This window comes from Salvelinus namaycush, chromosome 11, assembly GCF_016432855.1.
Source record: "Salvelinus namaycush isolate Seneca chromosome 11, SaNama_1.0, whole genome shotgun sequence".
Lineage (NCBI taxonomy): Eukaryota > Metazoa > Chordata > Actinopteri > Salmoniformes > Salmonidae > Salvelinus > Salvelinus namaycush.
The window spans coordinates 1,919,993-2,047,424 of NC_052317.1; the positions used below are offsets into that span (position 1 = coordinate 1,919,993).

Sequence of the window (127,432 nt, forward strand, 5' to 3'; positions counted from 1 at the left end):
AAAACAGAGGGAGAAATAGGGACTCTAATCAGAGGGCAAAATAGGGGACAGGTGTGAGAGTAAATGAGGTAGTTAGGAGAATGAGGAACAGCTGGGAGCAGGAACGGAACGATAGAGAGAGAGAGCGAGAGAGGGAGAGAGGGAGGGGGAGAGAGAGGGATAGAAAGAGGGAAAGAACCTACTAAGACCAGCAGAGGGAAACGAATAGAAGGGAAGCACAGGGACAAGACATGATAATCAATGACAAAACATGACAGTACCCCCCCACTCACCGAGCGCCTCCTGGCGCACTCGAGGAGGAACCCTGGCGGCAACGGAGGAAATCATCAATCAACGAACGGTCCAGCACGTCCCGAGATGGAACCCAACTCCTCTCCTCAGGACCGTAACCCTCCCAATCCACTAAGTACTGGTGACCACGTCCCCGAGAACGCATGTCCATGATCCTCCGTACCTTGTAAATAGGTGCGCCCTCGACAAGGACGGGGGGGGGGGAGGGAAGACGAACGGGGGCGCGAAGAAAAGGCTTGACACAGGAGACATGGAAGACAGGGTGGACGCGACGAAGATGTCGCGGAAGAAGCAGTCGCACAGCGACAGGATTGACGACCTGAGAGACACGGAACGGACCAATGAACCGCGGAGTCAACTTGCGAGAAGCTGTCGTAAGGGGAAGGTTACGAGTGGAAAGCCACACTCTCTGACCGCGACAATACCTAGGACTCTTAATCCTACGTTTATTGGCGGCTCTCACAGTCTGCGCCCTGTAACGGCAAAGTGCAGACCTGACCCTCCTCCAGGTGCGCTCACAACGTTGGACAAAAACCTGAGCGGAGGGAACGCTGGACTCGGCGAGCTGGGACGAGAACAGAGGAGGCTGGTACCCAAGACTACTCTGAAACGGAGATAGCCCGGTAGCAGACGAAGGAAGCGAGTTGTGAGCGTATTCTGCCCAGGGGAGCTGTTCTGCCCAAGACGCAGGGTTACGAAAAGAAAGGCTGCGTAATATGCGACCAATCGTCTGATTGGCCCTTTCTGCTTGACCGTTAGACTGGGGATGAAACCCGGAAGAGAGACTGACGGAAGCACCAATCAAACGACAGAACTCCCTCCAAAACTGTGACGTGAATTGCGGGCCTCTGTCTGAAACGGCGTCTAACGGGAGGCCATGAATTCTGAACACATTCTCAATGATGATTTGTGCCGTCTCCTTAGCGGAAGGAAGCTTAGCGAGGGGAATGAAATGTGCCGCCTTAGAGAACCTATCGACAACCGTAAGAATCACAGTCTTCCCCGCAGACGAAGGCAGACCGGTAATAAAGTCTAAGGCGATGTGAGACCATGGTCGAGAAGGAATGGGAAGCGGTCTGAGACGACCGGCAGGAGGAGAGTTACCTGACTTAGTCTGCGCGCAGTCCGAACAAGCAGCCACGAAACGGCGCGTGTCACGCTCCTGAGTAGGCCACCAAAACCGCTGGCGAATAGAAGCAAGCGTACCCCGAACGCCGGGGTGGCCAGCTAACTTGGCAGAGTGAGCCCACTGAAGAACAGCCAGACGAGTAGAGACAGGAACGAACAGAAGGTTACTAGGACAAGCGCGCGGCGACGCAGTGTGAGTGAGTGCTTGCTTTACCTGTCTCTCAATCCCCCAGACAGTCAACCCGACAACACGCCCCTCAGGGAGAATCCCCTCGGGGTCGGTAGAAGCCACAGAAGAACCAAAGAGACGGGATAAGGCATCAGGCTTGGTGTTCTTATTTCCCGGGCGATAAGAAATCACGAACTCGAAACGAGCGAAAAACAACGCCCAACGAGCTTGACGTGCATTAAGTCGTTTGGCAGAACGGATGTACTCAAGGTTCTTATGGTCAGTCCAAACGACAAAAGGGACGGTCGCCCCCTCCAACCACTGTCGCCATTCGCCTAGGGCTAAGCGGATGGCGAGCAGTTCGCGGTTACCCACATCATAGTTGCGTTCCGATGGCGACAGGCGATGAGAAAAATAAGCGCAAGGATGGACCTTATCGTCAGAATGGAAGCGCTGGGACAGAATGGCTCCCACGCCCACCTCTGAAGCGTCAACCTCGACAATAAATTGTTTAGTGACGTCAGGAGTAACAAGGATAGGAGCGGATGTAAAACGCTTCTTGAGGAGATCAAAAGCTCCCTGGGCGGAACCGGACCACTTAAAGCACGTCTTGACAGAAGTCAGAGCTGTGAGAGGAGCAGCCACTTGACCGAAATTACGAATGAAACGCCGATAGAAATTAGCGAAACCGAGAAAGCGCTGCAACTCGACACGTGACTTAGGAACGGGCCAATCGCTGACAGCCTGGACCTTAGCGGGATCCATCTGAATGCCTTCAGCGGAAATAACAGAACCGAGAAATGTGACAGAGGAGACATGAAAGGCGCACTTCTCAGCCTTCACGTAGAGACAATTCTCTAAAAGGCGCTGGAGTACACGTCGAACGTGCTGAACATGAATCTCGAGTGACGGTGAAAAAATCAGGATATCGTCAAGGTAAACGAAAACAAAGATGTTCAGCATGTCTCTCAGTACATCATTAACTAATGCCTGAAAGACAGCTGGAGCATTAGCGAGACCGAACGGCAGAACCCGGTATTCAAAATGCCCTAACGGAGTGTTAAACGCCGTTTTCCACTCGTCCCCCTCTCTGATGCGCACGAGATGGTAAGCGTTACGAAGGTCCAACTTAGTAAAGAACCTGGCTCCCTGCAGAATCTCGAAGGCTGACGACATAAGGGGAAGCGGATAACGATTCTTAACCGTTATGTCATTCAGCCCTCGATAATCCACGCAGGGGCGCAGAGTACCGTCCTTCTTCTTAACAAAAAAAACCCCCGCTCCGGCGGGAGAGGAAGAAGGCACCACGGTACCGGCGTCGAGAGAAACAGACAGATAATCCTCGAGAGCCTTACGTTCGGGAGCCGACAGAGAGTATAGTCTACCCCGAGGGGGAGTGGTTCCCGGAAGGAGATCAATACAACAATCATACGACCGGTGAGGAGGAAGGGAGTTGGCTCTGGACCGACTGAAGACCGAGCGCAGATCATGATATTCCTCCGGCACTCCTGTCAAATCACCAGGTTCCTCCTGAGAAGAGGGGACAGAAGAAACAGGAGGGATAGCAGACATTAAACACTTCACATGACAAGAAACGTTCCAGGATAGGATAGAATTACTAGACCAATTAATAGAAGGATTATGACATACTAGCCAGGGATGACCCAAAACAACAGGTGTAAAGGGTGAACGAAAAATCAAAAAGGAAATGGTCTCACTGTGGTTACCAGATACTGTGAGGGTTAAAGGTAGTGTCTCACATCTGATACTGGGGAGAAGACTACCATCTAAGGCGAACATGGGCGTGGGCTTCCCTAACTGTCTGAGAGGAATGTCATGCTTCCGAGCCCATGCTTCGTCCATAAAACAACCCTCAGCCCCAGAGTCTATCAAGGCACTGCAGGAAGCAGCCGAACCAGACCAGCGTAGATGGACCAACAAGGTAGTACAGGATCTTGATGGAGAGACCTGAGTAGTAGCGCTCACCAGTAGCCCTCCGCTTACTGATGAGCTCTGGCTTTTACTGGACATGAAATAACAAAATGTCCAGCCGAACCGCAATAGAGGCAAAGGCGGTTGGTGATTCTCCGTTCCCTCTCCTTAGTCGAGATGCGAATACCTCCCAGCTGCATGGGCTCAGTCTCAGAGCCGGTGGGAGGAGATGGTTGAGATGCGGAGAGGGGGAACACCGTTAACGCGAGCTCTCCTCCACGAGCTCGGTGACGAAGATCTACCCGTCGTTCTATGCGGATGGCGAGTGCAATCAAAGAGTCCACGCTGGAAGGAACCTCCCGGGAGAGAATCTCATCTTTAACCTCAGCGTGGAGTCCCTCCAGAAAACGAGCGAGCAACGCCGGCTCGTTCCAGTCACTGGAGGCAGCAAGAGTGCGAAACTCTATAGAGTAATCCGTTATGGATCGATCACCTTGACATAGGGAAGCCAGGGCCCTGGAAGCCTCCTTCCCAAAAACTGAACGATCAAAAACCCATATCATCTCCTCTTTAAAGTTCTGATAATCGTTAGTACACTCAGCCCTTGCCTCCCAGATAGCTGTGCCCCACTCCCGAGCCCGACCAGTAAGGAGTGATATGACGTAGGCGATCCGAGCTCTCTCTCTTGAGTATGTGTTGGGCTGGAGAGAGAACACAATATCACACTGGGTGAGAAAGGAGCGGCACTCAGTGGGTTGCCCAGAGTAACATGGTGGGTTATTAACCCTAGGTTCCGGAGACTCGGAAGACCAGGAAGTAGCAGGTGGCACGAGACGAAGACTCTGAAACTGTCCTGAGAGGTTGGAGACCTGAGCGGCCAGGGTCTCAACGGCATGGCGAGCAGCAGACAATTCCTGCTCGTGTCTGCCGAGCATTGCTCCCTGGATCTCGATGGCAGTGTTGCGAGAATCCGTAGTCGCTGGGTCCATTACTGGTCGGATCCTTCTGTTATGCTGGTGAATGAGGACCCAAAAGCGACTTAACAGAAACAGAGTCTTTATTCCAGTCTTAAACAAAAACGATACTCCTGGATATTATCTTAGGTAAATACAAAACAGGAAAACTGAAATCCTCTCGTCAGTAGAGAGGAACGACTGGAGACGCGACCACAGACTGCAGGTCGCTTCGGGAAGGCACAGGCCGTAGCTGACATAGACACCTGCTCACACGCAGCATCTGAAGAAGGCAAAAACACGACAGGGCGGAACAAGGACACAGAACAGCAAACATCAAACAAGGATCCGACAAGGACAGAAGCGGAAAACAGAGGGAGAAATAGGGACTCTAATCAGAGGGCAAAATAGGGGACAGGTGTGAAAGAGTAAATGAGGTAGTTAGGAGAATGAGGAACAGCTGGGAGCAGGAACGGAACGATAGAGAGAGAGAGCGAGAGAGGGAGAGAGGGAGGGGGAGAGAGAGGGATAGAAAGAGGGAAAGAACCTACTAAGACCAGCAGAGGGAAACGAATAGAAGGGAAGCACAGGGACAAGACATGATAATCAATGACAAAACATGACACCTTTATTGTAGGAACAGCATGTGACTTTTATTTTGATATGCTCTTCTGGAGGTTAAGAGAAGAGCAGAGGTTAATTTAGGCAGTCTTGAGATTGGTGTGACTGCAGGTGCCATGTTGGTTTTATGATTTTGCCTTTCCCTAAATTGTAGTACTCTGCTATTACATATTAAAGTATTGGCTTACAGAGTTGCATTGTACCTGGTCATAATTCATACTATCGCTCTTATGTTAACATAGAAAAATATATTAAAATAGAAGCTTATTTCAAATTAAATGAACGTCTGTGTCATGGTTGAACCATTTTTTCCCCATGTGGCTGCACTACAGTCCTGTATCTCAGCCCCTTTTCAGGTGTCCCAACTTTTCTCTAGAAAAAATATCCTTTTGTCTGCAAGACGCATCAATTAATTCAGGCTAAAAGTGTGTAGACCCAATGACAATCGCCAAATGTCATGACATTTTTTTGGTGTTTTGTAACCGATGTCTCTTTCCATTCATCAAATAGATGCTGGAATTATTTCGGAGTGGACGAACATGCGCAGGTAGCCTACTTTTTTCATGTCTTTATTATTAGCCCCATACAATTTTTAATAGATTTATTTTCATAGGAGGTCCCGTGAAAAAAATAGAGACCCCGAATGTTAATTCGGTATAATTTCGCACTCTAACCATGAGCCATTTAAACTGAACAACACTTTCGAAGTCGAAAGCCAAATAACATCGAACAGTTGACAAAAGAAGTGCATCTCTCAGAGTTTGAGCGTGAACGAGGAAGAACGAGACGGAGAAACGAGATCAAACCAAAAGTTAGCTTGGCAGAGGAGTGGAACAATCTAAATGTCAGTGTGGTGTTTAGAGGTTGTAGTTTACTTCTGTCCCTTTAGCCTTTTCTGTTTTGGTGTGTATCTGAAAAGTAAACGGAAAAGACGAGTGAAACTGCTAGCTTTAGGCTGTGTTGTCGTTGAGCGTGCAGTGGGTTACCCGTCCTGAGACCTGAAGTAGTGTTGCCATCGCCCGACCAGGTCCATCCCACTGGGCACACCATGTAATTTCACCATGGACATTTTGGTTGAGAAGTTGATCAATGAGATTTCAACCATTTTATTCACACACTCAGACAGCCAGAGGTTTGTTGAATTCCCAATGTGTTATCACTGTCCTTTCAACCACAACTAAAAGCAAACCAAATTCCAATGGAAAAATATAGATATTTTGTATTTTTACAACAATGTAATGTTATCACTTTGCCTCATCTAAAAGCACAAGCAAATAACATTGTAGTTGAGATTACATAAAAAATACATAGTGCAAGTGATCAATGCAGTGCAGATTATTACAGCAATTGTGAAGATCGCCACAGACCTGCGCCCTTTGCATGCTATCTTGAACATGCACGCCTTCTATGATTACATAAATGAGACTTTTATATTAACCTCAAAATGTGGCCATGGATATGTTACTCATTTTAAGGTTGAATAAACACTGTCACATTAGGCTATTTACTGTATTACAAAATCATTGAATTGTGTTTGGTTGACAGTGCAACTAAATATCAACATTTAAAGGATAGCTAATGCTTCGATAGTTTAACAAATAATATACAGTGCATTTGGAAAGTATTCGAGCGGCTTGATTTTTCCACATTTTGTTGCGTTACAGACTTATTCTAAAATTGATGAGGAAAACATTTTATTGAATCAATCTACACCCAATACTCCATAATGGCAAAGCGAAAACAGGTTTTTAGAAATTTTAGCAAATTTACAAAATATAAAAAACAGATACCTTATTTACATAAGTATTCAGGCCCTTCGCTATGGGACTCAAATTGAGCTCAGGTGCATCCTGTTTCCATTCATCATCCTTGATGTTTCTTCAACTTGATTGGAGTCCACCTGTGGTAAATTCAATTGATTGGACAGGATTTTGAAAGGCACACACCTGTCTATGTAAGTTCCCATAGTTGACAGTTCATGTCAGCGCAAAAACCAAGCCATGAGTTCTAAGGATTTGTCCGTAGAGCTCCCAGACATGATTGTGTCGAGGCACAGATCTGGGGAAGGGTACCAAAAAATGTCTGCAGCATTGAAGGTCCCCAAGAACACAGTGGCCTCCATCATTCTTAAATGGAAGAAGTTTGGAACCACCAAGACTCTTCCTAGAGCTGACCGCCTGGCCAAACTGAGCAATCGGGGAAGAAGCGCCTTGGTCAGGGAGATAACCAAGAACCCGATAGTCACTGTGGATATGGGAGAACCTTCCAGAAGGACAACCATCTCTGCAGCACTCCACCAATCAGGCCTTTATGTTTGAGTGGCCTGACAGAAGCCACTCCTCAGTAAAAGGCACATGACAGCCCGTTTGGAGTTTGCCAAAAGGCACCTAAAGATTCTGACCGTGAGAAACAAGATTTGTTTTGAAGTGGGATCGTGCATTTTGCAACTCCTGATTACATCTTCAATCGTTGTGGGAAAGATGCAACGTCAAATACATTTGTAAACAACTGGTTGCAGTTCAGAGCCAACCTGGATACTAAGGAGATTCTGAGGGAAATCGATGAATATCAACATACTCCATCATGGAAAGATCCGGCTGACTCACAAAATAACTCTAACCTGACAAAAAAAGAGACAGCTTCATCTACAGACGCGGGCGATTTACTTACCGTTGAACTAGAGGCTAGTGCCCTTGCTGGAATCCATGCAACACTTCAAGTTGTGTGAGGAGGTACAAGGGCTAAGGGGGAGTTTGGAGTTTAGCAAGAGTGAAATTCTCACGCTCCAAGGAGAGAACAAAGTACTCACAGCCAAGGTAAACACCCTTGACTCCAACATGGATTGTCTTCAGGGAAAAGAGGGTGATGAGGGAGTCGCTACTAGACATACAAAGCATACGTGAAAATCTAAATATTTTCTTGGATTCCCGAGGACACCCGATATTCCAGAGGTGGTGATTAGAGAGTTCATGCAATCCGCCTTGAAACTTCCTCTAGAGGCTGTAAACAAGGTGGCTTTCCACCGAGTGTGCAGACTTGGAGCTCGGAGCGACAAGACCAAGAGTCCTCGACCTATCACAGAATTTGAACACTACCAACAAAAGGAGCTGATCAAAAGCAGAGGAATGGAGCTTAAGGGGGACCAAATTCGGTCTCAATGACCAATTTCCCCGGGAGATAAACGAACGTCGCAAGAAGCTGTACCCTGTACATGGTTAAGAGGGCGAGGGTTAAGCGTGCCTTTCTCATTGTGGACAAACTCTTTATTAATGGACAGCTCTTCGAGGCAGCGCCATGACATCATGGCTGTACTAAATTCTACGGAGACGTCAGGTTCCAAAAAAAAAAAAAAAAAAGTATGGGAACTGTAAAACTATCTGAACACTATGAAGTTGATATGAACACACACGCACTCAATTACATGCTCACTTACACACAGACACATAGACTTGATCTCGCTCTGTTCTCTCCTCTCTTTCTCTCTCTGTCGAACTTTTTTATAATTGAATGTTTTTTGTTTGTCTATGTTTACAACAAGCAATGGGAAGATATCAGAACTGGGATGTTGGGGAATAATAACATATTGTACGGGATACATTTGTATTGTAGTGAAGCCGTCTATATAGTAATGCAACGTCTCTTTCATGATCATGTGAAACGTCAATTGCTATGGAAATGCTGGGATGTGTTTTTCTATGAAAATGATGTTTAAGGTAATTATTAGAGGTCGACCGATTTATGATTTTTCAACGCCGATACCGATTATTGGAGGACCAACAAAAGCCGATACCGATTGATCGGCCGATTTTATTTATTTATTGTTGACAATTACAACAATACTGAATGAACACTTATTTTAACTTAATATAATACATCAATAAAATCAATTTAGCCTCAAATAAATAATGAAACATGTTCAATTTGGTTTAAATAATGCAAAAACAAAGTGTTGGAGAAGAAAATAAAAGTGCAATATGTGCCATGTAAGAAAGCTAACGTTTAAGTTCCTTGCTCAGAACATGAGAACATATGAAAGCTGGTGGTTCCGTTTAACATGAGTCTTCAATATTCCCACGTAAGAAGTTTTAGGTTGTAGTTACTATAGGAATTATAGGACTATTTCTCTCCATACCATTTGTATTTCATTAACCTTTGACTATTGGATGTTCTTATAGGCACTTTAGTATTGCCAGTGTAACAGTATAGCTTCCTTCCCTCTCCTCGCTCCTACCTGGGCTCGAACCAGGAACACATCGACAACAGCCACCCTCTAAGCATCGTTACCCATGCAGAGCAAGGGGAACAACCACTCCAAGTCTCAGATCGAGTGACGTTTGAAACGCTATTAGCGCGCACCATTTCACATCAGTTACACCAGCCTAATCTCGGGAGTTGATACGGACCGTCATAAACAGCGCAATGCTTGAAGCACAACGAAGAGCTGCTGGCAAAACGCACTAAAGTGCTGTTTGAATGAATGCTTACGAGTCTGCTGCTGCCTACCACCGCTCAGTCAGACTGCTCTATCAAATCATAGACTTAATTATAACATAATAACACACAGAAATACGAGCCTTAGGTCATTAATATGGTCGAATCCGGAAACTATCATCTCGAAAACAAGACGTTTATTCTTTCAGTGAAATACGGAACCGTTCCGTATTTTATCTAACGGGTGGCATCCATAAGTCTAAATATTCCTGTTACATTGCACAACCGTCAATGTTATGTCATAATTGCGTAATATTCTGGCAAATTAGGCGGCCCAAACTGTTGCATATACACTGACTCTGCGTGCAATGAACGCAAGAGAAGTGACACAATTTCACCTGGTTAACATTGCCTGCTAACCTGGATTTCTTTTAGCTAAATATGCAGGTTTAAAAATATATATTTCTGTCTATTGATTTTAAGAAAGGCATTGATGTTTATGGCTAGGTACACATTGGAACAACGATACGGACCGCATCAATTATATGCAACGCTGGACACGCTAGATAAACTAGTAATATCATCAACCATGTGTAGTTAACTAGTGATTATGATTGATTGATTGTTTTTTTTAAGATAAGTTTAATGCTGTAACGGTCTTCGTTGAGAGAAAGAGAGGAGGACCAAAATGCAGCGTGATGATTATCCGTTTTAATAAGGATACTTGAAACGACGAACAAAAACAATAAACCGACAAATGAACGAAGACGAAACAGTTCCATATGGTTAACACAAACACAGGAACACCATAACAGGAACAATCAACCACCACCCACAATACAAAACAGGCTACCTAAATATGGTTCCCAATCAGAGACAACGACTAACACCTGCCTCTGATTGAGAACCATATCAGGCCAAACACATAGAAATAGACAAACTAGACATACAACATAGATCACACCCTGACCAGAGTGGGCATTCTAACAAAACATAGAAACATACAAAGCAAACTATGGTCAGGGCGTGACAGTACCCCCCCCCCCCCCCCCCAAGGTGCGGACTCCGGCCGCAAAACCTAAACCTATAGGGGAGGGTCTGGGTGGGCATCTGTCCGCGGTGGCGGCTCTGGCGCGGGACGTGGACCCCACTCCACCATAGTCATTGCCCGCTTCAGTAGCGTCTTTAGAGCAGCGACCCTTGCCGCAGATCCCGGACTGGGAACCCCAATAAGGAGCGCCTCCGGACTGAGGGGCAGCTCCGGACTGAGGGGCAGCTCCGGACTGAGGGGCAGCTCCGGACTGAGGGGAAGCTCCGGACTGAGGGGCAGCTCAGGCGGCTCAGGCGCCTCTGGACTGAAGGGCGGCTCAGGCGGTTCCTGACTGAAGGGCGGCTCAGGACAGACGAGGCGCACTGTAGGCCTGGTGCGTGGTGCCGGAACTGGTGGTACTGGGCTGGGGACACGCACCTCTAGGCGAGTGCGGGGAGCAGGAACCGGAGGCCTGGTACGTGGTGCCGCCACCGGAGGGCTGGTGCGTGGGGCTGCCACAGGAGAGCTGGTGCGTGGGGCTGCCACAGGAGACCTGATGCGTGGGGCTGCCACAGGAGGGCTGGTGCGTGGAGAAGGCACCGGATAGACCGGACCGTGGAGGCGCACTACAGGTCTCGAGCACCGAGCCTGCCCAACCCTACCTGGCTGAATGCTCACCGTAGCCTTGCCAGTGCCGCGAGGTGGAATAGGCCGCACTGGGCTATGCACACGTACTGGAGACACCATGCGTAGGGCTGGTGCCATGTACACCGGCCCGAGGAGACGCACTGGAGACCAGATGCGTAGAGCCGGCTTCATGGCACCTGGCTCGAGGCCCAATCTAGCCCGGCCGATACGAGGCGCTGCTATGTACCGCACCGGGCTATGCACACGTACTGAAGACACCGTGCGTATCTCCGCATAACACGGTGCCTGCCCAGAACATCTCTCTCCACAGTAAGCACGGGGAGTTGGCTCAGGTCTCCTACCTGACTTAGCTACACCCCCCGTGTGCCCCCCAATACATTTTTGGGGTTGCCTCTCGGGCTTCCTTCCGCGCTTTCGTGCTGCTTCCTCATACCGCCACCTCTCGGCTTTCGCTGCCTCCAGCTCTTCCCGAGGGCGGCGATATTCTCCAGCCTGTGCCCAGGGTCCCTTGCCGTCCAGAATCTCCTCCCAGGTCCAGGAGTCCTGCGATTTCGGACGCTGCTGCTGCTGCCCGTTACCACGCTGCTTGGTCCTTTGGTGGTGGGTGATTCTGTAACGGTCTTCATTGGGAGAAAGAGAGGAGGACCAAAATGCAGCGTGATGATTATCCATTTTAATAAGGATACTTGAAACGACGAACAAAAACAATAAACCGACAAATGAACGAAGACGAAACAGTCCTATATGGTTAACACAAACACAGGAACACCATAACAGGAACAATCAACCACCACCCACAATACAAAACAGGCTACCTAAATATGGTTCCCAATCAGAGACAACGACTAACACCTGCCTCTGATTTGAGAACCATATCAGGCCAACACATAGAAATAGACAAACTAGACATACAACATAGAATGCCCACTCCGATCACACCCTGACCAAACAAAACATAGAAACATACAAAGCAAACTATGGTCAGGGCGTGACAAATGCTAGCTAGCAACTTACCTTGGCTTCTACTGCATTCGTGTAACAGGCAGGCTCCTCGTGGAGTGCAATGTTAGAGCGTTGGACTAACTGTAAGGTTGCAAGATTGAATCCCCCGAGCTGACAAGGTAAAAATCTGTCGTTCTGCCCCTGAACAAGGCAGTTAACCCACTGTTCCTAGGCCATATAAGAATGTGTTCTTAACTGACTTGCCTAGTTAAATAAATATTAAATAAAGGTGTAACATTTTTCTTTTTAATCGGCCAAATCGGTGTCCAAAAATACCAATTTCCGATTGTTATGAAAACTTGAAATCGGTCCTAATTAACCGGCCTTTCCGATTAATCGGTCGACCTCTAGTAATTATGATGAAACTATGATGGTGATACGATAGGGATTACAATTATCATCCTGAATATTAAGGCTGTACTCCATGTTACACACAGTCACTCAACCATGCAAATTGGCTGGGTTATTATTTATTTGGACATCACACATTATAGTCTTACTCTTATCCAGACATCGTACACACTCTTACTTAATAACATCCAATATCATACACATCAATTTACTCAGGTTTACTACACACATAATATCTTGTCTCAATTTTCTAACATCTGTGGCATTGGCTCACAGGCAAACAGGCAAGGGAATAAAACATATTGCTAGAACCTATTTCTTGAATCCAAAATATCGGACATTTGAAAGCTTTTGACCGGCATAATACCTCTGATGGAAGTAACTTTACAAGCACTAATTATGGCAAATTTAGACTGAGAATAGTATCTAGTTATGGTAAAGAGTGAAATAAGTAAAGCCAGTTATAATTGTAACAGTTTAGCAGATTATAAAAAATAAGATCAGTCTTAACGGGGCTAAAGGAAAAGGAATATAACATATACTGTTTACAGGAAACTCACTACATCCTGATGAAGTTGTGTGGAAAAAGGAATGGGGTGGTGAAATCATTTTCTGTCGTGGACAAAGGAACTCAAAGGGTGTGACGATATTAATGAACAAATTTACATCTGAATGTTCAAAGGCACTTACATTTTTTTGTCTTGCCCATTCACCCTCTGAATGGCACACATACACAATCTATGTCTCAATTGTCTAAAGGCTTAAAAATCCTTCTTTAACCTGTCTCCTCCCCTTCATCTACACTGATTTGAAGTGGATTTAACAAGTGACATGATATGCTTGCAAAAGTGATGCGTCATTATACAGGTGTGGGATGGTTTTGTCGAAACAGATGTGGTGGGGGAAAAAACGCTTAAGCCTCAGCCCAGATCAGCTCGGCTCTGCACTAGTGGGAGTCTCAATGGTCGGAGGTAGACTGTTTGCTCAGCATATGGCAGGGTTTATTTTTAGGTCTGAAACATGATGGCAACTCCCAAGCCACAACGATACTGAAGAGCTTTACAGCTGCATAAGGTGCATGCATGGGTAAACGTTAAGGTGAGGCCAATATCGATTAGCTTCTTATGTCCATAAAAAAGTGCTGACGACATGGAGGATGCTAACTGGCCACAAGTCTCTAGTGCAGATAAGTTAATGTGGGTCCTTTATTGTAGGAACAGTATGTGACTTTTATTTTGATATGCTCTTCTGGAGGTTAACACATTTATATGTCCTACTCACGTCGGCCATGGAGAAGGAGAGGGTGGTCCCGCAGTCCTTGGTAGCGCATCGGTGGCACTGTATTATCCTCAAAGTGGGCAAAGAAGGTGTTTAGTTTGTCTGGAAGCAAGACGTCGGTGTCCGTGACGTGCCTGGTCTTTTCGTAGTCTGTAATTGCCTGTAGACCCTGCCACATTTCTCTTGTTTGATTGCCTTGCGGAGGGAGTAGCTACACTGTTTATTTGGCCATATTCCCAGTCATTCCATTCCATGGTTTTATGCGGTGGTTCGCACTTTCAGTTTGGCCGCCATCTATCCACGGTTTCTGGTTACGGTAGGTGTTATTAGTCACAGTGGGTACAACATCTCCAATGCACTTCCTTATAAACTCACTCACCGAATCGACGTATAAATCAATGTTATTCTCTGAGGCTGCCCGGAACGTTTCCCAGTCCGTGTGATCAAAAAAATCGTGAAGCGTGGATTCCGATTGGTCAGACCAACGTTGAATAGTTCTTGTCACGGGAACATTCTGTTTGAGTTTCTGCCTGTAGGACGGTAGGAGCAAAATGGAGTCATGGTCGGATTTCCCGAAGGGAGGACGGGAGAATGCCAAGATTGTGCAAAGCTGTCATCAAGGCAAAGGGTGGCTACTTTGAAGAATCTCAAATATAAAATATATTTTGATTTGCTAAACACTTATTTGGTTACTACAGGATTTCATGTGTTATTTCATAGTTTTGATGTCTTCACTATTATTCTACAATGTAGAATAAATAAAACCCTAGAATGAGTAGGTGTCAACTTTTGACTTGTACTGTACATATTAACCAATTGCTAATAATTTAACAATATTAACATTTATTTTGATGTAAACCCAATCTCATTTTATTTTTAAATGCTATCTAGTTCACTGGAAAAGCAGTAGTACAGATAAAGAAATACCCTTGAATAATTCATATAATAATGAATTAATAATTCATATGTTGGATTCACGTCTCCAGAATCAAAGTTAAACAATAGGACTAAATCAAATCAAACTTTATTTGAAGTGTATTTAAAGTTTGATTTTGTCACGAATACCACCGAAGGTGGCTCCCCTTCCTGTTCGGGTGGCGCTCGGCGGTCGTCGTCGCCGGTCTACTAGCTGCCACCGATCCCTTTTTCCTTTTCGTTTATTTCTGTCTAATTGTTTTCACCTGTTCCTTGTTGGGGTTTTGGGATGGGTGCTATTTATGTTCGTTTTGCCCGCTGGTGTTTGTGCGGGCTTGTTGGTTGTTACGTTTGGTGATGTATCGTGTTTTGTTTTGGGTTTTCGCTGTCCAGTGTTTGTAACGAGGTTTGGGGTTTGTTTAGCGCCAGTGTTTTGGGCATTCACCCTTGTTTTGGACCTGTTACGGTTTGAAGGACATTAAAGCTTTTTCCCGTTCATTTCGCTCTCTGCATTTGACTCCTCACTCATTTCACTCACCCGCCGTTACGGATTTAATTTATTCCTATTCCTTAACTTAGATTTTTTTGTTGAGATGGTGACGTGATACAACATATCAATTATTAATTTGTAGACAAACTGGGATTAAAGCTGGAATAAGTCAGTGGCACAGATTTTTGGTATTTTGTTACGATCCCCATTAGTTGTTGCAAAAGCAGCAGCTATTTTTCCTGGGGTCCTTACAAAACATGAAACATGACATAATACAGAACATTAATAGACAAGAACAGCTCAAGGACAGAACACAATTTAACCACAACCGAACACAATTCAATATCCAGTTTGACTACAAATTAGTAATTGATATTTAAACCAAAATTCTAAGTTAAAGAACAGGATTTAATCTAATCAAACTTTAAATGCACTTTAAATAAAGTTTGATTTGATTTAGTCCTATTCTTTAACTTAGATTTTTGGCTGAGATGGAGATGTGAATCCGATTTATTAATGATATACTTGAAGATTTAAATTTGAAATCAACCAAAGTTTGAAAACCTAGGCCTACAGTGCCTTCAGAAATGATTCATACACATTGAGTTATTACACATTTTGTTCTTATAGCCTTAATTCAAAATGGATTCCAAAATTTTTACATCTCACCCACCTACACACAATACCTCATAATGAACAAAGTGAAAACATGGTTTTAGATGTTTTTGCAAATTTAGAGGAAATTAAATACAGAAATATCTAATTTACATAAGTATTCACATCCCTGAGTCAATACATTAGAATCACCTTTGGCAGTGATTACAGCTGTGAGTCTTTCTGGGTAAGTCTCTAAAAGCTTTGCATACCTGGATTGTACAATAGTTGCCAATTATTATTTTCAAAATTCTTCAAGCTCTGTCAAATTAGTTGTTGATCATTGCAACCATTCAAGTATTGTCATAGATTTTCAAGCAGATGTATGTCAAAACTGTCACTCAGCCACTCAGGAACATTCAGTCTTCTTGGTAAGCAACTTCAGTGTAGATTTGGCCTTCTGGTTTAGGTTTAGCAGACTGAACCAAGTTTTCCTGTAGGATTTTGCCTGTGCTTAGCTCCATTCGGTTTCTTTTTTATCCTGAAAAACACACCAGTCCTTAACGATTACAAGCATGCCCATAACAAGAGGCATCCACCACTATGCTTGAAAATATGGTACTCAGTAATGTGTTGTATTGGATTTGCCCCAAACAACAATTTGTATTCAGGACAATTATGTCGATATAGGACTTGTTTTACTGTGGATATAGATACTTTTGTACCTGTTTCCTCCAGCATCTTCACAAGGTCCTTTGCTGTTGTTCTGGGATTGATATGCACTTTTCGCATCAAAGTACGTTCATCTCTAGGAGACAGAACGCTTCTCCTTCCTGAGCGGTATGACGGCTGCGTGGTCCCATGGTGTTTATACTTGCGTACTATTGTTTGTACAGATGAACGCTGCACCTTCAGGCATTTGGAAATTGCTCCCAAGGATGAACCAGACTTGTGGAGGTCTTGGCTGATTTCTTTTGATTTTTCCATGATGTCAAGCAGAGGCACTGAGTTTGAAGGTGGTACACCTCCAATTGACTCAAATTATGTCAATTAGCCTATCAGAAGCTTCTACAGCCATGACATCATTTTATGGAATTTTGCAGGCTGTTTAAAGGCACAGTCAACTTAGTGTATGTAATCTTCTGACCCACTGAAATTGTGATACAGTGAAATAATCTGTCTGTAAACAATGGTTGGAAAAATGACTTGTCATGCACAAAGTAGATGTCCTAACCCACTTGCCAAAACTATAGTTTGTTAACAAGAAATTTGTGGAGTGGTTGAAAATCGAGTTTTAATAACTCCATCCTAAGTGTATGTAAACTTCCGACTTCAACTGTAGCAGTGGCAACTCTGTCACACTGACTGAAATGTACATTTCATCCACCTCCCACTATTACTGTCATCTTTTAAGAAATGTTTTATGGGAGCTGTTATGAAACAAGATGTTTAATAAATGAGTGGAGATACTAAAGCAGAGAGACAAGCTGTAAAAGTACTTACTGCCAAGCTTCCTAAAATATGGCTGTGCAGATGTGAGGAGTTGACACTGGTGTCCTAGAGTGAACTCTTTCCACTCCAAGTATTGAACCCAGACTGCATGATGGAAGAGCTTGTTTGCCATCTGAGCTAAAGCCTTGGTTTAGGTCTTGGAACTAGCATGAGCCTTCAGGTTTAAGACAAGTTTATTTACCATGCAAATGTAGTGCAATGAACCAATCATTTGTTACATTGTTGAGTAAGGTGTCAAGACTAGTTACGCATCACCTTCACTCATTCGTTGATCAATGTCCTTTTCATAACTTAAGTGGAGAGTCTACTTCAAAATACTTATTTACTCTTTAAAGTGTTAGGTTCTTATTTTTCAGAGTACATAACTCACGGACACTAGAGAAGCTTAACCAAGTTTAATTCTTCCCAAAGGGTCGACACAGCTGTATTCAGACAGCTGTATTCTCTCCAATCCTTACATCTTGTAGTTCCACAGGAAGAGGGTAACAGGATAATAAACCCTTCTTACTCCCTTCAGGGGATCTGACCTGACCTCCTGACCTCAACCCCTCTTTCGCCTAATCCACCGATGTCCACCTGCTTCCTCTATAGCAATCCTTTGATCTCCTCCCGTCCACCCAACACATTTCAAAGCCATCTGTCTTTCTACAGAAAACCATTAACTTCTGACATAAAACCCAGTCTCTTTCACTCCTTATATTCTATGCTTCTGATCTATCCTTTAATATCTCAATGTTCAAAGTTTAGCCCGATTCCAACAAAAGCTAGAATCCTTAGTTGCTACATCCATTTTTGGACTTGTATATTAATGATATATACCCATTGATTATTGAAGAATATAATTTACAAATGCCTCATGAGCTTATTTCAACTGTACTTGATCAGAACCCAAAATATATAAGCTTGTTTTACACCATTGTTTGTAAACAACAGAAATGTAAACAACAGTGTATAACCTCATAACGTGGTTAAAACTATGCATTTGATATCATGGATGGTCAGTCCTTGCACCCATAGCTCTGTCTATGAATTTGAGAGTGGTTACATTTCTCCAGGCCCATCCCTTGACTTTTTGGGTGAAACGAGCAGGGAGACGATTTGTTATTGTTGCAGTTAAGGATTCTAGCTTTAATGTCACCCAAAGGCTTGTAGTGGAGACTGATTTCATCTTTCCATCAAAACTCATTTCTGTGTTGATCCTATAGTTGTAATAATAGAAACCTGGACCAATGTTCTCTCAAATGTTTGGCACTAAGCAAATTTCTTGGTCTTCTGAGTGAAAATTCTGCGACTTCCAGCGTGCGTTTACTATGAACACTGAGGCTGTATCCGCATTAAGTTACAGTTTCAGACAGTTGTCATGTAGGCTACTGTGGCTTTTTGATCATAATGTAGACCTACCAGTTTAGCCTACCACAAATAAAAAACAATGGAGGAAATGCATTCTATAACATTTTACCTGGAAATAGCTGTTCTATTATTCAGCCTACAGTACCAGCCAATGTTTGGCGTAAAATGTAGGCCTACATTGCATGAGACTAGGGAGGGCTTAACATTAACCTGTTTATCCACTTGTCCTTTAGATAAGGTGACAAAATGTTTTGTTTGATAAACATTTTTTTTTTTACAAAATAGTTATTATTCCCATACAATTAATACAGAGAATCAAGACAAATTATGCTATCCTCTGCCTATTGGGTACTTAGCTTATTCAAGAACCTTTCAAAATACAACACTGTGCCTTTAACCCTTGTGTGGTAATGTTACCCCCATATACCCCCACATTTTTTGCTAAATAAACACACAAAATAAACAAACACACCTTACTTACGTAAGTGTTCAGACCCTTTACTATGACACTCGAAATTGAGCTCAGGTGCATCCTGTTTCCATTGATCATCCTTGATGTTTCTACAACTTGATTGGAGTCCACCTGTGGTAAATTCAATTGATTGGACATGATTTGGAAAGGCACACACCTGTCTATATAAGGTCCCACAGTTGACAGTGCATGTCAGAGCAAAAACCACACCATGAGGTGTGGAATTGTCGAGACAGTTCTGCGGAAGGGTACCAAAACATTTCCCCATCATTCTTAAATGGAAGAAGTATTGAACCACCTAGACTCTTCCTAGAGCTGGCCGCCCCGGCCAAACTGAGCAATCGGCAGAGAGAAGGGTATGCGTCAGAGAGTTGACCAAGAACCAGAGTTCCTCTGTGAAGATGGGAGAACATTACAGAAGGACGACCATCTCTGCAGCACTCAACCAATTAGGCCTTTTTAATGGTAGATGGCCAGATGGAAGCCACTCCTCAGTATAAGGACATGACACCCCGCTTGGAGTTTGCCAAAAGCACCGAAAGGACTCTGACCATGAGAAACAAGATTCTCTAGTCTGATGATTCCAAGCTTGAACTCTAGTCTGAATTCTAAGCGTCAAGTCTGGAGGAAACCTGGCACCATCCCTACGATGAAGCATGGTGGTGGCAGCATCATGCTGTGGGGATATTTTTCAGCGGCAGGGACTGGGAGACTAGTCAGTAGCAAGGGAAAGATGAACGGAGAAACGTACAGAGATCCTTGATGAAAACCTTCTCCAGAGCTCTCAGGACCTCCGACTGGGGTGAAGGTTCACCTTCCAACAGGACAACAACCAACCCTAAGCACACAGCCAAGACAACACAGGAGTGGCTTCAGGACAAGTCTCAGAATGTCCGTTGCTGCCCAGCCAGAGCCCGGACTTGAACCCGATCGAACATGTCAGGAAAGACCTGAAAATATCTGTGCAGCGACGCTCCCTATCCAACCTGACAGAGCTTGAGAGGATCTCTGCCAAAGGTGTTTCAACAAAGTACTGAGTAAAGGGTCTGAATACCTAATTTAATGTGATATTTCAGTTTCTTAAAAAGGTTTTTCTTTGTCATTATGGGGTATTGTCTAGATTGATGATGGAAAAAAACAATTTAATGCATTTAAGAATAAGGTTGTAACATAACAATGTGGAAAATGTTGAGGTCTGAATATTTTTCGAATGCACTGTACGTACAGTACCAGTCAAAAGTTTGGACACCTACTTATTCAAGGCTTTTTCTTTATTTTTAAAAATTTCTGTAATGTAGAATAATCGTGAAGACAACACTATGAAATAACACATGGAATCATATAGTAACCAAAAATAGTGTTAAACAAATCAACATATATTTTATATTTGCAAAAGCCACCTTTTGCCTTTGCACACTCTTGGCATTCTCTCAACCAGCTTCATGAGGTAGTCACCTGGAATGCATTTCAATTAACAGATGTGCCTTGTTTATATTCATTTCTGTAATTAATTTCCTCAATGTGTTTGAGACAATCAGCTTTGTTGTGAGAAGGTAGGGGTAGAATACAGAAGATGGCCCTATTTGGTAAAGACCAAGTCCATATTATAGCAAGAACAGCTCAAATAAGCAAAGAGAAACGACAGTCAATCATTACTTTAAGACACAAAGGTAAGTCAATTTCAAGAACTTTGAAAGTTTCTTCAAGTGCAGTTGCAAAAACCATCCAGCAATATGATGAAACTGGTTCTCATGAGGACCGCCACAGGTAAGGAAGACCCAGAGTTGCCTCTGCTGCAGAGAATACATTCATTGGAGTTAACTGCACCTCAGATTGCAGCCCAAATACATGCTTCACAGAGTTCAAGTAACAGACACATCTCAATATCAACTGTTCAGAGGAGACTCCATGAATCAGGCCTTCATGGTTGAATTGCTGCAAAGAAACCACTACTAACTGACACCAATAAGAGATTTGCTTGGGCAAAGAAACATGAGAAATGGACATTAGACCTGTGGAAATCTGTCCTTTGGTCTAAGTCCAAATTTGGGATTTTGGTTCCAACTGCTGTGTCTTTGTGAGATGCGGAGTAGGTGAACGGATGATCTCCGCAAGTGTGGTTCCCACCGTGAAGCATGGAGGAGGTGTGATGGTATGAGGGTGCTTTCCTGGTGACACTGTCAGTGATTCATTTAGAATTCAAGGCACAGTTAACCAGCGTGGCTCCCACAGCATTCGGCAGCGGTACGCCATCCCATCTGGTTTGCTCTATCATTTGTTTCTTAAGGGAACAAAATCCCACATACCTCCAGGTTCTGTAAGGCCTATTTGATCAAGACGGAGAGTGATATAGTGCTGCATCAGATGACCTTGCCTCCACAATGACCCGACCTCAACCCAATTGAGATGGTTTGGGATGAGTTGGACCGCAGACTGAAGGAAAAGCAGCAAACAAGTGTTCAACATATGTGGGAACTCGTTCAAGACTGTTGAAAAAGCATTCCGGGTGAAGCTGGTTGAGAGAGTGCCAAGAGTGTGCAAAGCTGTCATCAAGGCAAAGGGTGGCTACTTTGAAGAATCTCAAATATAAAATATATTTTGATTTATTTTTACACTTTTTTGGTTGCTACATGATTCCATTTGTTATTTCATAGATTTGATGTGTTCACTATTATTCTGCAATGTAGAATAAATAAAACCCTAGAATAAGTAGGTGTCAACTTTTGACTTGTACTGTACATGTTAACCAATTGCTATTAATTTAACAATATTAACATTTATTTTGACGTAAACCCAATCTAATTTTTGGTTTTATTTAAAAATGCTATCTAGTTCACTGGAACAGCAATGAGTAGTTATAAACCAACCCATGTAAAATCACATTTTCTGCTGAACTGTGTCATCAGTTGTCACGTTCCTGACCTGTTTTCTGTTAGTTTTGTATGTGTTAGTTGGTCAGGACGTGAGTTTGGGTGGGCAGTCTATGTTTTGTGTTTCTATGTTGGTTTAATGGGTACCTGATATGGTTCTCAATTAGAGGCAGGTGGTTTTCATCTCCTCTGATTGAGAATCATATTAAGGTAGGTGGTGTCACATTGTTTGTTGGTGGGTGGTTGTCTCCTGTGTCAGTGTCTGTATGTTACGCCACACGGGACTGTTTCGGTATCGTTCGTTCGTTCGTTTTGTATGTAGTCTGTTTCCTGTTCATGCGTTCTTCACGTTATATGTAAGTTCGTGTCCAGGTCTGTCTACATCGTTTATTTGTTTTGTAGTTTATCAAGTGTATTTCGTTTCGTCTTCGTCTTGTTTAATAAATCATTATGTCACATAACCACGCTGCATTTTGGTCGAATCACTACTTCTCCTCTTCGTATGAAGAGGAGGAGGAATTCCGTTACATCAGTTCATCCACGTAGACAAACTATACTATACTGTGTGCATAATCTCAGGTGGCTGAATAAAACAAGTAGCTACCTTTCTACAGAGAATAACTTTTTATCCAGTAGACATCCTCCAAACTCAGTATTGTGATGTTAAAACCCTGATATTTTATGGTACGATTATTAAACTCTGATAACGTCATGCTGCCCCTCACACGATTGTCTTCAGTTTAAAGGGGCAGCCCATCCATTTATCATACCCTATATGCCTTTTCTTTTTGTCATCATCTGAACATGAAACTGTATATTAAGTAATCCTTTTAAGGCAATGATCTACTTAAATTCAGATTTCTGTGGTGGACCACCTGTTTTAAGTTATTTCAAACTGCCTATTCAATTCCTTGATATAAAAAGACATTGTCAGCATCCACTTTCAGTTTTTTTCTTCTACAGTATAAGATGGAAATGCATGTTTAATTAAAACCATAGAATTTGAATTACTAGAATGGACTTTCACATTCAAGTCAATGTTCTGTGATAGGTGTGCAGGCGGCCATATTGAGTTTACCCATGAGTGCACTGTCAAGTTGCCAGTCAGATTTATTTGATATGTTCTAGTAATTCTATATCTATGGTTATAACAGGCCATTAAATGGTAAATTGAGGAAGTGGAATAGAAACCATTTATCACCGCTGACACAAGTCATTGTTGATCTCACTGTTATAGGGGAAAGGGGAAAGGGCTGTTGCCATGGTGCTGAAGGAGCTTCCGGGTAAAAAGGCATCCTCCGAAGGAAACCCCCTCCTCACCGTGACAACCAAGGTGGGCATGACGACCACCAACAGGAAGCGGCAATCAATCACTTCCTGGTTTGGTATACTGTACATAACTGTTTTTTTTCCTTTCGATTTCTTTGCTTAGCAGACACTGCTAGCCAAAGTAACTCACATGGCTTAGAGTTCTGCACATACAGCCTGGCAGTGAACCAATTAAGGTTAAATGCAGTGCCAGTGGCAGTGTTTCTTGCAGTGCCCCCCTGGGACTTGAAACAACTACCAACATATCACCAATGCTGTTCCTATTTACTTGGCTTGCTGCTGGCTGCATGTGAATGTATTTTGGCAAGCTGGAGCTAAAGCCGCATCGAGACCCTTTTTCAACAATCAAAAGTAAAAAGAGAATGTCAAATCTGTTCTGCAGCTGCAACTTTCTATTTCTGCAAACAAACGGCTACATACACTCAAGGCCTTGTAAAAATATTGGAAGCGTCAATTTATATTACTGTTCTAAAACGATGCTTGACATTTTCACATGTTAATTTTAAAACCATGAAATAACCTGGGGTGAAATTACTTATTTTTTTTAAAATTTAAACTCAACCACCCCCAGGGGCCTCCCGAGTGGCGCAGCAGTCTAAGTCACTGCATCGCATCGTAGGTGTCACTACAGACCCGGGAGACCCGTGAGGTGGGGCACAATTGGCCCAGCGTCGTTAGGGGAGGGTTTGGCCGGCTGAGATTTCCTTGTCCCATCGCGCTCCAGCGACTCCTGTGGCTGGCCGAGCGCCTGCACGCTGACTTCTGTCGCCAGTTGTATGGTGTTTCCTCCAACACATTGGTGCGGCTGGCTCCCGGGTTAAGCGCGCAGTGTGTCAACAAGCAGTGCGACTTGTCAGGGTCATGTTTCGGAGGACGCGTGGCTCACGACCTTATCCTCTACCGAGTCCGTACAGGAATCGCAGCGATGGGATAAGACTAAATACTAATTGGATATCACGAAATTGGGGAGAAAAAGGGGTAAAAGTACCTAAAAATATATATATATGTATGCATGCATGCAGACTATGATTTCAACAGTTTAATTCAAAATGAGAAACTTAGATGCTGCTTAGCTTTTCTTTTCTGCTCCAATCCAAGCAATCTTGTTTTTGTTGGTTATGATTTTATGTGTGAAGTGTGCTTTAATGCAACATTTGATTTTCGTGAATATGCTCTATTTGCAAAACTGATCTCCTAGTTATCCCATGCAGTAATACTATATTTGTTACCCCAGAAATGGATATTTAAATTTTTTTCTATTTTGGCTCATCAATATATTCTACTATGCAATGAAACAGGCTTTTGGTGGTTAGTAGCTTGTTTTATTTAAATGCCGATGGTAGAAATGTATGAGCTTGTTGCCCTCCAGTAACGGTCTCGAAGCACACTGAATACACTGTGTTTTAGTGGTCACAGCGATGAGTATGTGTTTGTTGTTTCGCCCCTTACATTTCCCTTAGTGCTACAGTATATTTTCCTTATTATGACTCCTTGACATATGTATAACCTATATACAAGTAATTGCCAAAACAAATAATAACTTCTGGCGGCTCTGTTATGGTGTGCATTTTCCTGGTTTTTAGGTCCACTCAACCCCTTAGAGGGCAAGGTAAACGGCAATAAATGCGCCGCCTTTCTGAGTGATCACCTTCAGCCTATGGTGAATCATTTCTATGCTGATGCTAGTGGTATCTTCCAGGATGCCAATGCCCCCATTCGCAGGGCACGAGTGGTCATTGAATGGTTTTATGAGCATGAAAACAATGTTACCCGTATGTCATGGTCATCTGTCACCAGATCTCAACCCAATTGAACACTTATGGGAGATTCTGGAGCGGTGCCTGAGACGGTGTTTTACACCACCATCAACAAAATTATGGAATTCCTCATGGAAGAATGATGTGACACTTCTACCATACAACTGCTCCTTAACCAACTAGCTGACTGATCAGACCAAAACAAGATGAAGCTCAACCCAACAATGTGCAAAGTCGCGTACGCCTGTTTCAGCCACAATCCTGACCCACCTCTGCCATTATCCAAGCCAATCTAAAATGGAACACGCACATGTCTGACATTACCAACAAAGGTGATGATGAACTATCTTCGCCACTTAAACTTCCCTGTTTTGTCCGTCCAGTGCTGGTCTATGGTCTATCCTTGGCATGTAGGTTTCTCACTTATGGGTGGCACACATTGCGATATGTGCGAGGGGAATAGGCAGGGTATATGCAAGTTAAATACTGTAGTATTACTATAGTTAAACTGTTGTGTTTTTGCGGTCATTACTATAATATTAAGTAGTGTTTTTTTTGCAGCTATTACTGTAGTGTTTAGTATAGTCACAGAAAAACACAGCCATTTTTCCAGCCAAAGAGAGGAGTCACAAAAATCAGAAATAGAGATCAAATGTATCACTAACCTTTGATGATCTTCATCAGATGACACTCATAGGACTTCATGTTACACAATACATGTATGTTTTGTTCGATAAAGTTCATATTAATATAAAAACATCACAGTATACATTGGCACGTTATGTTCAGTAGTTCCAAAAACAACCGGTGATTTTGCAGAGAGCCACATCAATTTACAGAAATACTCATTATAAATGTTGATGAAAAGTGTTATACATGGAACTTTAGATACACTTCTCCTTAATGCAACCGCTGTGTCAGATTTCAAAAAAGCTTTATGGAAAAAGCAGACCATGCAATAATCTGAGTACGGCCTTCAGAGCCCAAACAAGCCAAAAAGATATCCGCCATATTGTGCAGTGAACAGAAGTCATAACATTATAAATATTCACTTACCTTTGATGATCTTCATCAGAATGCACTCCCAGGAATCCCAGTTCCACAATAAATGTTAGTTTTGTTCGGTAATGTCCGTCATTTATGTCCAAAAAGCTCCTTTTGTTAGCGCGTTTGGTAAACAAATCCAAACTCATGAAGCGCGTTCACTAGGCGCAGATGAAAAGTCAAAAAGTTCCGTTACAGTCCGTAAAAACATGTCAAACAAAGTGTAGAATCAATCTTTAGGATGTTTTTAACATACATCTTCAATAATGTTCCAACTGGAGAATTCCTTTGTCTTCAGAAATGCAATGGAACTCAAGCTAACTCTCACATGAACGCGCATGGTCAGCTCGTGGCACTCTGGGAGAGACCTTACTCAATCCCCTCTCATTCGACCCCCCTCCACAGTAGAAGCATCAAACAAGGTTCTAAAGACTGTTTACATCTAGTGGAAGCCTTAGGAAGTGCAGCATGACCAATATCCCACTGTATCTTCAATAGCGAATGATTTGAAAAACGACCAACCTCAGATTTCCCACTTCCTGGTTGGATTTTTTCTCAGGTTTTTGCCTGCCATATGAGTTCTGTTATACTCATTCAAACCGTTTTAGAAACTTCAGAGTGTTTTCTATCCAAATATACTAATAATATACATATATTAGCAACTGGGACGGAGTAGCAGGCAGTTTACTCTGGGCACCTTATTCATCTAAGCTACTCAATACTGCCCCCAGCCATAAGAAGTTAAGTGAATTGTTTCGCTCCACAGTTATTCAAGATGATTAGTAAGCCAGCTAAAATGGTTTACAATAGTTAGCAATCACTTCTCCACCTATTTTGCTAGCTACAGTGTGCCTGCCGTGTCAATGTATCCAAAACTGATGTGCTGTTTCCAGTTTTGTTTACATTTGACAATTTTGACACTCATCCATGTGTATCCACTTTCTATGCACATTGAGTCAATTCCATAGTTGTCCTCATTGAAAAGCATTGAATTGATTGAATTTAAATGGAATTAACCCCGACCCTGGTGATGTACTGTCTCCGGCCATTCACATTGGAATTGACTTCAAAGCCTATACATCTCATGTAATGTGGATTAGGATTTCTAAAGCAGAGCAGATTTGGGGACTAGAACACATCGTCTGTGATACTGGCAATGTTTACAGCCAGGGATTAGGCCATGGTTAAGCTTTAGAAGTAGGACGATTACTCCTCTGTGATTTGATAATAGATCCCTTCACTTTTTCCACATTTTTTAAATGTTTCTAAAATGAATTAAATTGTTTTTTTTCCCTCGTCAATCTCCACACAATACCCTATAATGACAAAGCAAAAACGGGTTTTAAAAAAATGATAGAATATCACATTTCCGTAAGTATTCAGACCCTTTACTTAATACTTTGTTGAAGCACCTTCGGTAATGATTACAGCCTCGAGTCTTTTTGGGTATGACACTACAAGCGTGGCACACTTGTATTTGGGGAGTTTCTCCCATTCTTCTCTTTAGATCCTCTCAAGCTCTGTCAGGTTGGATGGGGAGCGTCGATGCACAGCTATTTTCAGGTTTCTATAGAGATGTTAGATCGGGTTCAAGTCCAGGCACTGGCTGGGTGCTTCAAGGACGTTCAGAGACTTGTCCCGAAGCCACTCCTGCATTGTCTTGGCTGTGGGCCTAGGGTTGTTGTCCTGTTGGAAGGTGAACCTTCGCTCCAGTCTGAGGTCCTGAGTGCTCTGGAGCAGGTTTTCATCAAGGATCTCTCCGTACTTTGCTCCGTTCATCTTTCCCTCGATCCTGACTAGTCTCCCAGTCCCTGCCGCTGAAAAATCCTCACAGCATGATTCTGCCGCCACCATGCTTCACCGAGGGGATGGTATTGGCCAGATGATGAGCGGTGCTTGGTTTCCTCTAGATGTGACACTTGGCATTCAGGTCAAAGAGTTCAGTCTTAGTTTCTTCAGACCAGAGAATCTTGTTTCTCATGGTCGGAGTGTCCTTTAGGTACCTTTTGGCAAACTCCAAGTGGGGTGTCACGTCTTTTACTGAGGAGTTGCTTCCGTCCGAACACTGTACCATAAAGATCTGATTGTTGGAGTGCTGCATCGATGGTTGTCCTTCTGGAAGGTTCTCCCATCTCCACAGAGGAACTCTGCAGCTCTGTCAGAGTTACCATTGGGTTCTTGGTCACCTCACTCCCTTCTCCCCGATTGCTCAGTTTGGCCGGGCGGCCAGCTCTAGGAAGTCTTGGTGGTTCCAGGCCACTGTCAGAGGCCACTGTGTTCTTGGGAACCTTCAATACTGCAGAAATGTTATGGTACCCTGCCCCATATCTGTGCCTCGACACATTCCTGTCTTGGAGCTCTACGGACAATTCCTTCAATCTCATGGCTTGGTTTTTGCTATGACATGCACTGTCAACTGTAGGACCTTGTATAGACAGGTGTGTGCCTTTCCAAATCATGTCCAATCAATTGAATTTACCACAGGTCGACTCCAAGTGACTATCTCTCTCATCACTCAATGCATAGGTTTACCTCCACTGTATTCACATCCTACCATACCTTTGTCTGTACATTATGCCTTGAATCTATTCTACCGTGCCCAGAAACCTGCTCCTTTTACTCTCTGTTCCGAATGTGCTAGACGACCAGTTCTTATAGCCTTTAGCCGTACCCTTATCCTACTCCTCCTCTGTTCCTCTGGTGATGTAGAGGTCAATCCAGGCCCTGCAGTGCCTAGCCCCACTCCCATTCCCCAGGCGTTCTCATTTGTTGACTTCTGTAACCGTAAAAGCCTTGGTTTCATGCATGTTAACATTAGATGCCTCCTCCCTAGGTTTGTTTTATTCACTGGTACAACCTCAAATCCATAAACACGGGCACCCTCATAGATATCATCCTAACCAACCTGCCCTCCAAATACACCTCTTCTGTCTTCAACCAGGATCTCAGCGATCACTGCCTCATTGCCTGCGTCCGTAATGGGTCTGCCTTCAAACGACCACCCCTCATCACTGTCAAACGCTCCCTAAAACACTTCAGCGAGCAGGCCTTTCTAATCGACCTGGCCCGGGTATCCTGGAAGGATATTGACCTCATTCCGTCAGTAGTGCTTAGTTATTCTTTAAAAGTGCTTTCCTCACCATCTTAAATAAGCATGCCCCATTCAAAAAATGTAGAACCATGAACAGATATAGACCTTGGTTCACTCCAGACCTGACTGCTCTTGAGAAGCACAAAAACATCCTGTGGCGTACTGCATTAGCATTGAATAGCCCCCGCGATATGCAACTTTTCAGGGAAGTTAGGAACCAATATACACAGGCAGTTAGGAAAGCAAAGGCTAACTTTTGCAAACAGAAATTTGCATCCTGTAGCACAAACTCCAAAAAGTCCATGGAGAATAAGAGCACCTCCTCCCAACTGAGGCTAGGATACACTGTCACTACCGATAAATCCCTGGTAATTGAGATTTTCAATAAGCATTTTAGTATAGCTGGCCATGATTTCCACCTGGCTACCCCTACCCCGGTCAACAGCCCTGCACCCCCCACAGCAACTTGCCCAAGCCTCCCCCATTTCTCCTTCACCCAAATCCAGATAGCCGATGTTCTGAAAGAGCTGCAAAATCTGGACCCCTACAAATCAGCCGGGCTAAACAATCTGGACCCTCTCCGTCTAAAATTATGTGCCGAAATTATTGCAACCCCTATTACTAGCCTCTTCAACCTCTCTTTCGTTTTGTTTGAGATCCCCAAAGATTGAAGACGGGGGATGACCGCGGCAGCTTTCCAAAGGGGGAGACACTCTAGACCCAAACTGCTACAGACCTATATCTATCCTACCCTGTCTTTCTAAGGTCTTCGAAAGCTAAGTTAACAAACAGATCACCGACCATTTCAAATCCCACCGTACCTTCTCCGCTATGCAATCTGGTTTCCGAGCTGGTCATGGGTGAACCTCAGACACGCTCAAGGTCCTAAATGATATCATAACCGCCATCGATAAGAGACAATACTGTGCAGCTGTATTCATCGAGCTGGCCAAGGCTTTCGACTCTGTCAATCACCACATTCTTATCGGCAGACTCAACAGCCTTGGTTTCTCAAATGACTGCCTCGCCTGGTTCACCAACTACTTCTCAGACAGAGTTCAGTGTGTCAAATCGGAGGGCCTGTTGTCCGGACCTCTGGCAGTCTCTATGGGGGTGCCACAGGGTTCAATCCTCGGGCCGACTCTTTTCTCTGTATACATCAATGATGTCGCTCTTGCTGCTGGTGATTCTCTGATCCACCTCTACGCAGACGACACCATTCTGTATACTTCTGGCTCTTCTTTGGACACTGTGTTAACTAACCTCCAGACGAGCTTCAATGCCATACAACTCTCCTTCCGTGGCCTCCAATTGCTCTTAAATGCAAGTAAAACGTAATGCTCTTCAACCGATCGCTGCCCGCACCTGCCCGCCCGTCCTGCATCACTACTCTGGACGGTTCTGACTAAGAATATGTGGACAACTACAAATACCTAGGTGTCTGGTTAGACTGTAAACTCTCATTCCAGACTCAAATTAAGCATCTCCAATCCAAAATTAAATCTAGATCCGGCTTCCTATTTCACAACAAAGCATCCTTCACTCATGCTGCTAAACATACCCTCGTGAAACTGACTATCCTACCGATCCTTGACTTCGGCAATGTCATTTACAAAATAGCCTCCAACACTCTACTCAGCCAATTGGATGCAGTCTATCACAGTGCCGTCCGTTTTGTCACCAAAGCCCCATATACTACCCACCACTGCGACCTGTATGCTCTCGTTGGCTGGCCCTCGCTTCATATTCGTCGCCAAACCCACTGGCTCCAGGTCATCTATAAGTCTCTGCTAGGTAAAGCCCCGCCTTATCTCAGCTCACTGGTCACCATAGCTGCACCCAACCGTAGAATGCGCTCCAGCAGGTATATCTCACTGGTCACCCCCAAAGCCAATTCCTCCTTTAGCCGCCTTTCCTTCCAGTTCTCTGCTGCCAATGACTGGAACGAACTGCAAAAATCACTGAAGCTGGAGACTCATATCTCCCTCACTAGCTTTAAGCTCCAGCTGTCAGAGCAGTTTACAGATCACTGCACCTGTACATAGCCCATCTGTAAATTGCCCATCCAACTACCTCATCCCCATACTGTTATTTATTTTGCTCCTTTGCACCGCAGTATCTCTACTTGCACACTCATCTTCTGCACATCTATCACTCCAGTGTTTAATTGCTGTATTGTAATTATTTCGCCACTATGGCCTATTTATTGCCTTACCTCCCTTATCCTACCTCATTTGCACACACTGTATATAGACTTTTTCTATTGTATTATTGACTGTATGTTTGTTTATTCCATGTGTAACTCTGTGCTGTTGTTTGTGTCGCACTGCTTTGCTTTATCTTGGCCAGGTCGCAGTTGTAAATTAGATCTTGTTCTCAACTAGCCTACCTGGTTAAATGAAGGTGACATTAAAAAATAACAGTCATTCCAAATTGTCTTTCTCATTCCTAATTAAAGGGGTTGTAATGTCTGAGTCATTAGAGTCTACCTCACAGAGACAGTTATGACTCTAGGTCACACTCAGACCCTCTCTCATTTTCCTTCCCAAATAGACATGGGCGAACATCCATAGTGCACATGGGCATGTATGTCCTCGCCGAACATAATCCGCACGGACAAACACACGCATAGTGGTTTAATGGTGGATGGTGTCTATGGTAGAGGAAGCGGTGTTCTTTATCTCCCAGCTACTGCTTATCTGTTTGAAGGCAATACATTGTTCCATATATAGTTTTATGTCCGTAAGTGGTCTACGTAACATCTCCAATGTTGCACAATCTGACATATATGGGATCTGTATATATCTCAGTCATGTGCTGTATATCATCCTTTAACAATAGAAAGTAAAGGATATCATATATTGTATTACATTACATTTTACTGTAAGCTGCTCTGTGTTTATTGAACATCAAGGAATACTCAGGGTCACTATTTAGTCAAGTGATGTAAATAAATATAATTTGGTTACGCTTTCACTTTTACATTTCATTCTCAAATGAGAAAACATAACAAATAACATATGTCATTTGTCACGTTTTATGATTTTGTGTTTTGAAGATCTGTTTCTCAACTCGTATGGTCAAGGGATTTTGGCAGCTGTTTCATTATGTGTCGTATGCTTGGTTTCACCATCGCTCCTCTTTTGGTTCTGCTTCATCAAAATCAGTTATTCTCCTCATCCTCAACATGTTTTGCTTAGCTGTGATCCGATTCATCTCAATCCCTATGAATTCGGGCATAAACTTGAAGTGTTCCATATCCAGTTGATAGTAATCAGTTTCTAAATTGACTCTTAGATTGAAATGGACCGTAGCCCCCCTCAAGTTTGCCTTCCGTTACTGTATCTAACCTAAGAGTGTTATACATAAACAAAATAGGGCATCAACTGTTAACCAGGGATATTCACCGACATAAAAAAGACAACCTTGGTGTGCCACATCAAATCGGTTTGTGGGCTGGATTTGGCTCACAAGCCACGAGTTGCAGACTCCTACTATGGACTATCCTTCTCCTGCAGCATTTTTATTTTTTTGTTTTCTGTTTTCCTCACTGCGTCTCTCCTCCCCAGCTGGTCGGTGAGCAGCAAGAGAGCCGCCCGCTGCTGAGCCCCTCCATTGACGACTTCCTGTCGGAGAGCCGCATCGATGGCCCTGTGGTCCGACCGGTCACCTCCAACACAGCAGGTAGCCCTCTCTCATTACCCACAACTCATTAATGCCCTCATCTGCTCCTCTCCTCTCGTTGTCTCTCAGCCAGTCCCAATTTGTTCCCTGCCCCACCCTCCCCCTAGGCAAGTGTTTCCCATAGCTCTCCTTAAGGGCCCCCAGCCAGTTACACTTGAATTATTCCAGTACAAGCACACCTAGATCAATGGCAAAGGTTCATAAAGATGCCAGAATTCAGATATGACGTCATTGTTTTAGGACTATCCACAGAGTTTTTAAACAACGGCACATGACATGGTTCAATATACAAATAAATCGCAAAAATGTTCCAATTGGCAGGCATCTCAAAGCTTCGCCACACACAATACCCCATAATGTCGAATTTGAATAGTTTTTTTTTCACATACAAAATGTAAAACTGAAATGTCGTTAGTCAGTAAGTATTCAACCCCTTTGTTAACCTCTACGGGATTGGTCCCCCCCCCCCATATCCTTGCATCAGGTCCTGAGCTACAGGCAGTTAGATTTGGGTATGTCATTTTAGGCGAAAATTTAAAAAAAGGGTCCGATCCTTAAATGAAGGCAAGGCTAATTAAGTTCAGGAGGAAAAATGTGCTTAACAACTCACAATACGTTGCATGGACTCATTCTGTGTGCAATAATAGTGTTTAACGTGATTTTTGAATGACTACCTCATCTCTCTACCCCATACATACAATTATCTGTAAAGTCCCTCAGTCGAGTAGTGAATTGAAAACTCAGATTCAGCCACAAAGACCTGGGAGGTTTTCCAATGCCTCGCAAAGAAGGGCACCTATTGGTAGATGGCAATAAAAGAAAAGCAGACTTTGAATATCCCTTTGAGCATGGTGAAGTTATTAATTGCATGTTGGATGGTGTATCAATAATACACACAGTCACTACAAAGATACAGGTGTCCTTCCTTACTCCGTTGCCGGAGAAGAAGGAAACCGCTCAGGTATTTCATCATGAGGCCAATGGTGACTTTTTAAAACAGTTACAGAGTTCAATGGCTGTGATAGGAGAAAACTGATCAACATTGTAGTTACGCCACAATACTAATCTAGATGACAGAGTGAAAAGAAGGAAGCTTGTACAGAAAACATGCGTCCTGCTATTTTTTAAAATCCTTATTATACCAGGTAAGTTGACTGGGAACACATTCTCATTTACAGCAACGACCTGGGGAATGGTTACAGTGGAGAGGAAGGTGGATGAATGAGCCAATTGGAAGCTGGGGATGATGGTATGGGGAATTTAGCCAGGACACCGGGGTTAAAACCCCTACTCTTACGATAAGTGCCATGGGATCTTTAGTGACCACAGAGAGTTAGGACACCTGTTTAACGAAAGACGACACCCTACAGAAGGCAATGTCGCCAATCACTGCCCTGGGGTATTGGGATCTTTTTTTTAGACCAGAGGAAAGAGTGACTCATACACCACTTCCAGCAGCATCTGGTCTCCCATCCAGGGACCAACCAGATCCAACGAAGTTAGTTGAACGTCTACAGACTAACACTCTAGTAACCCTCTGTAGATATGCATTGGGACCAATAAAGTGAAAGTTAATATGCTATAACCACCCAACACATCCAAATGTGCAACTTTTGTTGGAATTACCACTGGAGCACATGGGGAAATAAATCAAGAGGGAAAACAAACAATCTCTATGCTCTATCTAAACTTGTCTTTCCTAGTCGGTGATGAAGAAACGCATCAGAGGCATAATGTTAAAATCAATATTTTAAATAGTAAAAATCACAATTGTCAATCAACATCTTTGGCCTAATGGCTAAAGGCTGTCACACCCTGATCTGTTTCACCTGTCTTTGTGTTTGTCTTCAGGTGTCGCCCATCTTCCTCATTATCCCCAGTGTATTTATACCTGTGTTCTGTTTGTTGCCAGTTTGTCCTCTCTTGTCAGGTCTTACCAGCGTGTTTTCCAGTCTCCCTGCTTTCTCAAGTTCTGTTCCCTAGTTTCCCCGGTTCTGACCATTCTGCCTGCCTGCCTGCCATTCTGTACCTGCCTGACTCTGACCCGTTTACGAACCTCTGCCTGTCCCCGAGTCTGCCTGCTGTTCTGTACCTTATTGACTCTGACCTGTCTTTTGCCTGGCCCCTGTTTGGGTCAATAAACCTCTGTGACTAGCTGTCTGCATCTGGGTCTTCTCCTGAGTGCTGATAGTACGAACTGGCCCTGACTGACCCAGCACTCAGACCAGCTCCACAATGCTGTCTCCCTGCAAGGAGCCACCATTGGAAGACACAAGGAGTTACTGCAATGTCTTATGGAGAGACTCCATACCCTGGTAGAACACCATGACCAGGCGTTTGATACATTGCTGGAGCAATTCCGCAGATTCCCTACTGGGAAACGGATCACACCAGTAATCTCGCAGCCTACCCCAGTGTCCCGAGAACCCCGCTTACCACCTCCGGAGCACTACGCTGGAGATTCTGGAACCTGCCAGACTTTTCTCTCCCAGTGCTCCCTCATTTTTGAGTTGCAGTCTTCTTCGTTCCCCTCGGACCGCTCGAGGATAGCGTACATCATACCGCTGATGTCCGGGAGGACGCATCCCTGGGCTGTGGCGGTGTTGGAGCAACTGTCCGCCGTCTGCCTCAGTCTGGTGGAAGTTCGGAAGGTGTTTGATTGTCTGTTGTCCGGGAGAGAGGCTGCTCGTAAGCTGCTCCAGCTACGTCAAGACTCCCATAGTGTGGCAGACTATGCGGTGGATTTTGCACATTTGCGGCTGAGAGTGCCTCGAACCCGGAAGCATTGTTCGACATGTTCCTTCACAAATTATCGGAGGTGATCAATGACGAGCTCGCAGCCCGGGAGCTGCCCATGGACCTTGACTACCTCATAGCCTGACCATCCAGATCGATGAGCGGCTTCAAGAACGTAGGAGGGAGAGGGAAACTGTGCCTTGTCGCCTTCGTTCACCCTCGATTCCCACCTCGCCTCCGAAGAACCCGACGTCACCCGAGTTCTCTCGGCATCACCTAGGGCTGCCGACTCGCCTCCTTCGGAATCCATAAACCTGGGCAGGGCTAGATGGACTCCGGCTGAGCTCTTATGCCGACTCCACACCCAGAGCTGTCTATATTGTGGAGCTACGGGACATTTCGTAGATACCTTCCCACTAAAAACCCAGGCTCATCAAGAACGGAAGAGTACACTAGTGGGCCATACAGAAAACTTTTGCTCTCCCCTTACTCGCACCCCTTTCCATGCTATCCTGCTGTGGAGGAACAGGTAAAAGTCCCTCCGACTCTGGGGCCGATGAGAGTTTTTTGGGGCGCTATCCTGGCGTCCAAGCTGGACATCACCACTCAGCCCCTCTCCATTCCCATGGACATTAGAGTGCTGGACGGACGCTCTGTAGGCCTGGTCACTCACAATACCACTCCCATCAACCTACGAGTGTCAGGGAACCACAGTGAGGCAATCCAATTTATGCTTATGACTGTGGGATCGACCTTCTCCCAGGCACCACACTGCCCCAGGGATGACTGTAATCTGTCGGGTCTGTAGACGAAGGTTATGGAGACCAACATCGAGGACTTTTTAGCTGCAGGGTGTATCCGTCCTATTGTTTCCTTTGCCGGCGCAGGGCTCTTCTTTGTGGAGAAGGACAAACCCCTGCGCCCATGCATCGACTACCCGGGCCTCAATGACATCACGGTGAAGAACCTCTAACCGCTACCCCTCATCGCCTCGGCCTTTGAGCAGCTCCAGGGGGCCACTGTTTTCTCCATTTTGGACCTGCGGAACGCCTACCATTTGGTGCGTTTACGGGAAGGGGACGACTGGAAGACTGCCTTCAACATGACCAGCGGCCACTAAGAATACCTGGTCATTGCATTTGGACTTACCAACGCCCCTGCTGTGTTCAAGGCCCTGGTTAATGACGTTGTCCACGACATGTTGAGCTGGTTTGTTTTCTTCTACCTTGATGACATCCTCGTTGTCTCCCACTCAGCCCAAGAACATGTGCTCCACATCCAATAGGTCCTCCAGGGCCTCCTGGAGAACCAGCTTTTTGTGAAAGCGGAGAAATGCGAATTCCATCGCCCCACCATCCCCTTCCTTGGTTACATCATCGCTGCAGGGAATGTACAGATGGATCCCGGGAAGGTGAGAGCGGTGGTGGATTGGCCCCAGCCTACGTCCAGAGTGCAGCTGCAATGTTTCCTGGGATTCACAGCTTTAGCCGGGGTTACAGCACCCTGGTTTCCCCCGTCTGCACTCACCTTTCCCAAGGTTCCGTTCACATGGTCCCCAGCTGCTGACCGGGCGTTCCGGGACTTCAAGCACCACGTCACCACTGCTCCCATATTGATTCATCCTGACCTATCCTGTCAGTTCGTGGTGGAGGCCGATGCTTCGGATGTCGGAGTGGGGACTGTCCTGTCCCAGTGTTCTGCCCTGGACCTCAAGTTAAATCCCTGCGTCTTCTCACATCACCTCAACGCCACAGAGAGGATCTACAATGTGGGGAATCGTGGGCTTATCGCGGTGAAGATGGCGTTGGAGGAGTGGAGACACCGGTGGGTGGGGGTGGAACCTTCGTTCATTGTGTGGACAGACGACAGGAACCTGGAATATCTCCCCACCGCCAAGCATCTCATTCCAGGCAAGCTAGGTGGGCCCTGCTTTTCACCCGGGTTTAACTTCTCCCTCTCCTACCGACCAGGATCCAAGAACATCAAGCCGGATGCGCTGTCACGCCGTTATAGCCCCACCGCTACACTCGGACCCCGAGACCATTCTTCCCACCTCATGTCTGGCGACAGCACTCAGCTGGGGAATAGGGAAGCATGTTCGTGAGGCACAGAGTTCCCAGTCAAACCCAGGGGAGGGGGCCCAGATATCCGGATGTTTGTGCCTGGCGCTGTCCGCTCCTTGGTCCTGGAGTGGGCCCACTCCTCCAGGCTTGCCTGCCACCCGGGCTCCCGTCGAACCCTGGCCTTTGTGCGGCAACGCTTTTTGTGGCCTACCATGGTCCCGGACTTCTCCGCGTTCATCGCCGCCTGCACGGTCTGTGCACAGAACAAGACTCCTCGGCAAGCTCTGGCTAGTCTTCAACCATTGCCTGTCCCTCACCATCCCTGGTCTCACATATCCCTGGACTTCGTCACGAGTCTTCCCCAGTCTGATGGCAGCACCGCCATCCTGACAGTAGTGGACCGGTTTTCCAATGCCGCCCACTTCATTCCTCTCCCCAAGCTACCCTCTGCTAAAGAGACGGCCCAGCTCATGGTGCAGCACGTCTTCTGGTTCCATGGACTCCCAGTGGACATGGTCTCTGACCGGGGTCCTCAGTTCTCGTCCTGGTTCTGGAAGGAGGTCTGCACGCTCATTGGGTCGTCAGCCTGTCCTCCGGGTTCCACCTGCAGTCCAATGGCCAGTTGGAGCGAGCCTACCAAGACCTGGAGAAGACTCATCGCTGCCTTATCTCCGCCAACCCCACCACCTGGAGCCAGCAACTCGTGTGGGTTGAATACGCCCGCAACACCCTCCCCTGCTCTGCCACTGGGCTCTCGACTTTCGAGTGGTCTCTGGGGTATTAGCCCCTGCTCTTCCTGGAGCAAGAGGAAGAGGTCGGCATACCCTTGGCCCAGATGTAATGTCGCCGTACATGGAAGAGGGGGGAGGGAGGGGTGCTGTTGTCACACCCTGATCTGTTTCACTTGTCTTTGTGCTTGTCTCCATCCCCGCCAGGTGTCTCCCATCTTCCTAATTATCACCAGTCACCTTTTGTTCTCTGTTTGTCTGTTGCCAGTTTGTCTTGTCTTACCAGCGCTTTTTCCCATCTTCCTGTTTTCTCAAGTTCTGTTCCCCGGTTCTGACCATTCTGCCTGCCCTGACTCCGAGCCTGCCTGCCGTTCTATACATGTTTGACTTATTTACGAACCTCTGCCTGTCCTGACCCCGAGCCTGCCTGCTGTTCTGTACCTTATTGACTCTGCCTTGGATTACGGACCTCTGCCTGCCTTTGACCGGTCTTTTGCCTGCCCCCTGTTTGGGTCAATAAACCTCTGTGACTCTAGCTGTCTGCATCTGGGTCTCTGATGGTAGCGCTCAGTTTTGATAAAAGGCTGCTAGTGAAAGTGTGAGCGTATCGTCAGTGGGAGATTGTGCTAGAGACCTGAAAATGTTTGTCTTATTGGTATTCTTTGTGCTGACAGAATACATTTAAGTGAGAATCCATAAACCATAATATATTAAATTAAACAGAGTTCCTAATTTGGAATAATGTCACCTATCTTCTGTTTCGGCAGTCAACTCGCTCAGTTGCTGCTCCAGAAATGCTCGATCAGCCTCCAGGTCTTCCTGGAGGATCTCTGCTTTAATCTTCCATTGAACCAATTCCTGGTTCATCGGCTTAATTTTTTCACTTGAACTTCAACAACATGAAAGAACATAAACTGAATTAAAATATAAATGCAGGTGCAACAATTTCAAAGATTTTACTGAGTTACAGTTCATAGAAGGAAATCAGTCAATTGAAATAAATAAATGAGGCCCTAATCTATGGATTTCACATGACTGTGCAGGGGCGCAGCCATGGGTGGGGCTGGGAGGGCATAGGCCCACCAACTTGGAAGCCAGGTCCACCCACTGGGGAGCCAGGCCCAGCCAATCAGAATTAGTTTTTCCCAACAAAAGGGCTTTATTACAGACATAAATACTCCTCAGCACCCTCCCTCCCCCTCCTCAGTCGATCCCGCAGGTGAAGAAGCCGAATGTGGAGGTCCTGGGGTGGTGTGGTTACACGTGGTCTGCAGTTGTGAAGCCTGTTGTATGTACTGCCAAATTCTCTGAAACAACGTTGGAGGCGGCTTATGGTAGAGAAATGAACATCTGTGACATTGTATTGTGAGACAGTCTTTATGGCTTGGGGTCAGAAGCTGTTGAGGAGCCTTTTGGATATTCAAAGCTCATATCTCTGAGTGACTCAGCAACACACCTCTCGGCCCAGACTGCTCCACGATGGCCTATTAACATATCAGAGACAAAACTGCACATTTTAGAGTGGCTTTTTATTGTCCCCAGCACAAGTTGCACCTGTGTAATGATCATGCTGTTTAATCAGCTTCATAATATGCCACAACTGTCAGGCGGATGGATTATCTTGGCAAAGGAGAAATTCTCACTAACAGAGATGGTAACACATTTGTGCACAGAAGTTGAGAGAAATAAGCTTTTTGTGCACATGGAACATTTCTGGCATATTTTATGTCAGCTCATGAAAAGTGGGACCAACACTCTACATGTTGTGTTTCTATTTTTGTTCAGTATATTTGGGGGGGAAATATAGCACGGGGAAGTTCATCATGCCGTACACGAGACATTCAATAACCAAATTTGGTTCATGTTTTTTATGTTTGCATGCTTTTTATTCACTGTAGCACCATCTCAGGGCCAATGGTGACTGAAAAGAGATGTTTTACAATCTGAACTCTTGAAGAGATACAGTATGTGATCGTTAACGTTAACATTGACAAATGCTAGCTAAGTATAGCTAGCTAACTAAACATGGTATTTCACAAAGTTTAGCTTTCTAGCTAGTTAGCTAGCTACCTTTTTATAGCTTATACCATAGATAAGAGGTTAGCTAGTTCTATAATCTTTGCTTATACTGTTAACATTAGCTAGGCTAGTAGCTTGCTAACTACTTACATTATCCCTCCTCGTCCTCTTCCTTTGCATGGTCACACATCCGTGCTCTTGTCCCCTGAGCAGAAAAGATAGTGGACATGAAAACGTGAGCTAGCTAGCTAAACAAGCTCCAGGTAGCTAACTAGCTGTGGCCGAAAACGTATAATAGCAGCAATTGACTTGCAGTTTACATTTAGCTAGCCAATACTTTTTTAGCTCAGACATGAATCATATTTCAACAATGTAGCTAGGCACCTACCATTAATTTACCTTATATATCAATGTATCGCTTTGTAGACACTCCATATGGTCCTCATGCAGTTGCAGCGGTGAATGTAACGTTACTGCAGGCGGGGAGAGGGGGGCCGTCCGGTTCGGAAGTGCAACGATGTGCAACGTCCACATAGAAACGAACACCCACATAGACGTCACTCATGAAAGATAGCAGTGAAATCTATCTGCATGGTTATGCACTTTGGTCCCAGCCAATGAAATTAGTGTGCCAATTATATTCAATTGGTACGCCAATTCCAGTCAAAACACTATCCATTATTCCAGCCTGTCCCTAATGGATAATGGATAGTTTGGTTAGGAAACTAACTAGCATGGTCTATGTCAAACAGAACAAAAAATCTACATAGAAATTGATAAACTGGCTGCAGGAGAAACGTCTACTGAAAGGAAAAATGAAAAGCAAGAAATGAGGACGGAAGATGAAGATGGTGTCATACCAGTGCAGACATCTTCATCTGGTAAGTCATTGTTAGCTAGTGTTAACTGTATTAATCAACTGGAAGCAAGTGGTATTTTTTTTATTTTTAGAAACAATGTTTAATTTAAATATGTAATAATGCAGCCCATCAATATTTTTTGCCGACAATAAACCGGAAAACAAGCTGATATGTTAATAGGCCATCGTGGAGCAGTCTGGGCCGAGAGGTGTGTTGCTGAGTCACCCAGAGAGCTTTGAATGTCCAAAAGGCTCCTCAACAGCTTCTACCCCCAAGCCATAAAGACTGCTGAACAATTCATCAAATGGCCACCCGGACTATTTACATTGACACATTTTACACTGCTGATACTCGCTGTTTACGATCTATGCATAGTCACTCTACCCCTACCTACCTGTACAAATTACGTCGACTAACCTGTACACCCGCACATTGACTCAGTACCGGTACCCCCTGTATATAGCCTCATTAATGTTATTTGATTATTCCTTTTTATTCCATTTCTTACATTAGTTTATTTAGTAAATATTTTCTTATCCAAGGATGCAGTTCAAGAAATAGAGTTAAAGGCTTGACAAATACATTTTGATTTGATTTGCTGTGGTGGAGTTCTCCATGGTTCTGCAGTAGCTGGTGAGTGCAGCCTGTGCCTAGGCCCTAGGTCTACTGCGCAACTGCAATATGTGGCTCTGACCTAGGCTATGGACCACTGCTTCTGTATGGTCTCCACCGTATAGGTGACATCACTGTGTAATCACACTAAATGGTAGAAAGTGGAACCTTGTCCCCTGTTGAAGTAGGCCGGTGTACGTTATAATTCCTATTTATGAAAACTGGGAATGTCTTCACATTTCAGACTATGGATACAGCAAAATAGGACCTGGCAACCCTGTTTAGTTATTATACGATGCATGTCATATGAGGACTGGGTCAATTTTGTACTGGGCCCACTCCAGCCTCTTCACGTGGATGCAATACGTACACCGGTAGTTCTGCGTTATCACTGACAATGGGAAATGAGAGGTAAATGTGTGTAAAGAAAATGTAAAATAAATAGCTTTGTATTTTCATTAGACAACAATACATGCTATAAATTATTTATTACATGTCCATAGAGACCCAATTGTTTCTTATAATGTTCTTCTTTTTGTGTAAACATAATTATTGTCAGACTTTTCACTGGGCGAAAAGGGTCCATACACGGGACATCTTTACATGACACGTTATTGATATTCTAGAGATTACAGACAATTTCCAATGAATATTTTGAGTTTTCTGGATAGGCACTGTATTCTGACAAAATCTGAATCCAGATGTCTTTTAGACATTCTATTGTAACATGCGTTACCAAGAAAGCATAACGTGAAAGTGAAATGAAACTTGCCCCTAAAATAAATGAAATTATTAATATATGAAAATATAGTATGTATAGTCGTGGCCAAAAGTTTTGAGAATGACACAAATATAAATTTTCACATAGTTTGCTGCTTCAGTGTCTTTAGATATTTTTGTCAGATGTTACTATGGAATACTGAAGTATAATTACAAGCATTTCATAAGTGTCAAAGGCTTTTATTGACAATTACATGAAGTTGATGCAGAGAGTCAATATTTGCAGTGTTGACCCTTCTTTTTCAAGACCTCTGCAATCCGCCCTGGCATGCTGTCAATTAACTTCTGGGCCACATCCTGACTGATGGCAGCCCCTTCTTGCATAATCAATGCTTGGAGTTTGTCAGAATTTGTGGGGTTTTGTTTGTCTACCCGCCTCTTGATGATTGACCACAAGTTCTCAATGGGATTAAGGTCTGGGGAGTTTCCTGGCCATGAACCCAAAATATCGATGTTTTGTTCCCCGAGCCACTTAGTTATCACTTTTGCCTTATGGCAAGGTTCTCCATCATGCTGGAAAAGGCATTGTTCGTCACCAAACTGTTCCTGGATGGTTGGGAGAAGTTGCTCTCGGAGGATGTGTTGGTACCCTTCTTTATTCATGGCTGTGTTCTTAGGCAAAATTGTGAGTGAGCCCACTCCCTTGGCTGAGAAGCAACCCCACACATGAATGTTCTCAGGATGCTTTACTGTTGGCATGACACAGGACTGATGGTAGCGCTCACCTTGTCTTCTCCGGACAAGCTTTTTTCCGGATGCCGCAAACAATCGGAAAGGGGATTCATCAGAGAAAATTACTTTACCCCAGTCCTCAGCAGTCCAATCCCTGTACCTTTTGCAGAATATCAGTCTGTCCCTGATGTTTTTCCTGGAGAGAAGTGGCTTCTTTGCTGCCCTTCTTGACACCAGGCCATCCTCCAAAAGTCTTCGCCTCACTGTGCGTGCAGATGCACTCACACCTGCCTGCTGCCATTCCTGAGCAAGCTCTGTACTGGTGGTGCCCCGATCCCGCAGCTGAATCAACTTTAGGAGACGGTCCTGGCGCTTGCTGGACTTTCTTGGGCGCCCTGAAGCCTTCTTCACAACAATTGAACTGTTCTCCTTGAAGTTCTTGATGATCCGATAAATGGTTGATTTAGGTGCAATCTTACTGGCAGCAATATCCTTGCCTGTGAAGCCCTTTTTGTGCAAAGCAATGAGGACGGTACGTGTTTCCTTGCAGGTAACCATGGTTGACAGAGGAAGAACAATGATTCCAAGCATCACCCTCCTTTTGAAGCTTTCAGTCTGTTATCCGAACTTAATCAGCATGACCGAGTGATCTCCAGCCTCGTCCTCGTCAACACTCACACCTGTGTTAACGAGAGAATCACTGACATGATGTCAGCTGGTTCTTTTGTGGCAGGGCTGAAATGCAGTGGAAATGTTTTTGGGGGATTCAGTTTATTTGCATGGCAAAGAGACTTTGCAATTCATCTGATCACTCTTGATAACATTCTGGAGTATATGCAAATTGCCATCATACAAACTGAGGCAGCAGACTTTGTGAAAATTTATATTTGTGTCATTCTCAAAACCTTTGGCCACGACTTCTACATGGACAAGACTGTGTTAACACACTGTGTTGTGACTATAATGGCCTATTATGTAGTAGTCCTTTAAGGCTGCAGTTATGGGTGTGGTTGGAGGTGTGTCCGACAGGTGCCATCTTGAATTTGCTGCAAGCCCATTCTGAGAGAGAGCTGGGGCTAGCTCGATCCAATCGGGAGATACGCTGGTTGGAGTTAGAGACCGAACAGTTGACGGCTGGTTTGTGCATTGACAGTGTCCGATTAGGATTGAAAAGCGACAGGTTGTTGAGTGTTGACGTGGAGGTGTTTGACCAACACTGCGCTGTGACTGGAGCAGAGATGGATGGAAAGTTAAGGGGGTTAGGACTTGAGGAGGATGGGATGGAGTGTAGCGGTGGAGGGGGAAAAGTTGAAGGAAGAGTAGCGCGAGTAGATATGAAGAAGAGGAAGACTGAGGATCTTTTGCAGGTCTCGTCAGGGGAGAGTGGTGATGAGGGAGGTTCGGTTCACAGTGTTTTATGGAGAGAAGTGGAGTTCAATGGGTTGGTTAAGTTTAAGGACAAGAGTGGAGTCATGGCGGGGAGTCCGATTGCATTGGCTCCTGATTTGTATAGTAAAGTAGTAGAGGTTGTGTCTGCTAAAAGTCTTTTTGATGGAAGTTTGGTGGTGGTGTGTATTGATGCTAAACAGCATGAGAAGGCTCTCAAACTCAAGCAGGTATGTAAACGTGTGGTTGATAGTAGCATACCGGATCAAACTGGACGGTAGTGGCTGAAAGGAATTATTTTACCTGAGTTCCAGAAAATGTTAACATAAAATAAATATAGGATCACTTGAATCACGGCTCTCTTATTGATGCAAAGTGCCTCCAGATGACACACGAAGGGGGGGGGGGATAGCCTGTCAGAGATACTAAACTTTGAGGATCCGGTACTGGCAGAAAAAGTTAAGATGTACAAACTTATGTTCCGAAACCATTGCGTTGATATAACTGTTAAAGGTTTGGGTATGTGGCGGTGGTGTTTAAAGGCAAAATGAGATTTGTGAAGTGTGGGGGCGAACATGAATGTGGACATCCAGTTAAACTGCCGTGCAGTGATGAAAAGACAAGTAGAAGTGCAGCAGGTGAGGAGTGAGTGTAAAATCTCATATGCAGAAGCAGTGAAGGTAGTTCACGCAGAGCACCTAGAAGAGCAGGTATTCCAGGACAGATTGGGATGCAGTTTTGGCGTGATGTAGGGAGAAGAATGGGAGAGAACACAAGACTGGTTGACATGAAGAAGGTTATTACATATGCACGGTAAGTGAGAAATCTAAGAATAAGATTTGGCTTGTTTAGCATAGCCCTGCCCTGCCCCCTTGTGGAGCTCTTCAGTTACTGTTTCTTATATAATTCATAATTGGGATTTTGTCATTGCAACTTATTATTTTTATAGCAGTGTTATTATGTTTCTTCATTGTAATATTGTTTTATTGCTATTTCCTGATATTGTATTCTAATTACTAATAATTCCTCATTCTGTACTTTCAAAAACCACACACATAAACAGTAATAAACATTATTTGCGAACATAACTGGACACCTTTCTTACCGAAGATTGAGGCCAACTTTTGTATGCTAGCAACATACTGTTTGAATGTACACTCCTTTACAGTCTTAGTGGAGGAAAAAATAGGTCTATATGTAATGGTTGTCTATTTCTTTGAAGTATTGGTAGTGATTGAGCAACAAAAACAGCAAGAAAAGACTGACAACTTATTAATATGCAAAAACCATATTTCAATACTGTAGTGATTGAACAACAAAAACTGCATTCCCGTCCCCCACCCCTAAAGGCATAGTATCAAGGCAGGTCACCTGTCAAGACAGTCAGTCAGTAACTGCGGTAGATGTGCTCAATAGTCCCCAAAGCGTGGCGTAACACACAGGGTGTGTCACAAAGCTAAACACATGTACTTTATGAACTTCCTCTGCTTCCTTCCCCTGACGCTGGCCACGCAGACTTTGCAGTGCCTCCTTGTGCGACTGCCTCGAGCAGCAGTTTGAGGGTCTTCGGAGGGAAAATGCAGTGCGGTGAGGCATAGGGGAATGTCTGCAGCAGGACACCCGCCAGTGGATGGACGCAGAGGGGTGTGGTGCTGGTTCAGCGGCTCTCTCATGAGGTTCTCTCTATACTTTTGGTAGGTGATCATCTCACCGATGAGGGAGTGGGTAGGTGGGTGAGATATTGTCAATATAATTGCATAATGGAATTGTATGTGAACTATATGTCCAATTACAAAAAAAACGGATGAAAAAATATATTCCGAGCATGTTCCACAAAGCTGTTTATCATGTCCACCTTATCCACTGCCCCCGTTTTGATGTTATAGTCAAGCACACAGTCAGGTTTGCTCTTTCTCCCGTCAGGTGGTCCACCTTTCCTGTGGCAACGGTTGCTATAAGGACAGTGGAGAGGACATGGACGTATACAGCTGTTGACCGTTCTCCTTGAACTCCCCCTCTGCATCTTCCTGCTTCTGAATGCCTGCATCCCTTTCCTGTTTGAACAGTCTGTGCCAAAGGCCCCTGTGCTGTTGGAGAGCAGATGCTGTACCAATTGTGTGGCCCTTCCCGAGATGAGGAGCCAGCGTGGTGATCAGCACGGACCCATAATGTTAGATGTCAGTGTTGGACCCTGTGTACTTCACCCACTGTTGGTCTGCCTCCATCACCACCAGCATCTTCAGAGTGACCTGGTACTTCGTTGGTGTGCAAGGGGTCCTCAGATTCAGGGTTCTCAATGACCACAAGGTTGGGGGCAGCTCCTCACTGTCACTGTCAGAATCTGATTCCTGACTTTCCGACTCAGAATTGACAAAAATCTCTTGACTTTTTTGCTTTTGAAAGACATTGCTAATGCTACAGCTTAGCCCACCAGCTACATACATAAACATCAACACTGAATTTCTCTGAGTGACTGTCAGAGTTTACTTGATTGACTGCCGGCAAGCGCCAATTGTATGAATAAATCAATACAGAAAATGGTTTGTGTGGTGTTTTATTCACATGTTTTCAAGTACTGGTGGCAAATCATGGATTCCGATTCTTGTATAGATTAGAATGGACACATATAGTATGATGTGTGTAAAATCTTTTTTCAAAGTTGTACTGATTATGATGAGCTAATTGCTAGTTATGTGTGGAGCCATGTTTGTTGACATCATCATACAATGCATTCTGGGTGTCACGGTAACGTCTGTCAGACTAAAGATGTTATAACAAAACGAGGTGAAAGGATGGTTCTAATCAAATTAAATTGTATTTGGCATATGCGCTGAATACAAAAGGTGTAGACTTTACCATGAAATGCTTACTTACGAGCCCTTTCCCAACAATGCAGATATAAGCTTTTTTTTTTAAGGAAATAGTAACACAATTAAATTCGATTTTACTGAGTTACAGTTCATATAAGAAAATCAGTGAAATGAAATAAATTCATTACGCCCTAATCAATGGATTTCACATGACTGGGAATACAGATATGCATCTGTTGGTCACAGATACCTTAAAAAAAGTCTGGTGTGAATCAGGATCTCGTCACAGTATCTCTGTGCATTCAAATTGCCATCGATAAAATGCAATTGTGTTCGTTGTCAATAGCTTATGCCTGCCCATACCATAACCCCACCATGGGACACTTTGTTCACACTGTTGACATCCGTAAACCGCTCACCCACACGACGCCATGCACGTGGTCTGCGGTTGTAAAGCCAGTTGAACGTACTGCCAAATACTCTAAAACGATGTTAGTGGCGGCTTATGGTAAAGAAATGAACAATCAATTCTCTAGAACCAGCTCTGGTGGACATTCCTGCAATCAGCATGCCAAATGCATTGTCATGCCCTGACCTTAGTTCCTTTTTTATGTCTCTATTTTGGTTTGGTCAGGGCGTGAGTTGGGGTGGGCATTCTATGTGTTTTTTCTATGTTTTCTATTTCTATGTGTTTGGTCTGGTATGGTTCCCAATCAGAGGCAGCTGTCTATCGTTGTCTCTGATTGAGAACCATACTTAGGTAGCCTTTTCCCACCTGGTGTTTGTGGATAGTTGTTTTCTGTTGTGTGTCTGCACCAGCCAGAACTGTTTCGGTCGTTCTCTTTGTTATTTTTGTGTTCATTAAATAAATATGGAGACGTACAACGCTGCACCTTGGTCCTCTCCTTCCAACATCCGTTACCTGCATGCTCCCTCAACTTGAGAACTCTTTGGCCTGAATGCTAAGCGGCACTTCTGGAGGAAAAAAACTAACAATTTAATCAATTTTAGAATAAGGCTGTAACGTAACAAAATGTGGAATTAGGCAAGGGGTCTTAATACTTTCCGAATGCACTTTTGGCTCAATCATTAGGGATTTTTGGGCTTGGGCTCATTAAATGTCTTTAATGTTGGGCTAATGAAATTTATTTAAATTATGGCTCATCAGGCTCAGTTAGCATCAGGCTCGAATTTACAATAAAATCCAGACACAGGCCTATGCTTTTGAATGACGCTTCCGGTTTTGGCAGGAAAGCCCGGGTTACCCGGGAGAAAAGTGATTTACAGTGCATTCGGAAAGTATTCAGACCCCTTTGCTTTTCCCACATTTGTTACATTACAGCCTTATTCTAAAATTGATTACATTTTTGTTCCTCATCAATCTACACACAATACCCCGTAATGACAAAGCAAAAACTGTTTTTTAGACATTTTTGCAACTGTATATTTAAAAAAAAAAAACTTTCATAAACATAAGTATTCAGACCCTTTACTCAGTACTTTGTTAAAGCACCTTTGGCAGCGATTACAGCCTCGAGTCTTCTTGGGTATGACGCTACAAGCTTGGCACACCTGTATTTGGGGAGTTTCTCCCATTCTTCTCTGCAGATCCTCTCAAGCTCTGTCAGGTTGGATGGGGAGCGTCGCTGCACAGCAACATCCCTACAGCATGATGCTGCCACCACCATACTTCACAGTAGGGATGGTGCCAGGTTTCCTGCATATGTGACGCTTGGCATTCAGGCCAAAGAGTTCAATCTTGGTTTCATAAAACCAGAGAATATTGTTTCTCATGGTCTGAGAGTCCTTTAAGTGCCTTTCGGCAAACTCCAAGTGGGCTGTCGTGCCTTTTACTGAGGGGCTTCCGTCTGGCCACTCTACCATAAATGCCTGATTGGTGGAGTGCTGCTGAGATGGTTGTCCTTCTGGAAGATTCTCCCATCTCCACAGATGAACTCTGGAGCTCTGTAAGAGTGACCTCCCTGACCAAGGCCCTTCTCCCCCGATTGCTCAGTTTGGCTGGGCGGCCAGCTCTAGGAAGAGTTGGTGGTTCAAAACTTCTTCCATTTAAGAATGATGGAGGCCACTGTGTTCTTGGGGACCTTCAATGCTGCAGAAATGTTTTGGTACCCTTCCCCAGATCTGTGCCTCGACACAATCCTGTCTCGGAGCTCTACAGACAATTAATTAGACCTCATGGCTTGGTTTTTGCTCTGACATGCACTGCCAACTGTGGGACTTTATGTAGACAGGTGTGTGCCTTTCCAAATCATGTCCAATCAATTGAATTTATCACAGGTCGACTCCAATGACGTTGTAGAAACATCAAGGATGATCAATGAAAACAGGATGCACCTGAGCTCAATTTCGAGGCTAATAGCAAAGAGTCTAAATACTTATGTAAATAAGGCCTGTTTTTTGTTATTAATACATTTCCCAAACTGTCTAAAAACCTGTTTTAGCTTTGTCATTATGGAGTATTGTATGTAGATTGATGAAGAAACCATTTTATTTAATACATTTTAGAATAAGGCTGTAACGTATCAAAATGTGGAGGAAGGGGTCTGAATACTTTCCGAATACAATGTGTATATACATCCTCCGGTTCAGCGAGCCCCATAAATATGGATACTTTTTTGTCTGGTATAGTATTATCTAGATTATCAGATAGCCAGGTAGACCTGGTCTGTACTATAACAGAAGATGAGGTTAAAGCTGCCATTTTATGTATGAAAGCAGGGAAGTCACCTGGTCTGGATGGCCTTCCTGTAGAATATTATGAAAAGTATATTGACAATCTTGTACCTATATTGATAGTGGTTTAACGAGTCATTAATAATGGCTCCCTTTCGGACACCTTTAATGAGGCTTTGATATCGCTTATCCCTCAAAAGGATAGAGATACTACAGAACCTGGGAATTTTAGAGCTATCCGCCTCATTTAATGTGGATTGTAAGATTCTTACTAAGACCCTTGTGATATGCATAGAGAAGGCACTACCTAATATCATACATAGTGACCAAGTAGGATTTATTAAGAACAGGACCTGATAATATGAGGAGGCTCTTACATCTCATGTGGTTAAACCGCTCAAACATAGTTCCTACCACTGCTGTCACCTTAGATGCTGAGAAGGCGTTTGATAGGGTAGAGTGGGCTTTTCTCTTAAGAACCCAAGGAAAATTTGGTTTTGGACCTGACTTTTGTAAATGGATAGGGTCGTTTATTCCAGTCCTAAAGCAACAGTATTTACACATGAAATTGTTTCCTTTTTTTCTCTTTCTGGAGGCACAAGACAGGTTTGCTCGCTCTCCCCTCGCCTGTTTTAAAGCCTCTTGCAACAAGGATAAGAACAGATCCAGAAATTTGGGGTGTACATGGAGGAGGAAAAGAACACGAACTGCTTATGTATGCAGACAATATTCTACTGCTGGTCTCTGATCCTGTACCACGATTACTTACTTGTACTGAATCATATTCTAGTTTGTCAGGCTACAAAAATAATTGGAATAAGTAGAAAGCAATGCCAATTAATGCTATATGTTACTCTGGAACTGTTACCCCATTTAATTTCAAATGGGATCCAACTGGGATGAAATATATGGATATTAAGTTGAGCTCAACTTTGGAGGAATTGATGGGACTACATTTTGAGCCACTACTAGTCAAGATTAAGAACAATTTAGAAAAATGGGAAAATATTTAAATTTTATCTCTGCAATGTTACCTATGGATTTTCCAGACTGGTATTTTCAACAATATGACAAATGAACTAAATACTTTTTGTGGGATAGGAAAAAATCCAGGATTAATATGAAGATGTTGTAACGGCTTTCTTCCTGGGGTGAAGGAGAGGACCAAAATGCAGCGCGGCTAGTGTTCAACATGATTTAATAAAGAAGAGACAATAACGTGAACACTATACAAAATAACAAACCATCAGATCTGCACTGTTGGTTAAAGGCTTGTAAGTCAGCATTTCACGGTAAGGTCTACACACGTTGTATTGGGCGCATGTAACGGCTTTCTTCCTGGGATGAAGGAGAGGACCAAAACGCAGCGCTGCTAGTGTTTAACATGATTTAATAAAGAAGAGACAATAACGTGAACACTATACAAAATAACAAATGTGAAAACCGAGACAGTCCTATCTGGTGCAGAACACAAAGACAGAAGACAACCACCCACAATCCCCAACACAAAACAAGCCACCTATATATGATTCTCAATCAGGGACAACGATTGACAGCTGCCTCTGATTGAGAATCATATTAGGCTGAACACAGAAACAGACAAACTAGACACACAACATAGAATGCCCACCCAGCTCACGTCCTGACCAACACTAAAACAAGCAACACACATAAGAACTATGGTCAGGACGTGACAGATGTGCTCACCAAGGGATGTAGGAGGCTTGGTTTCACCAGATGTTAAATTGTACAATTTACCATTTGAAATGGCTAAATTGGCGAAGCATTGGATAAAAGGGATTCTGGCTAGGAATGGATAACAATAGAATGGGAACTAAGTTATCCTTTCACCCCTGTTGATACTCTGTCACATAGTCTTACAGGGGAGAGGTCTGTTAACTCCCAAACCAATTTTGTTACACTCAAAAGAGATGAGGAGAACAGTACACAATATATGTGGAATTTCACATCTAAGGATACTCATCTTTTCGGCACAATCCTAGGCTACTGATGGGAAAGAAGTCTGTGTACTGGAAACAGTGGCTAATGAAAGGAATTCATACTATAGGTAATCTGTACAATGAAGATGTTTTAACGTCATACTCAGACTTGGTACAAAAATATGATGTGGGAGACGAGGGACATTTCTGGAAATATTTACAATTTAGTGTTTTTAAACGGCTATCAACAAAATCCAGGAAAAAACCCAAAAGCTGAATATTTGGAATTACCCAAACATAAAGCAGACATGTTTTACTCAATACTTACTCATCTGCTGAGTAAAGACTGTAAAAACCTCAGAACAATATGGCAAAGTGTGAAATTGAGGATGATACCTGGTTGAAGATATTGTCCAGCTCAGGGAAGAACATAAGGGAAGCCAGGGGGAAACTTACTCAATAGAAGACACTACGTAGGTTTTATTGGACCCCAACAAAGCTTCATAAGATGGGGCTGACCAACAAATATCTGTGTTGGAAATGCCAAAAAGACACTGGGACATTTTTTACATGCAATATGACACTGTACATTAGTGCCACCTTTTCTGGAAGGAGGTTTTGAAATATCTGGAGGAATGGTCGAGGTTAACAACTCCAGTCATACCAAGAATGTCTCTTGGGCGATAGAACAGAGTTACATAATGTAACAAATGAGGAATTTGCACTGGTCGCTGTTGTTCAGCGTTACAGCAGCTAGAGTAATCCTCAGAACTTGGAAGGGTCGTGCCACTCCTACTCTGAAACAGTGGACAGAATCAACTTTGGAGGTAGTATCTCATGAACAAATGCTAGATAGGATCACTGGTGGAAACGACAATTCTAGAAGCTGGACGCATTTTATTTGTCATGTTGTTTCTAAGACTGGGAGGTGAGGACTTATGCTTGTGAACCCATTTTAGTTGAGTATTTTAGCTTGTAAGATACTATTTGACTGCGTATGTGTGGTATGTTGGGGGTGTTGGTCAGATAATCAGGTATATATAATTATCAAACTTACATTGGTAGTAGAAAGGAAACACAGACTCTTTGTTTTAAGTATTTCGATTCTCCTTCAGTAATACAATTGCAGGCAGAAGTTGGTACAGAGTACAGTATATGACTGGGGAGAGCTAAGACCTGGGGAGAGAGCTAAGACATCCTGTAACTCATTTAGCCTCCCCAGTCCCCCTTGCGTGACTTTCCCTGGCAACAACATTTTAATCAATCTAACCTCTCCCTGGCAGCAGCAACCATCTTGTCAGCAATTAAAAGCTCAGAAGTGGGTTTGACCGAAACTTGACCTTTCATCACAAGTATAGAGTCATAACAAGGTGAACGAGTCTACGGATCTTCTGACAGGAGGCTGTTTTCATCAGGCCTGCGGCAGTCTTGTGTTATCAGGAAAACAGTCGTATTCGCAGAAACTCAGATAGCCACGTTGGGGCCCAGACAGGAGGAGTATGAGCGTAGGCAGTTTCATCCTTCTGATAGTGTCTGAAGGGCACAACACTCAAAACAGGTGTAAACACACACACAGGTCTCCTGAGAGGAGACCTTACAGTTTATCATAACACAATTTAAGTCGGAAGTTTGCATACACCTTAGCCAAATACATTTAAACTCAGTTTTTCACAATTCCTGACATTAAATCCTAGTAAAAATTCCCTGTCTTAGGTCAGTTAGGATCACCACTTTATTTTAAGAATGTGAAATGTCAGTATAATAGTAGAGAGAATTATTTTTTTCAGCTTTTATTTCTTTCATCACATTCCCAGTGGGTCAGAAGTTTACATCCACTCAATTAGTATTGGGTAGCATTGCCTTTAATTTGTTTAACTTGGGTCAAACGTTTTGGGTAGCCTTCCACAAGCTTCCCACAATAAGTTGGGTGAATTTTGTCCCATTCCTCCTGACAGAGCTGGTGTAACTGAGTCAGGTTTGTAGGCCTCCTTGCTTTTTCAGTTTTGCCCACACATTATCTATAGGATTGAGGTCAGGGCTTTGTGATGGCCACTCCAATACCTTGACTTTGTTGTTCTTAAGCCATTTTGCCACAACTTTGGAAGTCTGCTTGGGGTCATTGTCCATTTGGAAGACCCATTTGCGACCAAGCTTTAACTTCCTGACTGATGTCTTGAGATGTTGCTTCAATATATCTACATAATTTCCCTTCCTCATGATGCCATCTATTTTGTGAAGTGCACCAGACCCTCCTGCAGCAAAGCACCCCCACAACATGATGCTGCCACCCCCATGCTTTACGGTTGGGATGGTGTTCTTCGGCTTGCAAGCCTCCCCCTTTTTCCTCCAAACATAACGATGGTCATTATGGCCGAACAGTTCTATTTTTGTTTCGTCAGACCAGAGGACATCCAAAAAGTACGATCTTTGTCCCCATGTGCAGTTGCAAACCGTAGTCTGGCTTTTTTTATGGTGGTTTTGGAGCAGTGGCTTCTTCCTTGCTGAGCGGCCTTTCAGGTTATGCCGATATAGGACTCATTTTACTGTGGATATAGATACTTTTTGTGTGTTTCCTCCAGCATCTTCACAAGGTCCTTTGCTGTTGTTCTGGGATTGATTTACACCTTTCGCACCAAAGTACGTTCATCTCTAGGAGACAGAACGCGTCTCCTTCCTGAGCAGTATGACGGCTGCGTGGTCCTATGGTGTTTATACTTGAGTACTATTGTTTGTACAGATGAATGTGGTACCTTTAGGCATTTGGAAATTGCTCCCAAGGATGAACCAGACTTGTGGAGGTCTACAATTGTTTTTCTGAGGTCTTGGCTGATTTCTTTTGATTTTCCCATGATGTCAAGCAAAGAGGCACTGAGTTTGAAGGTGAAGGTAGGCCTTGAAATACATCCACAGGTACACCTCCAATTGACTCAAATGATGTCAATTAGCCTATCAGAAACTTCTAAAGCCATGACATCATTTTCTGGAATTTTCCAGGCTGTTTGAAGGCACAGTCAACAGTGTATGTAAACTTCTGACCCACTGGATTTGTGATACAGTGAATTATAAGTGAAATAATCTGTCTGTAAACAATTGTTGGAAAAATTACTTGTCATGCACAAAGTAGATGTCCTAACCGACTTGCCAAAACTATAGTTTGTTAACAAGAAATTTGTGGAGTGGTTGAAAAACTAGTTTTAATGACTCCAACCTAAGTGAATGTAAACTTCCGACTTCAACTGTACATAAACTCAGCAAAAAAAGAAACGTCCTCTCACTGTCAACTGCGTTTATTTTCAGCAAACTTAACCTGTAAGTATTTGTATAAACATAAGATTCAACAACAAACATAAACTGAACAAGTTCCACAGACATGTGACTAACAGACATGGAATATTGTGTCCCTGAGCAAAGGGGGTGTCAAAATCAAAAGTAACAGTCAGTATCTGGTGTAGCCACCAGCTGCATTAAGTACGGCAGTGCATCTCCTCCTCATGGACTGCACCAGATTTGCCATTTCTTGCTGGGAGATGTTACCCCACTCTTCCACCAAGGTGCCTGCAAGTTCCTGGACATCTCTGGGGGGAATGGCCCCAGCCCTCACCCCTCCGATCCAACAGGTCCCAGACGTGCTCAATGGGAGATCCGGGTTCTTCGCTGACCATGGCAGAACACTGATCTTGCAGGAAATCACGCACAGAACGAGCAGTATGGCTGGTGGCAATGTCATGCTGGAGGGTCATGTCAGGATGAGGAAGGGTACTACATGAAGGAGGAGGATGTCTTTCCTGTAACGCACAGCATTGAGATTGCCTGCAATTACAACAGGCTCAGTCCGATGATGCTGTGACACACCGCCCCAGACCATGACGGACCCTCCACCTCCGAATCGATCCTACTCCAGAGAACAGGCCTCGGTGTAACACTCATTCCTTTGAGGATAAACGCGAATCCGACCATCACCCCCAGAGAAGAGCACTTTTTGCCAGTCCTTTCTGGCCCAGCGACGGTGGGTTTGTGCCCATAGGCGATGTTATTGCCAGTGATGTCTGGTGAGGACCTGCCTTACAACAGGCCTGCAAGCCCTCAGTCCAGCCTCTCTCAGCCTATTGCGGACAGTGTGAGCACTGATGGAGGGATTGTGCGTTCCTGGTGTAACTCGGGCAGTTGTTGCAATCCTGTAACTGTCCCGCAGATGTGATGTTCGGATGTATCGATCCTTTGCAGGTGTTGTTACACAAGGTCTGCCACTGCGAGGACGATCAGCTGTCCGTCCTGTCTCCCTGTAACGCTGTCGTAGGCGTCTCACAGTACAGACATTGCAATTTATTGCCCTGGCCACATCTGCAGTCCTCATGCCTCCTTGCAGCATGGCTAAGGCACGTTCACACAGATGAGCAGGGCCCCTCGGCATCTTTCTTTTGGAGTTTTTCAGAGTCAGTAGAAAGACCTCTTTAGTGTCCTAAGTTTTCATAACTGTAACCTTAACTGCCTACCGTCTGTAAGCTATTTGGTTATTTGGATTTTTACGAATTATCTTTGAAAAACAGGGTCCTGAAAAAGGGACGTGTCTTTTTTTGCTGAATTTAGTATATTTTCTCAACAAATACAATGCATATGCTTTTTGACTGAGGTCCGTATCAGGATATTTATGTGCTTTTTGATATACTAAATTGTCTGTTTATTTGAGTTTTGAGGACATGCTCAATAATATTAAATCCATAGACATAAAGGCGCAAAACCGCAAGCTACAAGCACTGTAACTTTTAGCCTAGCAACAAGAACCACATTTTTTCTGCTGCAGAATTCAAACCGTCATTTTTTTATTTGGGCGCCACAAATGAGTGTGTAAATGCTGTGGTCGAACTGACAACTGGAAAAACAAAGTGAGAAACTATTCCGAAAATACCTCAAAGCAGTTAAAGCGAGTAGCTAATTTGAGATGTTTTATTTATCTTATTAACTCGAATCAAGAACGCTAGCTAATTTGGCCAGTAGCCAGCAGGTCTAACTTAGCTAGCTAGGCTTGATAGGGTGACTTAAGGCTGATGAGTTTCACAGATCCCCATCTGCTACAGATCCCCCCCCCAAACTCACTCCACAGCAACACCAGCGTTTGAGATGAGCACAACTGTTGTGAGAGTCCAGCTTGCTTAGCGAGTACCGCTTCCCCCTGATTCAGCTTGTACAGAGACTCAAACTCAGAACCTCTGCTTCAAAAACACACGTGACCGTCCTCCTGTACCATACCATCCCATCACGCCATTAAAAAAGGCTTCTTCAATAGCGCAAGGGGTGACACTTCAGGCTGAGGAGTGAGTTTCACAGATCCCAATCTGCTACACTAATACAAGTCTGCAGGATCCAGCAAGGTTAATCATCAAAAGACCCACGCTTATGTGATGAGAACCTTGCCTGAGACTTGAAGATTTGTTTGTTTCAAGTACTCATTATAAGGGTAACGTGACTAGGTTAAGACTTTGTTAGCCTACTGAGCTAAAGCCTAGGTATTGGTTTCGGTCGCAGGCTCTACAGTGTTTCCTCCGAAATATTGGTGCGCTGACTTCCGGGTTAAGCAAGCAGTGTATCAAGAAGCAGTGCGGCTTGGCAGGGCCGTGTTTCGACCTTCAGGGCCGTGTCTCGACCTTCGCTACGTTGCAGCGATGGGACTAGACTGTAACTACCACTTGGATATCACGAAAAAGGGGAGGTTAGCATTTTTTGGGGAGGGGGGGTTATGATATATATGCCTCTAACTTTCTCACTCATCATTATTCACAATTAGTTCAGGTTTATTCGTAATCATGGTAGCATCCACATTAATGTAGAATTTGTCATTGTCCCAATAGTTTTGGCGCTCCTTGTAAGTCTTCAAATAAACAAAACACTCCAGTGATAACTAACTTTTTCATTTGAAAACTGTCGTTCAGAGTTTAGATTTAAAGGCTTAATCTGTAATATGTGCATCACCAATTTGAACTTTTTAATATATAGCCATTGATTCCTGAGGAATAAAACCTCATGAGCTTATTAGTTCAACTGCCTAACTCCATCAGAACCCAAAATATAATCTTGATTTACTCCATTGTTTGTAAATCATGTAATTGTAAACAACACTGTATAGCCTCAAAACATATACTGAACAAAAATATAAACATGTGTTGGTCCCATGTTTCATGAGCTGAAATAAAGATCCGAGAAATGTTCCATATGCACAAAAAGCTTATTTTCCTCAAATGTTGTGCACAAATTTGTTTACATCCTTGTTAGTCAGCATTTCTCCTTTGCCAAGATAATCCATCCACCTGACAGGTGTGGCATATCAAGAAGCTGATTTAAACAGCATGATCATTACACAGGTGCATATTGTGCTGGGGACAATAAAAGGCCACTCTAAAATGTGCAGTTTTGTCACACAAAACAATGCCACAGATGTTCATTTCTCTACCATAAACCTCCTCCAACGTTGTTTTTGAGAATTTGGCAGTACATCTAATCGGCCTCACAACTGCAGACCTCGTGTAACCACACCAGCCCAGGACCTCCACATCCGGCTTCTTCACCTGCGGGATCGTCTGAGACCAGCCACCCGGACAGCTGATGAAACGGAGGAATATTTCTGTCTGTTATAAAGCCCATGTTGATATGGATGGTCAGCCATTGCATCCTTAGCTCTGTTTAGGAATTTGAGAGATTTACATTTCTCCAGCTCCATCCCTCATCTGTTTACCAAAACTGTGGTGGGGATTCACTTTATTTTTTGAACTGCAGATTGCCTCTTTAATGGGTAGGTTGATTCCTTGTTCACTAATGATACTTTGACACTATTTAATTCCAGTACACCAGAGGACACTTTGGAAATACATGGAGGACAAAGACATGGGTGGAATGTTGGCGATCCAGTGCAACTCCAGTCGTCACAATCCCTCGGCTCATTTACTCAATAAAATTGTATTTTTCAACAACAACAAAAATCTGTAACATTTGTACACGGTGTATAAAACATTAAGAAAACCTTCCTAATATTCAGTTGCATCCCCCCTTTTCCCGTCAGATCAGCCTCAGTTCGTCAGGGTGTCAAGTTGGAGTCAACTCTACAAGGTGTCAAGCGTTCCACAGGGATGCTGGCTCATGTTGACTCCAATGCTTCCCACAGTTGTGTCAAATTGGCTGGATGTCCTTTTGTTGGTGGTCCATTCTAGATACACACGGGAAACTGTTGAGCGTAAAAAAAACAAGCGTTGCAGTTGTTGAGACTAACCAGTGCGCCTGGCACCTTCTACCAGACCCTGTTCAAAGGCACTTAAATCTTTTGTCTTGCCCATTCACCCTCTAAATGGCACACATACACAATCCATGTTTCAACTGTCTCAAGGCTTAAAAATCATTTTTTTAACCTGTTTTCTCCCATTCATCTACACTGATTGAAGTGACATCAATAAGGGATCATAGACTGACCAAGTGAATCCAAGTGAAATCTATGTTATGTAAAGTGCAGGTGTTCTTAATGTTTTGTACACTCAGTGTATATTGTCCCATAAAATAAACTGTACTCTTCATTTTTGCAATTCCTAGTGGTGACCCCACTGCAAATCTGACTTTGAATACCTCTGCTGTAAGCAGTCTATGGACAAGGTATGACAGCAATCCGTGCCTCGGTTTAGTTTCTCTGACACTGTTTCCACATGCTAATGTTTTAGCATTTGTGGCTCAACTCACATTCAAGTCATTGGAACGATATTGGCTTTTAAAAAATCATGTCCTAATCATACGAAAGTATCTAAAATCGACTGTGAAGCTCAACAAAGTCACTAAGATAATTTGAACATGAGGCGCGAAAAATGCTAGTATCGGTGCCATGCCTTGAACGGTATTTGTGCTATAAAGGCTAAAGCATTAGCATGTGGAAACAGTGCCGCTAAGGAAACTAAACCAAAGCACGGATTGCTGTCCATATACGGCTCACAGTGTAAGGAAACCAATATGTAACTGATATGCAGTTGAAATGCTTCTGATAGTCTACAGATGGTTTGTTGAGCTTCTATAGATGGAATATCCAAATAAAGTGTTACCGAATAGATCGACTAAGTGGAAGTGGGAGGAGAATACTCAAGTAATAGGTTTGGGAAACACTGCTCTAACCCTTTGATGTTTGCAGATCTGTAAGAAGTTTAACAATGTGGTAGAAGTCCACTACACGGTCTGCTTATACTTACCCAGACAACTCAGATCTGCAAACATGGAAGGGTTATAGGGTCAGGGGGATGGATAGAATTAGAATAGGTTGTCTCTCAAGTCTTTTGTATGCATTACATGTTCTCCTCGAAAGTGTTACCCAAGTTGTTAATTCAGCGGTAACACAACTACATTTATGACTACACAGACATGACCTTCTGTTTGTGTGTCTCCTCAGTTCTATCCTCAGCCCTCGACCTGGTGGACCTGAGCGAGCCTAGTGAACGCAGTAGCGGGAAGGTCAGCGTCAGCGTCAGGGAGCGTCCGAGCCCCTTGGGGCCCCGTAAGGGAAATTCTAAAAACAGCCCACGGAGAGGGAAGAGACGCGATGAGACGGAGCTCATCCAGGTGGAGGTGGAGCGCTCATCGAGCGCCCCACGAGCCCCCGAGAGGGTCTCCCTAGACTCAGGTATTGACTGCACGATGTGTATGTTTGGATTGAGGGGGGGGGGGGGGGTGGGTGAATGTTTTGTGCATGGGGGGGGTTGTGTGTTTGAGTGTTACAACATGCAACTGTCTTCATACGGGGTACCTACAGCAATATCATTAGTCATTCATATAGGGAGGACACTTACAGTGCCTTCAGAAAGTATTCACACCCCTTGACTTTTTCCACATTTTGTATGTCAATGATCTACACAAAATGCTCTAATGTAAAACTGTAAGAAATGTTCGAGCATTTGTAAAACAATTATGAAAAATAATGCACTAATATATCTTGACTAGATTAGTATTCAACCCCCTGAGTCAATACATGTTAGTCACCTTTAGCAGCGATTACAGCTGTGAGTCTTTCTGGAAAAGTCTCTAATCTCTTTCCCCCAAAGAAAAAATAAAGGCTCTAAGAGCTTTACGCAACAGAATTGTACAATATTTGCACATTATTCTTCAAAAATTATTCAAGCTCTGTCAAGTTGGTTGTTGATCATTGCTAGACAGCCATTTTCAAGTCTTGCCATTGATTTTCAAGCCGATTTAAGTCAAAAGTGTAACTAGGTCACTCAGGAACATTCAATGTCATCTTGGTAAGCAACTCCAGTGTATATTTGGCCTTGTATTTTACGTTATTGTTCTGCTGAAAGGTGAATGCATTTCTCACTGTCTGTTGAAAAGCAGACTGAACTCAGCCCCCGCTCTCTAGGATTTTGCATATCAATCAATCAAATGTATTTATAAAGCCATTTTTACATCAACAGTTGTCACAAAGTGCTTATACAAAACCGAGCATAAAACCCAAGAGAGCAAGCAATGCAGATGTAGAAGCACGGTGGCTTGGAAAAACTCCCAAAAAGGCAGTAACCCACGAAGAAAACTCTGAGGGGTGGCCAGTCCTCTTCTAGCTGTGCCGGGTGGAGATTATAAGAGTACATAACCATTAAGGCCAGATCTTTCTTGAAGATGTTCAAATTAGAGGTCTACACGGTTCCACTTGTACCTGAATACTCGACACCCGATCCAGGACCCGAGCGGGTCGGATCTGATATGATTGTCTCGGGTATGTGTAAATTTAACTGACTTGTCCGGAAGGGCCCGTACTTATCCGAACGTGACTGCTGCAGTAGAGAAAAAGAGAGAAATTTGATAATTTATGTTCCTGCTCTTGCTTTTCATGAGTCTCCCTCCTTTTCATGCCTCTCCCTCCCTCCTACCTGCTCCCCATGCCACTCGCTCACAGTCTTCTCGCGCTTTATCAGCTTCAGTTAATAAGGTAATTCAAAAATTACCTTTCCGCTGTTTTCCTCACTCGGATCAGATCGGACCAGGTCTGGATCCATCCAGGTCTATACAGAACGGGTCTAATTGTCCTTAGGTCCGTGTGGGAAAGCCCCAGGTCCATATTGGGTTCGGGTAGGAAAGCCGCAGGTCCATTTCAGAACAGATCCAACTTTTTGGTCCCATGAAGACCTCTAGTTTAAACGTTCATAGATGACCAGCAGGGTCAAATAATAATCACAGTGTTATAGCGGGTGCAACAGGTCAGCACCTCAGGAGTGAATGTCAGTTGGAGACTGTGAACAGGTCAGGGTTCCATAGCCGCAGGCAGAACAGCAGAAACTGGATCAGCAGCACGAACAGGTGGACTGGGGATGGAGACAGCCACGAGTCGTCCTGAGGCATGGTCCTAAGGCCGAGTATAGCCCATGAAAATCTCCCCACCGCACAATCCCGAGGAAAGGAAGGAGGGGAGAGAGCAAGCAAGCCGGTGACTCAGCCACCGTAATAGGGTCAGAGGCAGAAAATCCCAGTGGAGAGAAGGGAGCCGGCTAGGCAGAGACAGCAAGGGTGGTTCGTCACTCCAGTACCTTGTTGTTTACCTTCGCACCCCTGGGTCAGAAGAGATGAGTCTTGAGTAAAGACTTAAAGGTTCGGACCGAGTCTGCATCGTTCACATGGATCGGCAGACCATTCCATAAAAACAGAGCTCTATAGGAGAAAGCTCTGCATCCAGTTGTTTGCTTAGAAGGCCTGCGTCTTGTGAACGTAGCGTAGGTATGTACGGCAGGAACAAATCGGTGAGATAAGTACAGTAGGAGTAAGTCCATGTAATGCTTTGTAGGTTAGCAGTAAAACCTTGAAATCAGCCCTAGCTTTAAGAGGAAGCCAGGCTAGCACTGGAGTAATATGATCAAATGTATTGGTTCTAGTCAAATTTCTAGTAGCTGTATTTAACACTAGCTGAAGTTTATTTAGTGCCTTATCCGGGTTGCCGGAGAGTAGAGCATTGCAGTAATCTAATCTTAAAGTGACAAATCATTGATTAGCTTTTCTGCACCATTTTTTGACAAAACGTTTCAGGTTTGTGCAATGTTACGAAGATGGAAAAAGGCTGCTCTTGAAATATTTTTGATATGTTAATTTCTTTTTACCATAAACTCCCTATTCTTGTTGATGACAAGCATACCCATAACATGATTCAGCAACCACCATGCTTGAAAATATGAAGAGTGGTACTCAGTGATGTGTTGTGTTGGATTTTCCCCAAACATAATGCTTTGTATACAGAACATAAAGTGAATTTCTTTGCCACATTTTTTGCAGTTTTACTTTAGTGCCTTATTACAAACAGGATGCATGTTTTGGAATATTGTATTCTGTGCAGGCTTCTTTCTTTTCACTCTGTGGAGTAACAACAGTGTTGTTGATCCATCCTCAGTTTTCTCCTATCACAGCCATTAAACTCTATACATTGGCCTCATGGTGAATTCCCTGAACAGTTTCCTTCCTCTAGGGCAACTTAGTTAGGAAAGACGCCTGTATCTTTGTAGTGACTGGGTGTATTGATACACCATCCAAAGTGTAATTATTAACTTCACCATCCTCAAAGGGATATTCAATGTCTTTGCGAGGCATTGGAAATCCTCCCTGGTCTTTGTGGTTGAATCTGTGTTTGAAATGTACTGCTCGACTGAGGGACCTTACAGATAATTGTATGTGTGGGGTACAGAGATGAGGTATTTGTCTAAAGAACCATGTTAAACCCTGTTATTGTCTAGGCAACTTATGTTACTTGTTAAGCAAATGTTTACTCCCTAACTTATTTAGGCTTGCCATAACAAAGGGGTTGAATACTTATTGACTCAAGGCATTTTTGTCACGATCATCATAATAAGCGGACCAAGGCGCAGCGTGAGAGACATACATCTTCCTTTTATTAGACGAAGACTTAACACGAAACACTCTTACAAAACTAACAAAACAATAAACGACCGTGAAGCTATAAACGAAAGTGCACACACAAGCTACTAACGTTCAACATAGACAATTACCCACAAACACCTAAAGCCTATGGCTGCCTTAAATATGGCTCCCAATCAGAGACAACAATAAACAGCTGTCTCTGATTGAGAACCAAATCAGGCAACCATAGACTTTCCTAAACACCTACACTGAACACAACCCCATACATACTACAAAACCCCCTAAACAATACACACACCCTAAACTAGACAAAACACACAAACATCCCCCATGTCACACCCTGACCTAACTAAACTTATAAAGAAAATCAATATAACAAAGGCCAGGGTGTGACAATTTTAGCTTTTCATTTTTAATGTGCTCAATTTTACATTCAGGCTGTAACACAAAATGTGGAAAAAGTCTAGGGGTGTAAATACTTTCTGAAGGCTCTGAATGTCTTTAATAATAATAATGTGCTTTTTCATGAGAAGGATGCAAAAGGCATAACAATCTCTTCACGCCATTCCTATGACTGTTTTGGCTTAAATCCCTGTCTCCCAAATCACTGCTCATAGCTACTCTAAAATAGGCCAGGTTAAGGTTTCACTGGATTGACCAATTCTTTGCATGTGTAAATGTCAGCTTGCCGGTGAATAATAAACTGTTCAATTGACCAGTGCAAAGCCTCAAGCCACACAGCTATCCTATTTTCTACATCATCATGGTGCTGTCATATGATTTACGCAGTGAATCTGTTCTTAACCTAATGTCTTATTTAGATGTCTCTATAACCACGTTTCCATCCACAGTGTAAACATAAAATCATGACAGCTATGACGGAAACAGGTAGCTTCGGTAGAATTGTATAAATGTCGACAGATCCTTTGTTCATTCGACGTGGTGGGATCTTTTTATCTTGGGGAAAACGAATGATGTGAGAAATGGAATTGGAAACGCCTTTATGTGCAAATGTTGATATAATAACCATCATATGGAAATAAACTTTGAGTCACGCAATGATATGGTGTGTGTGGTCCTCTTACTACGACTTGGGAAACCATGCAGTTTATTAGGCTTCAGATGAAATCATTTATGATGAACTTCACAGGGTGGGGAAAGCGCATGGTGATCTTGATGCTCCTTCCAATAACTGTCGAGGGTCTGATTCTGGTGACATGAGGATCGATGCTTGACTGCCACTTGACAAATAAAAAATATTCTTGCTCTTATCCATAATAATCATCATCATAGACGAGCCTACTCGAGCTGTTGGCTAGAGCGCAAGTGCCAAGACTAGAGTCGGCACATTTGCTATTTAACGCAACAGTTTGAGACAAAACTATCGGTGGAGTTGAAAATGTGAGGGAAACACATTGAACTTTATTTGGTACATGAAAACGTAAGCAAAGAATTACATTTTGTGTGCACTATGTCATCACACACTGACTTTTATCCGCAACAAGTCTGTTTGGTGGGAAAATGGATGTAAACCTAGCTACTGACACTGACTGACCTAGGGCCAATTTAAAAATAACTTTCGTACACACAGATTTGATTGTAAATTGTGCATACAGCAAAATCCATCCAACCAACCATTGTAATTTATATATCTTGAACTTAACATCAATATATGTGATTTACTTGGAATATGCTCTAGTATGGTTTAACATCAAGGTATGTGATTTACTTGGAATATTCTCTAGTATGGTTTGTGTGAAAATTTGCATCACTGTTATGTTCCTATTGTTGGATAGCACTATGCTAACAGTACTTTGTGGATAGCATTATGCAAACAGTTCTATGTTCTTGTCCATGTTGTCGGATAGCATTATGCTAACAGTTCTATGTTTCTCTCTATGTCTTGTGGATAGCATTATGCTAACAGTTCTACACCCTTTATTCCTTCTGCTCAGTCAGTTCCTCTTCTCCTTTGGAGAAATGGGAGGAAGTGAATCTTCACCCTGAAGGTGCCCTGAATGACAGCAGGAAGAGAAGATACGAAAGGAAGTGCACCTCACACCACTCCTCCAGTGAATTAATATGGTAAAGAAGGCAGTCTGAAATCTGTATGAGCCTTCAAATGGCTTTCTTTATTTATTATTTAACCAGGCAAGTCAGTTAAGAACAAATTCTTATTTACATTGACGGCCTACCATGGCTATACTTTCCTCCTCGTCCACTTTAAACGTCAAGCCTTAACGTGTTAGAAATAGAGTTCGATCAATTACGTGTTATAAGCTACAGGAAACAAAACATAAAAAATGAAATATTGCTAGAAATATGAATAGTGGTTGTGAACAGATTTTTTTTATTTTGTTGTACAACTGTAGTATTAGAGTATATTGCAGTAGTATACCTTTCACTGTCGTATACCTTTCCCTTCTATACCAGAAATGTTTACCCTTCTTTCTCCCCAGGTCAGCAGAGTTTAAAACAAATCCATCTGTGAAAAACTCATTTGAAGTCAATAGCATTGATGACGAGGACCACATATCAGCACTAAAGGTCTACACAACCTCCATTAACATGTTTACTTATAGAAAAGCATGTGAAGTTATGGTATCTCCCTTGAAAATAATCATATACAGGTCAAGTTTCACCACTAAGTGTGAGGATGTATCGAAAGCTATTTTAAAGTATATATCGGTGTCCCCATTTCCTCTCGGGATTATAAGTGTGACCCCTCACACAGTTAAAGGGGATGGTTTTTGCTGATCTTGCATTTCTGTGTGTGTGTGTGTGCGTGCGTGCGTGCGTGCGTGTGTGTGTGTGTGTCGTGCACATTTCTGTGTCCTACAGGACCCAGTACCCCAACAAGTGCGGCCCAGTCTCCGTCACCTCTTAGGCAGACATCATTCCCAGGAGGAGGAGTTTGTAAGAGCAAAGGCTGCTGTAGAGGTGAGAGATGAATACACACACATAATCTAAGATATTTGTTTGCTGGAAGTAGTAGTTAGGTAAGGACTAAAACTTTAAAAAAACATCCTACACATCTGTTATCTACAAGTTTCCACAAGTTATGTTATCTACAAGTTACCCCCGCACAGGATACAACAGGTGTAAAACAGTACAGTGAAATGCTTACCTTGAGAGCTCTTTTCGAACAATGCAGTAATAATATACAGTAGATAATAATAGGAAATATAAATATATAAACCATACAATAACTACAATGAGAATTAAAGAAACACGAGAATGCAAGTTTATATACAGTCCAGGTCAGTGCCAGTACCTTATTCAATGTGCAGGGGTACTGGAGTGGTTGAGGTGGGTTTATACATAAAAAGTGACTGGTAGTAGGATATACATGTAAACATGGCTGAAAAGGGACTGGTAGCAGGAATATATAAATACGTATGGTAATATGTGACCGACCGCCTCGATTCATTCTTATGGTTGCTCGACTACAAGTTTTGAGATTATGCTGCGGGATTTAGAGGTAATTTGTGGTTTGGTACGGTACCATGCGTCACTGCTTCATTTCTGAAGCCCAGCGCAAGGGGGAGTTAGAGCACTGATTATGCTTTTGGGTCCCAAGGCACTACTGTGTCTCTAACTGACAATGAATGGGTGACATAAACCAAATAGAAACTGATAATTGTGCATGACTTCAACATTGAATTTCAATTAACTGAATGATGGAGGATGAAGGTGATTGAATTGAGAAGAATAGTGTAACACCATATCCGCGTGCGCCATCGTGCACAAATTGATTTTGTCCCCCCACATCAAACGCGATCACGACACGCAGGTTGAAATGTCAAAACAAACTCTGAACCAATTATATTAATTTGGGAGGGGTTGAAAAGCATTAAACATTTATGGCAATTTAGTTAGCTAGCTTGCAGTTGCTAGCTAATTTGTCCTATTTTAGCTAGCTTGCTGTTGCTAGCTAATTTGTTATGAACGTTGAGTTGTTATTTCACCTGAAATGCACAAGGTTCTCTACTCGGACAATTAATCCACACATAAAACGGTCAACTGAATCGTTTCTAGTCATCTCTCCTCCTTCCAGGCTTTTTCTTCTTTGGACTTTATATGACGATTGGCAACTAACTTTCATGAGGTGTATTATGTATATTATGTATTATGGTCCCGTGTGGCTCAGTTGGTAGAGCATGGCGCTTGCAACGCCAGGGTTGTGGGTTCATTCCCCATGGGGGGACCAGGATGAATATGTATGATGTCACGTTCCTGACCTGTTTCTGTTAGTTTTGTATGTGTTAGTTGGTCAGGACGTGAGTTTGGGTGGGCAGTCTATGTTTTCTGTTTCTATGTTGGTTAATGGGTACCTAATATGGCTCTCAATTAGAGGCAGGTGTTTTTCATTTCCTCTGATTGAGAGTCATATTAAGGTAGGTGTTTTCACACTGTTTGTTGTGGGTGGTTGTCTCCTGTGTCAGTGTCTGTATGTTACGCCACACGGGACTGTTCTCGGTATGTTTGTTCGTTCGGTTTTTGTGTAGTCAGTTTTCCTGTTATTGCGTTCTTCGTGTTTCATGTAAGTTCGTCGTCCAGGTCTGTCTACATTCGTTTTGTTATTTTGTTAGTTAATTCAAGTATAGTTCGTTTTCTGTCTTCGTTGTTTTGTCGTGTCTTAAATAAATCATGTCATTTCACAACGCTGCGCCTTGGTTCAATCCATGCTCCTCCTCTTCGGATGAAGAGGAGGAGGACTACCGTTACATATGAACTTTCCAATTTGTAAGTCGCTCTGGATAAGAGCGTCTGCTAAATGACTTAAATGTAAAAAAAAAAATGTAATGTATTACCACCACTGACCTCAATCACCCATGTGGGTATAACCAATGAGGAGATGGCATGTGGGCAAATGCTTCTAAAAGCCAATGAGGAGATGGGAGAGGCAGGACTTGCTGCGGGTTCTGCGCCACAAATAGAAGCAACTTCTATTTTAGCGCCTGGCAACGCAGACACATGCGACCCGAGCGGTGTGGTCAGCATGTAAGAATTGCTATTCCTCTGTCCTGCACGCGCACACCCAGAAAAGCACACACTTTTTTGTTACTACTCGTCAGTATTCTTACTTACTAAAACTGTTGTTACACTAAGAAACAAAAATGTTCAATTATATTCCAGGACATTCTTAAGATATATGTATTGACTGAATATAAGCAAGTGTCTGCTAAATGATCAAGTTGATGGCGCGGTTATATAGCCCCGGCACCTACATAAAGCTGAGTGACTCACTCATGCATGGCTTTGGATCAAAATAAATAAGTACCAACATTCTTTTCTGATAGTCTTTTAATAAAGAAATGTTTTGGTTATTCTGACCTGGACACCATGTATTATAGTCTCTAAAAGGAAATATTTTACAACCGTTTCTTGCGCATATCATTTTCCATATGAATCCATAACGAATTACTATGGGAATAAATATCACTGAATGACAGAAATATTGGAACAAAGTAGGCTAACGAAGGTAAACAAATTGTTGCTTACTGGAAAATAAATTAATGGAAGAGGCAAGTGGAAGGGGGAAAAGACAGCATTCAGAGGTCAAGACAGCGCAGCTCTGAGACAAGCATGGGGACTGGTCTTGATAAATCAACAAGATTTTTATTTTCACTGAGTCTCCGTTTGGGTATTGGTTAGACTACAATTAGGGTGTGGAAATGTTAGGATTATTTTGCTCTTACTGTAGTACTGTAGCCTACTCCCGACCATTATGGGCGATTAGCAGGACAATAGACTCTTGCCAACACCTCTCTGTATTTTTTTATTCTTTGTGCAAGGCAATTCATCAGCATTAAAAACGTAAAAACAACTCATAGGCTTCTACTTCCAGCTTATACATACTATATACAGTTTACGGACACAGTGTAGTTTACAATAGTTATATTTTATTTGTTTTTAGTCCCATCCTACAGCCTCTCTCAACCCCTCCCATCTATCTCTGAACACCATCCAGTTTTTTCTGCCATATATTTTTCATCTGGGCTGTGATGTTTCACAAAAGTTCTGAACCTTTCTATTCTCATAGATTCTACAAATTCAAGATAAACATTTTTGCTAAGATTATTATTATATTATTAATCGATTGACTATGACTTTTTAAATCACCCAGCAGTGCTATTTGCAGAGTTAGCTCCAGGTAAATGTTGCAGAGCTGGGATGGTTGTATCCCCCATATATACAGTATATAACATTCTATTGGTTGCAAGAATTTTGTATAATCATTTTAAATTGAACATTTCTACATTTTGAATACAGCGTTGTTTTGTGTATTAGTTCATAAACCATGTGCCATGGAATCGGTACATCAAGAATCTCTTCCCAACTATTTTGCTATCTGAATGGTACAGCTGTCAGTATTTTGGTCCTTAAATGAAACTGGTATACTTTTTTACTTATCATAATTGTCTTTACCAATTTTGGTCTTTAATGCAGGGCCGACAGACAAGTTCCTTAATTTCTCCCCTTTCCACTTGCTTCCTTCATTTTTGCTGTAATGCTGCAATTAGTTGGTTGTAATTTTGAGTAGAGCAGACATTTCCACATATTTTTGTTAGCTGCATGTGTGACAACTCCACCAGTCCTATTTATGAAAATAATTTACAAAGATTATGCCGTAATATTTGTTGTAATATGTTATTTTCTGGTGGATTAAACTGAAATTGCAACCAACTTTCAATGATTTGTTTTAAAAATAGCGATATTTTGGAAATTATTTCATTTTCAAATAACCGAAAGTGAGAGGTTGAAATCTGAATAAAGGAGAAAAGGACATTCTTGAACATGGGGTGGGCCATTCTTACTAATCTGCTAGAGAACCAGTTCGGATTTAAGCAAACTCAGGAAAAAAAAAAGAAACGTCCTCTCACTGTCAACTGCGTTTAGTTTCAGAAAACGTAAGGTGTAAATATTTGTATGAACATAAGATTCAACAACTGAGACATAAACTGAACAAGTTCCACAGACATGTGACTGACAGAAATGGAATAATGTGTCCCTGAACAAAGGGGGGGTCAAAATCAAAAGTAACAGTCAGTATCTGGTGTGACTACCAGCTGCATTAAGTACTGCAGTGCATCTCATCCTCATGGACTGCACCAATCTGGTGCAAATCTTGCCAGTTCTTGCTGTGAGATGTTACCCCACTCTTCCACCAAGGCACCTGCAAGTTCCCGGACATTTCCGGGGGGAATGGCCCTAGCCCTCACCCTCCGATCCAACAAGTCGCAGACGTGCTCAATGGGATTGAGATACGGGTTCTTCGCTGGCCATGGCAGAACACTGACATTCCTGTCTTGCAGGAAATCACTCACAGAACGAGATGTGTGGCATTGTCATAATGGAGGGTCATGTCAGGATGAGCCTGCAGGAAGGGTACCACATGAGGGAGGAGGATGTCTTCCCTGTAACGCACATCGTTGAGATTGCCTGCAATGACAGCAAGCTCAGTCCGATGATGCTGTGACACACCGCCCCAGACCATAACGGACCCTCCACCTCCAAATCGATCCCGCTCCAGAGTACAGGCCTCGGTGTAACGCTCATTCCTTTGATGATAAACGCGAATCTGACCATCACCCCTGGTGAGACAAAACCGTGACTCGTCAGCGAAGAGCACTTTTTGCCAGTCCTGTCTGATCTCGCGACGGTGCATTTGTGCCCATAGGCAACGTTGTTGCCGGTGATGTCTGGTGAGGACCTGCCTTACAACAAGCCTACAAGTCCTCAGTCCAGCCTCACACTGACAGTGTGAGCACTGATGGAGGGATTGTGCGTTCCTGGTGTAACTCGGGCAGTTGTTGCCATCCTGTACCTGTCCCGCAGGTGTGATGTTTGGATGTACCGATCCTGTGCAGGTGTTGTTACACGTGGTCTGCCACTGCAAGGACGATCAGCTGTCCGTCCTGTCTCCCTGTAGCGCTGTCTTAGGCGTCTCACATTACGGACATTGCAATTTATTACCCTGGCCACATCTGCAGTCCTCATGCCTCCATGTCTAAGGCACGTTCACACAGATGAGCAGGGACACTGGGCATCTTTCTTTTGGTGTTTTTGAGTCAGTAGAAAGGCCTCTTTAGTGTCCTAAGTTTTCATAACTGTGACCGTAATTGCCTACCTTCTGTAAGCTGTTAGTATCTTAATGACCGTTCCACAGGCGCATGTCACATCTGCTCCTGCACCGCCCTCTACTGCTCATCCTGTGTCTCCTTGACCTGCCGCCACTCCCCCAGTACTCTCTCCCTCGCTCTCTCTGTGTGTGATTGTGTGGGCGGAAACAGGTGTGCTGGAGTCAGAGCAGATCCCCACCAGCTGCAACCTGTTCCATAATCAAGACCTCTGCAAATACTCAGTCCTGCCACTTCCACACTGCCAGATCGTAATCTATGCTCAGTCAGTCTACGTTCCTAGCCGGTTGTTACTATTCAGACCCTGTTATCCGTTTGTTCCTGTTTTCTCTTGCCTGACGCTGTTTTCCTCTCCGCTACAGTTCTGCCCGCTCTGACTCTGGTCCCTGTCTCCAGTCCCATGTCTCGTCATCCTGCTACTCTGTCCTGGATTCCCCACTCTGCTACTTCCTTGGATTCCCCTCCGGACCTACTTACCCTGTCTCAACCCCTCTCGCTCCAGCCTCAGCCTCCGCACCTGGTTTCCAGAAACCCTGCCGAGATTCCCCTGACCTGCACTCCATCTCCCTTGTGTCTCAATAAATACCTTGGTTACTTCATCCCAGTCTCCTCGTCTGAGTCTGCTCTTGGGTTCCCCTGTTCCACTCCGCGTAACAGCATGTTCATTAATTGTTTATTGTTCATTGAACACGCATGGGAAACAGTCTTTAAACCCTTTACAATGAAGATCTGTGAAGTCATTTGGATTTTTACGAATTATCTTTGAAAGACAGGGTCCTGAAAAAGGGACGTTTCTTTTTTTGCTGAGTTATAGAAATTACCATAGCTCACAATAATGCATGACACAGTATACTTTAAATGCATGCAAAGTTGTTTGTATTATATTTGGGTCATTCAAGAAATATTAAATTTATATTTAAAGATCTTGTTATGTGTGCATGGATATTTGTTTGTGTGTGAATGTCCAACCCGGGTTCAAATAGTAATTGAAATCAAATGCAAGGATTTTGAATACTGTTTGAACCTAAGTCTGGTGAATGTAATGTATGCCTCTCGTCCCCTTTCCATCTGTATGGAAAATTGTTACTTGATCCTAAGCAAATAAAAGGCCAAAGCTGATAAGACAGTACAAAAAAGTCACATACAGTATATGAGTTTTTACTGGCATTATCTGACGATTCTCTGTATATCTATCTATAGCTCTTGCAACAGCCGATACCTGGACATGTTATGGAGGTTTGGGTATGAGAGCTGAAACAAAGCACACGATGCACATCATCAAAGTATTAGATTACTCCGTTGAGCCCTCATTCTTCTCCACCTCACCTTCCTCCTAACCTTCTCCCCCTTTCCGTCCTTTTGTCTCCCCTTTCAGTTTAATGGGGGCATGATATCAGTTCTGCCATGCCATATGTACAGTGCTGTAAATATGCTGACCTCTTTGTTTGCTGTCAAACTGATATGTTACTGCAGGTGTTGTTTTCCATTGGTTCAGTTCAATTGTGAATAAAGTTGTCTTTATTTGTCTCACAAACATTATAAAGTTAGTTAATTTGACCAGGGAATAATATCCCCTCATATTAATGTCCCAGGTGTGTGTGTGCACGTGAGTGCGCATGTGTGTGTGTTCATCTGTGCATCCATGTGTGTATGCATCTGTGTCTGTATGCATCCCATTTCATTAACATCTATTGACCCATCATTTTCAAATCTGGACCTTGAAGCCAGTTCCACTGCTTTTTTCTCTTGATCTGTGTGCTATTCCTGTGCACCACCATTCGCTTCAAGTTCAGTCAACTCAAACAAATAATTTCATCAGTCAGGTAAGAAAGAGGATAAGAAATTCAGACAATAGCGAGCCCACTTTCCCTACTTTGGCTAAATCACCATTTGTTCTGCAACTGATATAAGCTCTATTTATACTGCATTAAACTGCACTATTCTTGACACGTGTCATTTAAATTTAGGTGAATATCATCGTACTGAAAAAGATAACCATATTCCCAGGGGTATTGTCAGTAATAATCTTGTGACCATAAAGTTCAATTCCACTGTTAGCCCATTTGGGAAGCCCACTGTGGTAAACTCATCCAGTGCTAATACTTTAAATACCATTAATATGGATACCCCCACTGTTTTAAATCATGTAGGAGGCTTAAGCTGTTGCATACCAACGTGCACAGTTTGTCAAAGATCGACCTTCTAGATATCTGAGTGCATGACATGAGCCCGGATATTTTCATTCTCATGGAGACTTGGCTAAATGGCTCGATCCCGGATAAGGACCATGACATTGCTGATTACAACGTCTACAAACTTGTTTTTGCATGGATTCCGCGATGTGGTTACCTTTTAACAGCTAGGGCCGCTATTTCTTGTGCCGGAATCCGGCTTAAGACAGGTTGAAGCCTGCTTGACAGAGACGCTAAGCTGCTAGCCATCATACTAACGAAGTTGGTAACAGATGAGTTTTGCAATGGAGCCCTCTGTCTGGAGAAATAAATGAACGGTTCCAGCGCTGTAGGAGCTGTATCTACTACTCTTTGTTTCGGGACAAACCGGATCACTCGGACTTCCAATGCGGCGATTGCTTACTGAGGATTATAGGATTATAGGCTTGAGGTGGCTTCCTTGATCGCGCTGGTCGCCAGCCTACGTAAGAAACTGGTGAAAACGCAGAGTGGAATGTTTACATTTTACGCCAGTGGCTGGATGGCGTTTGCGCTCGACAGTGTTGCCCAGAGCTCCCCCATCTGATAGCAGAGTCGAAGTAGCACAGTAATAGGAGCAAGGCAATCAAAGATGGTCAAATGTTACAAGCCAGGAAGCCAAAGACATCGGCCTCTTGCAAAGCAGTCTACACTCCCAATGAGAGGCCCGGAGCGGATACAAACAACAAATAGTTTCGCCGTCCTGAAACCTGATCTTCCTGCACCTTCCTCGCTGGAGATGCCTGTGTCTGGGGCCCACAATGCCTACTACTACAATTTCGAAGTCGACTTCGGCAACCATCTGTCCCTGCTCTGGATCGAGTGGGCTTCTCCATCTGTCGGAGGCCTGCGCCGGGCTCAACTTATCCTGCCTCTCGTCCATCCATAAAGGGTTCTTCGAATTATGTGAAGCGTGGGAGTGGGCGGATTTCCTCGTCCTTCTAGCCAGCCGTGATTTTGGGCAGCTCCATGGTAAGAAATGTGACTGTTCCTGGTGCAAAATCAATGTCCTATCCCGGAGCTCGAGTAAATTACATTACTAAGCTGTTCCTTGAATGTACTACGTCAGGACATGGGAATTGATTCTATCGTAGTCCATGTGGGTTTTAATGACATTATGAAGGGCTGATTGACTCTCTGCTAGACACTAACAAATATCTGGTCCTGTGATCTCTCTGAATCGTGGCATTGATCGCTTTAGCAGGATTCTTTCTCTTCACAACTGGCTACGTGATTATTGCACCTCAATGGGTGTAACTTTTGTTGACAATTTCAATACCTTTTGGAAACAAAACACGTTTTATAAAGGGGATGGGATCCACCCAAATCATATGGGTTCCTGGATCCTTTCAAAGCATTTTAAGGCTGTGTTGAGACAATGACTTATCAATGACCCCAGCTCAGGTAATCCCTACCATTGTCACGCAGAGTTTACATAATGCTTCAACAAATGTACATTACACCAGGGGTGTTGGTAAACACAATGTAAGTAACCTAATTCATATCCCTCTAACTGCACTGAATGCCTCTGATCCTACAGCTATTGTATGCAGTAATCATGTGCTTATGAACTAGATTTATACTGTTAGCACTGAGCCGGTGTGCCCTAGGAGGAAGTCCACTGTATGCAGCTCACCCTGCACTAACATAAATAACATAAGCTTCCCAGTAAAGCAATAAAAACAAGTAAGCATCCCAGAAGACAAGTGCTCAAAATAGCCCACGTTAACATATGTAGCTTAGAAACAAGGTTCATGAAATCAATAATTTGATAGTAACAGATGACATTCATATTCTGACTATCTCTGAAACTCACTTAGATAATGCCTTTGATGATACAGTGGTAGCAATACAAGGTTATAACATATACAGAAAATATAGAAATGCCAATGGTGGAGGTGTTCCTGTTTATATTAAGAACCACATTCCTATAAAGATTAGAGAGGATCTCATGTTAAATACTGTTGAAGTAATATGGCTACAGGTTCATCTGCCTCACCTAAAGCCCATTCTGGTGGGAAGCTGCTATTGACCACCAAGTGCTACCAGTCAGTATCTGGATAACAGAAATGCTTGATAATGTGTGAAATGCTTGATAATGTATGTGATATTATATTTTCTGGGTGATTTAATTATTGCCTGGCTTTCATCAAGCTGCCCACTCAAGAAAAAGCTTCAAACTGTAACCAGTGCCTGCAACCTGGTTCAGATAATCAGTCAACCTACCAGGGTAGTTACAAACAGCACATGAATGAAATCATCAACATGTATTGATCACATCTTTACTAATGCTGCAGAAATTTGCTTGAAAGCAGTATCCAGATCCATCGGATGTAGTGATCACAATATAGTAGCCATATCTAGGAAACCAAAGTTCCAAAGGCTGGGCCTAATATAGTGTATAAGAGGTCATACAATACGTTTTGTAGTGATTCCTATGTTGTTGATTTAAAGAATCTGTTGGTCCGTGATGTGTAATGAGGAGCAAACAGACACTGCACTTGACACATTTATGAAATTGCTTATTCCAGTTACTAATAAGCATGCACCTATAAAGAAAATAACTGTAAAAACTGTTAAATCCCAGTGGATTGATGATGAATTTAAACATTTTATGGTTGACAGGGATGAGGCAAAAGGAATGGCAAATAAGTCTGACTGCACAATGTGTTGCAAATTGTGAAATCATGTAACTAAACTGAATACAAAAGAAGAACTACGCTATGAAACAAAGGTAAATTACATACAGAATGATAGTAAAAAGATAGTAAAAAGCTTTGGAGCACCTTAAATGACATTTTGGGAAAAAGGCAAACTCGGCTCCATCATTCAGTGAATCAGATGGTACATTCATCCCAAAACCAACTGATTTTGCCAACTACTTTAATGATTTTTTTCATTGGCAAAATTAGGCATGCCAGCAACAAATGCTGACATTACACATCCAAGTATATCTGACCAAATTATGAAAGACAAGCATTGTAATTTTGAATTCTGTAAAGTGAGTTTGGAGGAGGTGAAAATTGTGTTGTCCATCAACAATGACAAGCCACCAGGGTTTGACAACTTGGATGGAAAATTACTGAGAATAATAGCGGACGATATTGCCACTCCTATTTGCTATATTTTCAATTTAAGCTTACTAGAAAGTGTGTGCCACCAGGCTTGGAGGGAAGCAAAAGTAATTCCGCTACCTAAGAATGGTAAAGCCCCTTTACTGGCTCAAATAGCTGACCCATCAGCCTGTTCCCAACGCTTAGTAAACTTTTGGGAAAAATTGTGTTTGACCAGCTCCAATGCTATTTTACAATAAAACAAATTAACAACTAACTTTAAGCATGCTTATAGGGAAGGACATTCAACAAGCACAGCACTTACACAAATTACTGATTGTCTGAGAGAAAATGATGATAAAAAGATTGTGGGGACTGTTAGACTACATTGCGACTTTTGACATTATCGATCATAGCCTGCTGCCAGAAAAACGTATGTGTTATGGCTTTTTTTTATACCCCCTGCAATATTGTGGATAAAGAGTTACCTGTCTAACAGAAGAGAGATGGTGTTATTTAATGGAAGCCTCTCCAACATAATCCAGGTAGAATCAGGGATTCCGCAGGGCAGCTGTCTAGGCCCATTGAAAAAAGTAATCTTTACTAACGACATGCCAGTGTGTCTAATGAGTAAAGCCAGTGTGTCTATGTATGTGGATGACTCAACAGTATGCTACTCAGCTACTACAGTGACTAAAATGACTGCAACACTTAAAAAAGAGTTGCAGTTAGTTTCAGTGTGGTTGGCAAGGAACAAGTTAGTCCTAAATATTTCTAAAACTAAAAACATTGTATTTGGGACAAATCATTCACTAAACCTCAACTAAATCTTGTAATAAATAATGTGGAAATTGAGCAAGTTGAGGTGACTAAACTGCTTGGAGTAACACTAGATTGTATACTGTCATGGTCAAAACATTGATACAACAGTAGCTAAGGTGGGGAGAAGTATGTCCATAATAAAGCGTTGCTCTACCATCTTAACAATAAGGCAGGGCCTACAGGCCCTAGTTTTATCGCACCTGGACTACTGTTCAGTCATGTGGTCAGGTGCCACAAAAAGGAACTTAGGAAATTGTAATTGGCTCAGAACAGGGCAGCACGGCTGGCCCTTCGATGTACACAGATAGCTAATATTAATAATATACATGTCTATCTCTCCTGTCTCAAAGTGGAGGAGAGATGGACTTCATCCATACTTGTATTTAAGAGCGTTATTGACAAGCTGAATGCACCGAGCTGTCTGTTTGAACTACTGGCACGTAGCTCGCACACCCATGTATACCCCACGAGACATGCCACAAGAGGTGTCTTCACAGTCCCCAAGTCCAAATCAGAGAGTATGGGAGGATCACAGTACTACATAGAGCCATGACTACATGGAACTCAATTCCACATCAAGTAACTGATGCAAGCAGTAAAATAATATTTTAAAAAAACAGATAAATATACACCTTATCGAACAGCGGGGACTGTGAAGCAACACAAACATTGGCACAGACACGTGCACACACACACAATAACATACGCACTATACACAGACGTACACATTGATTTTGTACTGTAGATATGTGGTAGTGGTGGAGTAGGGGCCTGAGGGTAGACAGTGTGTTGTGAAATCTGTGAATTTATTGTAATGTTTTTAAAATTGTATTAACTGCCTTAATTTTGCTGGACCCCAGGAAGAGCAGCTGCTGCATTGGCAGCAGCTAATGGGGATCCATAATAAATACAAAATACAAATCTTCAGCTGTGACAGACTGAAAAATCGGGGAGGGGTGGCTACCAATCAAAAGTTTGGACACACCTACAGTGGTTCGCCCTTTTAAAAGTTGCAGCGTACTGCGGTGCAGCTTGCATGGTGCCGCAGAATTCCATGACACGTTATTTAAGTGTGAACCACTGGTACCACTAATGCTAGTTAGTGCTAGTTTGACCGCCAGAGGGCATCTTTGCGAAGCATTTGATAGCCTTCAATAGTGGCTGTACTAGAGAATACAGGCACGTGGGAGACCGACGGGGAGGAAGGAGTAGGCTGTCCTTGTAAAAAAGAATTTGTTCTTAACTGACTTGCCTAGTTAAATAAAAGTTACACGAAGAGCATACCATTTCTACAGCCTAATTTTCTAATTCTTGTCTAACCAATACCCAAACAGAGATTCAGTGAAAATAAAAAGATCATTGGTTTATCAAGACCAGTCACCATGTTTGTCTCAGAGCAACACGAAACGGTGCAAAAATAGTTGTAGGCTATTGCTTCAAATCATATTGCTTCTAACTTCAATATTCTCTTTTAATAAATAAGACCTACACCACTTTTAACAGCGCATTACTCAACACTAGTGAGACTCATGTCGCCTACAGTAGGCCTACAGTATATCGAAAAATATGACATGACTCTCCGTCAATAATTACATATAGAGGATTGGGGATATTTCTGTAATTCAGTGATATTTATTCCCATAGTAATTAATTATGGATCCATAACTAAATAAACATCGGCATTTTGAAATAGTATTTTTATCATTATTTTATTGACGAAAGCATAAAGATTCCATTATTAGTTACATTGTTTTAGTTTGAACTTGCAGACTGGTACTAAGAACAGAACAGCGGGAACGTTTCCCTAGTCAGCTCCATTATTAGTGCAATGCCCCTTAAAGTGTTGCCAGTGTCACGGGGTGGGGTGGGGTGTCCACCCCCCTCCCCCTTCCTCCTCCTCCCTTCCCCATGGGCTAGGTCCATCTTCTGTGCGTGGCTCTGCAGCCTATCCCATGCCCTCGTGCCTTGAACCTTGCACACTTTCAGTGGATACAGCTGGAGAACTGAAAGGCAACCCAATTGTGCGCCACTCGGGAGCCATGACCAATATAATGTATATTGTCCTGCTAATAACAGGGTTAATTATATATTTTTTGAGAATATCCAATGGCTTTTATATAGTTGTAAATTAATAATAATAATCGCTTTGTATAAAAAATAAAAAGATTTTGGAGATTATTTCGTTTTCAAATAACGTAAAAGGAGCAAGAAAAAGGCCATTCTTGAACATGGGGTGAGACATTGTTACTAATTTGTAAATAAAGCCAGTTTGTTATTTAGAATGATTTATATCTGTTTTTAGAGGGAGAGAAACCAAAAATGTACAATCATCTCAAGGGCAGCACAGGTATTGAACCAGCATCTGTAGCAACACAGCTTGCACTGCTTTGTAGTGTCTTATACCACTGCACCACTCAGACGCTGTATAACGTGACTGGTCGGGAGTGGCCTACAGTACTACAGCAAGAGCAAATAATCCTGATGAAATAAAATAATAAAAACCTTAGAGTAACACCAGTTTTAGTAAGTAATACTGAAGTCGTGCACAATTATCAGTTTCTATTTAGGTTTATGTCGCCCATTCATTGTCAGTTAGAGACACAGTAGGACCCAAAAGCATAATCAGTACTTTAACTCCCCCTTGCGCTGGTCTGGAGCAATGAAGTGGTGACGCAGGGTACCGTACTAAACCACAAATTACCTCTAAGTACCGCAGCATAATCGCAAAACCTTTAGTGGAGCAACAACTGTACTCATTCAAGGGTTTTTCTTGTTTTTACTATTTTCTACATTGTAGAATAATAGTGAAGACATCAAAGCTATGAAATAACACATGGAATCATGTAGTAACCAAAAAAGTGTTAAACAAATCAAAATATGTATTTTATTTAAGATTCTTCAAAGTAACCACCCTTTGCCTTGATGGCAGCTTTGCACACTCTTGGCATTCTCTCAACCAGCTTCATGAGGAAAGCTTTTCCAACAGTCTTGAAGGAGTTCCCACATATGCTGAGCGCTTGTTGGCTGCTTTTCCTTCATCCTGTGGTCCAACTCATCCTAAACCATCTCAATTGGGTTGAGGTTGTGTTATTGTGGAGTCATCTGATGCAGCACTCCATCACTATCCTTCTTGGTCAAATAGCCCTTACACTGCCTGTAGGTGTGTTGGGTCATTGTCCTGTTGAAAACCAAATTTTAGTCCCACTAAGCAGATGGGATGCAGATTTCTATGGTAGCCATGCTGGTTAAGTGTGCCTTGAATTCTAATTAAATCACTGACAGTGTCAACAGCAATTCACCATCACACCTCCTCCTCCATGCTTCACAGTGGGAACGACACATGCGAAGGTCAACCGTTCACCTACTCTGTGTCTCACAAAGACACGGCTTTTGGAACAAAAATTCTCAAATTTGGACTCGTCAGACCAAAGGACAGATTTCCACCAGTCTAATGTCTATTGCTCATGTTTCTTGGCCCAAGCAAGTCTCTTCTTATTATTGGTGTTCTTTAGTAGTGGTTTCTTTGCAGCAATTCGACCATGAAGGCCTTATTCACTCAGTCTCCTCTGAACAGTTGATGTTGAGATGTGTCTGTTACTTGAACTATGAATCATTTATTTGGGCTGCAATCTTAGGTGCAGTTAACTCCAATGAACGTATTCTCTGCAGCAGAGGTAACTCTGGGTCTTCCTTTCCTGTGGCGGTCCTCATGAGAGCCAGTTTCATCATAATTTTCCAGATTGACTGACCTTCATTTCTTAAAGTAATGATGGACTGTCGTTTCTCTTTGCTTATTTGAGAATTTCTTGCCATAATATGGACTTGGTCTTTTACCAAATAGGGCTATCTTCTGTATACCACCCCTACCTTCTCACAACACAACGGATTGGCTCAAACGCATTAAGAAGGCAAAAATTCCACAAATGTACTTTTAACAAGTAATTGATATGCATTCCAGGTGACTACCTCATGAAGCTGGTTGAGAGAATACCAAGAGTGTGCAAAGCTGTCATCAAGGGAAAGGGTGGCTACTTTGAAGAATGTCAAATATAACAACACTTTTTTGGTTACCACATGATTCCATATGTGTTATTCATAGTTTTGATTTCCACTATTATTCTACAATGTAGAAAATAGTAAAAATAAAGAAAAACCCCTGAATGAGTAGGTGTGTCCAAACTTTTGACTGGTACTGTATGTGAAATAATCTCTTGTGGCATCATGTTCTCTAAATATCACTATCCCCATTTTTTTTTTTTTTTTTTACTTTTGGTTATAGGTTTTGCCATAAGCCAAAATACGCATTTATCTGTTTCATTGATTTACTCTTTAGCTGATTGCCAGCTTTTCAGGCAATTGAGAAATAGATACACCTCCTCAATCAAGAAAGCTAAATCATGCTACTTTCTATCTCATATTCTGATGGTGTCCCGTCTAAATTTTGGAAAACAGTTAATGCACTAGGGCGCGGAAATGAATCTCCCTCCCTGCCTAAGCAAGCTGTCAGGATCTAACATATTTACTGAGAAACATTTGATAAGTGATTATTTTAGTCAATGTGTTATCTCCGCAGGACTTTTATTTGAAAGAAATGGTGGTTTAATTTACCCTGATCAGATCGACTGCTTTTCCCTCTCCTAGCCTCTAGTTGGCATGATGGAAGATCCATCAACTTCTGGGGCTAATTTGCTTGATCCTTTCTTGCTGCAGCATTCTGCTCCTCTAATTGTGGAATTATTGACACATTTTTAACCTGACAATTATCTTGGGTGCTATCCCTAGGGTCTGGAAGGCTAGCCTTGTGATCCCTCTCCACAAAGGTGGTGACCGCTCTGACTATTGAAACATTTTCAATCTTTAATCAACACAGCTTAGATATTTTCCAGTGTCCATCAGTCTGGTTTCAGGCCAGCACTATATCTGCTTCTTCTTTGGTGATAAATGACATTGTAAATTGCTTGGACAAAAGGCAGCATTGTGCTGCCCTTCTTATAGGCCTGTGGAAGGCTTTTGACACTTGACCTGTCACCATTATTAATTTGTAGACTGTCTGAAATTGGCCTGGGTTAGGCAGCCTGCATTTGGTTTGAAAACTACCTGACAGACAGGACACAATGTTTTTCTTCTGATGGTGTTAAGTCAGGGTTCCTTGAGAGGAATAGGATGCCTTTCATTAAATAGCAGAAAACAAATAATTCAGTCAACATTCATACCGGTTATGGTGATATCGCTTATATGAATGCAGCTGCCACTGTGCTGAAGCCATTGGACAAAGTTTATCGTAACGCACTACATTTTATTACGGGTGACAAGTTCAGTGCACATCATTGCTTTCTGTATCAGAAAGTAGACTGGCTCTCTTTGAAGTCTTGTCGATTGGCGCATTGCACTCTTTTTGTTTATAAAGCCCTCTTGCATAGACTTCCGTCGTACTTCGTTGGGAACCGACAGACATACGAGCTACCAGACTCGACCTCGGGGATGGTTTACTCTGGAGATCCCTTCGATCTCCACTGAGTTAGGTACATCTGCTTTTAGTTTTTTTTTTTACACCTTACTTGTGGAATAATCTCAAACTCTCTAAAATTGGAATAATTGGTGACTAGGGCAATTCAGATGGCTGATTGAGGATATTTTTACTGAAGAAAGCATTTGTTTTATATGATTGTGTTTTGCTTTTCGTATATTGATGTGTATGTGTGATACAGGGCTCATCTGTAAAATAGACCTTGGTCTCAGCAGACTCTCTGTCCAAAAAAAGGTTACTTAAAAAAATGTATTCAGAAGATTTGGCAATGTATTTGTTTCTTCTGTTCCCATTTAAGGTGACTTCTTTCCAAATATAGCGTATCTATCTATTGAGGCTAATTTGAACTGACAAGACCCACATTTAGCAGCGGGAGAAATATGCTTCAGTAAATGGGTGAAGTTATGGATTTTTGTTCAAATCGCAGTGCGTTGTCTTGGACAGAGGCCAGTGGGGGCATGCAAATCGAGTATGCAAACACAAGCAACAAAACACGCAATTGGATTGGATTTTTTTTCAAGGTCTGAAAACTTTTATTTTGAATAAATATGCAAACATTTCTAAGTACCTGTTTTCGCTTTGTCATTCTGGGGTATTGTGTGTAGATTGATTTAAGAAACAAATATGTTTAATCCATTTTAGAAAAAGGCTGTAACGTATCAAAATGTGGAAAAAGGGAAGGGGTCTGAATACTTTCCCAATGCACTAGCTTGGTCCTTGCAAGTTTGTGGATATAAGGGCTGACCACATTTAGACAACTGGTCAATTGTTTGTCAAAAAGGCTTTTGGTTGACAGATTATTTTTGTTGAGCGGCCCATGAGACACTTGTCTGATTCGTGCCTATCTCAGTGGATTAACCCATTGCGGAGACCGCGGGAATGTCACAGTCCTTCACTCTAAGACAGGCATCTGCAACATAAGGCACACGCGAGGGTATTTGCCTTGGCACGCCAAGCATTCGTTTCAAAATTGCATTGGTTTTTCCATAAATAGCTTCTGCTTTGGACATGACACCATTTGTTAAGTATTCCTTAGGCCTGTGAAGATAATGTGTCTTGGGTATCATTTTAAATTTGACTGTACGCTTGTTTATTCCATGTGTAACTCTATGTTGTTGTTTGTGTCGCACTGCTTTGCTTTATCTTGGCCAGGTCGCAGTTGTAAATGAGAACTTGTTCTCAACTAGCTTACCTGGTTAAATAAAGGTGAAATAAAATTTAAAAAAATGTTGAGTCAAGAAGAAGGTGAATGTGGCTAAGATGCACAAGGCACGTCTCTCTCCAGAATGCGATCTGTCCTGCCAATTTGTGCACGTTCATTGTTTCATACCGTAACTGTGTGAATGGTTTTCCCTTTGATTGTTAGTGTCTATCAATTCCCCATTACGTACACTATATATACAAAAGTATGTGGACACCCCTTCAAATGAATGGATTCGCGCTATTTCAGACACACTTGTTGCTGACAGGTGTATAAAATTGAGCACGCAGCCATGCAATCTCCATAGTTTGTTAAGTGGAATGTCTAGGCGCAACAACGGCTCAGCCGCGAAGTGGTAGGCCACACAAGCTCACAGAACTGGACAGCCAAGTGCTGAAGCTTGGTAGTGAGTGTTGCGACCGAGGACAGACGATTTGTCTGTCCTCGGTCGCAACACTCACTACCAAGTTCTAAACTGCCTCTGGAAGCAAAGTCAGCACAAGAACTGTTCATTGGGGGCTTCATGAAATGGATTTCCATGGCCGAGCATCCGCACACAAGCCCAACATCATCATGCGCAATGCCAAGCGTCGGCTGAAGTGGTGTAAAGCTCGCCGCCATTGGACTCTGGAGCTGTGGAAAGACGTTTTCCGGAGGGCTGAATCACACTTCACCATCTGGAAGTCTGACGGACGAGTCCCTGCAGCAATGTTCCAACATCTAGTGGAAAGCCTTCCGAGAAGAGTGGAGGCTGTTATAGCAGGAAAGGGGGGACCAACTCCATATTAATGGCCACGATTTTGGAATGAGATTTTCGACGACCAGGTGTCCACATACTTTTGGTCATGTAGTGTATATCACCAATAGTACATTTACCACAAATCCCCATAATTTCTTATCTACAATGTTTCTTTGGTTTCGGTAATTCCTGTTAATACATTCAATAGGCTATATTATTTCTACAGTCGTTTACTGTTCTCATTATCGGAGTGGACATGTTGTTTGCAGAGCTCACAACCTATGCTACACTTGTAAGACACGTTTTGGTTTATTTCATTTACTAGTTTTGTCAATTTATTCATTGTCTTTTGTTTGGAGCGCTCCTGTCAATGTTGAGTAAGGACGCACACCTGATTGTGCATAGAGGTAGGCATAGGCTACCTAGCCTGCGCGTAAATGTATAAATGTGCCCATTTGGGGATGTCATATAGTATTTCTGATTGTCTTAACTCACCACCACTAATGAACTGTGGGGCTTCTCAAAGTAATTGTGTCTTCACCTTAAACAGCAAGTAAAGTCTGTTTTTACATCTATTGAGAATGACAAAAGTTCGTCAATGTATTAGAAAATCTTTCCAGCTCTCTCCCTTTCGATAACCACCGAGCCTCTGGGTGAAAGGGAAAAATGTCATGCCCTTATCCAGTGGGCCGGACCCAGTTGATAGTTGATACAATATTTCAAGTTCGTTGTAGACAGGCGGTGTAGAGAGATGAATGCGATTCGAAGAACATGAACAAACTGCCATGCGTAGCCAATGTGATTTATAGGACATTTATTTTTATTAGGGTATTTTCTACCTAAAATGTTTTTATTTGTAGGTTTTCTTTTACGTAGTTGGCAATACAAGTTACTTGCATTGTTATATAGGCCTCTCTCTGTGTTCTGCACTAAGTTATTTAGCTGCTAATGGCTCACGGTTTAGGCTATCATACAATATGTTCATTTGGCAGAGGCGCTCTTGCATTAGATTGATTTGTATAATTTTCATTTAGATAGAATTTAGATTAACTACATGACAACGATTTTGAGATACTAAGATGTTATACAAAAATTTAATGAAACTGCTCCATGAAAATGCTTTTGAAAATCATAACTTGCATGCAGATCGGTAGAAATGGTAAGATAAATTGTAAATTGGCATTCCACATGAAAAATGTTGCCGACCCCTGATATAGCCTATTACCGGCAAGTTCAGGAGTTTAGCGGCAGAATCTGCGAAGGCTAGTAGCAGCAGGAATAGGAGAGTTGGGAGAAGAAGAAAAAAATCTTCAAATTCTTTTTATTTTTATCTTGATCTCTGGCTATCTCTTGAGTCATTTGTGTGTCTTAATTATTTCATCAAACAGTGGGCTTAAACATCAGACAAGCTCAGTGCATATAGTTGATTTTATTAAAACGTTTATAAATGACAAAATACACGTTTTAACATGTCTATCAATTGACTGGTCGAAAGAACAGACGACCCTCTGTCAACCAAGATATTATTTTGGGTCGGGGACAGCCAATAATGGTTAGAATGAAAATAGCTCATTGAAGATTTGGAAGAGAATGGTGCATAAAGCCAATGACCCAATCCTAAACTCTTCCATTGCTTTTACCTCTCTAGACCCTTTAATTATTGACCCTCCCTATTAGCTCTAACTAGCATTGTATTTATACTTTTTTTGTATTGTCACAAACACCAAAGGCTATGTGGAGTTTATACCATATTGCTTACACTAGAGGTGTCTTCAATATGAACGAAACGGAAGAAAACAGACAAATAATGAGTAAAACGGGGATATCCTATCTGAACAATGTGAAACGCTCATTTTCTGTTGAGAAACAGTTTGCTACAGTGTGCTCTAATGAACATGACCTTGTAGTATCTAGCTCCCATTAGATCCCATAAGGGTGTCACCAAGGGCCATGGGAATGGGATATGTCCAGTGGATGATTATGGAATTGGGCCATTATGAAGCAGAAATCAATTCCAACACCTCTTTCTCTTCTGTTCTCATCAGTCAGACACAGAGTTCTGGGATAAGATGCAGGCAGAATGGGAGGAACTGGCTCGCAGGAATTGGCTCGAGGAAGAAAATGAAGGCCTGATACCACCCAGCATCTCTCCAATTGAGAAGGTAAACTCACCCAACACCTACTTCTTTCCTCAACACTAATACTAATCTGGAAAAATCTCCCAGGAGAGTTTCCAATATCATTTACCTAAACTTTCCCACCAATCCCAGAATTTATTCACAAAATGTCTATCCATTCAAAGAGATGCAATTACTTACTATAATCCCTGATACTAATCCCTGATATTACGCCCAAAAATAACCTTTTAAAACCACAAGCGAGGGCATACAACGCATACAAAGCATACAACACATACAAGAAACAGTACACCCATCATCAGTACTTTTAATCAAAAATAAACAATCGTCACTTTTATAACTGAAAATGTATAATTCTTTCTGTAACAGTGAAATACGACTCAGACTCATCCTCTGGCGTCAAAGCAAAAGTCCAAACTCTCGCCGTAATGGTAGCTCAACGTATGGTAGTTGCGTGTTAACTTAATCAAAACCGTCTAACCTATAGATAGTAGAGCGCTTGACACACCCGCTCCTTTCCACACGCCCACTACTTTCCTTTCAACACACCCACTTGCCCATACCCCGGTCAACATATTGGGCTGCAGCTACCCCTTTCTCCTGCTGTGAAGCTAATCAGGGGAGAATGTGAGAGGTCAGTGAAATATCACTTCCTGTTGACCTCTCGCTTTGACAAAAACATTTAGTTAACCTTTTTGTTCACTATTTCATGACTGACATTGTACGTTTGCACATTTAAATTAACAAAAACAGCTAATAAGATCCCTGGGCTGTCAACCAGAAGTGATGTCATACTGACCTTTCACATTCTCTTCTGCAGTCAGAACCGTTATTTTATACCTCAATGGTCAAAATAAAATCAACTGGTTTCTGTCTCTTAATTTGTCCCATTTTAAAAGGTTCATAATGTGCCAAAGTAGAATGGAAATAGTGAAATAAATGTTTAATGAGTATTGTGACTATTAACGTGTTGACATTGTGCCAGGGGCTTAGCTAGCTAGCTACATTAGTGATAGCGCTGAAACCCCTAGAGGGCGTAGTTCTTCCTGATGTCGTATTACTGCTAGGTGTGGACACAGTCAGCCCAGCCGGTAATACACTTGTGTCCCCCATGGACCGGCTCATACATAAAACATCCTCCATTCAGGCTGCAAAGGCATTGGTTTCCTCCTTAACTCGATTTAAAGTAGCAGATAATGGACCCCGTCATATATTTATGTAGTTGGTGCTGTAGATTAACTAATGAGTTCTAACGGGAAAAATAGGTTCTAACTTCGAAAAGTTTACAACTGTATAATTTCTGCTCCCAGCATATAAAAACCACGAAGACTGATGGAAAGCTCTGAAAGCAAGATGGTAATTTCTATGACTCACACAGTGGAGGAACATATTGCCTGTAGCCTGGTGTGCACCAAGTGGCATGTTTCTACAATATTCATAACATACTGACACAATTACAATCTTTATAGAATAAAAATCTAATTTCATCAATTACATGTGAAAAAACATATTTAAGTGAACATTAGCAAGCCAGCAGCAGATGAAACAGAAAGTGAATTCTCTCCTCCTTCTCTCCCAGGTGATATTCTATCACTGGCTAGATTTAGGATATTTATTAGCTCATACCAGTGACAAACTTAGCTATGTTATCGACATTTGGCAGTATACAAACCAAATCCAGCTCACTTATTTTGCCAGATAGAAAGAAACAGCCACAAATTCATTCAAAAATGTGAATAGCTAGCTATAGCAAGCTAATGTTAGCTTAGCTGCTGCTTCTTCAACAAGAAGCAACTGTGACAACATTGATTCTAAGAGTAAGATAACATTTTTTTTTAAATAAAACTTTCCCATTGAGCAAAATCCACAATCCACCCCTCCAAAGAAAGCCTGGCTCCAGGGCTTCTCAGAAATTCCACCAGATCCGCGGTTGAATCCTTGGCCGAAGCTTTGCATTTCAGTTTAGCCTGCACTCGGCAGGCCGTATAGAAAACTCCTCTGGAGCCACAGAACGGCCAAATGATCTGCCATCAGTCCAGTGTAGGGAATATCTTCGAGATGCCCTAGCCCGTAGCTGATTTCTGAATAAACTTCTGCTGGAGGGGTCTCGTCAACCCACCCGGATCCATCTGACAGGCCATCCACACACAGTCCCTCAGTCGCAGCCAAAACTACTCTTTCCCATACGCTTGTACTATCTATAGTATGACAGCACAAGCAGTCAGCTACCAACAACTGGCAGACATGTTTACATTTGGTTAGTTTGTGTTATTTAGATGGAAAACGTGAGCTAAATACGGTAGCTCTATAGTTACTCTTAGAAAAAAAGATTCCAAAAGGGTTCTTCAGCTGTCCCCATAGGAGAACCCTTTTTGGTTCCAGGTAGAACCCTTTTGTTTCCATGTACATGGAACCAAAAGTGTTCTACCTGCAACCAAAAAGGGTTCTTCATAGGGTTCTCCTATGGGGACAGCCGAAGAACCCTTTAAGGTCCTTGACCTTTAGGTCTTTCCCTTACCCTGTTCAATTCCATGCTCACTGAAGCCCATATAAATGCTTGTTCTCTGCTAATGCTGCTGGCTGTTTGAGATGCTTTAGAATAGGGGTGTGCCGATCTCATTGTATTCGTAATCGTATCCGTTTTATCACACTTTATAGTCGTGATCAGGCAACCCGGAAGTGTGCTGTAAATGCCTATACCAAAAGTGCGCATTCACTCGGAGTGCATCTCAGAGTGCATTGTTATGTTCCTTCACTCATTCACGCACATTTTTAAACGACCCCGACAGATGACAATGCACATGATACTTAGTTCTATTCAATTATTAATGAAATAGGCTAATAAATAGTACTACTACTGCCTGCATTTATTCAAGGCACAGATTTAGATTAATGTAGGCTATATATTGTTGCACTTTTGAGAGGAGCAAAACTTTTCTCTCCCGCAACTTATGCCAACATTATACAATAAATAAAAAAGTATCTACATTTGTCATTTTATTTTCTAATGATCTGTCGCTCGGTAAACATGCCTGGGCGAGAATAAATAATAATAGCAAGCAAGCATGGGCTTGGATCATGACATAATGACAGACGTCGTCAGCAATGGAATAACTATACGGTCAGACAACGTAGGCCTACTAAACAACGCCAAGTAGACAGACAAAAACAATCATATGGCGTCAGCAAAGTCAACAGGAAATAACTTGATTGAACAACAATGACTAGCTACAGATTCTGATTCATACATTATGTTTGAAGAACGGGAGACGTGTGCACTGAGACGAGTGACTGAGTGAAATGGGGGAAATGGTAGGGACAGCATCCACTTTGAGAAGAAACTTCTTTCTGAAGCCCTCCTTCCATTATTGATATCTGTGAAAGTTCTCTGGGATGGAATGGGCCCTGCAGATGGACGAGTAGACGCCCAATTCGACCACCTCATTCTCACAAATGTATTGAATTAAGATAATTTACGTTTTTCATTTACTGTTTGATGCTGACCACGGGGCGTTTCTGGATTGTTTCCAAAGTTAGAGCTGATTTTGAGAACCTCAAACTCACCTTTTAAAACAACATTACAATAGTATAACAATTGATTTAAGTTTTGCAATTTGGGAATGTTTTCTTTGTGTTCTCGTAGTAATTATTATATGCATTTCTGGCATTAGTAAATAGGTGTTACACTCCCACAGCTCGTTGGTGGAAAAAAAACAGGGGAAATATTTGTAGTATCTTAATAAAACACAATTTTCCACCACCATGCTAGGGTGGCTAATGCTACTTGCTGATGTTGCGGTCTGCGTTCAACCAGGGGTAAACAGACTCGCGATGTGCAACATCTGGAAGTTGTCAGAAAATCTGAAAATGGTGGTGGAAAATTTTATTTTTGTTAAGACGGTAAGCATATTTTTACTGACAAGCCATTAAATCAAGTTAAGGAGGAAACCGACGTCTTTGCAGTTGAATGGAGGATGTTTTATGTACCAGCCGGTCCACGAGGGAAAGCAGTGTATTGCTGGCTGAGTACATTAAAGTCGTACGTAAGATGATAAACGATGTAAAAGGAATAATATTGCCATCTTGTGACCGGTTAGGCTACATTAGTGAATAATGGGCAAATGCTTTGCCTGACGACTCAAACGGAATTATTCCACTGCTCTATCGTTCGCTACATACATCAATCTGAGACTGCCATCAATGAAGTTTTTTGTGGTGACGTCAAACTGAGGGGTGTTGTAGAAAACAAATTAATCAAAGACAATGACAAATTTCCTAAACGCCTCATTACTTATGTTTGTTCTTGCCCGACTAGTCAGGCGGTCTGGAAATCATCGGAGAGGTCGTCAGAAGCAGACTCATTGTGAAAAAGAAACTAACATCTGTGGGCATGGCGTAGTGTTTGACCGGAGCAAGGAGTTTGAGTAGCCAGGCAAGGAAATTCTAGCTAGCTGTACCACCCTGTGTTTATTTGGTTTACTCACTAAAAAAGTTATGGCTATGAGTCTGAAATGGGAATTTGAATCTTTGTTAAATCTATTCAAGAATAGTCAATAGTAGGATTCATTTTCTATCAAATTGTCACGTTCCTGACCTAGTTCTGTTAGTTTGTTGTATGTGTTAGTTGGTCAGGACGTGAGGTTGGGTGGGCATTCTATGTTTTCTGTTTCTGTGTTGGTTTTGGGTTGCCTGGTATGGCTCTTAATTAGAGGCAGGTGTTTGGCGTTCCTCTAATTAAGAGTCATATTTAGGTAGGCGTTGTCACAGTGTTCTGTGTGGGTGATTGTCTTCCGTGTCTGTGTTTGTACACCACGCGGGACTGTTTACGGTTTGTTCGGTTTGTGTAGCCTATGTTCCTATTCGTGCGTTTTCTTGTTTTATGTAAGTACGTCGTCTAGGTCTGTCTACACCGTTTGTTGTTTTTGTTAGTTTAATCAAGTTCGTGTTTTCGTTAATAAAATATGTCATTTCACTACGCTGCGCCTTGGTTCCCTCAATACTCCTCCTCTTCAGATGAAGAGGAGGAGGACTGCCGTTACAGAATCACCCACCAAGAATCCAGAACCAAGCAGCGTAATTTGGAGCAACGGGGAAGTATACAGGACTTATGGAGTTGGGAGCAAATATTTAACGGAGAAGGACCATGGGCAAAAGTGAATCACCGTCCATGGGAACAGCTGGAGGCAGCTCGGAGAGTGGAGGAAAAGAGAGAGAGGAACCGGAGTTATGAGGGAACGCGTCTTGCACGGAAGCCCAAAAAGCCCGTGAGTAACACCCAAAAATTTCTTGGGGGGGGGCTAAGAGGTAGTGGGCCAAGGGCAGGTAGGAGACCTGCGCCCACTTCCCAGGCTTACCGTGGAGAGCGGGAGTACGGGCAGGCGCCGTGTTACGCAGTAGAGCGCACGGTGTCTCCTGTACGAGTGCATAGCCCAGTGCGGGTTATTCCACCTCCCCGCACTGGTAGGGCTAGATTGGGTATTGAGCCAGGTGTCATGAGGCCGGCTCAACGCGTCTGGTCTCCAGTGCGTCTCCTCGGGCCGGCATACATGGCACCTGCCTTACGTATGGTTTCCCCGGTTCGCCTACATAGGCCGGTGCGGGTTATTCCACCTCCCCGCACTGGTCGGGCGACCGGGAGCATTCAACCAGGTAAGGTTGGGCAGGCTCAATGCTCAAGAGTGCCAGTACGCCTCCACGGTCCGGTATTTCCGGTGCCACCTCCCCGCCCCAGCCTAGTACCTACAGTGCCTACACTACGCACTAGGCTACCAGTGCGTCTCCTGAGCCCTGTTCCTCCTCCACGCACTCTCCCTGTAGTGCGTGTATCCAGTTCGGTGCCTCCAGTTCCGGCACCACGCACTAAGCCTCCTGTGCGTCTCCAGAGCCCTGTACACACTGTATCTTCTCCCCCTACTAATCCTGATGTGCTTGTCCTCAGCCCGGTGTCACCAGTGCCGGTACCACGCATCAGGTATAGAGTGGGCTTTGAGAGTACAGTGTGCCCTGTCCCTGCTCCCCGCACTAGGATGAAGGTGCGTATCCTTAGCCCGGTGCCTCCAGTTCCGGCACCACGCACCAGGTCTACAGTGCGCCTTATCCGGCCAGAGCCATCCGTCTCACCAGCGCCGTCTGAGCCATCCGTCTCACCAGCGCCATCTGAGCCATCCGTCTCCCCAGCGCCATCTGAGCCATCCGTCTCCCCAGCGCCGTCTGAGCCATCCGTCTGCCATGAGCCTGCAAAGCCGCCCGTCTGCCATGAGCCTGCAAAGCCGCCCGTCTGCCATGAGCCTACAGAGCCGTCCGCCAGACAGGAGCCGCTAGAGCCGCCCGCCAGACAGGAGCCGCTAGAGCCGCCCGTCAGACAGGATCTGCCAGAGCCGCCCACCAGACAGGATCTGCCAGAGCCGCCCACCAGACAGGATCTGCCAGAGCCGCCCACCAGACAGGATCTGCCAGAGCCGCCAACCAGACAGGATCTGCCAGAGCCGCCAACCAGACAGGATCTGCCAGAGCCGCCAGCGAGCCATGAGCGTCGAGAGCCGTCAGCCTGCCATGAGCGTCGAGAGCCGTCAGCCTGCCATGAGCGTCGAGAGCCGTCAGCCAGCCATGAGCGTCGAGAGCCGTCAGCCTGCCATGAGCGTCGAGAGCCGTCAGCCTGCCATGAGCGTCGAGAGCCGTCAGCCTGCCATGAGCGTCGAGAGCCGTCAGCCTGCCATGAGCGTCGAGAGCCGTCAGCCTGCCATGAGCGTCGAGAGCCGTCAGCCAGCCATGAGCGTCGAGAGCCGTCAGCCAGCCATGAGCGTCGAGAGCCGTCAGCCAGCCATGAGCGTCGAGAGCCGTCAGCCAGCCATGAGCGTCGAGAGCCGTCAGTCAGCCATGAGCTGCCCTTCAGCCAGAAACGGCTATATACCCAGAACTGCCCCTCAGTCCAGAGCTGTCTCTCTGTCCGGAGCTGCCTTTCAGTCCGGAGTTGCCCCTCTATCGTGATCTCCCTCTCTATCTTGATCTACCTCTATTTTCTGATCTATCCCTCTGTCTGGTGCTATCCCTCTGTGTTGATTTATCTCTCTGTCCCGGTGCTGTCCATGTCATTGATGTTACTAAAAGGATTTTGTGGGGGTAAATTGAGGGTGGACATTTTTAGGGGGAGAGGGAGGTTAGGATTGATTATCGTGGGGTGGGGACCTCGCCCGGAGCCTGAGCCACCACCGTGGTCAGATGCCCACCCAGACCCTCCCCTAGACTTTGTGCTGGTGCGCCCGGAGTTCGCACCTTATGGGGGGGGTTATGTCACGTTCCTGACCTAGTTCTGTTAGTTTGTTGTATGTGTTAGTTGGTCAGGACGTGAGGTTGGGTGGGCATTCTATGTTTTCTGTTTCTGTGTTGGTTTTGGGTTGCCTGGTATGGCTCTTAATTAGAGGCAGGTGTTTGGCGTTCCTCTAATTAAGAGTCATATTTAGGTAGGCGTTGTCACAGTGTTCTGTGTGGGTGATTGTCTTCCGTGTCTGTGTTTGTACACCACGCGGGACTGTTTACGGTTTGTTCGGTTTGTGTAGCCTATGTTCCTATTCGTGCGTTTTCTTGTTTTATGTAAGTACGTCGTCTAGGTCTGTCTACACCGTTTGTTGTTTTTGTTAGTTTAATCAAGTTCGTGTTTTCGTTAATAAAATATGTCATTTCACTACGCTGCGCCTTGGTTCCCTCAATACTCCTCCTCTTCAGATGAAGAGGAGGAGGACTGCCGTTACACAAATGTTCATATTTCCTTTAACTTTCTGTGTTGTCTCACTTATCAAAACTCACTTAATTCATGTTTATAAATTATTTATAGATGCTTTATGAATGGGAAAATAAAATTGACAGTACATTGACTGCATAGAAGCACTTCACAACTAAGCACTTCAGACCTTAAATGTTGGTGTTATAGATCAGTGGCAAACTGCACAGTTAATTACCTTGAAGTGCTTCGTTATAAATGCTTCATGGGAATGTGAAAATAGATTTAACTTTACTTTGGACTGCATAGAATTCCTACATAGACCCTTCATGTGTGCGTTATAGACTAGTATAACCAACTTAGGCCTACTTGTGATGTGGAGGGGTGTTAATGAGTTACGAAAGCGTTATGATATGACCCTCAACTACACTATTTGATCCATACAATTTACCCTGAGGATTCAACCCTGTGGGGATCTTCATGCCCCATTGACCTCTGAGAAGAAGTAGATATGGGCCTATACCGGCCTATATATCAGCATAATTTTCTAAATGTGTTTGGGCCTTTTGGCATATTCACTAACACTGGTATGGCAGAAGCACACTTTTGAGAACATCCATAATGATAACACTACATTGTCCTTGTAATATGAGCTCTTGCATGACATGAATGTATTATAGATATGCTATTGATACATTTTACTAACCTTTAAAAATGTTGCTTGGACCTGTTATATCACGTTCATGAAATGCTTATAGATGTGTAATAAATGCGTTATGATATGTAGTCAATGTAAATCTTTACCCTTGTGGTATGGAAGAAGAATCATTCATGATCTACTTTATGGAGACTTAGCGTAAGTGTTGGGTAGTGGGGGGAGTGGAGGGACAGTTAGGACTGGTGCTGGTGCACACACAATGCCTAACTGAATTTGCTGCGGTTATAGAAATCCATCCATATAATTGGATGATTTGTAATAGAACGAGCCACACAGTATAGGTCCCCATGAATAACACATATTTGAATGCCTCACTGAGACAGTTATTACACCCGAGGTGTTAACCTCACATATACTCATGGCACCTGATGTTACACGGTCGTGAAACAGTTATAAGATTCTAAATTTTTATTGTTTCATGAATGAACTGTTATACCGCAAATACCCTACTGTCAATTATGTAATATTAACCATGTACTTGTATTCGTATGAGCATGCAGACATTATTTACACAGTCGTGTGCAATTCATTCAAAAAGATGCCTGTGATATTTACAGGGCTACTACTTTCACACCAACAACCCGTACAAAGAGTGGCCCAATGCTTTTGAGGAAGGGCAGCAGAAGGCCAGAGATGGTGACCTGAACAATGCTGTCCTGCTACTGGAGGCGGCCATTTTGCAGGACCCTTCGGACTCGGAGGTAAAAGATCATTGAGTTCAGTGGTGTAGTGAAGGGTATACACAGGTATATGCCGTATACCCACATATTTTTCGGTGGGCATTGCTTATATTTATTTCTTAATCCCCACGATGCGTATCAAAGTAGTGTAATGGAGGTGTACGTCGTATAAATGAATAAGTTTGATGGAACAGATCAGAATGTTTAGCTTAAAATGTTGATAAACTATTATTTATTCACATTTTAGGAGCAGCTATGTACACACACAGGCTTACGCGAAAATGTTCCAAAATACAATTTGCGGAAAACATTGTTCTAAAATGCGCACTGCACATGCGAGCGGTTTCATGGACAGAGATGGAAATATCCGTTAGAAAGGGGAGATCTTAAGATGCACGAACTATCACAGGTTGCTAATAGTGCTCAGCGATTAACCGACATTTTGTTTGTGCACATTGCACAGTTTCTGTAGAGATACATCCGATCAAGCCAGAACTATGCGAAGTAGTAGGGAGTTGTAGTTTCCAACAGGCCAATATTCTATATAGTTTAGCGCAGAAAACATGGTAAAGCCTGCTACGAGAAAGAGACAGAAGAATGCTTCGCAAGGTATCTCTACCTGAAAATACATGCTCGAAGTGATTGATAGTTGCAATTCAGCAGTCATAAAAGTATGCCTTATTTACTTTGAAGAACTAATAAAATAGTGATTTTGTCAGAGGTAACAGCTCTATGGAGATGAGATGATGACTTGGAAGTCATCAAATAAAACAAATGTAATATACACAACTGAAATATTTTATTAAAGTAATGTGATTAAATTATTAATAAGTGATAAGCAGTGATGTGTAGTCACTACCATCATGGGACTTTTATTAATTGTATTATTTTGTGTTCTTACTGCATTCAACCCACAAAATGCATTGTGCATTTAAAGTTTAAAAACTGATATGGCAAAACTGATTTTTTTTAAGTAATCCAACCGAAACCGAACCAACCTCAAAGCACTAATCGCTCAGCACTAATTGCTAATATGAATAGGATAATGCCTTTGGCTGATAGACAATGAAAGACATTTGAAAGAAAACCAATATTACAGGAGAACCCATAGGAGGAAGTCTATAAAATAATTGCCTACACGTTTCTATGGTGGAATTTTGGCTATAGGTATTTTGAAGCAAGGTAAGAAATGCCTCATAATATGAAGTAAAACGTCCAGGTTCCAAACAATTAAGAAACAGGAAAAATATAGCGACGTTACCGTCTTCTGGTTGATGGAAAGGCTTTCTCAGAAACCTTCTCAATTGAATGTTAACTAGCTACAATGTAGCCTACGCCTACCTGGCATAATGATATCATGATTATTTGCAATCCGGTGGCCATTTCTTTTGCAAATTCCATTTTATGTGCTACAGAAACACTACTAACCAAACAACAATTCTAGGTGCCTGCGCAATTGAATTAAAGGGTAACTACAAGAAATAAATGTCATGCATTTTTTCCCAGACCTCAAAAGTGGTCTCCTGATGTGGTTAAAGCATTGTTATGGACTTAGAACATCCACTTTTGTTGTTCTTTTTTTTAAAATATATATATAAGTGTGACTTTTTGGGGGGGAAATCAGAAACCTGTGAAATTCAGGCTCAGTTAACAGCCTCAGTTAACAACAGTAACATTGTGTGAAGTATTGAGTTTACTTTATTGAATCAATTCCAGAAATGTATCTTGTGTGTTCTTTTGTCTTATTTTCTTTGTATTTGTTGAGTTTTAGCCCTAGTTCAAACACCACTCTATCGCCGCACCAAACAAAAAAATAACTTTCTCTTTGGAAGAGCGGGGATAGAGAGCCGTCTGAAACCATTAAGTGAGCCGATTTTTTTCGATAGTTCGGCAGCTTCTCTTTTGGCCTAGTGCGGTTGAAGTAAGCCTTTGTTTCATGCAGCGCATCAGAGCAGTTCTTCCACTTTCAGGAGAAATGGTAATACATATTAATATGTGTTAATTGCATGCAAATAATAGTTGCTTCACTACCACACCCACAACAGAAGCACAATCATTGTCTCGGATTTCCAGGTGGAGGACTTCTGTAAGAGGTCGCTGTTATGTCGACCCAAAACTAACGAGGAAGTCTGCTGCAGCGTTGAGAGCAGTTGTATGAAACCAATCGGTACATCAAGCAAAGCTTTTAACCTTGCCTGGCCGCTCTTAATTTCTATTCAGTTCCACTCGCCATAAAATCGATGTCTGAACTATGCATAAGATTTCCTTTAGTGAAGTATTTTGTTTGACTTTGTTTGATGTGTTCGTTTGGTTGAAACCCTCTCTGCGTCTTTAGGCTTGGCAGGTTCTGGGCACCACACAGGCCGAGAATGAGAATGAGCAGGCGGCCATCGTGTCACTCCAGAGGTAAAAAATTAGTTGTTTCGACTTCAGAAAGTATTCAGACCCCTTGACTTTTCCCACATTTTGTTACGTTAGCCTGATTATAAAAAATTATATATATCCTCAGCAATCTACACACAATACCCAATAATGACAAAGCAAAGCAGGTTTTTAGACGTTTTAGCAAATGTATTAAAAAATAAAACACACTTTATTTACATTATTCAGACCCTTTGCTAGGAGAATCGAAATTGAGCCCAGATGCATCCTGTTTCCATTGATCATCCTTGAGATGTTTCTACAACTTGGAGTCCACCTGTAGTAAATTCAGTTGATTGGACATGATTTGGAAAGGCACACCTGTCTATATAAGGTCCCACCGTTGAGAGTGCATGTCAGAGCAAAAACCAAGCCATGAGGTCGAAGGAATTGTCCGTAGAGCTCCGAGACAGGATTTTGTCGAGTCACAGATCTGGGAAAGGGTACCAAAAAATGTCTGCAGCATTGAAGGTTCTCAAGAACACAGTGGCCTCGATCATTCTTAAATGGAAAAAATTTGGAACCACCAAGACTCTTCCTAGAGGTGGCCGCGCGGTCAAACTGAGCTGTCGTGGTAGAAGGGCCTTGGTCAGGGAGGTGAGCAAGAACCCGATGGTCACTCTGACGGAGCACTAGAGTTCCGTCAGAGTCCTTCCAGAAGGACAACCATCTCTGCAGCACTCCACCAATCAGGCCTTTGTTAGAGTGGCCAGACGGAAGACACTCCTCAGTAAAAGGCACATGACAGCCTGCTTGGAGTTTGCCAAAAGGCACCTAAAGACTCTCAGACCATGAGAAACAAGTTTCTCTGGTCTGATGAAACCAAGATTGAACTCTTTGGCCTGAATGTCAAGCATCACGTCTGGAGGAAACCTGTCACCATCCCTACGGTAAAGCATGGAGGTGGCAGCATCATGCTGTGGGGGATGTTTTTCAGTGGCAAGGACTGGGAGGCTAGTCAGGATCGTGGCAAAGAGTAACGGATCAACGTACAGAGAAATCCTTGATGAAAACCTGCTCCAGAGCGCTCAGGACCTCAGACTGGGGCGAAGGTTTACCTTCCAACAGGACAACGACCCTAAGCACACAGCCAAGACAACGCAGGAGTGGCTTCGGAACAAGTCTCTGAATGTCCTTGAGTGGCCCAGACAGAGCCCGGACTTGAACCCGATCAAACATCTCTGGAGAGACCTGAAAATAGCTGTGCACCAACGCTCCACATCCAACCTGACAGAGCTTGATAGGAGCTGCAGAGAGGAATGGGAGAAACCCCCCAAATACAGGTGTGCCAAGGTTGCAGCGTCATACCCAAGAAGACTCGAGGCTGTAATCGCTGCCAAAGTTACTTCAGTAAAGTACTGAGTAAAGGTTCTGAAAACTTATGTAAATGTGCTAAAATAAAAAAATATATAACGTTTTTTGCTTCATCATTATGGGGTATTTTGTGTAGCTTGATGAGGGAAAAAAACAATTGAATACATTTTAGAATAAGGCTGTAACGTAACAAAATATGGAAAACGTCAAGGGGTCTGAATACTTAACGAAAAGCGCTGTATATACATGTATACAGTGTCACAGGTGGGATCGAACCCTGGTCTCCAGTTCTGATTTAAGTCATAAGAGTCCGACTCACCTTCATTACAACAGCACAACTATGTTGTTTAACTTGATAGGGTTAACAGCAAACATAGTAATTTACAAGGAAATTCCTAATCCATTACTTTTTTCAATCCACAAATAACCTAATTCAATGGGTGTTATGTGCATCAGCAAAAATGTAGTCTCTCGCCAAGAAAAAAAAAAAGGATTATTTATACATTTCAAAAATTTCCAAGGGAGATGCATTCTCCCCATCCTACCTGGAACGACCTCACCTGGTGTGCACAAAAAAAGACAAAACCAGAACATCCCAAATAGGCAATCAACCGTACTTTCTTGCACAGAAATCACAGCAGTCCCTGTCTGCAGGTGTCTAGACCTCCACCACAACAACTTGCCGGCCCTCATGGCCCTGGCGGTGAGTTTGACCAACACAGGCATGCAACAGGACGCTTGCAAGGCCCTGCACCGCTGGATCTGCCACAACCCCCGTTATAAACATCTACTGCCAGGGAGCCGGAGCCCACTGCTGCAGGGGTCCCCCACCACACCGCGCAGGGGTCGTCCCCATACGCCAACTTCTTGGTACGCCCACCTCTTGGTTACAATACATATTCAGTGGTTCCTCCTTTAAAAGTTGCGAGCTTACACCGCAGGACTTAGAGGTCATTTGTGGTTTAGTACGGTACCCTGCATCACCACTTCATTGCTCCAGACCAGCGCAAGGGGGAGTTAGAGCACTGATTATGCTTTTGGGTCCTACTGCGTCTCTGACTGACTGGGCGACACAATAGGAAAAATTGTGCACGAATTCAGTATTACTGACTAAAACTGTTGTTATACTAAGGTTTTTATTATTTTATTTTGTTAGGATTATTTTGCTTTTACTGTATGCCACTCCCGACCAGTCATGTTGTACAGCGCCTGAGTGGCGCAATGGTCTAAGTCACTGCATATCAGTGCAAGCTGTGTTTTTCTACAGATGCTTGTTCAATACCTCAACTGGGAGATCCATGAGATGACTGTAGGTATTTGGTTTCTCTCCCTCTAAAAACAGATATAAATAGTTATAAATAACAAACTGGCTTTATTTACAAATTAGTAACAATGTCTCACCCCATGTTCAAGAATGGCCTTTTTTTCGCTCATTTTACGTTATTTGAAAACAAAGTCATCTCCAAAATATTTAAGTGGCACTGAACTAATAACGGAGCTGACTAGGGAAACGTTCCCGCTGTTCTATTCTTAGTGCCAGTCTGCACGTTCAAACTAAAACAATGTAACTAATAATAGCATCTTTATTTACTTAAACTTGTTGTACTTAAACTTATCATTAATAAAATAATGATAAAAATACTCTTTCAAAATGCTGATGTTTATTTAGTTATGGATCCATAACGAATTACTATGGGAATAAATATCACTGAATTACAGAAATATTATTATTATACCTTTATTTCAACAAGGAACACAGACTGAGACCAAGGTCTCGTTTACATCTGGGCCCTGCGTATACATGTTTACACATACAGATTAGGTACAATGATTAAAAAATTACACAAGACAAACAAAACAATCACAGATAACACAAAAAAATACAACAGCAGATTGTTACATTTACACATACACTACCGTTCAAAAGTTTTGGGTCAATTAGAAATGTCTTTGTTTTCCATGAAAACATACAAGAAATGAGTGACAAAATGAATAGGATATATAGTCAAAATGTTGACAAGGTTATAAATAATGATTTTTAATTGAAATAATAATTGTGTCCTTCAAACTTTGCTTTCATCAAAGAATCCTCCATTTGCAGCAGTTACAGCCTTGCAGACCTTTGGCATTCTAGTTGTCAATTTGTTGAGGTAGCCTAATAAACAAATGCAGGTGGCTTATATATTCTAAATGCTTTATTATCCAAATGTAAAAGCATATACTGTACAGTACTGTATTTCTTCATCAGCATCTTTATATTTTCGTTAATGAAATAATGATTAAAAAATACTCTTTCAAAATGCAGATATTGATTTAGTTACGGATCCATAACGAATTACTGTCGCAATAAATAGTACTGAATTACAGAAATATTGGAACAAAGTTGTCTAATGAAGGCAAACAAATTGTTGCTTACTGGAAAATACTCTTTCAAACACACATGGTCACGTTGTACAGCGTCATTATGGCTATTAGCAGGGCTATATTTTGGCTTTCATAAATATTATTTTGGCCTTTATTCAGATTACAATCACTCACTGTCGTTATACAGTTGAAGTCGGAAGTTTACAAACACCTGGAGTCATTCATGTTCAAGAATTGCCTTTTTCTCGCTCACTCTAGGTTAAATGAAAATGAAATCTCCAAAATATTGTTACTTTTTAAACAAAGCGATTATTATTATTATTATATATATATATTTTATAATTATATAAAAGCCCCTTAGATATTCTTACAGATCCTAATGGAAAATGCCCCTTAGATATTAATTTAGAATTTTCCAATGTAATTGTTGGCGGAGTCTCGTCATTGAAATAAATATATTTTAGATATACTATAGGCCTACCATAGGCGAAATGAATATTTGTTACACTACAATTAGGGTGTGGAAATGTTATGCCCCTTAGATATTAATTTAGAATCCTCTTATGCTGTAGCCTACTCCCGACCATCACGTTGTACAGCGCAATATTTTCCATTCAATCCTAACGGAAATCCTGGGGGTTTCGTTTTTCTCGGAATAGAAACACGATAATATTAATCAAATTAATTAAGCCAAATTTCTTAAAATCAATCTCATGTACTATGTTATTACAAAAAAGGTTTTACATTCTCTAGTAATGCCAACATGGGAGACTATCAAATGCTTCTCAAAGTTGCCCTCTGGTGGTCAAACTAGCACTAACTTGCATTAACGTAAAAAATGGCTGACAATTAAATAACGTGCCATAGAATGCTGTAGCAGCCCTCAAGATGTGCTGCAGTATGACGCAACTTTTAAAGGAGGAACCACTGTCGCTTGCAGATATATTGCATTATTCCTTGTTATAAGCATATATGAGCCTTTATAATGTAAAGTGTCCATTTTAGGACAGCCTCAGTCTCAAGATGACTTCTTTCAATCTCAAGATATCTTAACAATGTCTTAACATATTAAGCCTATCTGGCAAAAAAATTATGTCTTTCATTTCTGATGGAGCTCATTTAAAATTTCTGCATAATTTACTTAAACTTGTTGAATCCATGCACTTTGGTTACTATCTTGAAGCACATCAAGTCCACAGTGTGTCAATTGTCACAGTGTGTGTGTGTGCTTGCAGCACCCAGCTGGTGGAGGTCAAGGGGTTGTATCAGGAGGCCGCCTTGCTGAATACAGATGGGGTCGACCCGGACCTCCAGACAGGCCTTGGGGTCCTGTTCAACCTCAGCTCCGAGTTTGACAAGGCTGTGGAGGCCTTCAACTCAGCCCTGTCTGTCAGACCTGAGGTATCCATTAATATAGTACAGAGACACACACACTATACACAAACCTATCACAAAAACACCTAAACCTACCACACGCACATGCACACACACACCCTTCCACCCCCACCTATTCTGGTTATGTTGTGTCTGTCAGGACTACCTGCTGTGGAACCGCCTGGGGGCCACACTGGCTAATGGGGACCATAGTGAGGAGGCAGTGGAGGCATACACCCGGGCCCTGGAGCTCCAGCCGGGCTTCATCAGGTCCCGCTACAACCTGGGCATCAGCTGCATCAACCTGGGAGCGCACAAGTAGGCGAGGGGGTTGGGATGGGATGGGTTGAGCTGAGTGAGAGGGCAGTCAGATAGGGAGAGAGTGTAGTAAAAGATGCAATAATCATTTTCTACTTTATAGCGCCCTTCATTACATCAAAGAATCTCAGAGCTTCAAAATAAGACATGCAATTTAGAAAAAACAACATCACATCATCATGAGATGGACAGTCATTAGGAAGTTCATGGCTTGAGTGGTCATCTGAGGGAGGGGGCAAGCAAGCAGCACGGTCTTATCAAGGTGTCTCGCATCTACTACCGAAATGAAGCACCCACTTGGATGATGCTACGGCAGTCACGTGGCGCCAGAAAGCACACCACATTTTATAATGTTACTTGTTCTCCCTACGATCCTCATCACTGCACACCTCTGCCGTCATGCTTTTCGGCTGGCATTTGAAACAAAACAATTGCCAGCTAGCCTGTTAACATTAGTTTGCTAGCCAAACAAACACATGACTTGCCTTTCAGTCTTAATGCTGTGGTTGATTCTGATGATATTAGCTATATTAATTGTTCATTCTTAAAACAAAAAGATTGTATGGAAAAAATCCAAGTGAATTACAAAAATATTTACAAAAAAGGTACTCTGCTTAGGCTGCTACTAGGGTGCCATGGCAACTGTAGAACGATGTCGTTGAAGGCTTACTTTCCTGTGGAGTTAGGAATAGTATATCCTTGTTAAAATGACAGGTTTAAAGGGATAGTTCAGCCAAGTTTACTGTTTCCTTACCTTGAAAGCAGTCTAATGACGGACTGACTGGATAGACTGGCTACTTTGACAAAACCAAAGCAATGATTACAGTCTTTCCTTGTCCATAGACTGCTTTCAAAGTAAGTATATATACTTTTAATTGAGCCATCCCTTACTTTGGGGTCCTACCAGTGCTAACAGGGGTCCTAACTCTCCAATTGTTTTACACTGAACAATGTTAATGCTATTAAAGCTGTTTGTAAACAAACCCATATTTTGGGTTAGAGAATCTCTTGGTCCATGTACTACTTTCTACTTATCCATAAGATTAATTCAAGTTGTAATAACGGCAAACTATTCCTTTAAGATGAAGTACAATTGTAATAACAGCGAACTCTCTCTTAAGATAAAGTAAAGAGAGTAATAATTAAAACACTTTAAAGTTGTTTTGAAAAACATTCACCTTTTTCCTGATTTTGTTCTTTAGGGAGGCAGCTAGTAACTTCCTGACTGCCCTTAACCAGCAGAGGCAGAGCCAGAGTCACCAAGTCATGTCGGCTAACATCTGGGCTGCCCTTCGGATCGCCCTCTCCATGATGGACCGGCCCGAGCTCTTCCAGGCTGCGAACCTTGGAGACCTGGACCGTCTCATGAAGGCCTTCGAAATGGGGCGGGTTATGTGACCAGGTTTAGTGGGGCTCCTCAGATAAACAGTTCGCTAATTGGCTAGAGGGTTGCCAGATTGGTGACCAAGAATGGCTTCTGTTAATGTAAAGCTAAATTAATGTCTGACAGGAAGAGAGATTAATATTATTAAAGATAGGAAAAAGAGGGAGGGATTGTAGAATAATGGAGGTGTTCTAGGATTTGAAATGCCATTATAGTGGAAATATTGGAAGACCTGAACCAACTTGGGAAATATACACACTCTTTTAATTTAGACTGGCCTCCAGCAGCTGAAATTAGGCTACAATAACGCAGCCATAGATCAAAAGTGGTCATTTATTCCCCATTCGCTTTGGTATGGCACTGTATACAACTTCTGCTGTGTGGTCAGATGTCATCTATTTTAAGTGGATGGGAAGATTGTTTTTAACCCTTTGAAACGGATTTGCACCACTGCAATGGGGTACTACTATTTATTTTTTATCCTCGAAGAGCACAACGTTGACTGAGAAAAGGAAAGACAGAGTCTGCTGTAAAATAGAGGAAAAACAAGCCATGCATGCCCGGCGATCACATTGTGAAAGAACTGAAGCCTTATACTAAGTGAAATGATATCAAATGCACAAGTCGTAATCACTTTTATAGACAGCAGGTACTGATGGTCAAATTGTGTGTAGTAGTATAGACTAGAGTCCTCGTGTGTATGTTTTTTTCCCCGTTTTGTACATACCTGTATTTATTTGGAGTATCACTTCCATGCAATGCTCCAAGTACAGTATGTAATATATGACTGGTTGATAGGCCGGAGAGTAAATAAGCTCATTTGGACATACACACACGTTTGTCGGTACACAGACTGCCCCTGGATGAACAACCATTGTACCATTTGGGGACTCTCTGTGTGTGTGTGTGTGTGTGTGTGTGTGTGTGTGTGTGTGTGTGTGTGTGTGTGTGTGTGTGTGTGTGTGTGTGTGTGTGTGTGTGTGTGTGTGTGTGTGTGTGTGTGTGTGTGTGTGTGTGTGTGTGTGTGTGTGTCTTGATTTTATTGCAACCCCTCTACAGCAATAAGTGTAGTGTTTTTCCCACAATGCCCACTTACTACTCAAGTAGTAAGTACCCACACACACCTGCTTGCGACACCTGTTCCATCTGTTTTCGCAACATCAGTCACATGAAAGGATGTCTGCCTCTCATCTTTACTAGCGTCTCAGTAGCAACTAGTGACGTTCAAACAGTGCTTTGTGAACCTGGCTTCAAAGTGTGGCAACAACCGCTGAAAATGAAATCTCTCTGAAGCAGCCTGAAATCTCTCTGAAGCAGCCTTCAAATGAGAGTGATTGTCACCGGCAGAAACAACAGCGAGGGAAATGCACTCAAAAGACCTGTTAAAACAAGTTATACAAGTCAGTGTTTGATGAGCTATGATTTCAAGCATAAATCATCTGCTTTTTAAGAAGTTTTGTTTTTGACGATAGATTATCCAGTTTACTCTTTCTTACCAGAAAAAAAGACGTGGTGTTTAGTGATTATTGGTTTACGACTGAATTGGTAGTGGGCATGTGTTGAATTGACAGTAAAATCCCTATGCAATATACAGTACATTTGTATAACATTGACTGTTGTCTCATATTTGGTTCAATTAACCAAACTCATTGTTTCTTTGAACTTCTGTCCACATGCAAAGGCTAAAGACATTACGATTATTTGTTAAGCATGTGTGTTAGTGCTAGGCTGGAACAAAAGCCTGTTCTCTGGAACTGGAGAACCCTGATTTACACTAACCAATTCCCCATTTCCTTAGAACTTACTTTTGGTCTTTTTACCTTCTCAGATTCTCAATAATTTGAATGTTGCCCATGGAATTTGAGAATGTTGGCTTGTGTAATGTAGTATAATAATATTTATTGACATTGTACAGTACATACAAATGGAAATGTTACTAAACAGTTTCCCCACTGTTTCTACACTGTAAATAGATTGCACTGTATAAATGAAAGTTACAGCCCAATTCTAAAATGGATTAAATAAAAACAAAATGCTCAATCTACACACAATACCCCATAATGACAAAGCTCAAAAAAAGTTTTTTTACATTTTAGCAAATGTATTAAAAATAAACAGAAATAACTTATTTACACAAGTATTTAGACCCTTTCCTATGAGACTCAAAATTGAGCTCAGGTGCATCCTGTTTCCATTGATCATTCTTGAGATGTTTCTACAACTTGGAGTCCACCAAAGGTAAATTCGGTTGATTTGGACATACTTTGGAAAGGCACACCTGTCTATATAAGGTCCCACAGTTGACAGTGCATGTCAGAGCAAAAACCAAGCGATGAGGTTGAAGGAATTGGGGAAGGGTACCAAAATAATTCTATGGCATTGAAGGTTCCCAAAAACACAGTGGCCTCCATCATTCTTAAATGGAAGAAGTTTGGAACCACCAAGGCTCTTCCTAGAGCTGGCAGCCCGGTCAAACTGAGTAATCGAGGGAGAAGGGTCTTGGTCAGGGAGGTGGCCAAGAACCCGATGGTCACTCTGACAGAGCACTTGAGTTCCTCTGTGGGAGAAACTTCGAGGGACAACCATCTCTGCAGCACTCCACCAATCAGGCATTTTTGGTAGAGTGGCCAGACAGAAGCCACTCCTCAGTAAAAGGCACATGACAGCCCAATTGGAGTTTGCCAAAAGGCACCTAAAGACTCTCAGATCGTGAGAAACAAGATTCTCTGGTCTGATGAAACCAAGATTGAACTCTTTGGCCTGAATTCCAAGGTTCACATCTGGAGGAAACCTGGCACCATCCCTACGGTGAAGCACGGTGGCGGAAGCATCCTGCTGTGGGGATGTTTTCCAGAGGCAGGGACCGGGAGACTAGTCAGGATCGAGGCAAAGATGAACGGAGCAAAGTACAGAGAGATCCTTGATGAAAACCTGCTCCAGAGGGTTCAGGACCTCGGACTGGGGCGAAGGTTCACATTCCAAAAGGGCAACGACCCTAAGCACACAGCCAAGACAACACAGGAGTGGCATTGGAACAAGTCTCTGAATGTCCTTGAGTGGCCCAGCCAGAACCCGGACTTGAACCCAATCGAACATCTCTGGAGAGACCTGAAAATAGCTGTGCAGCAACGCTCCCCATCAAACCTGACAGAGCTTGAGAGGATCTGCAGAGAAGAATGGGAGAAACTCCCCAAATATAGGTGTGCCAAGCTTATACCATCATACCAAAAAAGACTCGATGCTGTATTCACTGCCAAAGCTGCATCAACAAAATACTGAGTAAAGGGTCTGAATACTTATGTAAATGTAATATTTCTGTATTTTCTTTTATAAATGTGCAAAATGTTCTAAAAAACACTGTTTGCTTTGTCGTCATGGGGTATTGTGTGTAGATGGATGAGGTATAAAAAATAAAATAAAAATTTAGAATAAGGCTGTAACGTAGCAAAATGTGGAAAAAGTCAAGGGGTCTGAATACTTTCTGAAGGCACTGTACATAAAAAACAAAACTTATCAAAAATTGTATTTACAGGATAATACCAATATATATTTAATGCATTTCTCTAAGAACAACTATTACATGTATTAGCAACTGCATATATTTTACTCACAAGCTACAGTTCAAATACCACCTGTAACCAAAAGCACTTACTAAATCTGCACTTGCATATTTGTGATTAAAGGAATAGTTTGCCCAAATTACAAAATAAGTTAGTATACTTGCATGATAAGAAAACAACTATGAGCCAGCCATCACTATGGATAATATTCTCTCCTGGCCAATAGAAACATCTGAGCATCTATCTTTGTAATTTGCGTTACTATCCCTTTAAGCCAACTTAATTAAAAATAGCTGTACTGATCAATATGCAATATGTTTTGCATGTAAACATGTTGTGAAGTCATATCCTTTGTAAGCATGTACCCATCATTAGTTGTCACTTAGCTTTTCCAAATGTTCATGCCACTGTATAATATACAGTATTCCTGTAAAGAAAAATTAAACACGGGTTTATTGTCAATATTCAAATACTATTTTAGAAATTAAAGTATTGTTACATAAGATGAATGCTATTGTTTTTTTCTGGATGTCTCACAGCTGCAACATATTTTCACTAAATAAAGTCACATAACAGTATTATTATAGCCCAGTGACGCCCTTGTATTGGAATCCTTACCACATCCCTGATTTGAAATTAAACATACAGTACCAGTCAAAGGTTTGGAGACACCTACTCATTCATGGGTCTTTCTTTCTTTTTACTATTTTCTACATTGTAGAATAATAGTGAAGACATCAAAACTATGAAATAACACATATGAAATCATGTAGTAACCAAAAAAGTGTTAGATTCCTCAAAGTAGCCACCCTTTGCCTTGACAGCTTTGCACACTTGGTATTCTCTTAACCAGTTTCACCTGGAATGCTTTTCCAACAGTCTTGAAGGAGTTCCCACATATGCTGAGCACTTGTTGGCTGCTTTTCCTTCACTCTGTGGTCCAACTCATCCCGAACTATCTCAATTGGGTTGATGTTGGGTGATTGTGGAGGCCAGGTCATCTGATGCAGCACTCCATCACTCTTGTTCTTAGTCAAATAGCCCTTACACAGCCTGGAGGTGTGTTGGGTCATTGTCCTGTTGAAAAACAAATGATAGTCCCACTAAGCGCAAACCAGATGGGATGGCGTGTCGCTGCAGAATGCTGTGGAATGCTGTTAAGTGTGCCTTGAATTCTAAATAAATCACAGACAGTGTCACCAGCAAAGCACCATCACACCTCCTCCTCCATGCTTCACGGTGGGAACCACACATGCGGGGATCATCTGTTCACCTACTCTGCATCTCACATAGACACGGCGGTTGGAACCAAAAATCTCAAATTTGGACTCAGACCAAAGACAGATTTCCATTGCTCGTGTTTCTTGGCCCTAGTAAGTTTCTTATTTTTAACCCTTGTTAAAATAGGAAAATTATGTGGATATATTGAAGCAACATCTCAAGACATCAGTCAGGAAGTTAAAGCTTGGTTGCAAATGAGTCTTCCAAATGGACAATGACCCCAAGCATACTTCCAAAGTTGTGGCAAAATGGCTTAAGGACAACAAAGTCAAGGTATTGGAGTGGCCATCACAAAGCCCTGACCTCAATCCTATAAAAAATGTGTGGGCAGACCTGAAAAGGCGTGTGGGAGCAAGGAGGCCTACAAACCTGACTCAGTTACACCAGCTCTGTCAGGAGGAATGGGACAAAATTCACCCAACTTATTGTGGGAAGCTTGTGGAAAGGCTACCTGAAACGTTTGACCCAAGTTAAACTATTTAAAGGAAATGCTATCAAATACTAATTGAGTGTATGTATACTTCTGACCCACTGGGAATGTGATGAAAGAAATAAAAGCTGAAATAAATAATTCTCTCGACTATTATTCTGACATTTCACATCCTTAAAATAAAGTGGTGATCCTAATTGACCTAAGACGCGAAATTTTTACTAGGATTGAATGTCAGGAATTGTGAAAAACTGAGTTTAAATGTATTTGGCTAAGGTGTATGCAAACTTCCGACTTGAACTGTACATACATACACAGAAACAGAAGGCATTTGATCCCAGTGTGGCACAAATAGAAGATTCATATGGCAGACAAGCCTATACACACACGTGCCATTTACCACATAGAAGTGAAATATTTTTACAATTAAATTATAGGTATATGACAAGAATGCCAAAATATGCATCTATCCAACTCTCAATATATTCAACAGCAATTGGTTGGGTAAAGGTGTTCGCAATACGGTGAAAGCTCCAACACTGCAAGACCTAAACTATCCAGACACTTCAGATCTATAAGCATTAAAGGATTAGAACTCAGCCAGAGAAAGGGGTATGGAGTGAATTGGGACTGGTACAATGAGTAAGACTAAAATGAGTTTGTACAACAAGGAAAGGATATCCAACAAAACAAATCATCCATTGATCATCATTCTCACCATGCTTATGGCCTCAAGGCAATCTAGATAATCTTAGAAGTCCAGAAGCTCCCAAGTTTCTATATCATCCAAGTCCAGATCATCGGACATGTCTTCATCCTCAAAGCCTTCTATATCCTCTTGAATGTCCCTAACTTCAAGAGTGTCCCACAAAACAGGAGTATGCCACAAAACAAGAGTAGCCAGAGAATGTCTGGAGCTTAAAGAATTTTCAAATATGACCCCAAAAATCTGGAACATCCAAATTCTTCAAATTGAGTTGAGGCGAGCAAGTGGTGAAGTGTGATATTTGATGCCTCTTTTCATCCGCATGGCGTAGTGGAATAATTAGCCACAGCTGTGAGTGACACACCTGAGCCTCCTTCCTTCCCTAATCTGACATGACTAGATGGGTCAAAGGAATTCAATGGAACCCCTTGTTTAGACATATCAAATTATGCCAGAGCAGTGATTACTTCAACAATGGAAAGAAGTACGGATGCTTAACTTCGGAGCCCTGCCCCCTTGGCACTTGTGGAGATCTGAGCGTATTCGATAGGTGTAAGCAATAAAAGTACATGTAGCTCTCCTTGCTCTATGTATGCTATAAATCCACAGGTGTTCATCCTTCTTCAATGTTAAGGTTAGGAGAAGTTTTCCTCTTGAACTTCTACACTATCTTAAATGCTTAAAATGGAAATCTCACCACTATTCAACCTATTATTCATCATCTCCAGCACCACCCCAACATCAACATAGGTAACTTGGGTGACTTATCAGAAGGATCACAACCATCCAGCTTCAGTTCTTAATGGAGAAGCTGGACCACTACACGCCAAGACTGTTGTCCTGGTTTAAGTCAAGAGGGGGTTTATTATTCAACTAAGCAGGAAAATGTTAATTGACTAACTTTGCCTGCTCATAGTTGTTTAAAATGTAATGGTGCTCACCAGATGATGTCAGTGTTTTGTACAGTACAGTTATTGCCAAAATACAATAAATAAAGTTGTTTCAGTGACAGTCAGCTAACCTATGAGCCACCCGGCCTATGTATTGAATACGTGGAATTGGATTGTGAAGATAAAGATGCAGGAATCCTGCACACAATGTGCTTAATTTCCATTAAATTTTTTGTTTGGTGAAATATGCATAAAATGAGAGTAATTGCCCATAACTTTGCATATTTTAATACTTGTATTAAAAATGCAGAAGAAAATCTCATCTACTGGAATATTTTATAGAGAGACTAACTTTATGTTTAATCAGTTTAGACTCAAGATACATTTGTTTGTTAATCTTTATGTTGTGTTGTTTTTGATGAGTGTATTTGTAATTTAGACTATCATATTATAGTTTTGATGAATGTATTTGTAATTTAGACTATCGTATTATAGTTTTGATGAATTAAGCAAAGCCAGTTCAGACAGGAAACCTGAGTGTTGCATCAGCTGTTAGCAAGCACCATAACATACCTGAGCTGAGATTCAAACAATCAGTTCTCACCTTAAAACCTCTTAAGGATTACCCCCCTTTTTTTTTCTTCTTTTTTTTCCCGCCTAAAATGACATACCCAATCTAACTGCCTGTAGCTCAGGCCCTGAAGCAAGGATAAGCATATTCTTGGTACCGTTTGAAAGGAAACACTTTGAAGTTTATGGAAATGTGAAAGAAATGTAGTAGAATATAACACAATAGATCTGGTTAAAGATTATACAAAGAAAAAACCAACCGTTCTTTTGTATTTTTTTGTACCATCACCAGCAAGAGAAAGGCCATAATGTATTATTCCAGCCCAGGTGCAATTTAGATTTTTTTTTTTTTTTTTAAAGGTCAGTTAAAATAGACCTCCATATGTCCATTGTCCCGCTAGCGGCACAACTTCCGGTGGAACAATTCAAATTCAAATATATAATCATAAAAATGATGGATATTAAACATTAAGGTACGTATAAGTTTCTTATATAGTTTGAAAGCTTAAATTCTTGTTAATCTAACTGCACTGTCCGATTTACAGTAGCTATTACAGCGAAAACATGCCATGTGATTGAGGACGGCACCCCACATCAAAATATTTTTCCACAGGCACAGGTTTCATAAATTCACAAATAGCGATTAAATATTCACTTAATTTTTTAAAATCTTCCTCTGATTTGTCATCCAAAGGGTCCCAGCTATAACATGTAGTGTCGTTTTGTTAGATAAAATACTTCTTTATATCCCAAAAGGTCAGTTTAGTTGGCGCCATCGATTTTAGCAATCCACTCGTTCAACATGCAGAGAAAGGAATCTGAAAATCTACCCCTATTCTTTGTTTCAACAAGTCAAAATATGTTTCTATTGACTCTTCAGATACCCTAAATTGTAATCAAACTATAATATTTCTTATGGAAAGAAGTATGTTCAATAGGAAACCGATTTTAGCAGGTGCGTACTGTCTTCATGGCGCGCGCAAATACGAATTTCCAAGATTATGTCCTTCTACTAAAACTGTTATTTCTTATTTGTTTTTGAGGTTACAAGCCTGAAACCTTCAACATAGACGGCTGACACCCTGTGGAAGCCATAGGAATTCCATCCAGGGAGCTAATTTTCCGTATGACATTATACTTGCCATTGTAAGAGGATGGTCTCTCTCAAAAACAAAATTCAGGTTGGATTTTCTCCTACGATATCTATTGTGTTATATTCTCCTACATTATTTTAACATTTCTACAAACTTCAAAGTTTTTTCTTTCCAATGGTACCAATTATATTCATATCCTGGCTTCAGGGCCTGAGCAACAGGCAGTTTACTTTGGGCATGTCATTCAGGCGGAAATTGAGAAAAAAGGGGCCTAGCCCTAAGAAGTTTTTTAATATCAAAATGTCTAAGACAAACTTCAAGAGCATAACACACTTTTTGAAACCATTTTGCCTTATCATACTGGCGACCTCCCCGCAGAGTTACCCCTTAGGGAGAAATCCAGACCGTACAGCAGTCCCAATCTGGTGAGATTTGTCAAACAAGACAAAAACAACAACAGCAATACACTTCTTCAAATAAACTAGAGGTGAGAAGAACATTCATAGGCAGACATGTGAAGAAACAAATTAGCATATTTACCAAAAGCCCCAGGGGACCAGTAATAAAAAACAATACTATCTGTTAAATCAAAAATAACCAAATTAGAATAACAAATCAAATTAGAATTACAACTCTTGACTCCATAAGGAAATAAGTATATCCCATAAGGTAATGGTAAAATAGACTAGAGACAGGTGTTCCTCATTCAGGGCAGCTCTCTCTGTCCTTCACGTGTTCCAGAATGCACATAGGACTTCTGCTGAATGATGAACTATTGAACCTTTATTTTTTTGAGCAGTGTATTTCAGAATAAGACGGAATAAAGTGTCTCACGATATTAAAGTCCCTAGGATTTTTCTGAGTTGCATTGTTCCTACTCGATCATGTGTAATTTGCTTCGTGACTTCTGAAATCGAAAACCCCCAAATATGTTCTCATATGTACTTTCCCATATGATGCCTTTTGGCCCTGCTCTACCAAATAGTTTACTAATGAGGTGATGTCTGGCATATGAGTTTCAAATTCACTACATATTGTATCAACACAGAACCCTCAAATTCACACCATTTAGCGATTGTTTAAATGTGGCGTGATACAAAGTTTGACTATTTTCAAACAATTTGTTCTCTCGCCCATATATACAGCCAATTTTAATATCTTACCTAATATCCACTGTTTTTGATTCTCGCAAGGATTATCCAAACCCCAAAATCAGTTCCATCGCCATGTAAAATTATCCGGGTATTGTTGCTGGTCCCATGTTCAAAGACATGGGTAGTAGTCATATCGCTTTCAATTCTGCCCGTTTCCCCACTAAATATAATACTTTTCCTGTCATAAATTTTGCCAATTTCAAGCTCTATTGCCCCTACACCCACTTTTCCAATGACACTACGCTTTTTTTCACTACCCCCACAGAGCTTTGATCAACCCTTCTCCTCATCCAGAGCGGGCAGTGTGCACTCTGAAGAGTCTGACTTTCCAAAACACCCGATGTTGTAAAATGTCTAACTAGTCATGTGTTATGCTAACAAGCTACCAAGAGGCTGCATAGCAACAGCATAACACAATATCCATTTTGATAACAGGTTTCAAACCTGTCATCAAGCAGACGTACACATTCTATCAATGTACTCACATACCCAAGCTGTGTTGGAATACCAATACTAATATAGCGTATACTACAGACTAAATGAGTATATACTTCATACTATAAGTTTAGTATACTGTAAACAAACGGTAATCTTTCAGTTGAGCTTCACATGTCTACTGGAAGTTGATGCTGTTGCTATGCAGCCTCTTGGTAGCTTGTTAGCATAACACATGACTAGTTAGACATTTTACAACATCGGGTGTTTTGGAAAGTCAGACTCTTCAGAGTGCACACTGCCCGCTCTGGATGAGGAGAAGGGTTGATCAAAGCTCTCTGACCTCACAAAGGCAGTCAAGCACCCAAGCTAACTGCCTCCTCACTCTGACCATTCTACTCACCCTAGCAGAGCTGGTTAGGCTGTTCCCATGTTACCCAATGCATTGGTGACTAACTGTGCTGCTGGCAACAATTGAATTACGTTTTTCCCTTGATGTTTACTGACACCGGCCATATTCAACGGGTGTTGAGCGTTCGGAAATTCATCAGTTATTCTGCGCTCTGGTACATTCAGACAAGTGTGCTCTGAAATCAGAGCAGATAGCCAGAGCGAATTTACAGAGCACCCGTTTTAACAATGTCCATTGACAACGCACAATACCATTTAGCTAAGCGAAGAATGACGTGAATAATAAAGTCAAAAAACGTTGAGTAGTTGAATAGCATATAGTTAATATACTAGCAAGTTCGATGCAATGACATGCTACGTTGTTCATAAGGATAGCGTAACCGACAAATTGTCAGTCAACATAACTTTATTTGAAAAGTCATTACTTTATAACATTGCTCAACATTTTCTTAACATTTGTCATAATTAGTTAAATCAATTCATTTGTATCTTAATACTAATAAGCATACTACTTACTCAATTTACAAATAGTACGATTAGTGCGGTTATGCTGAGTAATGTTAAATCTACTAATCTTAGTTTAAAAACGGGTTTTGTTCTTTGTTGACATCAAAACGCTGATGTATTGAGCTTTAGATTTGTATTTTATGTCATTGTGTCAACTCACAATAGCATCTCTGAATTCTTTATTAGATTGGAATTTTACATAAGCAGAGAAATGTTGCCCAATTTGATCCATGATTAGTTTTCTTCCCATATTCGAGACAACTTGGTAGAATTCTCTTGCGCTGCCTTTAGTGCCTCTATGGCTTTGCTATAGTTTACCTCTTCTGTGATGGTTATTTCTGCGCCTCTCTCAACAGTATCCAGAGTTTAGATTTCCTCACTCACGGTTTTAATATATGCCAATTTTATCAATTTTCAAGGTAGCGATACCCACTTCCCCAGAGAATATTTATGGTATTTGTGCCTTTTAATTGGTCACGGCACCTGATACTTTGTATTAGAACCAATACAGAAGTGTCTGCCAATTTACTTCTGGAGAATATGGAAGACCTAATGTCTTATACCAGTCTCGCGCTTCAAATATCACTGTTGTTGACAACACATATTACCAAAATACGGTCCATCGTTTGTCCATTAAAATAAATCTCTCGTCAACACACACACACACACACACACACACACACACACACACACACACACACACACACACACACACACACACACACACACACACACACACACACACACACACACACACAGGAACAAAAAAAAACACAAAGCAAACAGAATTTTGTTAGGAACATCTTCCTTTCTTATAATTTAAAAATATTAATTTCATTTTTTTTATTACTCTATGTCATTTTAAAGGTTGTACCCACATGGTAGTTTCTATTGAAATGTCCCTTGTAGCTTTTAAATGTATAGCTGGTATCGCAATCATAACCAACTGTTTTACCAGTGCACTGATCAATTAATTTTATTTTACATTGTCTATTTTTTCTTTTTTTCCTGAAGGAATATTTTCTATGCCCTGGGATCACATAACTCGTAACCGTGTCATATCATCCCATGCTTCAACAGAGAAACACAACCCCTGTCTCTAACCAGGATACTTCTGCTTCAACAAAAATATCCCAATTGGAGATTCCTACAGGGTCAACCTGCCTCAACAGGGTTTTTGCCCTAGAATTACTTCTAGGACTTCCCCTATTCAGAAATAACTCTGCTATAACAACATTTCTAACTAGGGATGTCTTTGCTACAACAAAAACAATGTGCACAACCTGTCCCAGAACAGGATTTTCTATGATGTTTAAAAGAAACCAGTCTCACCCTTAATTTATCTGATCTGTCCGGAATGACGTATCCACTCACTGACGCTCCCTGCCGGTCCGAGCGGGTCCCTTTCCTGCTCCGCTTAAGCAGAGTGTGGGCTACCCTGAGCCACGTCTAACGGAGCCCCCCTCAGTTTAACCTCTGTCTTCCCAGGAGCAATCGGCAAGCGGAATTTGCATCCCATCCTCGTTGCCAAATTGTCCGAGAAATTCTATAGGAAGAGAGACTGCAGATTCTTTCAAACAACAATTTTATAAGATTTGTAAAAAGGAAGCAATCAACAACAACCACTTAACGTCTCTGGGATAGCGGGACGGTAGCGTCCCACCTGGCCAATAGCCAGGGAAAATGTAGAGCTCCAAATTCAAAATAATTATATAAAATCAAACTTTCATTAAATCACACATATAAGATACCAAATGAAAGCTACACTCGTTGTGAATCCAGCCAACATGTCAGATTTCAAAAAGGCTTTTCGGCGAAAGCATAAGATGCTATTATCTGATGATAGCACAATGTCAACAAAGAGAAATGTAGCATATTTCAACCATGCCGGCGCTACTCAAAACGCAGATATAAAATATAAAACATGCATTACCTTTGACGAGATTCTTTTGTTGGCACTCCACTATGTCCCATAAACATCACAAATGGTCCTTTTGTTCGATTAATTCCGTCCATATATGTCCAAATTGTCCATTTATTTGTCCCGTTTGATCCAGAAAAAACAGCTTCCACTTTGAAGAACGTCACTACAAAATATCTAAAAAAATTACCTCTAAACTTTGCCAAAACATTTCAAACTACTTTTGTAGTACAACTTAAGGTATTTGTAAACGTTAATAATCGATCAAATTGAAGACGGGTCTATCTGTTTTCAATACAGGAGGACAACAAACTAATGCTACTTTTCAAGTCTTGCGCAACTCTCAAACATTACACACGACGTTACTCTACTTCCTGATGGCCTTCTTCTTCATTGCACAAATTAATATCCTCAACCTATTTCCTAAGACTGGTGACATCCATTGGAAGCATTAGGAACTCAGAACAGGGTTATCAGAAATGTTGTATTCCAATGAAACCTCATTGAACAGACAGTGACATAAAAAAATAAATGGTTAGTCCTCAGGGTTTTGCCTGCTACGTAAGTTCTGTTATACTTACAGACATGATTCAAACAGTTCTAGAAACTTCTGTGTTTTCTATCCAAATCTACTAATAATATGCATATCTTATATTCTGGGGATGAGTAGAAAGAAGTTGAAATTGGGCACGCTATTTTTCCCAAAGTGAAAACTCTGCCCCCTATCCTAGAGAAGTTTTAACAGTGCATCATTAGGAAAGCCCAACGAACAGAGTTGTCTCTCTCCTCTTGTTGAAAAATTACAACCCATTTTGTCTACGTGGCAATTTTTCTGAATTTTCGCCTGACTGATGTGCCCAAAGTAAACTGCCTGTTACTCAGGCCCACAAGACAGGATATGCATATAATCGGTATCATGGATAGAAAACACATACGTTTGTAGAAATGTTAAAATAATGTAGGAGACTATGATACAATTGATATGGTAGCCGAAACTCAGAAGAAAAACCAACCAGAATCTTTTTTTTTTTAGATCCCATTTTCTTTCAATGGAAAGCTATGGGTCCTATGTAATTCCAGCTCCCAGATTGCAATTCCTCTGGCTTCCACTAGATGTCAACAGTCATTGTTCAAGGTTTCAGGCTTTTCTTCCAAAACGAGGAAGAATTTTGAGTTTTGGTACCAGGAGTCACAGTTGGAAATCAGTCTGTGGGCGTGTGACGAAGAGGCCATGCACTTTCTAATTTTACTTTTCTATTGAACATACTTCTTTCCGTATGAAATATTATAGTTTATTTACATTTTAGGGTACCTGAGGATTAAATAGAAACACAGTTTGACTTGTTTTAACAAAGTTTAGCGATAGCTTTTTGGATTCCTTTGTCTACATGTTGAGCGAGTGGATTACTGAAATCGATGTCGCCAACTAAACAGAATTTTTGGGATATATAGAAGGATTTTATCTAACAAAACGACCATGCATGTTGTAGCTGGGACCCTTGGGATTGCAAACAGAGGAAGATTTTCAAAAAGTAAGTAATAATTTAAATTGCTATCTGTGAATTTATGAAACCTGTGCCGGTGGAAAAATATTTTGATGTGAGGCGCCGTCCTCAAACAATCGCATGGCATGCTTTTGCTGTAATGGCTACTGTAAATCGGACAGTGCAGTTAGATTAACAAGAATTTAAGCTTTCAACCGATATAAGACACTTATATGTACCTACATGTTTAATATCCATCATTTTTATGATTATTTATTTGAATTGCGTGCCCTCCAACTTCACCAGAAGTGGTCCCGCTAGCGGGATGCCTAGCCCTAAGAAGATTTATACTGTGTTTGATTTATTGTGTGGATTTATTTCAGTGGATTTTTCACAGTTTAGAAAGAATGCACCTTAAAGGGCACACAAAAACATTTGAAGAGCAATTTGGGTAAAGTGCCTTGCTCATGGGCACATCAACAGATTGTTTTTCACTTAGTCGGCTCTGAACCAGCGACCTTTTAGTTACTGGCCCAACGCCCTTAAGCACTAGGCTACCTGTGTTGATGTTATATGGGTAATTCCATTAATGGATACATACCTTTTGGGTCCTGTAATTTAGTCAAAGTGCCAATTAAAGTAACAGGATTGACGATTTCATCTGAAATCAGCAATAAATCCCCTTGTCACAAGGGGAATGGAATCTTGATTTGTGCAACAGGGAGGGGCAATTGAATGCAAACTTCACCATTTTTTTATTGTCTATCTATGGGTAACAGGGTTGACTAGTTATGCATGACACGCTCAGTTTTTTCTTTTGAAAATAAATATTTAAAAGGGAAGATTTTCACCATAAAACGAGAGTTCAGTTCACGTAACAGGGTTGACCTTAAAATGAGGGACTGTAACGGCTTTCCTCCTCCTCTTCATCCGAAGAGGAGGAGCAAGGATTGAACCAAAATGCAGCTTCTTGAGATGACATGATTTATTAAATTCAAGACGAAAAAACACGAAAACACTTTAACAAACTACAAAACAACAAACGACGTAGACGCACCTGAACATAAGAACTTACATGACACGAAGAACGCATGAAACAGGAACAGACTACATAAACCGAACAAACGAACAAACAAACCGAAAACAGTCCCGTGTGGCGCAACGTACATAGACACAGACACAGGAGACAACCACCCACAAACAAACAGTGTGAAAACACCTACCTTAATATGACTCTCAATCAGAGGAAATGAAAACCACCTGCCTCTAATTGAGAGCCATATCAGGTCACCCTTTAAACCAACATAGAAACAGAAAACATAGACTGCCCACCCAAACTCACGTCCTGACCAACTAACACATACAAAACTAACAGAAAACAGGTCAGGAACGTGACATAACCCCCCCCTCAAGGTGCGAACTCCGGGCGCACCAGCACAAAGTCTAGGGGAGGGTCTGGGTGGGCATCTGACCACGGTGGTGGCTCAGGCTCTGGGCGAGGTCCCCACCCCACCATAGTCAATCCCAGCTTACGTCTCCCCCTTAGAATGACCACCCTCATCTTACACCCACTTAATTTAAATGTTAACCTTAAGATAAGGGGCAGCACCAGGACAAGGGGCAGCACCGGGATAGAGAGATAGCTCAAGACCGAGAGGTAGGTCAGGATAGAGAGGTAGCTCAGGATAGAGGGGCAACTCCGGACTGAAGGGCAGCTCCGGACAGAGAGACAGCTCTGGACTGAGGGACAGTTCTGGATCAATGGCAGCTCTGGGCTGAGGGGCAGCTCATGACTGGCTGACGGCTCTGGACGCTCATGGCTAGCTGACGGCTCTGGACGCTCATGGCTGGCTGACGGCTCTGGACGCTCATGGCTGGCTGACGGCTCTGGACGCTCATGGCTCGCTGACGGCTCTGGCAGATCCTGTCTGGTTGGCGGCTCTGGCAGATCCTGTCTGGTTGGCGGCTCTGGCAGATCCGGTCTGGTTGGCGGCTCTGGCAGATCCTGTCTGGTTGGCGGCTCTGGCAGATCCTGTCTGGTTGGCGGCTCTGGCAGATCCTGACTGACGAATGGCTCTAGCGGCTCCTGACTGACTAACGGCTCTGACGGCTCGGGACAGACGGGCGGCTCTAATGGCTCGGGACAGACGGATGGCTCAGACGGCGCTGGGGAGACGGATGGCTCAGACGGCGCTGGGGAGACGGATGGCTCAGACGGCGCTGGGGAGACGGATGGCTCAGACGGCGCTGGGGAGACGGATGGCTCAGACGGCGCTGGGGAGACGGATGGCTCAGATGGCGCTGAGGAGACGGATGGCTCAGATGGCGCTGCGGAGACGGATGGCTCAGATGGCGCTGCGGAGACGGATGGCTCTGGCTGATCCTGTCTGGCGGAAGGCTTTGGCTGCTCCTGTCTGGCGGAAGGCTCTAGCGGCTCCTGTCTGGCGGAAGGCTCTAGCGGCTCCTGTCTGGCGGAAGGCTCTGTAGGCTCATGGCAGACGGGCGGCTTTGCAGGCTCATGGCAGACGGGCGGCTTTGAAGGCTCAATACAGACGGGCAGTTCATGCGGCGCTTGGCAGACGGACAGTTCAGGCGCCGTTGGGCAGACGGCAGACTCTGGCCGGCTGAGACGCACTGTAGGCCTGGTGCGTGGTGCCGGAACTGGAGGCACCGGACTGGAGACACGCACTTCAAGCCTAGTGCGGGGAGCAGGGACAGGGCACACTGACCTCTCGAAGCGCACTATAGGCCTGGTGCGTGGTACCGGCACTGGTGGCACCGGGCTGAGTGCACGCACATCAGGACGAGTACGGGGAGAAGGAACAGTGCGTACAGGGCTCTGGAGACGCACAGGAGGCTTAGTGCGTGGTGCCGGAACTGGAGGCACTGGGCTGGAGACACGCACCATAGGGAGAGTGCGTGGAGGAGGAACAGGGCTCTGGAAACGCACTGGAAGCCTGGTGCGTGGAGTAGGCACTGGTGGTACTGGGCTGGGGCGGGGAGGTGGCGCCGGAAATACCGGACCGTGCAGGCGTACTGGCTCCCTTGAGCATTGAGCCTGCCCAACCTTACCTGGTTGAATGCTCCCCGTCGCCCGACCAGTGCGGGGAGGTGGAATAACCCGCACCGGGCTATGTAGGCGAACCGGGGACACCATGCGTAAGGCTGGTGCCATGTAAGCCGGCCCAAGGAGACGTACTGATGGCCAGATATGTAGAGCCGGCTTCATGACATCCGGCTCAACGCTCAATCTAGCCCTACCAGTGCGGGGAGGTGGAATAACCCGCACCGGGCTATGCACACGTACAGGAGACACCGTGCGCTCTACTGCGTAACACGGTGTCTGCCCGCTCTCCCGCTCTCCACGGTTAGCCTGAGAAGTGGGCGCAGGTCTCCTACCTGCCCTTGGCCCACTACCTCTTAGCCCCCCCCCAAGAAATTTTTGGGGTTTCTTCTCGGGCTTCCTCGCTAGCCGCGTACCTTCATATCTCCGGTTCCCTTGTCCGGTTGCCTCTGCTCTCCTCAGTGCCTCCAGCTGTTCCCATGGGAGGCGATCCCTTCCAGCCAGGATCTCCTCCCATGTGTAGCAACCCTTGCCGTTTAATACGTCCTCCCATGTCCATTCCTGTTTCGTGTTCCACTGCTCGAACTTATGCTGCTTGGTTCTGGATTGGTGGGTGGTTCTGTAACGGCTTTCCTCCTCCTCTTCATCCGAAGAGGAGGAGCAAGGATTGAACCAAAATGCAGCTTCTTGAGATGACATGATTTATTAAATTCAAGACGAAAAAACACGAAAACACTTTAACAAACTACAAAACAACAAACGACGTAGACGCACCTGAACATAAGAACTTACATGACACGAAGAACGCATGAAACAGGAACAGACTACATAAACCGAACAAACGAACAAACAAACCGAAAACAGTCCCTTGTGGCGCAACGTACATAGACACAGACACAGGAGACAACCACCCACAAACAAACAGTGTGAAAACACCTACCGTAATATGACTCTCAATCAGAGGAAATGAAAACCACCTGCCTCTAATTGAGAGCCATATCAGGTCACCCTTTAAACCAACATAGAAACAGAAAACATAGACTGCCCACCCAAACTCACGTCCTGACCAACTAACACATACAAAACTAACAGAAAACAGGTCAGGAACGTGACAGGGACAAGTGTAAATGAATCACTAATTACATTAAATAAATAATCATCTTCAGAAATGACTTTGTCAAAGCAACAAAATAACCAGGGCTTTACAATGATTCTGAAAACTTGGGGTTAAGTGGGTTAAAATCTTAATAGAGTTCGGGAAAATATAATATGGAACAAAAGAAAGTCAGATTTATTGAATTTTCCATGTGGTTTATACACTGAGTCTACAAAACATTAAGAACAACGTCCTAATATTGAGATGCACCCCCCTTTTTGCCCTCATAACAGCCTCAATTCATTGGGGCATGGACTCTACAAGGTGTCGAAAGCATTCCACGGGGATGCTGGCCCATGTTGTGTTTCCCCCAGTTGACTGGTTGTCATTTGGGTGGTGGACCATTCTTTATACACACTGGAAACTGTTGAGCGGGAAAAACCCATCAGTTATTGACACAAAGTGGTGCGCCTGGCACCTACTACCATACCCTGTTCAAAGGTACTTCAATCTTTTGTCTTGCACATTCACCCTCTGAATGGCACACATACACAACCCATGTCTCAATTGTCTCAAGGCTTACAAATCCTTCTTGAGCCTGTCTCCTCCCCTTCATCTACACTGATTGAAGTCGATTTAACAAGTGACATCAATAAGGGATCATAACTTTCCCCTGGTCAGTCTATGTTCATCATGTTTTGTTCACTCAGTGTATTAAAGGGCACTTCATTAAATATAGCAGGCTTTTAAAATTCAACACTGGTGCAAAATCTTTACTTAAATTATTAGAGAAAATATCAGGCACTATATTCATGTAACGACCCATATATTGCCTCCCGTCAAACAATATTTTCCCCTTGGTGTGGCAAATCCTCAACAGGCAAGAAACACAGACCCAAGAAATATCTGGCCAGATTTATTGCACTTAGTAGATATGAAGTAACTAAAGCTGTTTATTCATATCTTCACTTGTGTGAAGATGAATAGCACAGTCATGAATAAACAGTGTCTCTCTAATATACCAAATGTAATGTGCAGAGTTTCAGAAAATGCAAGTACAATACATTTGAGTTTACTTGGTACAAAGGTGACAAAACTGGTTGTAGAACTTAGCAGCAAAATGAACCGTATACCATATATTTATCCTATTATTTTGCTAAAGTGTGTCAATACTAACATTATTTTTGAGCTGGAAAATAACTGATGTTTGTAAAGCTGAAAAAGAGATTCATTTCAAACTCAGTAGCCTGAACTACAAATACTGTACAATATGAGTGAAAAACTACAACTGACTTAGATCATAGGAAGTCACAACAAGTCCCATCTGTAAAACAAAAGTGTCTTCATGGCAATACTGTATGGTGTGTGCAGAGCCCGTAGTCTAGCAGTAATACCACAGGCTCTAGACACATATACTCCCTCTCCCCACCGCAGACCGGGGTTCATTCTTCACTCCAAGGGCTCGATTCAATCCGTAATGCCAAAGTTCAGTGCCATAGCGCGATTCAAATTTAAAGGCAATTTTCCAGCATTCGCAGAGACTGCATTCATGGTAAATGCTGCGTATGTCGGCTCAATTGGAAATGACCTCATAGCGAACTATAGCGCTGATTGAATCTAGCCCTAAAACATCAAATGAGACCTAAAACGTCATACAGTTACTCCCATCTCTCTGTCTACCCCTCTGTGATTTCACAACTGTCTAAATAAAATACTGTATGGCACTATGCCTGTTATTTTATTGTGTTTTACTGAATCAGCTTGGCCCTGTATACAGTGTATTCGGAAAGCATTCAAACCACTTGACTTTTTCCACATTTTGTTACGTTACAGCCTTATTCTAAAATGGATTCAATAATTTTCCCCCCCTCATAAATCTACACACAATACCCCATAATGATGAAGTGAAAACAGGTTTTTAGAGATTTTTGCAAATGTATTTAAAATTAAAAGAACCAATCAGACTTTCCTAGAGCTGGCTGACCGGCTAAACTGAGCACTCAGGGAAGAAGGGCCTTGGTCAGGGAGGTGACCAAGAACCCGATGGTCACTCTGACAGAGCTCCAGAGTTCCTCTGTGAAGATGGCAGAATCTTCCAGAAGGACAACCATCTCTGCAACACTCCACCAATCAGGCCTTTATGGTAGAGTGGCCAGACGGATCCACTACTCAGTAAAAGGCCCGCTTGGAGTTTACCAAAAGGCACCTAAAGGACTCTCAGACCATGAGAAACAAGATTTTCTGGTCTGATGTAACCAAGATTGAACTCTTTGGCCTGAATGCTGTGTGGATGTTTTTCAGTGGCAGGGACTAGGAGACTAGTCATGATTGAGGGAAAGATGAACAGAACAAAGTACAGAGATCCCGGGTGGCGCAGTGGTCTAGGGCACTGCATCGCAGTGCTAGCTGCGCCACCAGAGTCTCTGGGTTTGCGCCCAGGCTCCGTCGCAGCCGGCCGCGACCGGGAGGTCCGTGGGGCGACGCACAATTGGCATAGCGTCGTCCGGGTTAGGGAGGGTTTGGCCGGTAGGGATATCCTTGTCTCAGTATGTAAATGTAATAAAATGTATGCACTCTACTGTAAGTCGCTCT

General features: G+C 42.7%; 1 protein-coding gene across 1 annotated transcript; it reads left to right on the forward strand.

The window, feature by feature from the left end:
• Positions 1–23,295: 23,295 nt before the first annotated feature.
• On the forward strand, positions 23,296–106,251 carry pex5lb (peroxisomal biogenesis factor 5-like b). Its single transcript, XM_039004441.1, has 11 exons — positions 23,296–23,370; positions 32,828–32,942; positions 60,653–60,867; positions 66,955–67,053; positions 87,855–87,971; positions 96,940–97,083; positions 99,398–99,468; positions 101,452–101,667; positions 104,397–104,562; positions 104,696–104,853; positions 106,056–106,251. The coding sequence occupies exons 1-11, from the start codon at positions 23,299–23,301 to the stop codon at positions 106,249–106,251; spliced, it is 1,569 nt and encodes a 522-aa protein (XP_038860369.1). The 5' UTR covers positions 23,296–23,298.
• Positions 106,252–127,432: the final 21,181 nt, after the last annotated feature.

Excerpts from the sequence above, each read along its gene's own strand:
- pex5lb (XM_039004441.1), top strand. The coding sequence starts at position 23,299 with ATGGTGCTGAAGGAGCTTCCGGGTAAAAAGGCATCCTCCGAAGGAAAC. Across the intron at positions 23,371-32,827 it reads TCCTCACCGTGACAACCAAG|CTGGTCGGTGAGCAGCAAGA; the intron begins GTGGGCATGACG and ends TCTCCTCCCCAG. Across the intron at positions 67,054-87,854 it reads GAGCAAAGGCTGCTGTAGAG|TCAGACACAGAGTTCTGGGA; the intron begins GTGAGAGATGAA and ends TGTTCTCATCAG.